The sequence below is a fragment of the Ursus americanus genome, chromosome 29 (genome assembly GCF_024610735.1).
Source record: "Ursus americanus isolate L20-20 chromosome 29, mUrsAme1.1.p, whole genome shotgun sequence".
NCBI classification, from domain to species: Eukaryota; Metazoa; Chordata; class Mammalia; order Carnivora; family Ursidae; genus Ursus; species Ursus americanus.
In genome coordinates, this window is record NC_142155.1 from 29,690,439 (window position 1) to 29,799,046 (window position 108,608).

General features: G+C 44.0%; 3 protein-coding genes across 6 annotated transcripts; 1 reads left to right on the forward strand and 2 right to left on the reverse strand.

Annotated features, from left to right (window-relative positions):
• Positions 1-28,179: 28,179 nt before the first annotated feature.
• On the reverse strand, positions 28,180-32,590 carry ANKRD66 (ankyrin repeat domain 66). Its single transcript, XM_045804647.2, has 3 exons — positions 32,422-32,590; positions 30,040-30,268; positions 28,180-28,528 (listed from the first exon to the last, which is right to left on the reverse strand). The coding sequence occupies exons 1-3, from the start codon at positions 32,582-32,584 to the stop codon at positions 28,327-28,329; spliced, it is 594 nt and encodes a 197-aa protein (XP_045660603.2). The 5' UTR covers positions 32,585-32,590; the 3' UTR covers positions 28,180-28,326.
• Positions 32,591-49,353: 16,763 nt separating this feature from the next.
• Positions 49,354-89,157, forward strand: PLA2G7 (phospholipase A2 group VII). 3 transcript variants are annotated; one of them, XM_045801816.2, is made up of 12 exons: positions 49,354-49,477; positions 69,660-69,801; positions 74,817-74,938; positions 75,387-75,534; positions 77,190-77,283; positions 79,516-79,584; positions 80,118-80,244; positions 81,639-81,752; positions 82,843-82,934; positions 84,766-84,936; positions 87,131-87,279; positions 88,394-89,157. In XM_045801816.2, the coding sequence occupies exons 2-12, from the start codon at positions 69,693-69,695 to the stop codon at positions 88,534-88,536; spliced, it is 1,338 nt and encodes a 445-aa protein (XP_045657772.1). In that variant the 5' UTR covers positions 49,354-49,477; positions 69,660-69,692; the 3' UTR covers positions 88,537-89,157. The 3 variants fall into 3 exon arrangements, with proteins under 3 accessions (XP_045657772.1, XP_045657762.1, XP_087713174.1); XM_045801806.2 differs by lacking the exon at positions 49,354-49,477 and adding an exon at positions 49,540-49,815; XM_087857048.1 differs by lacking the exons at positions 49,354-49,477; positions 69,660-69,801 and adding an exon at positions 49,542-49,815.
• A 2,358-nt stretch (positions 89,158-91,515) lies between these two features.
• TDRD6 (tudor domain containing 6) lies at positions 91,516-105,528 on the reverse strand. 2 transcript variants are annotated; one of them, XM_045805125.2, is made up of 5 exons: positions 99,471-105,528; positions 97,944-98,068; positions 96,358-96,447; positions 92,916-92,979; positions 91,516-92,080 (listed from the first exon to the last, which is right to left on the reverse strand). In XM_045805125.2, exons 1-5 carry the CDS (start codon positions 105,526-105,528, stop codon positions 92,037-92,039), a joined length of 6,381 nt encoding a protein of 2,126 aa, XP_045661081.1. In that variant the 3' UTR covers positions 91,516-92,036. The 2 variants fall into 2 exon arrangements, with proteins under 2 accessions (XP_045661081.1, XP_087713173.1); XM_087857047.1 differs by lacking the exon at positions 92,916-92,979.
• Positions 105,529-108,608: the final 3,080 nt, after the last annotated feature.

Below are 108,608 nucleotides of genomic sequence, written 5' to 3' on the forward strand. Positions count from 1 at the left end.
CAATAACATTCCTCTACAACAGCAAAAACTGTCCGTATAACAGATAAAAGATCCGTTTCACAATAGAAATAAAAAATAATCTATAAAATAACCATAAAGAACTTAAATCCAATAAAGAACAAATAAACATTTTATGGAAATACTTTAAGGCAATTATCAAAGGACATAAAAAAGAAAAAAAATCAGTTCAAATAACAATGAAATGCTACCTCAAGCTCAGATTGGCATGAATGAAGAAGGCTGGCCGTACCAAGTGTCAACAAGAATGTGAGGGAACAGGAAATCTTACATACTGCTGGTAGACCAGCAATCCGATGCTATCTCGTAAGTTGAAATGTCCATCTTTCATAAGTTAAAAAAGTCCACTTCCAGGTATATACCCTAAAGAAATACACACATATGTACACAAAGTACCATATAACATATTCATTGTGGTGTATTTTTGTAATAGTAAAGAACTAGAAAAATGTATTCATACTGGAAGAAAAAAATGGGGTATATTCAGTCTTGCACGGATAAATGTTCAACAACCAGTTCTCAGAGGGAACAAGCCTTTATGTGTAGTGTTTGCTGATTTCTGGGATGTAAATGCCCCCACCATGGTCAGTTTCAAGCTGCCAACATTCTGTCACTGAATGCGGTGCTGGAAAGAGGTGTGCACTGTGGGCGCTACCTGCCCCAGCATGGTACTGCGTGTATGTAGACACCCTCCAGCTCTTGCATGCAAGAGGTCTGAGAGTCTTTGGTGTCAGAGCAATAGTCAAGGTCCAGGGCCTGCCTGTCTCCACCTCAGACCTCCTGTGTGGGCACATGGGCTGGTCCTGTGGTCAGAACGGCACTTCCTGTCAGAAAAGCATTTCCTGAGGCCGAACGTGGGGTTTCGTGAGCTATAAAACAGGAGCCACGACAGCCGGGGGCTAGCCTCCGATGGGCTGAGGAAATCTGTAATGGCTTCCTTTCCACTATAGCCACGGACTGTGAGGTTGTAAGAGAGTGTAGAGAGCCATCTCCCACGCTCTCCAACCACAGGAAGCCACCCGTGTTCTCCAAAAGAACCTGAACTTGCCCAACAGCTAACATGGCTTAGGTCAGCAAATACAATCCTAATGATTAAAAAATGGGTGGGGACGGACTTGATAAACATCTACGTCATGAGACTAATTGGCTCTGAGTATACGAGAGGAAAAGCCAGAAGACTTTTACTTCTTAAACATAATTTAAAAAGAATGAACATTTGTTCATTCTGGAGCCAGGAAGTAGGGGTTTAGGACTTCGCTATTCTGTTTTCTAAAGAAAAGGGCAACACTCTTGCCTTGGTACCCCTCCTGCTAAATCTCAGGTGTTAGTTCTTCAAACGGGCAGTGATGGGGCTGTTGAATTCTCTCCACCTTTCCCTACCCCCTGATATGCTTTTATCTTTCCCTTCCTTCTTAAACTTACCTGAGTGATATACTCTAACTTTGGAGTCACATGGACAGGGATTTAAATCCCACTTCTGCCACTGACGAGCTGTGCCATGTTGAGCACCTGCTTTCCTTGTGTAAATTGGATAGTGGTTCCTACTTAATGGGATTAGTATAAGGATTCAGTGAGATGACCCACATAAAACACAGGTACCAGGGACATAGGAAGCATCTGGACAACTCTAGCTCTTTCTATCCACGCACACTGCCTTCTGGCAAAAGACAGGCAAGAAGAACACAGTGCTCGGCGCACTTGTTGCTCAGCAGAACGTCCACTGATGGGATCATAGGTCTTCAACAGACAATAACCTGCCCCAGGTGATTTCCTTTTTATGATCTTCACTCTGGGTGTTAATTAGTTACCAGTTATTTGCAACCCTAGGCATTTTATGTCCCGGGGTGTCCAGTGAGAAAGCCTGGAGTCTTAAGTTCTGGGTTTGAAGAGTTTATGGCTTTGCAGTTCAAAGATAGATCAGACACTCCACAGGGCAAGGGTCATGTTTTATTTTCCGTACCTGTCCCAGTGTCTAGAACACAGTAGGCACTTAGTAATTATGCTGGATGAAATACAGTAAAATATAATTTTCTTTGAAGCTATTGGATATGGCGGTTTGCTTCGATCTCAGTGAGCACATTTTATGAACTGACCAGTCGAGGAAAGGGTTTGAAGATTGGAAGAGAAAAGCTACTGGCAGGTGGGAAGAGGAAAGCCCTCTCCTGTTGTCAGACAGGCTCCAGCCTCATAAAAGCTGAGGCCAGGACCCCCTCGTAACTGGCAAAGTCCTATCCCTCCAAGCTCTTCTCAGGGATGTTCTCTGCCCTCTGCTTCGTCCACTTGCCACTTTCTGCTTCACTCACAAGGTTTGCTCTTAACAGACTATCAGACCATCAGTTAATCTCCGACACAACCACCTTCGCTGTTCCTTCAGGTGATCAACGTTTAACAGGGGCTCAAAGGCACTTAGAGCAAGAGTTGGCCAACTTTGACCCTGAAGAGGGTCAAAGAGTAAATATTTTAGGTTTTGTGGGTCATATGGTCCCTGTAGCAACCATTTAACTCTACTGTTGCAGCAGGAGAGCGGCCATAGATAATAACATAAATGAATGAGCATGGGTGTGTTCCAATAAAACTTTATTTAAAAAAACAGATAAAGGGCCATAGTTTGCTGACTCCTGGGTTTACAGAACAGACCCCCTAGACTGTTGAGATTGGGATAACAATTGTAATAGAAGAAGCAGCAACAGCAAACAACATATACATAGTTTTTCCTGTGGGCCAGACACTGTTCTAAGGATTTAAAGCATAATTATGCATTTAATCCTCACAACAATTCTATGAAGCAGTCGCTACTATTATGCCCCTTTTAAAGATTAAGAAACTGACACAGAGAGATTAAGAAACCTTCCCAAAGCCATGCAGCTCCTGGCAATGCTTCTAGAATATTACCTGGGCGGGCAGTTTTCTCTACAACTGGCCCCCAAAGCCCAGGGGTGAGGCCTCCCCCACCAATCTGTAACATGCAGGCTCCATATTGCATAGCATCCATCTCCAACCATTTACTAAGAAGACTTAGCCCAGAGGAAAACAGTTCTCAAGCTATAGCGTCTTTCAAAATCCCCTGGAAAGTGTGTTAAGTTACAGATTCCTGGGCCCAGAATTTGGAAATTCTAATTCAGGTCAGGGCTGAGGCCCAAGAATCTACATTTTCAATAAACACCTTCATGCTTCCCATGCAGGTAGTCGATGGAATACACTGTGATAAACAGGGCTCTAGGGGGTTGATGTTAACCAGATGCTTCCACTCTGATTGTGCTTTGTAGCTAGCTTTCCTCCAATTCCCTTCTTATAAGAAAATCAGAAGATCATAGCCGCCTCCAGTTTCCTAGTGAGGACATATAAGACATTAAGAATTAGAAAGATCTTCAGTGCAGAAATCCACTTCAGAACACCTCTGAGAATGGCCTCTCAGGGGTGTAGTTTGGAAACTCACATTTTTTAACAGGCATGAGGGTGAATCCTACATGGAAAATGGGAGACCCATTGACCTTTGCAGGCAACTCCATTTTGCACTGCACCAAGACCAATTCCAGCGGCTTCCACTGGGGAGCCAAGCAGAGACTTCCTATGGTCCTGGGCACTGAGATCCCTGATAAACTCCTCTCCATGTCCAGGTGGGCATCCAGTGGGTTTGGTTTCAGCTTTTCCTCCTTTATAGGACCTAAAGAGCACATAGTTGCCCATGTTTCATGCTGCTGGGAAGAATCAGACAAGAGGCTTACTTCATAGTTTGCCAATTCTTTTCCCACTTATTGAGCCCTTATAGAGTACTTGCATTTAAAACAGACTCAGCAGAGAGCTACAGGATTGCCCCCTGATTTTAGGAAAAGTCTATAACCTCTGCTAATTGCAAGGGTCATCACTGTCCAAGAGGCCAAGTTCAACCATGGCATCTGGGAGGAAGACCAAACCAACGGGAATTGTTGAGTAAAGGGAAGACACAGTTGGGAATGGGTTTTTCTTTGAAAGAAAATGTGATTCTAAAGGGAAAGAGGTCCAACTATTTTCTACTGTCAAATGCCAAAACCAAAACAACCGAGGAATAAGTTCGACATGCTTGATCCGAGGGAAAACAGTCCACAGATTGGGGGAGCACTGTTCCTCATAAGCAGTGGAGTTCTCTTCCGAGGGATTTGGGGCAAGAGCGAGTTTTACAAAGCATTACAAGCAGCAACACAGAAACAGGACATGATCAACTGGGGTGGCATATCTGACCTTATTTAGAAAGATCAAGGAGCAAGGAAAAAAGTAGAGAGCCCCGAGTTGGCCTGGCGTTTGGGGACTGGCTGACTGGAGGTCACAGTTGGAACACTCGCACGATCACAGAAGTTGGGTTTACTGATGAGGCACCCTGGACAAGAGTGGCTCCATCTAGCCTTGGAAATTTATTTCAACACCACTGTCCCTGAAATTAGGGTACAAAGAAGCCAGCTTAAATTGCAAAAGGGACATTTAATTATTAGCTACAAAGACCTTCCTGGTCATCTGAGGATTCTTGGACTCTAAAACGTTTTAAGGAGGGAGACCGTGTTAGTCATAGAGACTAATGCCAACGCCACAGGCTGGGGTGAGGCAAGCCCCGACAGATGAAATTCTTCAGAAAGAGATGATGTTGGAGAAAGAACGGGTGGGACTTGGTTTGGGGATTTTTCTTTGTCCTGGGAGAAGTCATTCCGTTTTGAGGTCATTTAATGGAAGCAAGATGGTGGTAAGTCACACGTGTAACTTGATCCAGAGAACAAAAAGGCTAACCCTCTTAGAAAACAAATGGGAATTATAGTCCCATTTCCCCTTGAAAACCACAGAACTGTTTTGGGGACAGCAGATTCTTTCATGCAAGGGACCAGCAGCTCGGTTCAGGGCCAGCTGCGTTACCTCACACCTTAACAGGAATCTGAGTTAGCACAGGGGGAAAGTAATGGGAGGCCCTGTGCGGGGGCATTATGGGAAATTCTAAGGGTCATTAGTCAAAGTAAGTAGACTAGCTAAGAAGTCTTCTTGAATTAGTAGCGGGTCTGCTCACACTGATATATTCAGTCTGATATACTGAATCAAATTTGTAAACATCAGTTCATCTTCTAATCACCACTGGTGAGACCAGGAAGACTACCGTGGCAGCCACTTTGCACAACACACATGAGGACAGCTCTGCACAAACATACAAGCAAGGATGCCAGCCACTGACAGCCTGTGAATGGATGGGCTAAGAGACTCCACTTAAAGGAAAGAAAGAACACTAGCCACACCTTGGGGTTTTCAGTTAAATTTTTGGGAAGAGCAGTTTGCTAACTGCCTACAACGTTTCCTACCTTGAATGTCATTTCTTCTTTTCTAAATAATAGCAATTATCATGATAATAACCAGATGACCTATTAGGCACTTATGACCTGGCAGGCCCTGTGCAAGATGCTTTACATAAGCCATTTCATTAAATTCTCATAACAATCCCATAAGATAAGAATTACAGTCCTCATTTTATACGACCGAACTCAGAGAGGTTGTGTATGGTATCCAGAACCTGAAAAATATGAATGTGAGTTTAATGTTGTGGTTCTCTTTCTTGGTTCCCTTTCCAGGTGCTCTCCTTCTTAGGTGATGACCTAGACTGCCATATTGTGTTCATTCATTCATTTGTTCATCCATGCATTTGTCCACAAATTTTTTATTGATCATGTCCTCGGTGCCAGGCATTGTGTTAGGCTTTGGGGAAACAGCCATGAACCAGACAGACACTCCCCTTGCTCTCATGGAGCTTGGATAGAGGTGAAGGTCATGGGAGGGCAAGCATCCCTCAGGATTTTAGTAGATGTTAGAGTAGAGATGGATGAAAGGTAAATAGATGAGCAAATTGTGATGTATTCATAGATCACGATAGAGTTCTCCTAGAATAAAATAGAATGCACAATAAAATACCGTCGCTATGGAATACTACGAAGTAATTAAAAAAACAATTGGACTACCGGCACACACAACAACATGGATAAATTTCAAAAGCCCTATGCTGAGCTCTCAAAGTCAAATACCTGACCATACGCTGTATGATTCCACTTATATCAAACACCAGAAAAGGCACAACTCTAGTAATAGAATCCAATTCAGTTGCCAGGAACCAAAGGGTGGGCGTAGAAGGAGACTGACTACCAAGGACGAAAAGAAACTTGTGAAGTAATGAAAATATTCTGTATCCTGTGTTGGTGGTTATGTAACTCTATGAATTGTCAAAAATCAAGGGATTGCATGCTTAAAATCGGTAGATTTTATTGTATGTAAATTATATCTCAATAAAACGGAGTTTAAAAAATCGGGATCCCTGGGGTCCACATCCCACCTCTTCCACAAAGGTACTGGATAACATTGGGCAAAATCCGCAATCTATGGTTTGGTTTATTCTTTTATAATATGGGGCTAGTGAGACTTGTTCTGCCTCTTTTATTACTATGTCAAGAGAATTTTAAATATGGAGAGATGTCTTCCCATATATCAAATGCTTTGTAAAGATGTACTTTAACTGTTATTGTTTCTGCACTGAGGGCTGCGCTATCTTCAAATCAGAGGCCTGGAATGAATTTAATTTCATAGGTTTCATGACAGCTTGGGTTTTGATCTTCTTGTAAGAAGAGCAGCTTCTGAGGCTCAGATAGGGTTTCATGGTCCTGCGTCCACATGTTTTAGAGAAGACCCAACCATCTGCTTTGGATTTGGACCATCATGCGGCTGAGCAAATGGAAACGACATGTTCTGAAGCTTTGTCCCAATCACCACACACATCCCTGCGTGATTAACAAGTCCATGTCCCCTGTCTGGCCAAATGAGGGACAAATGCCCACGGTGGATCCATGGATCCTGGTCACAAAACCAAATAAGCAATTGATGGCTGGCTGTATGTTTAGAAAAGCTCTTGATTCTTAAACCTCCAGGGATTTATCTCTCTACAGCCAGCTATTTTCCTGAAGAAACAGAAATTCTGAAGGCAATACTCACGCTACTCATTTTTATTGTATTGTATTGTATTTATTTAGTTTAATATGTGACTGATTTCTCAATTCCATGCACTAAGAAGGAACATGAGTAACACAGGAATCCAGCTTGATATAGTAACCATCCAGCTGGTATTTGACCTAGTTACCAAAATGTACTTGGGTCCATGGTGGATGCCAAGGAGAAAACCAAGAAGAATATTGCACATTTTTGTCCTCAAGGCCCTTAAGTTTAGCTTCTCCTGAGAGTTCAGCCTCTTCGTTTATTGGGTCAGGAAAAAAATATATATATATAGTGTAATAACATGCCCATTATGGAGTATTTAATATTTAAAATTTTTAAAATACATTAAAAAGAGGAGAAAAATCACCCCAAACCCCACTTTTGACATATAGTCAGTTACCTTTCATTTTTTAAAAAAACATTTGTATATGTATATTTTATAATAATATAAACTTTTTATTCACTTAAATTTTGGCCGTCAGGTCTTTCAAGGAAACAGTGAGTTAGAACGTCATCTATTTTTCCTAAATTTTCCCTCTTGAGAATGGTTATCAGTGCTCAATCTTCCCTCAACAAGCTCCCACCAGTGCACAGCCCCAGCAAAAAAACTGTGGGCCCTCAGATGCCTCAGCTTTTTAGAAATAATGTTTATTCAGTTTTCTTATAAATGTATAGTTATAAACGTAATTAACAGTTTATTTTATAAACTTAGTAGTTATTCAATATAAAAAAACCTCGAAAACAGTGTAGGAAAATACTAACTTTAATCCCATTAACCAAAATAACCACTGTTAGCATCTTGGTATAGGTCCTAGAATTTTCTCTATGCTTTTTTTCCCCCCATACAAAAAGTTACATTACATTCATAGCCTGGCTTCATAAACGTCTCCCCATGTCAGTCGATATTCTTTAACAACATGTTTTTCAGGGGCTACATATAATTCCGCTGAATGGATATACTGAATTTAACTTATCAAGTCTGTATTGTGGATATAGAGGCTTTTTCAGTTGATTTTGCTTATCATAGTCAATGCTACAGGAAAGATCTTTGCATTTCCAATTGTATGTACCTTAGATTATTGCCTTGGAACAAATTCCAATAAGTGGTTGTGAATCAAACGTATTAAGCTGTTCTATTTTTTTTAAAGGAATGTAATTTTAAAATGATGTCTCATTTCCCCACCCTCTGAAAGCATGTCACAAAGGTGAAGGTGGTTTGAAGTCCTTTAGCCAAAGATCCCAAGAACGCAGAATTAACTCTTTAAGAGGGACACAGGTAAGACTTTTCAAAGCAGCATAGGAAGATTCTGAACTCACTTCCTCCTGTAGACACACTGAATCTACAACTACGTATGGATCTGTCCCCTCTGAAAAAGACCTACAAACTAGCAGCACAGCTCTTCAAAACAAAGAGTAAAAGGGCTACATCCAGATGGTAGGAGTGACGGAGACATGGTCTCACCTAAAACCCCATTCATAGTGTGGCAACCCACAATGAGAAGGGGTCTCACAAATTCAGAGCTTCTCCCTGAGAACTGACCCCAACCCTTGGGACCTGCAGCGGACGGATGAGCTCCCCAAAATGTCTGACTTTGAAAACCAATGGGGGCTCATGTTCAGGAGATACATCTCTTTAAGTGTTTGTGCACAGACTCACTCACCCCAGAGACCAGTGCAAAAGCAGCGCTTTGACAGGCACCTAGACTATATGGGAAGGAGGTTCATTTGCTGATCTTAAAGTGCCTTCCAGAGGAGCAGAGGCCTGCTCATACTCTCTCCAGGGACGGGGACACTGGAAGGAATCATTTTTGTGCTGTCCCACTTCTTGAGAGCAGGTGTCCCAGCCCTGCACTCTCCCACAACCTTGCTAGAGGTGGTGGGCATGTGCAGCCCACACAGGGAATGCTCCTTGATTGCCTGACTCTGGTAGTCAAGGGGCTTGTGTTCCTGGGTCCCAAGAGACTGTAACTGTAATTAGAGAGAGAGTTTTTATCAGGCTAATGCTCCCCAGGGCACTACATAAGTAGCAGACTAAAAACATACCCCCTTTTCTATGAAAAAGACCTATTTACTTGTCTTAGAACTTCTGCCTAAGAGGTAGAATTCAGGGTTTCCAGATATCTAGAGGTTATGGAGGAGCTCTCAGGAAATACAGGCTGGGAAATGCCATGTTTGTGCTCTTCCTTGGCCTTGCTGCAGCTTCTGGTATCTCCTAGAAAGGAGCTTTTCACCCAGGGGTTGCCCCCAGATCTCTGGTCTGGAGGCCAGCAGGGGTTACTCCTGCAGCCCCACAGGACTGTATATACTTGCATACTTTAAAAGCTTCTGCTAAGCCCTGGCTTCCAATCAACCTGAAACTAGGTGCTGACTGAAATACTCCTTGCCCTATGCTTTGAAAAATTGACAGGTCTTGGCACACCCTCAACTACTGGGACCGATCAAGAATAAATCAAGCTGCTTAGACAATCCAAAGGTTTAAGACACAACCAAGAGCTAGGACAAAGTTGAAAGATAAGTCTCATCCCCTCTACAAGGCCACTCCTTGAAGAATGAGAGCGATAGCTGTTTTGCCCAACACACAGAAATAAACGTAGAGAGGATAGCAAAATGAGGAGACAGAGGAATATGTTCCAAATGAGAGAATTAGATGAAACCTCAGGAAAAGCCATAATGCAATAGAGTTTAGCAATTTATCTGATAAAGAGTTTAAAGCAACGGTCATAAAAATGTTTACCGAACTGGAGAGAAAAATGGATGAATACAGTAAGAACCTCACCCGGAATAGAAAATATAAGAAAGTAGCAAGCAGAAGACGCAGAGCTGAAGAATACAATAACCGAAACAAAAAGTACACGAGAAATGTTTCATAGCAGATGGATGAAGCAGAAGAAAGGATAAGTTACCTGGAACACAAGGCAGTGGAACTCACCCAAACAGCAGCAGAAAGAAGAAAGAATTTAAAACAGTGAAGATAGCTTAAGAGACCCATAGGAAAATGTCAAGCAGAATAACATTTACATTATAGGGTTCCCGGGAGGAGAAGAGAGAAAGAAAGGGATAGACAGCTTATTTGAAGAAATAATGCCTGAACACTTCCCTCACTTGGGGAAGGAAACAGACATCCAGATCTAGGAATGCCAGAAGGTTCTGAATAAGATGAACCCAAACAATTCCTACCAGGACACATTATAATTAAAATGTTAAAAATTAAAGAGACAATCTTAAGAGCAGCAAGAGATAAAAGCTTGTCACATGCAAAGCAGCCCCCATAAGACTATCGGCAGTTTTCAGCAGAGACTTTGCAGGCAAGAGGGAATGGCAGGATGTACCCCAAGTGCTGAGAGGGAAAAACTTCCAACTGAGAATACTCTACTTGGAAAGATTATCATTCAGAATTGAAGAAGAGATAGAGCTTTCCACATAAACGAAAGCTAAAGGAGTTTATTACCATTAAACTGGCCTTACAAGAAATGCTAATGTAATTAATGTAATGTAATGTAATGTTCTTTAAGGTGAAAAGAAAGGGCATTAATTAGTAATAAGAAAACATATGAAAGTATAAATCTTACTGGCAAAGGTAAATGTACAGTGAAAGTAGTGGATTAATCCCTTGTAAAGCTAGAATGAAGGTTAAAAGACAAAAGTAGTAAAAATAACTTTAGCTACAATAATCAGCTAAGGAATACAAAAAGTATAAAGATGTAAAATGTGTTATGAAAAACATTAAAGGAGGGATAAAAATGTAGAGTCTTAGAACGCATTTAAACTTAAATTGCTATCACCTTAAAAGAGACTGCTATATACATGGGACGCAAGCCTCAGGATAACCACAGAACGAAAACCTATACTAGATACACGAAAGGTAAGAAGGAAGGAATCGAAGCCTGAGACTGAGGAAATCATCAAATTGCAGGAGAAGAGAACAAGAGAAGAAGAAACAAACAGATAGGAACTACAAAACGGGCAGAAAACAGTGAACAAAATGGCAATAAGTACATACCTATCAATAATTACTTTCAATGTAAATGCACTAAATTCCCTGATCCAAGGACAGAGAATGACTGGATGGATAGAGACAAACAAAAACGCAAGATCCATCTCTACGCCGCCTGCAAGAGACGCGCTTCGGGAGTAAGGACCCACACGGACTAAAGGCGGGGGGATGGGACAAGATGTTCCACACAAATGGAAATGAAAAGCAAGCTAGGGAAACTATACTTATATCAGACAAAATAAACTTTGAAGCAAAGACTATAACAAGGACCTAGAAAGGCATTATATAATGATAAAGGGGTCAATGTAATAAGGGAATATATTTGTCAATATGTATGCACCCATCATAGAAGCATCTAAACACATAAAGCAAATATTAACAGACATAAAGGGGGAGAAAGTGACAACATAATCATAGGGGACGTTAATACTCCACTTACATCAATGGGTAGATTATCTAGAAAATCAATAAGGGAACATTGGCCAGAAATGACACATTAGAATAGACGGACTTAATAGATAAATACAGGCTCTTCCATCCCAAAGCAGCCGAATACACATTCTTCTCAAGTGTAGATGGAAGGTTCTCCAGTGTAGATCACATGTTAAGCCACAAAACAAGAATCAATAAATTTAAGAAGACTGAAACCATATCAAGCATCTTTTCCAACCACAGTGATATGAAATTAGAAATCAATGACTAGCGAAAACCGAAAAAATCACAAATATGGGATTAAGTAACATGCTACTGAGCAATCAGTAGGTTAATGAAGAAATCAAAGGAGAAATAAAAAAGTACCTTCAGACAAATAAATATGAAAATATATCTATATCACTGTATTGAACACCTGAAAACGATATAACACTGTATGTTAAGTAACTGGAATTAAAAACTTTAAAAAAAAAAGTTTACAACACCCAAATATGGCTCGATACAGTCAATATATTTAATATTATCAAATCACAACAAATACTGTTAAAGCCCTTCTTTCCTATGCCAAACTTTAAATGATGAACTAAGTAGGAGACTTTCAGTTGAATATCCCAATAAAAACTACACAAGAAAAATGTTTAATGCCTTACATAAGGTTGATTATCAGGGGATGTTAACGATAGAAAAATGATTCTCAATTGCATGTGTTATGAAAATCCCATGGACTCCTGGGGCCCTCGGGTGGCTCAGCTGAAAAGACTGACTCTTGATTTTGGCTCAGGTCATGATCTTGGGGTCATGAGATCGAGGCCCATGTCCTCCTGCTTAAGATTTTCTCTCTTCCTCCCCTGCTTTCTTGCTCTCTCTCTCTCTAAAAAAAAGAAGAGAAGAAAATTCTATGGACTTCTGAGTCACAAGTTTTCATTTGTTAAGCTGCCAAAAATTCCACTATTAGCACACATAGGGTTGCTAAAGTCTGTCATGTTGCGTAGGATATTGCTAAAACTACCCAGGAGAAAAAAAAAATACTCTAAAAATGCCCAGAAATTATTATCACAGACTTCGGTTGTAAAGCAAAAGACAAAAGACTATTCAGAATTTTGGTTTTTAAGTAAGGAGGCATTGTTTTGAATTACTCTTACAGATTCTTTGGACCAAAATGATTAGAAAGCAATTTAAAAAAAAAAAGAAAGAAAGAAAAAGAGAAAATGTAAATACAACTTACCAAAATCTATGGCATACAGCAAAAGCAGTTTTAAGAGGGAAGTTCATAGTGATAAAGGCCTCCTTAAAGAAATAAGAAATATCTTAAATAAACAATCAAATTTACACCTAAAGAAAAAGAACAAAGCCTAAAATTAGTAGTTGTTTTGTTTTTTGGGGTTTTTTTATAGGAAAGAAAAAGAGGAAAACAAATCATTGTACAATGGTTTTGTGGCTTACAAAAGGCAACACAAAAGTGAAGACTATTTAGATAAATAACATGGACAAGGCCAGGTCCATTCTTCCATTCTCTGTTAGATGCTATGATACAAGTAATAACAGATTTAGCAAGAGTGGCAAAATGTGTTCCCTGCAGTAAATCCTTCAAACGAGCTAACAGGTATGAACTCAGAGATGACAGATCTCTTAAGGAGCCAAAGAAGTCAGCTTGTGTTATCTGTGTGCTGCAACCAGAACACAGCCAGTTTTCAATATCATTACTCCACTTAATCTTCACTCAAGCCCTTGGATATAAGTTACAGACTGAATGTGTGTGTCCATCACCACTCCCCTTAAATTCAAATGTTGGAGTCCTAGCCCCAATGTGGCTGTATTTGGAAATGGAGCCTCCAAAGAAGTAATTAAGGTCAAGCGAAATCGTAAGGGTGGGGCCTTGATCCTTTTAAGAGACATCGGGGAGGCACTCTTTCTCTGTCTGAATACAAGCATCAAGGAAAGCTCTTGTGAAAAGAGAGCAAGAAATTAGCCATCCACAATCTTGGAAGAGCATTCTCACCAGAAACCAAATTTGCCGGTACCTTGATCTTGGCCTTCCCAGCCTCCAGAACTGTGAGAAAACAAATTTCTGTTAATTAAGCCCCCCGGTCTGGGCATTTGGTTATAGGAACCCCAAAGAGCTAAGATCACATGGGTATCATCACTATTGGCTACATTACTGATGAGAAAATGTTGACCAAGAAAGGTTAATAATTTGTACAACGTCACACAGTAAGCCACAGCCAGCTCTCAAATTCAAGCTCTGCCTGATACCACAGCCCCTGTTCTATTTGCTTTATCCCCTTTGCTCTAGGAGGGGAAAATAGTGACAATTTCAAGTGTGATTTGAGACACTGTATTCAGCCTTTCTGGGCCCCAAGACATGTCCTTTATCACGTGTCTCAGTTCCTGAAAATCCACCATTAAGCAATCTTTGTCCAATGTTCCAAAGTCTTTGCCTGCTTTTTGGAACCTCCTATAAAACTCTGAAACCCCTAGAAAGCATATTATTTTAAGCAAAGAATTGGACATGTAGCCCCTCCCCAAAGGTACAGCCCACCTGAAATGGTTAGAATACTGCCTTTGTCTAAGTCTCAAGACTATGGGCCTAACCCGTTGCTCCCCAATGCCAGGATGTTACAAACATCAAACGAGGAGGCTTGAATCAATAAGTGATCATTATTAAAACTAAACATAATTATATAATTTAGAACTACTGAATTCTATTACAATTTCATCTTGAAACTGGGATAGAATGAAAGTTTATGGAGGAAAATAAGAGAGAAGAACAAGTTCTCCATCATACCCTTGACATTTTTTAAATCTCATCAACACTTCCAAGCCAGGCACAGACTTTCTCTAATCCCCTGGTTATTGATTAATATCCACGTGGACACACAGTCACAAAAGATTTCAGACTGTGCTGCTTAATCCTACAAAAACATGTAGATCACCCAGCCATTAACTTTTTTAGCCGTCATTTCGAGCCACCATTCATTCAAGCCTGCTCTTGCTCTCCTATTCCCTACCTCAGTTACCATCCACCCAATAGCCCCAAACCAGAAACTTAGGAACCATCCCGGCCTTTTCCCTCTCCCAGCAATTAATCTCAGTTAAGTCTGTGGATTCACCCTCATAACCAACTCTCAAAACCATCTGCTTCACACCCGCCCCAAGACCCCCCATCCCACCCCAGGTGAGTGTCACCACTCCCTTCCACGACTGCCTCACCCTCCTAACCTGTCCCCCCACCAGCTCACGCTATGTGGGGTGGGAAACGTCAAACGTGTTTAAAGAATGCAGAACAGTAGGCTACTAATAAAAGTTTTTATATTTGCCGTACTATCTATATGTGGTTCTCTTGACACATATCTATGTTCATGTTAGTTAGCTGTTAATGCTGTTTTCATGAAAGGTCTCCAATTCTTATCAGCACCTCAGGGTGCGAGGTTTTACACTTTGAGGACAAGTCACTTCCATTCTTTGAGCTTTCGTGTCCTTATCTGTGAAATGATGTTATTATATACCTCAACGTCTAAGGTTGCGCCAACATTCTAAGGTTCTTTGATGTCTTAAATAGACTTAACCACCCACTTGCAAGGTTTTGCTTACTTTCGTAATTCAGCGCTAGGGATTCAGTGTGCACTTTGGTGAGGGACGTGCAACGTGGTTAGACCGTTTAGAACTTCAGGCCTGGAACCTTTCTTTGGTGTTCTATAGACCACAAGGGGGCACCCACTTTCTAGCAAGTTGAACATCAGAGGCTTGGCTTCGCCGAAGTCGTCTCTTAAATTTCGGGGAAATTTCAGTGAGCACAGAATTATAAATAATGTAAACTGTGCCTGTAACTTCCTGAGATATTTCAAAACATAATTGTTAGTGCAGATTGATTTCAATTTTAAGAAAAAATATCTCCACAAATTGGTAGAATTTGTTGCTTTACCCATGATATCGGAGTTCTGAAATATATGAAATTTGTATGAAGTTGGACTTGAGGTTCTATTCGAAACTAGAGAGAATCCCCATTCCTTCGCCAAGTTCCTACTTAATTCCGCTTGATCTACCTGCAAGGGTTTATGGAGATGAGTTTAGATGAAAATGACCACCTGAATGTATTGTTATAAGGCAGGAGTGTATTGCTGAAAAATGCGTGTTAACTATATTAACTATAATAGATATTTCTAGAAGAAAAGGGTAAAATGAAATCATAACAAGTCCAATTGTTTTGAAATGTATTTATTTGAAATCTCCACCAAGTAAAAGAAAGGTACCCACGTCGATAGCCTGTCTGTACTCAGCAACATCATATTTTTGATGTTACATGGTGACTTTGCCAAAACAAGGACATATGACACTTTCATCATAAAAATGATTCTGGGCACAATTCTTCACAAAAACAACAAAATATTTTGAGGATCAAATAAGCAGTTTTGCCGGAAGATTCTTCTTGAGAGAACTTGGTTCAAGGGTACACGTTTATGGGCCGTAGGTAAATTATAGTGGGGTTTGGTGGTGGAGGTTGGTGATGATGAAGGGGTGGGGTGCAGCGGGTAGGGATAAGGGAGGGGAAGAGAGGGGAGACCAACTGGAAGGGGTCGGAAGAGGGCAAACAAACTAGTCAAAGGGACCTTGTCAGACCGGCAGACATGAGGTCAGCACTTCTGACACCAGGGAGCAGCTGTCATGCAAAGCAGACTCAAAGAGGACCCAGAAAGTCCCGTCAAAGGCACAGCAGCCACCCAGAAGGATGGTCAGGGCATCGGGAGAAGATGTGAGAGGTGACGTCCACAGGACTCCTTACAGGAGGTGGTACAATTAGTTGAAAAACATGGATGTTTTCAATTTGGGTTTGAGTGACCTTGAGAACACTGACTGGCGTCTCCCTGCCTCAGTTTCTTCAACTGTAAGATGACGATAAATAATACCTACCTCTCAGTGTTGTTGTAAGGATTTAATAAATTAATACATAAGAAGCCTCCCGTGGTAAGTACTACAACAACATCACCATTATCACGGTCCTCCTCTCTTTGTCTTCATCAGCATTTGTACCTTTATCATTATCCCCATGGATCATTTCCCTTCTAAGGTCTGTTGAGGAAAGTCCTTAAGTGGACGTCCTGTGTGCCTTCCCACGTGTGAAAGCTAAATCGAAAACAAAACTCTAATGAAGTTGAACATACACCTTCCCTATGACCAAGCAATTCCACTCCTGGGTATTTACCAAAGAGAAATGAAAATGTGTTGCAAGTAAAAAGTCATGTACCCAACGTTCACTGCAATTTTTTTTTATTGTAGTAAAAACATTGAACATCAGATCTATGCTCTTAACAAAGTTTTAAGTGTAAAAAAAAGTATTGGTAACCCCAAGCACAATGTCGTACAGAAGATCTCTAGAACTTACTCATCGTGCGTAACTGCAACTCTTCTCCCATTGAATAGCAACTCCCAATTTCCCCCTCTCCCCGGCCCCTGGCAACCACCATTCTACGCTCCGCTTCTATGAATTTGGCTAGTTTAGAGACCTCATATAAGAGGAATCCTGCAGTATTTGTCCTTTTGTGATGGCTTATTTTATTTAGCATAGCGTCCTCCAGATTGAGCCAAGTTGTCCCATATCCCAGGATCTCCTTCCTTGGTAAGGCCTAATAATAGTCCCTCGTGTGTATACACCCCATCTTCTTTACCCATTCATCTCTCAATGGACATTCAGGTTATTTCTCTATCTTGGCTGTCGTGAAGAATGCTTCACTGCAGTTTAATTATAATGACCTCAAACTGTAAGCCACTCCAACGGCCACCAACTAGTGAATGAATAAACAAATCATGCTATATCCATCCAGGGAACAAACCACCGACACAATCAGTAACATAGGTGAATCGCAAATGCATCCTGTTGAATGAAAGAAGCCCAGCACACATTCAGGCATTCTACCGATTTCCGTATACGAGGTTGGATATGCCAAACTACTTTATGGTGACAGATACCAGAACAGAGGTTGGCGGGGACAGGGACCAAGGTGTTAAGACAGACTAGAAGTGGGCATGGGGAAACTGTCTTGGGCAACGGGAACGTTTATGATATAGATTTCACAGGTATACACACTGAACTGTTCACTGAAGCTCTGTGCATTTGACCTATGTAAATTATACTCACTATCATTGTAGTGCTTCGGAAAAATAAGACAAAACCAAACAAACAAGTCTATGATATTTAGCCAAGAAGCTCTCGCAAAGCAAAGCTGGGCAACGAAGATATAGTGAAGGCAGCACGTGCACAGCTAGCTCTCCTGGCAGACAGACAGAAGCCTATAGTGAGGAAGAAAGCAAGAGCCACTTTCCAGAAGAGTGAGCACATCCACAGCCATTCAGAAAAATAATCAGCTGACAGAGGCCACCCCAGCAAAAGGATTCCCTCTGTGAAAGCTGAATTGTCATCAAGCATAATCAAGGTCCGTGAAAAGGGTTGATGGGGCCCACCCCAAATATTTGTGTATTTTCCTCTTAATGTGTCTATTAATGTGTCTCTTCACTCTCCCACCAGGTCCTCTGCTCTCCCTGCAAAGTATGTCCATAATCCAGCTGCTTCTCACGGCCTTCCCTGCAGCCCAAGCCACCATCATCTCTAGCCTGATTATGGCAATAAACTTGGTGACTCTTGTCCCCACTTCTACCCCCAAACCCCTACAACCTCTCCTCAGCACTGTGGCCAGAGATGCACTTAAAACTCCGTAATAGTTTTCTGGGACCCTTACAATGAAATGCCCAATTTTCGCCATGGCCCACAAGGTTCACATGAACCCGCTGCTGACCACGTCTCCAACCTCAGCGCCTTCCCTGAGGCACACCTCCCCTCCCCTCCCCAACTGGCTTCTTGCTCCAGCCAGAGCAGCTTCTTATCCCAGCCCAGACATTCTGGACTGGCCCTAGATACTCATTACTCCCTGCACCTGGAAGGACCCGCTACCACAGCATCTTGCTTTCACTTCATTTAGGCCACTGTTCAAATGGCCACTCCTTGGAGATACCTTCCCTGAATCACCTTTATAAAATGGCACCCCTACCTACCATTTTCCCTATCAACCCAGATGATGGTTAATTTTATGTGTCAATTTGACTGGGCCATGGTGTGCCCAGGTATTTGGTGAAACATTATTCTGGGTCTTTCTATGAGGGTATTATTGAATGAGATTAACATTTAAATTGATAGACTGAGGAAGCAGGTTGCCTTCTATAATGTGGGTGGGCCTCATCCAATCAGTTGAAGGTCTGAATAGAAGAAAAGGACTCTCCGCCAGGTAAGAGAGAATTCTCCAGTCTGGTGGCCTTTTAACTGAGACATCCACTCTTCCTGGTAGTATGAGAATCTGCCAACTTTTGGACTTGAATTGGAACACTGGCTCTGTAAATTTTGGATTTGCCAACTTTCATTATTGTGTAAGCCAATTCCTTATTACTTCTCTCCCTGCACCCCCAATAAATGCTGCCCTTCTGTATGTCTTCTTTGGAAAATTCCAGAGCTTTTAACCACATGGCTATGCTGCCTCCCAGTGGCATCTCTTGCTTGGGTTATTCCAGCATTTCCTAGCTGGTCTTTCTGCCTGAATTCTTGCTGGGCTCCCGGTCGTTTGCCATGTCACATCCAACCCTACCTAAACTCCTCAGAAGCTCCCCATTGCCTTCAGAACGCCATCCAAGTGTCACACCATGGCCAACTGTGACCTGGCTTTACGCCTCCTCCAAGGCCACCCCCATGGTCACCATGACTCCGGCCTTCCTTGCTCTTTCACACACATTATATTTCAGCCTTGACAAGCCCGCTTTGGTCCCTCAGACTCAACACACATCCTCTACAGCCAGCCTGCAGGGTTCTCTCCCAACTCTTCTGCTTACCTCCAGCCTACGCTTCCTGTTTTCATTCCCATGCCACTTCCTCCAAGAGGCCTCCTTGGACTTTTCCAGACTACTTTATGGGCTCCAGATAATAGGGAGCCCTGGGTCTCCCCTTTCACAGATAATCAACTTCCTTGGTTTTAGTTGTTTGACTTCCTGCCTTCCTTGCTGGACGGGAACTAGTCTGTTTCACTGGCTTTAGGAAAAGCAACTAGCATGCATAATATATATTTTTCAGTGGTTGATTGAATTTATCAGTAATAGAGATATGATTATCTGCCCTTAAGAACCCATCTACCCATTTGTATGCAATTTCTAGAAAAGGGAAATCCACAGGGAAAGAAAGCAAACGAGTGCTTGCCAGGGACTGGGAGTGGGAATGGGGAGTGCCTGCCTAAAGGACAGGAAGAATCTCTTTGGTGTGATGGAAATGCTCTAAAATTGGATTGGGGTGATAGTTGCACAATTCTCTAAGTTAACTAAAAATGTTTGAATGGTACGCTTGAAAGGAGAGCCGTAGCCATGGCGTGTAAGTTACACCTTAATAATTTTTTTTAAAAGAATTCATCCAGTGTCTGCCGGCTCATTGCCAGAGACTTTTCTGATGACAGGAACAACACCCCAAAATCTTACGTAGCTTCACGTTTTTATAAAAGCAGTAATAACCAGACTTCACATGTCACAGTCTCATATGCCACTCTACCTTCTCCCCGGAAAGTATTTTGTGACTTTAGATTCTTCAGGGCCTGCAATCATCAAGCTTCATGGCAACTGATAAGGAAGCCCAGAATCCCTGGGGCACCTGGATGGCACAGCGGTTAAGCGTCTGCCTTCAGCTCAGGGCATGATCCCGGCGTTAAGGGATCGAGCCCCACATCAGGCTCCTCCACTATGAGCCTGCTTCTTCCTCTCCCACTCCCCCTGCTTGTGTTCCCTCTCTCGCTGGCTGTCTCTATATAGCTCTGTCTAATAAATAAATAAAATCTTTAAAAAAAGAAAAAAAAGGAAGCCCAGAATCCTAGAGCCGTGAGAATTCCTGTACTGAACATTAAAAAAGAAATCTTTGTAGATGAATTTTCTCAAAGACTAGCACAACGTGCCCAAGTGTTAGAGAAGAGCAGGCCAGAAAGAGGAAAATGACTCAGACCACAGGAGCTGTTTTCTCCAATTTTTGAACCCTTGGTGCAAAGTTGCTAAACAGTCATGTGGTTGCAAGGGGATAGAAGTTCTCTGATTTCCCTTCTGCAAATTTGGCAAGAATTTGGAGTTCTCTAGCCCAACGTGGGGGAGCGTGTGTGAGAACAGGCAGGACTTAGGCCCTCAGTCATATTCCAGGAGGAGTAGCTTCTTTGTCCTGGTCTGGTCAAATGACACGGGACGAGGAATGACTTGCCGAGGGGCTGCTGCTATGCCCGCGAAGATGGAACATGCCATGACGTTACGGTACAGCGCCCAGACGGAAGCACCATGCGGCTTCTCAGGCCCGATCCCTGGATGGCTCAAAGCTGGTTGTCCCCGAAGTCTCTTGATCCCGTGAAATCTGGGACTGCCCAAGGATTGAGGCAGATCAGCAAAGCCAGCAGGGGGGAGAACGCCACTATTCCAGCCTTGGTTGTCTCTTACTAGGCATTTACTCTTTTGCATGGGAACTATTGATGATAACTGATTGCCATGGAGTTGGTTCATGTAATTCTATAAGATGGAAGAAACAAGTCTCCGGAGAAAGAGTGCTTTGAGAGACAGATTACTGGGCTGGGACACAGAAGATCTGAATTCAAATTCTGGTTCTATGACTAATCAGTTTGCGACTTTGGGGAAATCACGTTCCCCTCTGACCATTTGCTTGTGCACCTGTTAAATGAGGGGTTAGATGAATTTTAAGGGTTTTTTGACTCTGATAATAAGAATAGTACCAATTGTGATTTCCTAATCATTTTCCTCATCAGAGATGCCAGGTACATTTGCATTCAGTCCTAAGAGGCAGGCATAATTTTCAACTCTTTGCGAGCGATAAAAAAGGACGATGAGGCCGGCTAACCGAATTGCTCAAGTTCAAAGTGCTGAGAAACAGAATTACTTGGGCTTGCCCAAATGTGTCTTCTCTATACCAGGTCCTGAGACCCAACTACCCAGCAGAATGGGGAGGCAATTGTTCCCCCAACATTGTATTTAGAAAACTTCTCAGCATAAAGAAAAATTGAAAGCATTTTACAGTAAACACCCATATACCTGTCTTCTCCTAGCTCTCACTGCTTACTTTGCCACACATCGAGCCACCTAGCCCTCTATCCCTCTCTTCCTCCATGGATCCATCTTATTTTTTATGGAATCCTTTGATTTTGAATAATTTTGAGAAATCCTTCTCCCATCAAATTTTCTCAATCTTTTCTCCCTGGCCACATACCATTTAGTCATTCAAGAGCCAGTGCGGTAGGCAGGATCCCGTCCTATGGATGAAGGATCGGGCTCACGAAGGTAACCAGCTGGCTCCGTGTTGCTTCACTGGGAAGCGCTGGTCCCTCTCTCTCAGGCTAAAGCTTAGTCTGTTAGCCTTATGCTCTCACGTCCTCTTGCATGGCACTTTTCCAAAACACAGCACGCATTGTGCCTTCACTTTGACCAGTCTTTGTTAATTTCCCCTGGGGATATTTTTCCGAAGGCAATTAACATCTTTTATAGGCAAATGAAACAACAGCAACAACAAAAAACACCTTAGGGCTTATTCGCTCTGCTATGACCAGAACTATTTTTTTTTTAAGATTTTATTTATTTGAGAGAGAGAGAGAGCCTACAGGAGCAGGGGGAGGGGCAGAGGCAGACTCCCCACTGAGCAGAGAGCCCGATGTAGTACTGAATCCCAGGACCCTGAGATCATGACCTGAGCCAAAGGCAGATGCTGAACCGACTCAGTCACCCAGGCGCCCCTGCTGTGACCAGAACTTTAAATACAGTCTCTTAAAAGAGAACATGTAAATTATGTGGCCCTTCCTCCATATCCCTTCCATATTACCCTCAACCTGTCAACTTGCCTCATACAAGTAAACAAATCCCCTGGCCAATCTGACTGAGCAGAAGGGTGTTGTTCACCAGAAATACCTTAGATGACCCAAGACCCAGTCACTGTTTGTATTTTAGGCCAGTCATCCCCTCTGCTTTCATTTAAATAGGGGTGTGTCTGCAGTTATGGAAACCACTGTAATTCAAATCAGGAAAACTTACCATGGACATGCTTAAGTGTTTTGTGCCATGAGCCCCTTTGGCCATCTGGTAAAACATTGGACCTCTTCTAGAAACAGTGTTTTTAAATTAAGAAAATAAAATGCAGAAGATAATAAAGGAAATTAATTTTATTAAAATGCAATTATCAAAATGTTAGAATAGTAGTTTATGATATGTTTATTAATGTATTATATAAGTAGACACGGGGATACTTGCAAAAGTTACTATAATTTCCAACTAATGACAAGTGTTAATGTTATTTCAAGATACCTGAAATATCATCGGGATATTTCATGATCTGAAATGCCATGGTTTATAATATGATGTTAATATTGAATGAAAATATATGAGATGTCTGTGTGCAGCGAAGTCGTAGAAATTGCTAATATTTGAATTTTGTTACCCAAACTCACAGTTGAACGAAATGCTAAATATCAGTATGAGTAAAAACAAAGGTGATTTTTTCCTCCCCCAGAGTTTACATACATCCTAAATTCTACGCGGTCACAGGAATGCTTAGTATAGAAAAGACATTAGCAATTCTGCCTCAGGAGTTCTAAACCTAGTTGGGCTTCACAAGAATTTAGTTGACTATTGAAGAAATAGAAATTCCCGGGACCCAACAGTGACTTACTGAATTGGAGTCTGAAGTAAAATCCATGTGTTTTTTACAAACCCCAAGGCAATTCTGATGCACAGCCCATTAGGGAATTCATTGAACTTTCAGTATTTCCAGAGAATTTCTCTAAGAATTTCTGATGTGTATGGCCTTTTCCCTGCCTCAACTCTCAGGAACCTCCTGATATTTTGCAAGGCTTTATGTCAGTGTGTGAGTTAAGTAAACATTAATTCCTTCCTCCTATAAAAATAAGTAAGGTACCAATTACGTACTGGAACGTTTATACTTTTTAGTGTATCATATAATCACGCAACCACAGCAACTATCAAGATACGAAACAGTTACATCACCCTAAAACTCACCTGTGCCTCTTCGTAGAGAGCCCTCCCCTCTACCTCCAGTCCCTGGCAACAACTGGTGTTTTGTTTTTTTTGTTTTTTTTTTTTTAAAGATTTTATTTATTTATTTGACAGAGATAGAGAGAGCCAGTGAGAGAGGGAACACAAGCAGGGGAAGTGGGAGAGGAAGAAGCAGGCTCCTAGCAGAAGAGCCTGATGTGGGGCTCGATCCCAGAACACCGGGATCACGCCCTGAGCCGAAGGCAGACGCCCAACCGCTGTGCCACCCAAGCGCCCCAACAACTGGTGTTTTCTGTCCTAGTTGTGTCTTTTCCGGATTTTCCTAGAAATGATTCAAACAGGACTTTGAGCCTGGCCTCCTTTTATTTAGCATAATGCATTGGGATTCATGCATGTTGTTGCGCGTATTAATCTGTTCCCTTTTGTTACTAAGTAATACTTATTTCATGGTACTGATGGACCAAGCTTGTTTATCCACACACCAGTTAAGGACATTTAGATAGTTCCCATAATTTCTGGCACTATGAATAAAACAGCTGTAAATACTTACACACAGATTGTATATGAATGTAAGTTTCATTCCACTCGGGTACATATCTAGGAGTGGAGTTGCTGGGTCCTATGCTAGGTGTATATTTAACTATATAAGTAACTGCCAAAATATTTTCCAAAGTGGCTGTACCATTTTGCATTCACACACACACACACACACACACACACATGCATGCACACACACGACAAACATGTTCATAACTAGATAAGGAGGACTACTCATGAGAGCAACAGATCCCATGCTCACAGCTGGTATTTATTACAACCTACTTACACTACCCATTCTGGATTTCCTTTGCCTTCAGCAAGCACCTCAGCTGGTCATGGTTCTGATCACACAGAGAGTAAGAGAGTAAGCTGTACTAAGAGGGTTATTTATTTATTTATTTATTTATTTTTAAAGAGGGTTATTTAAAGTGGAGGATGTTGGGGGCGCCTGGGTGGCTCAGTCAGTTGACTGTCGGACTCTTGGTTTCGGCTCAGGTCATGAGCTCAAGGTGGTGGAATCAAGCCCCATGTGGGTCTCTGCGCTTGGCAGGGAGTCTGCTTGAGGTTCTCTCTCTGCCTCTGCCCCTCCCCCCTGAAATAAATTTATAAATTTGAAAATCTTAAAAAAAAATAAATAAAACGGGGCTGTTGGAGAAGTGCATGTCTTCTGCATCAAATTCTCAGAATTGTTGAAAACTCCAATAAAATTCAGTTTACAGGTGAGGAATCTAGAGAAGTGGAGCAACCTGACTGTGGCCCCACAGCCGGAAGGGTTAGGACTCCTTCTAATCCAGGCAGGCTTTCAGGGCTAGGCGAGCATTAGCCTGGTGGCCTCGCGCAAGTCACGCAACCTCTCAGAATTGCAATTTGTGATGTCACTGGGGGACAGTAAGACCTGCCTCGCAGGTGAGTCATGAGATTAGATAGAAGACATGCTCAGTACAGAATTCACGTTGCAACAATTTCTTCATAGTGTCCTCCTCCAGTTGTTCCCATCTGCTATACACAATCTCTTTCTCTTCCCAACGCCTCGCTGAGATGAACAATCAAAGGAGGACCCAGCAAGGACAGCAGGAGGCCATGGGGTATGGCTCCAGTAAAGGACACTTATCGGTTTGGTCTAGGTTTGTCTGGCCAATGGAAGACAGACCGATCCATGCCATGAAACTAGACAGGGCATATTTATGGACTGGACAATGGAAAGCCTCATTTGACCCATACGGGGCATTATTCCTGGCCCTCTTCAGGATTCTCAGGAGAAAACCAAGCCAACTTTTACAGGAACATCATAGCTATCACACAGACCTGTTACAGAACGCCAGTGGCCCCCTTAGTCCACACATCTCATCTCATCCCCTCTGCAACCCCAGGAAGGAGGGATTATTTTGCCTGTTTCATAGGGGAGGGTATAAAGCTAAGCCCGCTTGACTCATAAGCCCATGACTGTAAAATACTGTACTAATTAGAGAAGATGGCTGGTGGAAAAAGGGGGAGAAATCAATTCGATATGCTGAGAGCAAAAGAGGAAATATTATTATGAAAGCAGTATTTCACAGATTTCCTGAGTACAGAACCAGAACTGGAAACCAGAAAGCTGTGCATGTGCGTGCATGGCTCCACCCCCCCACCTCCCACCCCACCTCCCCACCCACTGCACCCGCCATCTTTTACCTCAGTCTTCTCTCTTTCTAGCTCTGTGGAGCACCTTCGGACACTTACTCAGCCCTGTGTAGAATGAGCCACTCCATATTTCTCTGGTTATATGCTACTGGTCTATCCTCTCATGATTCCTTTTCAACTTACCAGGACAAGAATCTTTTACTATTTTTCCTTCTTTTTTAATTTTTTTTTTATTATCCAGGTGGGGATGTGAAATCTGAGGGAGGCCACAGAAATTCCTGAATCCAGCTTCCTCCTATGTGGGAGTCTTATATATCCCCAAAATGTGCTCACCCTTCTGCATTTGGACACCTCCAAGGCAGCCAGGTTTATTGTGGGAGTCCTGGCTGTTAAAATACCCATCGTGTCCTGCTCCTGCCTCTATTAATTCCCCCACAAGGAGCTTACCAAGGCTGAGGGAGAAGGCCTGGGGGGCAGGCTCAGCCCCAAGGTTTCCCAGTTCCTCCACCCCACCCCCGGCCCCTGGCCCATGAGCTCTGGTCATCAATGTTCCCCTGAAATGGGTGCCTAACCACACCAGGCGAGACTGCCACCGTCCTCATCTAATCTCTGGGCAAGATTCCCTGCTGTTTTTTCAGCCCAGCACATGGCAGCTGGTGCTCAGGGGGATATGTTCCTCCAGATGAAGACCCTCTGTAGGCAGCTCAGGGCCCAGAAGTGCGAGTGGAGACCCCTCTGCTCCTGAGGAGGGCCCGGCCAAGAGGGGAAGTGCAGAAGCCAATCCCGCCCCCTCCTCCCCACCCCCAGCCCGGCTCAGTCACAAGCCCTGTCTATGCCTTTCTGAGGATGTGGCCAGTGTTGAGGGTGGAGCTGAAATTGTGGAGAGGGGACTCTTTGATGTGGCTGAGTGCTCTGAGATGGAGGGGGCTTAGTGAGGAGAATGAGGGCCCAGGGAGGGAGGAGCTCATCAGAGGGGAGGGGAGGGGAGACCCTAAGAAGACTGGGTCTCAGGCTGAGGGGGGAAACTACAGGCCTTTCTCTTTCCCAGCTTGGGGCCACTCAGCGTTGCAGCCTGGGCCTTTTTCCACTCCAGCGCCACCCCCTCTCCACCTGCAACCCTCTGCGTGGGCTGTGGCTAGCAGTAGGGGGAAGCGTGAGCTCTGGGAAAGCATGGACTCTGCAGAGACGCCACGGGCGCTGTAGGGCAGGGCAGCGTCGGAGACCCCCGTACCCAGAGCTTAGGCTCAGAGGCCAGAACCAGCTGGCTCCCCGGAGAAGAATCTGAGTGGTCCAGCTTGAGCCAGGTGTCTTCTAAAGTTCGTACCCCAGTGGAGGAGCTAAAGGAGCGTGGCAAGCAGGAACCACCCCTGGGAATTGCTGAGCAGAGAGAAAGGGGATTGAGGCTCAGGCTGGATATAAACACTAGAAAAGATATCTTCTGCACGTGTACCACTTTCCTATCAGAGTTTCAACCCTTGATTCATTGCAGAGAATTCGAACCAGGCATGGCCTGTATTAACACAAGCATTGATTGAGGAATGTGTAATGATGTGAGGCGCCCAGAGACATTGATTTAGGTAGAAAAACTACGAATCCTAGCATGCGGAGTAGCCAGTTGGAGTGCATCAGGCCAGCTGCCTGGTGGACACCAAACAGTTTCTGGTTTCCACTGCAGGGCTGTCTGGTGGGCCAAAAAAAAAAAAAGCAAGCCACCCATGTGATTTTAAACATTCTAGCAGCCACATATTTTAAAAAGTGGAGAGAAAGGGCTAAAATATATGTTAATGATATATTTTATTTAACCCAATACCCAAAATATGATCATTTCAACCCGTAATCAATAATATCGTGAATGAGCTGTTTGACATTTTTTTATTCCAGTATTCAAAATCTGATAGGTATTTCACGCGTAGAGCACATCTCAAGTTGGATGCGACATTTTCACTGGAAATACCTGATCTGTATTTAGATTTCCTAACATGCACATCGAACAAGTAGGGCCGTAATCACATGTTCTAATTTTTATGCTACCTTTCATTCGTTACGTGGGATAAAACTAATTCTCGTCCGCGTTCCCAGGATTGCTCACCGAGTTGGTCTATCGCCCAGACTGTTCTTCCTACGGAGAAGTGACCCTTGGTTAAAACAACCAGGCTGGGATGGTTCGCCTCTGTCCCACGAAGGAGAACCACAGCTGGAACCTGCGAGCTCCATCTGTTCACCTCTTTGCTTGGTTTATGTGACAACAAATCACTTTTGTCACAGATTAACTGTAGTGAGTAGGCAGGAGATTTCTGAGATTTTATTGTTACTTTTCTCTTTTCATTGAAGCAATCAAGTCCTTAGGGAGAGCTTTCTTTGCCCCTTGAAATTCTATAATGGCACATATGGGGTCAGGCGATGCCGACCAGGCAAATGACTGGTGACACTCGGCCCTTTTCTGGCAATCCTTGTGGACAGGGCGTATCAGCAGGGAGGCAGCAGCTCCGCAGAGAACACTAGCAAGGCTTTGGACAGAATGGCAGGTCCTGAGCTACCTGTAGAAGGCGTCTGGGTAACGGTCATAAGTAAAATCACATAATGACAGTACAGGTCTCATACTCCTAGTCTGGTCCAGGGACAGTCCCCCGCAGCAGACATGCGTACCAGAGGCACCGATGATGCTGTCCTTCTCACGCTCTTCTCTCCTTTGGATGGCCCAGCCTGGTGGGGCCTCCAATTGTCTTATTTGTTTTCTTATTAGTGTTTCGATTTGAGGAAGGAAGAGACAGCTCCAGCTCCCTTTTCTTGGCACCCCAGTCTTCGTCCTGCTGGTCCAGAGGCAGCCCCTTCTGCCTGGCGGTGCGCCGGTGGTCCCGGCACTCGGGCTCAGCCCTGGAGAGGGGGACACGGCAGCCCTCAGCACCCAGCTGGCCGGGAGAGCCTGTCCCGGCTGCAGCCTGGGCCCCTCTTCCTGCCCTCTGCACACAGCCTGGCCACGTCAGCGGTCCAGGAGAGAAGGAAGGAGGCCAAGTTCAAGTATCTCTAAGTGCACCCTTTAGGGATGCCTCAGACACTAAAGAAGTGACTATGGGATGGAGAAACATGGCAAGCCCCTGAGCGGGAAGTTCATGGAGTCACGGACGGGCTTTAGACCACGTAGTATCCCTCCTCTGCCCTGTTCCTTTGACCTTTGCCACTTTCTAGCCTATCTCAGTGCTAGTATCTCCTGTCTCAGGGAACTGAATGTCCAGCACGTCTCCGACGCATCTTTAAATCCTTTTTAGCATCTAGTTCAAAGCCATGCGCATGGCAGGGCTCCAAAATATTTGTTGACTAACACATTTACTAGAAAATTGTTGAATACTGTCTAGGCTTCTTCTGAAATTCTCTTATATCGTTTCTCTGCATCATCCTAGCCCGGGAGCCCACCTGCTTGCAACAGGAGGCGTTAAGAAATTCCTCAGTGATCCTTATCCCTCCACTACCCCTGCACGTCCTCACACGTACACACAGCCTATGCACATTTCCAACTTGATGCCTTCACTCCAAATCAAGAATCTTTCTCCCTCCTTCATTAGTCAGATCTTAGCCATCTTTCAAGGTCCAGATTAATTTCCCCTTAATCAGGATTCCTTCTCTCTGAACCCACTTAACTTTCAAAAGGGAAGTTCCTCGTGGAAGATGACGATAACTAGAAATGACTTGCATGTGATGTGGCTGGCCTTTGTTGTTTTTGTCTGCTCAGCTCTGCCTGTCCACTTTTCCTGGTAATGGCACCCCCCACTCTCTGGAGAAGTACTCCTCCTCCCCTTCAGTCATGCTGGGATCAGGTATCGTACTCACCCACCCACTCATCACTGGGGAGGGGCTGACATTTCTGCAGAGAGAGTCAGCAGAAGATAGCCGAGGACAGGATCCCGAGGAATTTCAGCATTATAAAGGCATGCAAGAATAGGAGCTCAAGAAAATCATGAGAAGAAACGATCAGATAGGTAAAAGGAGAAATAGGAGAGAATAGCACCAAAGAATCTGAAGGGGCTCCACGAATCTTGTACCATGACCCATTTCAAAGTTGGTGTCCCACCTCTCTCATCCGAGATAATTTTTGAATCATCTAAAACAATAATTATAAGTTATACATTGTTAAAATTATTATAAATATGCATCATAATAATTATAATTTTGGTATAATACAAAAACAGTAGATTTCACATAATCTGAAACAATATAGTTCCACCCAAATTAGTCATTTCAGGGAAAAGAAATAAAAACAACTCAAACGACAGTTGGCTGAATTTGCTTGTTTCATTTTCAAGGACCTCAGACCACTGAGTCGGCAAAGACCTTGACCCCAGGCTCCTGCTTCTCCGCCCTTTCTCTAATTGGGAATAAATGAAGCTTACTTCTCCAGGAACGCCACACAGGCGGTCTGCCCGTAGATTTGTGCGATCCTCTTCGGCGTGTCTCCAAAGAAGTCGGGGGCGTCGATGGCGGCATGCGATGCATGGAGAATTTTCAGCACATTCACATGGCCTGACTCGGCTGCAAAATGAGCTGGGGTCCAGCCCACATCAGTTACCAGGCAGGGCCTGGCTCCATATTGGAGAAGGAGGTGCATCACCTCCATGTGCCCTTAGATGTAACAGGAAGAAACGGGAGGAGGTTAAGATTAAAATGTCTCTGCCTGACTGAGGCCAGAGAAGGTCTAGATAGTATAAAAGAAGGGGTGACATTTGCTTTGAAGCCCTTCCAGTTTCCTAGCATCATTCCCTCTTCCCTTCGTCCTCTCTTACCGGGAACTCAGTGCTCCACCTTGAACCCATGAACTTTGCTTCCACCAGAGTCCTGGGCTCTGCAAGGATTCCCTCTACTCCCTCCAGGACACTCCCTTCTCCTGTCCATTCCCGCAGGTCCTTCCTAGGAATCTTGCTTTCCCTCCCAAGTCACCCTACGCATGCCTATGCAGGCACTGATAAGGCTCGCTCCACTTTCTGCCTCTCGATGGTGATTTAAAGGCAAGTATTCTGCAACAACGTGGATGGACCTCGAGGGCATTATGCTAAGTGAAGTAAGTCAGATAGAGAAAGAGAAATATCATATGATCTCACTTATATGCGGAATCTAAAAACAAAAAGACACCAAGATCATAGGTAGAGTTAACAAACTGGTGGTTGCCAGAGGGCCGGGGGCGGGGTTGGCTGGAGAAATGGGTAAAGGGGGTCAAACGGTACAAACACCAGTCATAAAATAAATAAGTCCTGGGGATGTAATGTACAGCATTACACTATAGTTAAGATAGTATAGTATTCTATAGGAGAGTGACAGTAGTGAATAATACTGTTTTGCATATTTGATGGTTGCTGAGAGAATAGATCTTAAAAGTTATCACAAAAAGCTTTTTTGTAAAAAAGAAAAACCCAACAACTTTTTTGTAACTACATGTGGTGATAGATTTTAACTTCATTTACTGTGATGGTCATTTCATAATATCTACAAAAATTCAATCGTTATGTTGTATACCTGAAACTGATACTATGTTGAAGATCAATTAAACCTCAATAAAAAGTATGTTAAGTCCCACTTACTTTACAGGTAGCACAGATTAAAAGCACAGGCTTTTAGGTCCAATAGATGTGGGCTCATACCTGCCAGTAAGTAACACTTGCTAACTGTGGGATCCCAGGCAAGAAACGAAGGTCTGAGGCTCAGTTTCCTCATTTATAAGTGAAAAATGTTCCTTACCTCATGGAGTTCTTTTGAAGTGCAAGTGAAATCACAGACATAATGCATATAGCACGATGCCCAGCATACATGTTCGCGAAAAGGTGTTTTAGTACAGCTACCATCACTTTGCACTCAAATTTTTGCAGAATTCCCCCAATGATTTCTCTGCAGCCCATCTTGCTTCCTGCCAATCCACTCTCCATACAGAAATCAAAAGAGCTTTTTAAGAAGCAAAGTTGGGGGCGCCTGGGTGGCGCAGTTGTTAAGCGTCTGCCTTCGGCTCAGGGCGTGATCCCAGCGTTCTGGGATTGAGTCCCACATCAGGCTACTCCACTGGGAGCCTGCTTCTTCCTCTCCCACTCCCCCTGCTTGTGTTCCCTCTCTCGCTGGCTGTCTCTCTGTCACATAAATAAATAAAATATTTTAAAAAATAAAAAAAAATAAAAAAATATATAAAAAGCAAAGTTGATCAAAAGCTAATGATGATGTATGGTGACTAACGTAACATAATAAGTAAAAAATAAAATAAAGTAAAACAAAACAAAATAAAATAAAAAGCAAAGTCAACTATGACATTCCTTTACTTAACGTTCTTCAGTGGTGTTCTAGGGCTGAAGACTTTGACAAGACCAATGGCTGAGATTTTGCCCCTACTATCCTCCAATTCTGTAACTGAGCCATGTGAGGCGTGGGGGATACAGCACTGAACAAGACTGAGTCCCTGTCCTGCCTTTCCTATTGGAGGTCAAGAGCACAGAGCATTAATATTAATTGAGAGCAAACTGTGCTAGGCACAGTACGCCCATTATCTTACCGAATCCTCACCACAAGACTCCAAGGTAATCACTGTTTCCATTACGTAGGTGAATAAATTAAGGCCCAGAAACCTTACATAACTTGCTTAAGGTGCTACAATCAGTAAGTGGTGGTGCCAGGGTTGACGTATTCCATTTGGCTCTCAAGAACTGTTTCTTTCCACTACGGCACACAGACTACCGACTGGTGGCCTCATCAGTGGTGGGCTCAGAGGGCTGGATTCTACCCAGGCTTTGTCCACTCACCTTTGATTGCAGCCCAGTGAAGTGGGGTTCGGTCATTCCAGTCCACATCCTTGTAGTTTGGGTCACAGAGACCCTTTTTCAAAATCTTTCTCACTAAATTGTAGTCCCCTGCAGCCACGGCTTGGTGCAGCTTTGTCATGTCTGACATTCCGGTCAATTCCATGACCAAAAAAAAAAAAAAAAAAACTGTAGGGAAAACATAGCGCTTAGGAAATTCTCTACAGTTCTTTATTCTCAGTAAGCGATTCCATAGGACTCTTTATCGTGTACTTTCTTTCTTACCTCACAAGTTCGCTTGTGTGTGTTCTGCTGAGGCGTGTTTGGATTTCATACACTGTGGTTAGTACATGCAGTCCTCTCCCTAAGAACTATCAATGGCTCCCCTCTCCCTACAGGAATATAGGATGAACTCAAAGGTTGGCATTTTCTATTTGGCCTCAAGCCACTTTTCAGTGCTATCCACTACTCTTATTCCAAAGTGCTAGTAGTGTGATTCTGAATCAGTCGTGTAATTCTGTGCCTTACCCTTCTCATCTATAGCATGGGTATAATTTGCCAAAGTTGTTGTGAGAATACAAGGACAATCTATGTGAAAAATTTACTGATTGGACACAAAGCTGGTACTCCAGAGAAATTTAATACTATTGGTACACCAGTTCTGATGGACAAGATGTAAACATGCAAATACAATGCTTACAAGTTTTTTACAACATTAAGACATAAATCCACAATTCTCAAACTATAGTCTACAGGTGTTTAGGAATCCCGACTCTTTCAGGGGATCCATGAGGTCAAAACTATTTTCATTATAATATTAAAATGTCATTGGCTGTGTTCACTGTGCTGACATTTGCCCTGATGGTTCAAAAGCAACAACGTAGAAAGCAGCTGGTACCTTAGGGCAAAGCAAGGCAGTGGCAGTGACATCGAACTAGACTAGCAGTCATGGTATCCTTCACCAGCACACACACAGAGTCCGAAAGAAAGAAAGAAAGAAAGAAAGAAAGAAAGAAAGAAAGAAAGAAAGAAAGAGAGAGAGAGAGGGAGGGAGGGAGGGAGGGAGGGAGGGAGGGAGGGAGGGAGGGAGGGAGGAAGGAAGGAAGGAAGGAAGGGAGGAAGGGAGGAAGGAAGGAAGGAAGGAAGAAGAAAAAGAAGCTAGTTTCAATAAAGAAACTAAAGTAGTAAGAGTAACTTATTTTTATAAATGTTGACCCTTGACTACATGACTTAATAAAAATGATTTTAAAATATTACGTAACAAAACGTGTCAACATTTGGAAAGTCTGGGTAACTCCATGAACAAATGACAAGTGTACAATATTACAAAATCATGCCTGGGTAAAGATAGGACATTCAAGATAGGACAATGGATTTTAGTGAGACAAAGCGTGAAAAGTACAGAGATTGTTTCAGAGTCCAGCTTACTTGAAAAGCATCATCACCTGTCTAGTTTTGGTGCAGTATCAAAGAAGAATATTCACAGTTATCTGAAAAGGTTATAAAATACTCCTCCCTTTTCCAATTTTATGTATGAATGGAACCAGATTTTCTTTCTATATTTCAACCAAAACAGCACACTGAATGCAGAAGATCCAAGAATCCAGCTATCCTCTATTAAGCCACATATTAAAGAGATTTGACTAGGTAAATAAATAAAGATGCTGTTCTTCTCATTTCTTTTGCTTTAGAAAATATAGTTTCTTTTGCTTTAGAAAATATAATTATTTTTCATAAAAATATCATTCGTGTTATTGCATATCAGGCCTATTATGATTTTTATAAATGATTTAATAAACATTTCAATTTTTTCTCAGTTTTAATTTCTAATAAGGTAAATATGGATAGCTTTAATCCATATAAACAAAAGCTCTCTGGAGTTCTCAGTCATTTTTAAGAGTGTAAAGGAGCCCTGAGACCAATAAGTTTGAGAATTACTGATACAAGCAAATAAGGGCCTGAGGCAGAAGAAAAGAGTAAGGACAGAGTCACTTGAGGTGGGACCAGCAGGAATGTCCCTTTGATCCCAACATTTAAGTTGAGAACTCAAGAAGAGTTTGGAGTCAGCCAGACACATTGTGGTCCCACAGCAACATCACCTAGGAATTTACTAGAAACGTGAATTATTGAGCCTCATATCAGACCTACTGATACACATTGAAATATGAGGACAGCCCCAAAGTGGGAAAGAAGTATATAACACAATTAACATGCAATCTCCCAAGTGTTACGATGGCAGTAATTTTCTGGGGTTAGAGGGAAAGGACCAGTCCCCCGGTCTAAGAAGTAAAAGGCACTTTTTTCTGAAAGTGACCTAAGCTGAGTCCCAAAGGGGTGAGTAAGAGTCATCTTGGGCATTGGCGGTGGTGGAGAATCCAGCTAGGCATAGCGTATCTATGGGGGAAGGCACACTTTGCAAAGGGCAAGTGGCTCCAACTTTGACGTATACACCAAGAATCTACAGATGTTTCCTGTAAAGGGCTGAATATAAAAAATTTTAGCATCTGTAGGCCAAGAGGCAAAAATCAAGACTATTATGTAACATTACATAACTATTATGTAACCAGAGAAAAACTCCTGCCAGGGGTGGGCCATCCTGGGGGAGGAGGGGGTGGTGGTGGTGGGTGAGCATGCTTTGTGCCCAGAAGCCCTCAGCTGGAGACGTGCTCAGGGGGAAAAGCAACCAGCTCGAGGGGAAGGGTCTGGCTGGTAGGATGGTTACTTTCCTTCTACCCTAGTGATGCCAGATCCCAGCATGCCCTCTCCTTTCCAAGAACCAAATCATTTCAAGTTGAAAGCTGGTGAAAGGCAAGTTGACAATTGAACTAACTCTACTGCTCAGTGCCCAGAAACTGCCGATAGCAGAGTTCCCAAAGTGCAGGTGGTGACCAGCAGGGCCCTGGGCAGAGGCTAGGCACAGCTGTGCACTCAGGAGACAAGTGCTAGGAACAGACTAGGGAGCAGTTGGCTTTCCAAAGCTCACAGGCCCTCACTGAGGGCCACCATCATAGGCGGTAACTACAGGCCTAAAAAAAATGGAGTAGGCCACACTTGGCCTGGAAACCATAGTTTATCAACCTCTGGTCCATATAAAGTACCTGGGCTGTTGTCAAAATGCAGATTCTGGTCTAGGCTGAGGCCTGAGATCCTGCATTTGTGATAAGTCACCACAACTACCAGCTTATAGACCACGCTGAGTAGCAATTTCTCTCTAGAGATAAGGCAGGGGGGAAACCTGAGGTAAAGGAGAGGCATGGCCGTAAGAATGTAGCTGCTGTTCTTCTCTGAAGAACTACGTGAGAATTACTGGTGCGTTTTAAAAAGTACATTTTTATTTAAAAAATGAAAAGCTTGGGGCGCCTGGGTGGCTCAGTTGTTAAGCGTCTGCCTTCGGCTCAGGGCGTGATCCCAGAATCCTGGGATCAAGCCCCACATCAGGCTCCTCCGCTATGAGCCTGCTTCTTCCTCTCCCACTCCCCCTGCCTGTGTTCCCTCTCTCGCTGGCTGTCTCTCTCTCTGTCAAATAAATAAATAAAATCTTTAAAAAAAAATGAAAAGCTCATATAGAAATAAATGCAAGAGATTCAGAATAGTAGGCAAAACAGTCCGGCAAATGAGCGAAGTAGGAGGACTCAAACTTCCTGTTTTCCAAACTTACTTCGAAGCTACAAAAATCAGTGTGATAGGAATGAAGTTCACTGTGTGACATAGAGTGTGGCATAAAGATAGAGAGAAATGGGATAGAATTGAGTCCAGAAATAAATGCTTACATTTATGGTCAATTGGTTTTCAATAAAGGTGCCAGGAAAATTCAATGAGGAATAAATAATCTTTCTAAATGGTACTGACACAATTAGATATTCACATGCGTAAGAATGAAGTCAATCCTTTCCCTCACGCCATATACAAAACTTAACGTAAAATGGATTACAGACCTAGCGTGCTTGGCTGGCTTAGTTGGTTGAGCATCCGACTCTTGGTTTCAGCTCAAGTGTTGATCTCAGGGTCCTGGGATTGAGCCCTGTGTTGGGCTCTAACCTCAGTGAAGAGTCTGCTCGTCTCTCTTCCTCTGCTCTTATTTCTCTCTTGTGCTCACTTTCTATCGCTCTGTCTCAAAGAAAGAAAGAAAGAAAGAAAATTTAAAAAATTGGATTCCGTTTTAAAAAATGGGTTACAGACCTAAGCATAAGACCGTAAACTCAAATTCTTAGAAGAAAACATGGGAGTGAATCTTCACCACATCAAGCTAGTCAGTGCTCCATACATATGACAACAAAAGCATAAGCCACGAAAGAAAAAATAAATAAATAAGCTGGATTTCACCAAAATTAAAAACTTTTATTTTCTGTACACTATACCTTTGAAAAAGTATAAAAGCAGCTATAGGACGGGAGAAAATATTTGCAAATTATATATCTGATAAGAAACTTATATCCAGAATTTATACAGAACTCTTACAATTCAACAATAAAACAATAGTTCAATTAAAAATGGTCGAGGAATATAAACAGAAGTTTCTCCAAATAATATGCTCATGAAAATACGCCCCAAATAATAAGCACCTGAAAAGATGCTCAACCTCATTAGTCATGAAGGAAATGCAAATCAAAACCACCCTGAACGGACACACCACTCACACCCTCTAGGATAACTGTGATCAAACACACAGACAATATGAGTGTCGGTGAGGATGCAGAGAAGTTGAAACCCTCATACATGGGGTCGGAACATAAAATGGCACAGCTGCTTTGGTAGTCCTCCAAAAAGTTAAACATAGAATTATCATATGACCTGTAACTCCACACCTAGGTATATACCTAAAAGAAAGGAAAATATATGTCTACACAAAAACGTGTATACAAATGTTTATAAGCAGCATGAGTCATAATAGCCAAAAAGTGGAAACAATCTAAATGTCCGTTAGTGGATGCGTGCATGAATAAAGTGTGGGCGCTCCTACACGTAACATTATTTGACACTAAAAAAGGAATAAAGTACTGACACGTGCTACGACATAGATGAACCTTGAAAACATGCTAAATGAAAGAAGCCAAGCACAAGAGACCACATGTTATATGATTCCACTTATGTGAAATGTCCAGCATAGGCAAATGCATAGAGACCGAGAGTAGATGGCCTGGAACTGGGATGAGGTGGGGGTAGGAAGTGACTACCAGTGAGTATAAGATTTCTTCAGAGGGTGATGAGATGTTCTAAAATTAGACAGTGGAGGGGCGCCTGGGTAGCGCAGTCGTTAAGCGTCTGCCTTCAGCTCAGGGCGTGATCCCAGCGTTCTGGGATCGAGCCCCACATCAGGCTCCTCCGCTGGGAGCCTGCTTCTTCCTCTCCCACTCCCCCTTCTTGTGTTCCCTCTCTCGCTGGCTGTCTCTCTGTCAAATAAATAAATAAAATCTTTAAAATAAAAAAAATAATAAATAAATAAAATTAGACAGTGGAGAGTGATGCTTTCATTACCTTGAATATATTAAAAGCTACTGAATTATGTATTATAAATAAATGCATTTTATCATATGTAGATTATATCACAATAAAGCTGTTCAAAAAATAAATAATACTATTAATTAGAGGCTTTCTTTAAAAAAATTATTTGTAGAAAACACCCAATTCACTAGCCTACAACTGACTTCTGAAATTTAGCAAATTTTCCTTCACATAAATCTTTGTAAATTTGATTAAGTACACCTGAATGTCCATCTTTCTGCTGCAGGTGTCTCGATGTAAAAAAATAGTAGATATAAGTTCTAATAAATATGAATGATCTATAATAATTGTAGTAAACATCTAAAGGCAGGAGTAATATAAAAATACTTACTATCTTGTTTGAAATCTGAGGCATCGGCACTTCGGCGTCTTAGAGCCCAGAGCTTGTTGTGTTCACGCCATGGAAACTGGCCCCTCCTTCCTCATGAAAGCCTGCCAGTCAGCTTGGGGAGGCAGTGCCCGCTGGTGGAGTGGGGACTGCCTCTCTGCCTCCCGCAAGCTGGCCAGCCTTCCAGTCTGAGTCTCTGGTCCTTGACAGCTCCTCTTCAAAGAACATTTGATCAAAATGCATGAAAATACTCAGCCATCAGAAAGAACGACTTCACAACACTTGCAGCAACGTGGACGGGACTGGAGGAGATAATGCTAAGCGAAATAAGTCAAGCAGAGAAAGACAATTATCATATGGTTTCACTCATCTATGGAACATAAGAAGTGGGAAGATTGGTGGGAGAAGAAAGGGAAGAAGAAGGGGGGGGGTAAACAGAAGGGGGAATGAACCATGAGAGACTGTGGACTCTGGGAAACAAACTGAGGACTACAGAGGGGAGGGGGTGGGGGAATGGGATAGACCGGTGATGGGTAGTAAGGAGGGCACGTATTGCATGGTGCACTGGGTGTTATACACAAACAATGAATCATGGAACTTCACATCAAAAACTAGGGATATGGTGTAACATAACATAATAAAAATTATTATTAAAAATAAATAAATAAATAAATAAATAAATAAATAAATAAATAAAGTTTTAATTAAGTACAAAAAAAACCCAAAAACCCAAAATGCATGAAAATTGGAAAAAAAAAGAAAAGATTGCCAGCCCACAGGGCACTGTGAAAGAGATACCCTGCTTGGTAACCATGACGGGCTGGTGGAGACAACGGGCCCCTTACTTTCAGCTGTGAGATCTTGGGCAAAGCCCTTAAGTTTGCTGAAACTCTTATTTCTCACCGATAAAATGAAGATTTAACTCTTTTCTCATAAGCCAGTGAAAGGTGAGTAGGTGAAATAGTTTATAAAGCACGTGGAACAGGGTAGAGGAAGAAAGGGAGGGAGGGAGAAACTCTTCAGGTCATCTCTCGTTGCCTCCTCTTTTTGATACCTTACAATGGCAGCTGCTATCTTTATCATGATGCCGGTCTGAAAGGCCTTCTTCCTGCCTCCCTCTTGCTTCTCTCCCTCCTGCCTTCTCTCCCTCCCTCCTTTCCTTCCTTTCCTCCTTCTCCTCCTCCTCCTCCTCCTTCTCTCTCTCCCTCTCCCTCTCTTCTCTCTCTCTTTCTTTTTTCTTCCCCTTTCCCTTTCTCTGGTACCTTTCTTCCCACCTGTATTTATTGAGTGCCTTATATCCGCCAGACGCTGCTGGGCCTGTGGAGAACAAGGCACTCGTGCGCCTTTCTTCTTTGAGAAGAATAGAGTCCAAAGTAAAACACAGAATATTGAAAAGCATTTACCACGCAAACCGAGTACCCCATTAGCAGATCCTACTTCTCGTAGTGCATAAAGAATTAATATTTTTGGAAGATCAGGATTTATCTTGGTCTCATTTTTATAAGGCTTTGTGTGCTATTCGGGTTAAAATTTTTAATTTTTTTAATATTGTGACTGAATGAATAACTTCCATCTGGTGTTAAGGTAAAAAATCTTCTGCCCATTTTGTGATAGGTCACAGAGACCACCGGGCAATATCTGTGGCCCAGCCATTGGTCTTTGGTCACACTGACTCAAACACTGGGACTAACATTTCTTTTTTTTTTTTTAAGATTTTATTTATTTATTCGACAGAGATAGAGACAGCCAGCGAGAGAGGGAACACAAGCAGGGGGAGTGGGTGAGGAAGAAGCAGGCTCATAGCGGAGGAGCCTGATGTGGGGCTCGATCCCATAACGCCGGGACCACGCCCTGAGCCGAAGGCAGACACTTAACCGCTGTGCCACCCAGGCGCCCCGGGACTAACATTTCTGACTGAGGTGACTTCCATGGAGTATTTTGTCCATAGAAACCATTTTTAGATCAGGAAGAGACTCTAGAAATCATGATTCAAAAATTCACTCTAGAGGGGCGTCTGGGTGGCACAGTGGTTAAGCGTCTGCCTTCGGCTCAGGGCGTGGTCCCGGCAATCTGGGATCGAGCCCCACGTCAGGCTCCTCCGCTATGAGCCTGCTTCTTCCTCTCCCACTCCCCCTTCTTGTGTTCCCTCTCTCGCTGGCTGTCTCTATCTCTGTCAAATAAATAAATAAAATCTGTAAAAAAAAAAATTCACTCTAGAGATGAGAATGTTGAGACCTGTTGACATCATGTTATTTAATTAAAGTCACCCTGCTACTGTGTTTTAATGCATCTCTTACCATCTTCCCCACCCTAACTAAGCTCAGAATACATCATAGATGCACGGTGACCACAAGTTCAAGGGTGGGCTGGGCCGCTTTGAAACTCCTTTGCATATTTACTGCTTCCTGTTGGCCCCTGTTCAGGACACTGTGATCTGATTTTCTTCTACCTCCCTCTAATTCTAAAGAAGATGGTAGTAACAAACCCATATAGACTTTGTCCTCAAACCAATACTTGTGAAGGAGGCAATACAGTGAGAATACAGTGAGGTGGCGGGAGAGCTGACCTGGCACCTGGGAGGGACAGGAAGGAATGAGATATTTGTTGAATGCCTTTGTGCCTCAGGCATTATTCTAGGTGTTCTACGGATATTACTCATCAATCTTACACTCAAGTTTGAAATATAGTTTGCACACAAGGAAACTGAGGCTCATAGGGCTTAAGCATACTCAGGCCAGATCTGACTACTTCCGGTTGAGAGTTGAAGGTGAGAGCTGGTCAGACCCAGCGCCTGACGGTGTTGCTACTGGAGCCAGATGTCGGGGAGGTTCCAGGGTTCCCGTATCTAAGGCTGTGAAGGTGAGTGTCAGGCTCCATTTGTGGCTTCCAAATCATTTGTTCCTGTCTACGTCCGTCCTGGAGCTTTCACGGAGCATCCCAGTCAGGGAGGAGATCTTTGGTACCTGTTGGCCCTTCCACCTAGCATCTCTTGTCCAGACATTTCATCTTTCCTACCATTTCCTGCAGACCCATTGCCTTGAGGAAATCTCTTTGGGCAATAAATTCACAACCAATTTTCCCTGAGCATCTGAGCACATGTGAAAAAGACCATATTTCTCTTTAAGGAGGTATTGATCTATTTGAGGAAAGAAAGTATTATAGAAACAAAACATAATTGAGACGATATTGGATGCCCTAAGAGGAGCACTAAAACACTTCAAAACTTAGCATTTGGGAAGCCTGAAAGGATGCCAGAAATCCTCTATTGTCCCATCAGATACTCTCTGCTGTTTGCCATCTTGAGAGGCTGACCTGAATGGGCAGTATCCATGGTCTCCAGTGTCCTCTGGCTTCCAGCTGGGCCTGGCCAATTTCCAGGAGGAGATTGGAGCGTGGATGAGAAAGTGATATAGTCTGTCGGCTTCCTGCCTGCCTGGTTGCCGTGGTTTGCTGCCAAGGTCACAGCTCCTGTCAGGTGGCCCTCTGTGTATCGTTACTCTTACCAGGTCCTAGTCATCGGCTCTTCCTCTTGCTCCTTCCGGCAGATGGGTGATAGATAAGGGTTCCCCAGTGTTGTTTGCCCAGAGGCACTGCCCTGTGCCTTGCGGGGTTCCCCACTCCTACTCTCACCTTGGTAAATAGTCCCTGTAACAAACACTCATCAAGTCATCCAGGTTGAGGATGCCACATACTTATTGCCAGGATCTGGACCGATCAGATAGAAATTCTACAAGCAAAGGGATGCCCCAACACAATGGCCGCGTAAAGTGGGTTGAACGTGGAAGACCTACGTGAAAAGGAGGGCAGATCCTGGAAAGCCACGCTTGCCCTGTCAGGATATCTGGACTTTATTTCTCCCTGTGTGCCACAGGAAACATTGATAGTGTCTGAGCGGGGAAGTCAAATAATTACAAGTCCTTCATGTTTAGACAAGTAATTTTGCCACAAGAAGGTGTAATGCATGCAAGGAAAGACTTAGAAGAAATAACCATCATACACTGTGATTCAGGAACTCCATTTCTAGGGATGTATCACAAAGAAATAATTAAAAAATAGGCACCAGGATTTAAATGAAAGCATCATCACGGAAGTGCTATTTCAAAAATTAAAAATGGTGAATAACCCACATTTCTAGTGAGTAACTCAAATTTCAATAAGGGAAAACGTTATAGAGTCTCTTAAACTGATACATCCGAGGTGTATCTATTGGCTTGGTAAAATATTAGGATTACATTGCGAAATTAAAATAGGATCTTACAAAATGACCGATAATTTGGTATATGTGTGTGCTTGTTTATGTGGAGAAATGGTTAATAGGATATACACCAAATTGGTATTAAAAACCATTTTTCCGGGGCGCCTGGGTGGCTCCAGTCAGTTAAGCATCAGCCTTCGGCTCAGGTCATGATCTCAGGGTCCTGGGATCGAGGCCCGCATCGGGCTCCCTGCTCAGCGGGGAGTCGGCTTCTCTCTCTCACTCTCCCTCTGTGCTTGCTCTCTCTCTCTCTCTCAAATACATAAATAAAATCTTATAGAAGATTTTTTTCCTATAATGAGCATGTATGACTTGTGTAAACAAAAGAAACATTTTGTAATTGACGAGGGTAGAGCTTTTGAGGACCTTGATTAGTGTAGTGATGGCAGGAATGGGAAGGAGGACATTGCTGACACCCTGACACCATGGCTATAGGCTCAAATAACTTGGCCACTGGATAAAAAAGCCGGGTGAGCCTGCATCACAGAGCCACTAAGACAAACCTGGGAGTCTTGGACGTAGCACAATGCTTCCTACATCTTGACTGAGGTTAGTAGGGTGTTATCAATAACTTGGGCAAGAAAAAATGTCCTGGAGACCCGTTTGGCAAGCCAGATCGAGTCCAGTTACTGAACACATACAAATAAGTCACTGGTGACTTCCACAGTTTCAGGGTTTTTAAGTAAACGGCGTCTACAAAGGGTATGTGGACACTGCCAAAGAAGAGGGAAGGCTTAGCCTGGCATTGGATAATGAGTTCTGGAATTGGCTAAAAGATTGAATAAAAGATTCCTTATCTTCTCTCCATTTTAGAACTTTAGAGACATGACCCTCTGGGACCTGTCATCCTCTAGAAGTGAGTGCTTCACCCTCTGAAGTCTTGTGCTCCAAACTTCAACCATGACATTGTACCTTTCCACTTCTGTCACTCTGCCTCAGGATAGGTCCTTCCAACCCACTCAAGTCACCAGTATTTTTTAGTTCCTCCTGGTTACTCATGTTCTGTATGTATGTGTGTATTTATATACTGAATACATGTATATATTCATATATACATGAATTCTCTTTCCCATATACATACATATATGTGTATATATGTGTATGTTTATATATATATATTCTCTTTCCCACATACATACATATACGTGTATGTTTATATATATATCCATCCCTAGAAATGGATTTCCTGAATCACATATATGTATAGATGTATGTGTGTGTGTATATACATATATATACATATAACACATATATTTCAAATGTTCACTCTGCTTGCCAAATACTGTTCTAAGCAACTTACGTGCATTAGCCCTTTCAGTTCTTACTGCAACCCTGTGATACAAATTCTATTATTATTTCTATTGTACAGATAAGGAAACTGAAGGGTTAAAAGGCTATGTAACTTGCCATAGGCCTTTAGAGCTAGCAAAGGTAGAGCTGGATTCAAGCCCAGGTCTGTCTGACTCAGCCCTTTTAATGACTGCACGATGTCTGGAAAATTGTCAGGAAGACATGTACCAAATGTTCAGTCATTACTTAATCAGGTTGGGGTTGGAGGACCCCCCAACTTCTATGTTTGTTATTTTGTTTTGTTTCGATTTCTAACAACAGGAATGTATTATTACATCTTAACTAGGAAAAAAATCTTCTTTCAAATTATCATCAATTCCATTATTTCCTTTGCCTTTGGCCAAACTGCTCTCCAATTTTCCAAGACCAGATAAGCCCTCCTCTCTGGCCCTGTTCCTGGAATAGCAAACATCACCAGGGAAAGCACATGACCAGACCTATTGACTCCATGACTCAGGAGTGAATTCCAGCCACCACGGGGCTCAGAAAGCTTCAAACACCATCAGGCAGAGCCCATGACCATCCCCCAGATTGTCACTCTCCTCACGCTCTCTCTCACCCAAGCTACGGCTGTCTGTCTTTCCTGTTATTCTTCATCAAATATCTGAAAGTGGTCTACACTCTCTGTCCTTGTATCTCCATCTCTACTCCTTACTGACTCTCTCCCTTCACCCCTCTATTATGAAGCAATTAGTTTTAGCGGTCAACATACCTTCCCGATTGCTAAACCTCATGACTCTTCCTTCAATCTTCATTCGTTCTATCTAATCAACAGTGTTGGTGATACTTAACCTTTAAAAACCTCTTTCCTCTCTTGACTTCACAGAGCTTCTCTCTCCCATTCTCTATCCTCACTTTGACTAACCTTTCTCAATTTCTTTCACTAGCTCCTCTTTCTCCTACAGTCCCTGGTTGTCATGTTCTTTAGAATTCTGTCTTCTGCCTCTGCTTCCTCTGCAAACCCCTGATGGCTAATCCCATGCGTTCTCAACATTTTCACTTCCAAATAAATGACTTCTGCCCAGAGACTGAGACTGGGCTTCAGACCTGCATAACCAATGGCGCAGGAGATGGTTCCACCCAGACACGGTAACTCCCTGCAGGGGAAGAAAGACTCATTTAGTAGTGTTTGCTGATTTCTGTGGCATGAAGCCCTCCCTCTGGCTGATTTCAAGCTATCAGTGTGAAGTCACTGAATACAGAGCTGGAAAGAAATGTGCACAGACAGCCGCTGAGCAGGAGTGAGTCACCTCCACCCACCACTTGTTCGGCTGGAGTCCAAGGGCAAAGGCTCTCATACATTTTTTTTGACATGTGGTAGAAAATACATTCAATGTCAGTTACCTATGTATGTATACAATGAAAACAAAGTTTCTGTGAAACAACACTTAACCTTATCACATATGAAATACTTTAAAACCTGTCATGTTCCATTTCATTAAAAAATATTTGTCTTGGGGCACCTGGGTGACTCGGTCAGTTAAGCTTCTGCCTGTTGATCTCAGCTCAGGTCTTGATCTCAGGGTTGTGAGTTCAAGCCTGTGGAGCCTACTTTACAATAAAAAAATTTTGTCTCAAGTCACCAAGTACATTTAATAGGCCATTAATGGTTCATGACTCCCAATTTAAAAACATCGGCCTCAGGTCTTTCAAACTCAACGTATACAGAATTGCGTTTATTATCTCACTTTTACAACCTGCTCCTTTTCCCGATTTTCCTTTCTCAGTTAATGGCTCCATCACCTACCAGGTTCCCCCAGCTAGAGATCTCAGGGCCATTTTGGACTCATCCCTCTGCTGTCTCTTTCACCCCTTGCTCATCTCTTAAGTAGATCTTCCTATCTCAGTTCCCACTGTCACTGTTCTAGTTTACACCATCACCTTTCACCCCATAGCCTCCTAATTCATCCCGCTGGTTTCAGTTTCTCCAATCTCAATGCATCTTTTTTTTAGTACAAAATTGTCTTCCAGAAACCAGTACTGCTATTGCTCTGCTTATAAGTGCTGGTGGTTCCCCATTGCCCCAAGATATTTTTCATTCATTTAGAGAACATTCCGGGGGGGGGGGCAACTACTGTGTGCTAGGCTCCACATTGCATGCAGGGGAATAAAAATGGCATAGACCCCATCCTTAAGGAGCTCACAGTCTAAACCCCATTGCATTACTCAGAAGACTGTTAGTAGGGCCAGCTTACCTTGTCATCCTTCCCTTCTGTGCCATCCGAGTTATACACCTGAGGCTTGCTGATTGCTGAATGTCAAGTTCCCAAGGAATATCATTCACTTTTAGGCCCCTGTGCCTTTGCTTATGTAGTTCCATATTCTGATCCAGCATTCCACATGCTCTTTTCTCTTTCTTCCAGATGACCTCCTACTCATTCACAAAAGCCTCTGTCTTGGTGAAACTTTGTTTTTCACAAATTCTTTTCTTAAAAAGTTTTAAATGCTTAATCAATGTAATCATGCACATACTTTAAATAGTTAAATTATAGTTAAATTGTTCTGAAGTAACAAAACAGAAAAGCCAGGCCCTCCCACCTCAGCCCACCCCAACCCCAGTCCACCTCCCCAAAGATAATCACTCCTGACAGTGTTTCCTACTGGATTTCTGGTGATCACCTTGTGTTTCCCAAATAACACGCTATACTGCTATTTCTTGGTGGATCATCTTAGACACTGTCTCTCTAATTTCTAATAGGAACATGAGCATTTAGCTCACAAGCTCACTGGCTCTATCTTTTCCCTGAGCCTCCTGATAGAATTACATCTGCATACTCAGGCCCTCTGCAGCTCTCTCCTCTGCAGAATTACTGTGCATGCAGACCTTTACTTCTGTCCTACCAACTGTAGACAGTATCTCTTGACTCTCAGCTTTCTAAAAGGAGACCCCTAGAAACCCTACCTTCTGTCCACCTGCTCCCCACTTCTTCCTCCTTCTACCTACCTACCTTTACTTTTACATTTAAAAAATTAATCATATTTCCATTCTCCTGTATAATCATAGTTAATTCTACTTTGGCTTGTGTATAAGGTGATTCTAAAAGTTGAAAACCACTGAGCAATGTTCCCACTCTGAGATTATGTGAATGTTGTTCCCTACAGTCTAGTGGACTGCTCTGTTTATACTTTCTTTTCTGGGCCATTCAGAGAAGTATATTCTTGAATTTCTGGTTTAAATGTAGTCTCTGTGTTTAGATACCACCCACTTGTTCAAAATCAATCTCTTGTAAGCTGTGTCACACTAGTAATATGCCTTTTCTGGACATTTCCTCCCTCGGAGCTCCTACTTTTAATTTTTTTAAATTTTAAATTTAATTAACTTAATGTTTTAATTTTTTCCTTTGCATTCATCACCATCTAAGAGCCTCAGGGGTTTCCAAGTTCCCAATCACACTTTCAATTTTATTGAATCCCATTTTCTCCAGTTTATTATTTTCATCAAGATGGGTTGGCTTGCAGGCTAGGCCTAGCTGTCGTCCTGGAGTTCCCTTGCTCTGCTCATCTGTGTTGGAGTCTCTTCTCCTTGGATCCTGTACAGCGAGGACAGTGTTGACTTCCACCCTTTCCAAGGACAATTAATGATTCACTTGTCTGACTTTTCCCACTCCTGTGTCTACCTAATGGGGCAGCACTCTGTATTGTGATTTCCTCAGCCTGCAGGCACAGCCTGAACAGTAACTGACATACAGCTGGATCTGAATAAATACTATTTGAAAATACTCTAAAGCACATTATTACTATTTAATCCAATATCATCACTGAGTGGAGAGTCATCAGTTTGATTTATGTTAAAGAAGTATATAAGCACTGCTATGTTGATGGGAAATAGGAGTAAGAAATAAGAAACAGCTCAACAAAGAATCAACTTATGAAAACAAGTACATAATTCTTTCCTTTACTTCGTAATATTAAAACAAAACCCATATCAGACCCACTTTTTAATCTGTATGTCTGTGAAAACTTGCCATTCTTTTGGAATATGAGACCCTTTTCTTTACTAATTTCACTGGACTGGGGTTGCCAGATAAAATAAAGGATGCCTAATTAAATTTGAGTTTCAGATAAGCAATGAAGGATTTTTTAGTATAAGTATGTCCCAAATATTTCATGGAATATACTTACACATACTTATATATAAGGCTTTTTAGCTTTTTGTTGTTTATCTGAAATTCAATTTTTTTAAAAGATTTTATTTATTTATTCGACAGAGATAGAGACAGCCAGCGAGAGAGGGAACACAAGCAGGGGGAGTGGGAGAGGAAGAAGCAGGCTCATAGCGGAGGAGCCTGATGTGGGGCTCGATCCCATAACGCCGGGATCACGCCCTGAGCCGAAGGCAGACACTTAACCGCTGTGCCATCCAGGCGCTCCTGAAATTCAATTTTAACTGGGTATCCTGTATTTTTATTTGCTAAATCTGGCAACACTACACTGGGTGTTTTCTCAGGGCACTAACCTGCTAAATGACAACCACTGTCATCCCATCAGACAATCTGATTTGATTTTGATGGGGAAACATAGAACTGGCTTTGAAAGAAACAAATAAAATACATCATATGTGCCTTCCAGACCTACTTTCAAGGCCCACCACCTTTATAGGTGTGATGCTGCGTCTCCAGCTTCTCCATCTGGTCTTAAGGTCAAAAGGAGGAGGCCGTTAGAGATCTCTTAGGTCCTTAGAGATCTCTTAAGTCAGGCAAAATGTACCGTTTTCTATTAATATTCTAGGGCAATTTGTTTCGCAGGAGATTAACGCAGGAAGTACAGGAAAATGTCATCCGGCTGATACAGTTTTATTCAAATTTTCATCTCTTGTTGGGCTTAAATAAGTCACTGCTTCTTTAAAGACACTGATATTAGATAACAGCCAGAATGTTTCCCAGGTGCTGGCTCTGTCCTAGTATTTCAGTCTCTGACTGATAGCTCCATTTTACTGATGAAGAAACAGAGAAACAGAACGAATTGGAAAACAAAAAACAAACAAACAAAAAAAAACTGGCCCAAAGTCATGCCCCTGTGAGAAATGAGCTACAATCCATGCCTTGTTACCACAGAGTCTGCAGAATAAAAATAAAATAAATTTCACCTACAATTCCCTCACCTCACCAAAACCCCAAAATCACCATTTAAAAAATACAGAACTTTCATAAGGCCTCCCATGAATTTCCAACTATTTTCCCGGAGTTCCTGAATGAAGCTTTAAATTAATATGTTTTAATTAGAAAGTGGGTCAAAGAGAAAGCATTGGAAAACGAAGGAGGGAATTGCAGTTAAACCCCAAATAACTGAATTAAACTGAGTTATGAGGTTGCCCCTTCTTCCAGCATTTCCCATCGGATATGCCCTTCTGATTGCCCTGCCCAGCTCCACCCAGAAATGAAACTGACACGGTGGCCGGCCTTCCAGGCCCGGGCACAGCGCGCGTATTTCCGAGTCGGGGTCTGACGCACAGGGCACGGGATTGAGGAATGGGCACGTATTTCAGATTACACGTGGAAGCAGAGTCACTCGGAAGGTAGTAGGACAGAGCGGGCGGGCTTGACGCCGAGTGAAGCAAGGAGCAGATCTGATCGGAATGGAGTGTGAGAAGAGAAATCGGGAGGCACAGCACCCGCCCTAGACACGTGTGGGTCCACCCCGGGGCGTGTTAAGTGAACGAGGGGGTGGTGCAGCGTGCGGGACCCCGGGCCCTGGGGAGGGTGCTGAGTGCGCCTGAGCGCGCTGGCGTCCCAAGTACCTCCGCCTGTGGGAGGCCGGTGGCCACACGCTCCTCCCCGTCCCTCCTCCCGCCGCGCCGGGGCGGACGGAGGGCAAAGCCGACGCGCAGCCCACCCACCCGCAGCGCGCCCGCGGTGACTGCGGCTGCCAGAGGCCCGCATCGTTGGCGGCGAGGAGCAGTCGGGTTCGGCGCGTTGCGGTCCGGGGACCCTGGTTCCGGCGAGCAGCTCACCGCAGTACCCGGGTGAGGAGGGAGCGCGGGGCGAGGCGGGGGGCCGCGGAGTTGCGGGGGTCGCTGGGCTCGGGCTGGACCCGCGCGGCCCGGGAAGACGGCGATCCCGGAGCAGCCGCGGCCCCAGGCGTGGGGGGTTGTGGGGGGGCAGGAACCGCAGCATCTCCTGCCGGGGGGCCGACTCGCTGTCCCTGCCCCCTCGCGACAGCGCTGGGATCTTTGCGGGGAGGGCGACGGAATTCGAACCCAGTGCTTTTCAAATCTTCTCCTAAGGAGGCAACCCTAACCTTAGAGTTCGGTACCGAGAGGGAATCAGGCCAGGGGAACAAGGAACACGGGGAGATGTCTTATCTCTAGATCTCTGCTGGGACAAGACCAACAAAGGAGCACCTCTCTTTGTGGAGCATTGCATTTTCCGGAGCCCAGTTCAGAGTCGCTGATGTACGACCGGAACTACAAAAACAAAGCATTACCTCTGTTCTGCCCACTTGCGCCTGCACATCCCAGAGCTCCCCGACCCCCCGCGGCTCAGATAAGATCCTGCCTGCTCCACCCTGAGCCAAGGGGAAGCTTGCTTATAAAAAGTCAAACAAAATCAGACGGCAGAGAACATTGTCTTCCCCCATCTTACATCCTAGAAGTAGGAGCTTCTAGTAGAAGTTTCTAGATTCTTAAATGAAAAGGTCAGGCTTGCATCTAGGCCTGTGGTTCTTGTGGTTGCTGCAGAGGGGACTTGGAGGAGGGAGAGGTGTGCGGGGCTCATAAAGTGGAGCTTGGCCTTTTTTTTTGAAGGACACAGGAGCTCAGCTTTAGGAGAGATTTGTGTGAGCAAATCAGTCTTGCGCAAATTACCTTTGACCCAAGTGAGAATCCTGAGTTGGGAGACGGGTATGTTAAGTCAGAGCTGGAAAGTGTATCCCTTAAAGTGCTGACAGTCCCAAAAGGCTCAGGACCAAATCTTGGGCTCCCATGCAACTGAGGGACCATCAAGTATGGGCCACCACAAGGCATGGGTGAGCTGCTGGCATCCCAGCGGATTTCCTCACAGAAGGAATTCTGGTGGTCCCCCAGAAGCTGGTGAGAAAACCCACCTCTTTGGCATTTTCCAGCCTGCACTCATTGCACGTAGGCCCTGAGGGTTCCTTCCCTTCCCCCAGACATTCCTGCAGGAATTGATGCTGTGGATAGCATGGTGATGTTTTTTGTGAAGTGGGCCCTTTGTACTCCAGGCCACAGCGGGAGTTGTGAGGGATATTAATCTGGTTCAGCCACTCCTGTTACAGTTGGGAAATCCCTTCTGAGGTGTGATAAGGGCAAGGCTTTCCTGAAAACAGACCCCTCCCTGGGCAGCTGGTTCCTCATTTCCTCTCCATTGGATGTCTGTGCCCTTTGAACCTCAGTCGTGAGGAATGTGCATCCCAGTGAGGTTTCCAGGCTAATACGATTTACCAGCCTTGAGACTCTCATCATAGAGCAGTAAGGAAAGTGCTAACTAGGTCCCCGAGCAGGAGTGGGACCCCTTGGGAATGTCAGCTGGAATTTAGGAATCTGTATTCCTTTCAGTGACACCCCAGACAGTGGGTATTTCCTGGAAAGAAAGGTGATCATCAGGTTATTTATACCTTGGTTCATCTTAAGCCTGATCTGATAATTGGCTAGACTGACCTCTTGAGACTTTGAGAAATTTCCATGGAAGTGAAGCATTGAAGAGAAAGTATTGAGTGAAGAACACCTGAAGGGGAACATCTGGTTGTAAAATCGCATTGTCCTGGAATTCTGAGGACTCTGTTTTGAAGGCATGAGCAACAGATTCTTACTGCCTCTTTCTGTGAAGCGGGGCACCTGCGATGTGCCTTCGCTGTCACTTTGCTCCATTTTACAGGTGTGACTCATAACCCACTAATAGAAACAGTCTAACATACATAGGCTTGTAGTCAAAACAACAACAACAACTTAAGCAGTTGAGGACAAAGAGAAAGCCTGCTATTAAGAATCAATACTGATTGGATTAAATGGGTCAGTTGATTCCTAGAACAAGCTTTGTTCATTCCTTCATTGACTTCAAGAGATATTTATTTTATTTATTTTTTTAAAGATTTTATTTATTTATTCGACAGAGATAGAGACAGCCAGCGAGAGAGGGAACACAAGCAGGGGGAGTGGGAGAGGAAGAAGCAGGCTCCCAGCAGAGGAGCCTGATGTGGGACTTGATCCCATAACGCCGGGACCACGCCCTGAGCTGAAGGCAGACGCCCAACCGCTGTGCCACCCAGGCGCCCCTCAAGAGATATTTATTGAGCACCTACTATGTGCCTGGCACTGAGTACAGAGCAGTGAGTAAGACAGATATGGTCTCCGTCCTTATGGAGTTCACATTCTAGAACTGAGGGACGAGCAAGGTAAATTCAGAAACTACAAGATGCTTTGGAGAAAAGGAAACAGTGCTGTCGTAGAGTACTGTGATATGTGTGTGTGTGTGTGTGTGTGTGTGTGTGTGTGTGTGTGTGTGTGAGAGAGAGAGAGAGAGAGAGAGAGAGAGTGCAAGAAAGACAGCAGGAAGGGGAAGGAGCAGAGGGAGAGGGGCAAGCAGACTCTACACTGAGCCGTGGAGTCCGACACGGGCTCAGTCCCACGACCCCAAGATCATGACCTGAGCCCAAACCAAGAGTCAGACGCTTTAACCAACTGAGCCACCCAGGTGCCTCCTTAGATTGGGTTTTAAAGAGAGATTTTTCTTTTTTTTCTCTCTCTCTTTTTTTTTTTTTTTTTAAGATTTTGTTTATTTATTTGAGAGAGAGAGAAAGAACAAGAGCGGGGAGGAGGGCAGAAGGAGAGGGAGAAGCAGACTCCACGCTGAGCAGGGAGCCCAATGCAGGACTCCATCCCAGGACCCTGGGATCATGACCTGAGCCGAAGGCAGACGCTTAACCCACTGAGCCACCCAGGTGCCCCCGAAGGCGAGATTTTTCTGAGAGATGACCTGGAGATGAGCCCCCAGAATACCGACAGATTGTTCTGGTGCAGGGACCCACAATCACACAGTCCTGACAACAAGCTGAGTGTGTTCCGGGCATAGCTGGAGGGCAGTGCGGCTGGAGGGGTGAGGATGGGGTTCAGGGGCCAGGTCTTGCAGGTAGGCTGAGTCGGCCGTCTGGACTTGAAGTGCAGTGGGTAGCCAGAGGCAGAGGCGGGACGTGATAGATTCAGGTTGGTTCAGAGGTTCCTGTGGGGGCCGTGTGAAGAGCGGATCACAGGAGGAGACCTGCTCCGGGTTTATTACAGTGACCCAGCCGACCGTGCTAGCAGTAGGTGGACGGAAGCTGTTTCGGGTGGTAGAGTGGGAAGTTCTTTTAGGCTTCTCTCTCACATTTCTCATCTACCTAGCGACGACATTGCTACATCTGGTCCACTTCTCTCGTAAAAATAAATAAGCTAGTGATCATGCTCTAAGGGTAACGTAAGACTTTGTTACTATTATTTCCTAGTAATGTGTGACTTCGATTTCCTGTGCGTCATTTTCAAAGATTTTATAATAAATGTAATTCTTTTGACTTATTTTGTTCTTTACAATAAACTCTGTTTCTTGTATATAAAAACTATTTCAATCTGCTCAGAAGGTTGAAAAATCTTAACTGAGAGTTACCCACAAAACACACCATCCTAGAATGGAGTGAAACTAATGCTACCACACTAGCTGGCTTACTCTGGGGAGTTCAGGGTGATTAGGTAGAACCCCGAATAGAATATTTGAGTCTGGAAACTGGAATAAAAATTCAAAAGAAAGTTAGCAGGTTTGCCGTTGCCTGGACGTGGCTGTGTGCAGATATCTGAGTAAAAATATCTGTCGATAATTGAAAATCTATGCGAGCCAGCAGAATTTCTGGAGAGGGCTGTGAACCAGAGTTGAATAGGACTGTTTCCCTTAGTGAAGCATTCTCTCTCACAGGGGACTCTTGAACTTTCCCTGGTTGACCACTGACGAAATTTTAGAGGGCGGGGGAAGAGTTTTGAAGTTGTTTACCAACGAGGGTAGGGATGACCTTCTCAGGGACAGGACAACAAACTGCCACAATGAGTCAACCCCGTTTCTCTTTCCTGCCTCATTGTGACATGCCGCTTACTAGGAGGAGGTGTGTTGCTGTGGAAGAAAACAGACGTCCTTCCTCACTTACACGGTGTGCCCTGGGGGACTCTGCTCTTGGTGACCTGACGGGCTCCCAGTTATCTTCACTTGCCAGACCCCATGCATGAGTTATCAGCCAGGGCATCTGATTTCGGCTTCAAGTGGCCGGTGTGGTGATTCAAACTGCAGACAAAATATGACAGAGATTGTGGGGTCTGGGTAGTCCCTTAGGGTGGGGAGTGATTGGGGCGTCTCTAAAGGAGAGGTTATAGTTTCTCCTACAGGTGCCTAATTATTCTGTTTGATTTATGCAATGTTTTGAAAAATTTTTTTTAAAGATTTTATTTATTTCACAGAGAGAGAGACAGCCAGCGAGAGAGGGAGCACAGTCAGGGGGAGGGGGAGAGGAAGAAGCAGGCTCCCAGCGGAGGAGCCTGATGTGGGGCTCGATCCCAGAACACTGGGATCACGCCCTGAGCCGAAGGCAGACGCTTAACAACTGAGGCACCCAGGCGCCCCGTAATGTTTTGAAATATTGAATTAGCAGCTATCCTTTAAAAATCAGGAGATTTTACATGGAAATACGATTTTCCAGCTTTTCTTGAAAAAAAAAAAAAAAGCTAGTGTTATGGAGCTCTCACCCTACACACACACACACACACACACACACACACACACTGCACGCCAGCATCAACTGGAACAGGGTGGTGGCGTTCCTCTTTGGATGGGCTCCTTTGCCACAGTCCCCACCACTGTTTGGTCTGTCACTCCTGTCTGTTTAGCTCAGTGAGTTGCCTGGCTGGCCCTCACAGCCTTCTGATCTTACCCCTCGGATTTAGGGCTGCCTGCCTGTCCTTCCCCCTTCTACCCGTATCCAATGCAGGAATCCCCTTCTCAGGATCCTTGCTGGGAGTCCCCAGACCTGCACTTCAGCTGCTCCTTTGCTAGAACAGGATACTTGTCGAAAAGCTCCTGCTACAGAGTCTGGGTTCACGTTCGTGCCCTTTTTCTGTAGAACTGTAGCGGTCATGTGCCATCCGGGTCTTCCCCAGAGCCAACACTCCTGGTTCCTTGAGCCCCTCCTCCTATGACTTTGTCGCCTTGTTCCCTCATCAGTCTGGTTATTGTTCAGCGGTTGTCCTTTTGAATAAACTCTCAGTTGTGAAAGCCCTTAAACAACCTGACCAGTTCAGTGAGATGTGGTTTCACTGGTGTGGAATATACGGCTGTGCTTCCAGGATGGTAGCAAACTGCCCAGGGTCTTAGGTCACTTTTAACATTTATGGCCTTAAAGCTATAAAGGACACCAAATATTTGGAAACCAGATGCAGATGAGTTTCCCTTTCCAAAATGGGTGTAGAATCGATTAATTTTATTTTATTTGCAGCGGTTAAGGACTTAACAGTGTCTGTTTTATTCAGTTATTCCCACAATAGGGAACTGCTGCTTATTTTGCTTTTTTGACCCTCTTTTCTTCGGTTGTGAAATGATTACACAAGAGTTGTATCGACTGTGCCTGAGATAAGAGGCTTTACACGCTTTTGCAGAAGTCACTTGAGAGTCTGACATTTGAGATAATGTGCAGGTGAAGTTTCGATTCTCTCAGCTAATACGGTAGAGAGAAAATAATATGAATAGGCAGGTACCGTCTTTTCTGTTTCCAAGTTTTAGTATTAGCAAGTATGAGGCAACTTTTTGCTGATACTTTTTAAAAGGAGTCCTATATCTTAGAAGAAGATGGAACCTTGGAGTCGGGCCACACCCATGCTTCCATTCCCCCCTCCCCGCCCCCCTGCACCCCTGTCAGGGGGCCAGTTAGTGATACTTGAACCCTGCTCATGACAGAGCACTCTCCCCACACTGTAAGGTACACATCACAGCAGCCTGATTATTAAAAAGTTCCTCCTTGTATTGACCAGGCATCCGCCTCCTTAATGCCAGTTTCAGAATGGAATAAGTATTTCTTCCTTAATTTAAATGAGGATATAGTTTCTCCAGTCTCCCTTTAGACCAGGGTCCCTCAGCCTCAGCATTACTGACCTTTTGGGCCAGATATTTATGTTGTGCTGTCTGTCTTATGCACTGGATGTCTCGTAGCATCCCTGGCCTCAGCCCCCCAGATGCCAGGAGCTGTCCCCTCCCAGATGTGACAACCGAAAACGTCTCCAGATATTGCCAGATGTCTTCTGGGTGCCCCAGTTGAGATTCGCTGCTCTAGGATGAAGTTTAGCCTATTTCAGAATGAAGTAAATCCTGTTTCCTTATCAAAGAAGGCATAGTTGCTGAAAGATACTGCTTGTTGAAAAATGCATGAGGTCATTCACCTCTTATTATGAACAACGAGTTCTCACCAGATCCGGAACAGGGGAAGGAATGGGTATGTAAAGTTACAGAGATTCGGACTTTCAAAGTTACATCTTTCCATAATTTTTGAATATTTAAAGAATGAATATGCAACACTAATATAAAAGAACAACAAAATATACCGCAACTAAAAAAAAAGTAATATATTGCTTAGAATTCGGGGCTGGAAAATTGACAGCTTCCTGCCTTCGTCCTATTGTAAAATATCCAAAGCATAAGATTTGTTCTCTGCTTTCATTCTGTAACTTTATATGCTCTTTTAGTTTTCTATTGCTGTTGTAAGGATTTATCACAAATTTATTGGTTGATTTTTTTAAAGATTTATTTGTTTATTTTAGAGAAAAGTGGTGGGAGGGGCCAAGGGAGAGGGAGAGAGAGAATCTTCAAGCCAACGCCCTGCTGAGCTCGGAGCCCAGTTCCAGGCTTGATCCCAGAACCCTGGGATCATGTCTGAAATCAAGAGTCAGATGCCTCAACGCCGCCTAATCCAGGCACCCCACAAATTTATTGGTTTAAAGCAGCACAACCTTATTATCTTACAGTTCCGTAGGTCAGACGTCTAATACAACCTCACTGGGTTAAATCCTGGGAGCACCAGAAAGAATGCTCCGGGACACAGTTTCTATAAAGGGCCCAGCGTCTTTTAATTTTTTTATTTTAATTTTTTATTTTTTAGTAATCTTGACACCCAATGCAGGGCTCAGACTCACAATCCCGAGATCAAGAGTCACATGCTTTGGCAGCTGAGCCAGTCAGGTGCCCCACAAAGTGCCCAGTGTCTTCTCAGCATCCATGGGCCACTTGAGATAGCAGGGGGTGGCGAACCCTGAGAAATGTCCAACTTCACGGCCAGGAACATGACTTGTCCACATGTCGCAGGGCTAAGGGGTGTTAGCTCTCCGAATATGATGGAGGAAGTGTATGCCACCACTTGTGCTGTGAATTTGTACACTGAGCAATTTTAATAATGGTGATGGTGACATCAGCCAGCAAAGCTGCAGAAGGCCCAATCCAACCAGTTCTCCCATCAGACCTTCCCCCCTACCCCCCTTACCCCCCTCCCCCACCCCGACGGACCTGTTGGTTTGGTGTAGGTGGTCTCTGGCCACCTCACACAGGCACAGGTGCATGCTGGCGATGGGATGAAGGAACCACAGGCGGGGAGCATCACTGGGATCCGGCTCTTCATCTTGTCAGGCACACCCACGCCCACGGCAGTGGCCACCCTGCCTGTGCATTGCAGGAGTCCACAAGGCATTCAGAGAGCTGGGTGGGGGGGGTGCTGCCAGGGACTCTAATGTCTTCTGCGCCGAACCCCAGGCTCTTGGCCATAGCTTGGCCCTGATTGACCTGAGGCTTGCGTCACAGGACCCTCTGCGGCCACCCTCCCTCTTCCAGTTTTAAAGACCCTTGTGATTACATCAGGCCCCCTGGATAATCCCGGATAATCTGTTTTCAGGTCGTCTGATTAGCCACCTTAAGGCCACCTGTAACCTTGATTCCCCTTTGCCATGTAATGTTCTGGGGATTTGATGTGGAGATTTGGGGAGGGGGGAGTGTCATGGTGCTGCCAGCCATATCCTCCCATTCCAAAAGTTCATTAGAAAGAATTTAAGGAACAGAGTCCTGGTACTTGTGAAAGAGCCATTTCTTTTGTCTCTACCAAGAACAGAAGAGGTGGGGGGCGCCTGGGTGGCACAGCGGTTAAGCGTCTGCCTTCGGCTCAGGGCGTGATCCCGGCATTGTGGGATCGAGCCCCACATCAGGCTCCTCCACTATGAGCCTGCTTCTTCCTCTCCCACTCCCTTTGCTTGTGATCCCTCTCTCGCTGGCTGTCTCTATCTCTGTCAAATAAATAAATAAAATCTTTAAAAAAAAAAAAAAAGAACAGAAGAGGTGGAAGGCACAGGCCCCCATATCTTGCCAGGATTGGGATTGACACCGATTTACTCATCAGCTCTTGACAAATTCTGGACTCAGGAGTGGACATTTTGCCTACTATCTTGGTTTGTCTTTTGTTTCAAAAAGGGAAATGATGCCTGATGAGAATTTACTAGTGACAGACAGGGAAACAGAGGGTTAGCAGAGGTCATGGTTTTATATAGAGATCTCAGCTGAGATTTGAAGAGCAAGTGGGAAACTGTGGCTTGAGGGAAAGACATTAAGTACACAGAAGAAAAGACAGTATCACCTTTTTTATAAAGTAATCTCTACCCCCAGTGTGGGGCTTGAACTCACGACCCTGAGATCGAGTCACATGCTCTACTGACTGAGGCCAGGCAGGCGCCCCCAGAAGGTATCAGCTTTTAAATGGACTGAAACAGAACGTGTTCTCTGAGCGCTCTTTAAAGGTCTTGTTGCTCTGCCGGGATGATATTTTATCCAGTGGTCAAGGAGTCGAGATTAAAGAAAATGCTCTTCAGGTTTTATTAGTTGGAAGAGTATTGATTTTTTTTTAAGTAAATATTCTCTCTTGGAAAAGAGAAAAGTAGAAGGAAGCATTAAAAATTACCTTCCATTTCTAAGTACAGACTCTTCAAAGAGGGTCAGCTTTGTAAATGTTCGTTATTTCTCTTATATATTTTGGGTCTTCTTGTTCTTATTGTTGCCCCCCACATACACAGTCCCTTCTTGTTCGTCTTTTATGTTTCCGAGACCATGGATAATCCTCTTTATTCTCTCCATGATATTTTACTTAATATGAAACATAAATACTCTTCATGGTCGTACAAACTCCACTAAATATTCTTTTTAAATTATTTACTACTAGTAAGGCAATATGTTTGGTAGTAAAAGAAAATGTGGGAACATGATGGGAATACCACCATAATTCCATCACCCTTATTATATTAATAGTCTTTTAGGGTGAATTTTTACACAGAAAAATTTTATAATCTTTTTTCAATTAGGATTGCATGTAAGCTTACATCTTTCCATAATTTTTTTTTTAAAGATTTTATTTATTTATTTGACAGAGATAGAGACAGCCAGCGAGAGAGGGAGCACAAGCAGAGGGAGTGGGAGAGGAAGAAGCAGGCTCATAGCGGAAAAGCCTGATGTGGGGCTCGATCCCATAACGCCAGGATCACGCCCTGAGCCAAAGGCAGACGCTTAACCGCTGTGCCACCCAGGCGCCCCCCTATGCGTCACTTCTTAACACTTAACACTGAAACATCTTGTCCATCTTCTTTTCCCAAACAGATTGAAGCTGCTCCCGGAAAAGGCCCAATACCCTTCACCTTTTCAAATGTCTCACAGTCCTAAGTACCTTCACAACACATTAGTGTGGTTTCGAACCCAGGTCTCTAGCTTGATTTCTTAGGTAAAGCTGTTTCGCTGTTTCACGCGATTTTATCATAAGCGAACGCCAATCCTCTATGGAAGTAAGACACATTTTAGATCAATATAGCCAAACATTTCCCATATTACTACAATGAGAACTGTGCTTCTTGCTTTTCTGAACAAAGGACTACTCTCAACGGCTGCAAGTCCCTGGCTTTCTCGGACACTGGCTTCTTTTAACTTCGGATGGCCATTGAGATGTCTGAGAGGATGATGAAGGGAGGCCTCTGAACCCAAACACAGAGGGATAATTCATAGGAAGTCTGTTCTCTTTCTACAGGAAAGGACCTTTTTCTCAACCGCAGGATTCGAGTTAGCTAGAACTGTATTTACGTTTGCAAACTAGGGCCCGGAAAAACATAATATTAACTTTGGGCATTTACAGCTGGAGAATGCAAGGTGACGACCCTGCAACATTTTGTACGGCAATGTGACCGACCATAATGTTTGAAGGCTCGTTACTGACACCGCCAGCCAATACGACATTCTCACGGAGGGAGATGTACCTGGCCAGACAGATCAATAAGTGGCAAACAAAAAGCTGGGAAACACGGGACTTAGGAATCCGTTCTCTGAAATTTACCAAAGCATAGTCGGCAGCTCCAGTGGGGGTATAACTAGGTACCCTGATTCTTGGAAGGCAATCGGGCAAGCCTTGAACTGCCCATATCCTTTGATCTCAGTACACACACAAAAATCATATTCACAGGGAAGAAAAACCCTAAAAATAGAATGCATTACTGGTGTTCGTTCCAATTCTATTTATGAGAAGCAACACACACATACACACAGGGAAACCCTACAGAACCTCAAACAATAAGGGAATATCATCCACGGGATTTTATTCAGTTATTAACATGATATTTACAAAACGCTTCGTTATGACAGCAATGACTGGCCGAGCTGATCCTTCTGATTACAGGCTCGGGCCTTTCTTCTTGCCCTTGTCCAGAGCTTGATGGGACCCCATGTTCTCCACAAGAGCCCAGGTGCACCTGCCGTCCAGGGTTGGGCTCGCTGCTGCTGCAAACCTGATGACCTAGTGACCGGGGGGCAGGGTATTTTGATCCCAGCTTGACCACTGCTTTGCCGTGTGGGTCCAGGCCAGTTTTCCCCCTTTGGGGGCCTCAGCTTCCCTGTAGGTAAAACAAGGGGATTAGATTTGTTAGTGTCTCATGGTTTCACCAGAACTGGAGTAGTTTATGTTCATCTTTTTTTATTATGATTATTTCATGTTTTTTTAGAGAGAATGAGTAGGAGGGGCAGTGGGAGGGGGAGAGAGGGAGAATCTGAAGCAGACTCCATGCTAAGCGCAGAGCCCTATGCAGGGCTCAGTCTCAGGACCCAGAGATTATGACCCGAGCAGAACCAAGACACGGACACTTAACAGACTGGGCCACCCAGGCACCCTTTTTTATCTTTATCTGGAGCACAAAACCAGGCATCTTCGAAGCGTATTATTCTCTTTTGTTTGTCATCGTACACCTCAAACCCCCCTCTTCTCCCCACCGCCTGATGCTCTGAAACGCTCTTAAAAGCCTAGCACAATGCCTGGCTAATGGGTACTAACTTGAAATTGTAATAACACAAAACACTGATTATTTTTTTTGGAAAAAATACCTACGCCAGACTTTCTTTCTTTTTTTTTTAAGATTTTATTTACTTATTTGAGAGAGAGAGAGAGAAAGAGAGAGCACGAGCAAGGTGAGGGGCAGAGGAAGAAGCAGACTCCCTGCTGAGCAGGGAGCCTGATTCGACTCAGGACTCCATCCCAGGACCTCGGGGTCAGACGGGCGCCAAAGGCAGACGCTTAACCTACTGAGCCACCCAGGTGCCCCTACCCCAGACTTTCAAAATGAAATGAAGCACACCTTTCTCCTAAAATTACTGCTCCAAAACAAAGCCTCAAATTAGTATTATCTCTGAATTGGGCCCAAAATCTCTAAGGGTCCAGCTTCTTTCTGACAGGAAGCCATTTGTTTACATTTTGGTGCTCAAGTAAAGAGCTAGGGTTTTGGGTTTTTCTTTTATTTTTCTTCCTACTCAAGCAGTGCATGTTGCTTGTTGACAGATTAGCAAAGTACATGTTATAAAGAAATCTAGAACGACCTATAATCCTGCCTCTTAAATATAACCACTGAAAACATTCTAGCTTTATATTCATCTGGACTTTTTTTTTCTACTTGTGTATAAACACACATCTTTAAATGAAAATGAGAGCATATTATACTGGTAGTTTCTATCCAGATACCTCACAGGGCTGGGCTTGTTGATCAAGCCTCCAAAACCTACCAGTCACTGGAGTCAGTAAATCACGCCAAGCCTCAGTGTTGCTAACTGTAAAATGGGGGTAATAGTACCTGCCTAACTCTACTCGTTGTGAGGACTAGCGATTACATTACGTACATAGCTAGACAGCGTTGGCACATAGTAGGTGCTCGGTGACCGTCGTTGATACCTCATTTCACCTTTTTAAATTTCTTAACTAAATCAGGAATCAGGTTTTGGATTCAGAGGGTCTGAGTTGCAGTCAAAATACTTCTTTGTTTATCTTTAGGAGTTTCTTTTTTTTTTTTTTAAGATTTTATTTATTTGACAGAGATAGAGACAGCCAGCGAGAGAGGGGACACAAGCAGGGGGAGTGGGAGAGGAAGAAGCAGGCTCATGGCGGAAGAGCCTGATGTGGGGCTCGATCCCAGAACGCCGGGATCACGCCCTGAGCCGAAGGCAGACGCTTAACCGCTGTGCCACCCAGGCGCCCCTATCTTTAGGAGTTTCTGCTAGTATTCAAGCAGACAAAAACCAAAGCCAACAAGTTGAGACACTGGAAAACCAATCCCTGAGTCTCTTCTCAGATGCTTATGATATGCTAAGCAGGAACGTTGGTCGATGCTTCCAGAAGCCTGCTTCATCAAGTCTCCCTCCGGGTCCAGGGTGTTCTCATTCAGGTTTTTAGACACTGTAAAACTCTTATTCCTTCTGCGGCTTTTTGTAGGACATCACTAGCTTAATTTTAAAAGGGCTTCTTGTCCAGAATTGCCCGTTCACTGTTAAACCTCCTGGAAGAGGACCGGCTTCTATTGTCGCAAGCATAGAGAAAAAAAAATGGCTTCGAAAAAGGAACACATTTCCCGTTTTGTTTTTAATGATGAGAAGAAGTTGCATCTCCAGAATAGAACTGTTTGCATCCCTTGAGTATTATCTATTACCCAGCTCTCTCAAACTGCAGAAGTTACATGGCAAACTATGCTGTGAATAATTCAGACGCCTAGTTTATAGACTCTCTCTCCTTCACGGCAGTGCTGAATGGAAGCTTGGCTGCCAGAGGGTGCTGGGGTAGCCAGAGTGGATTACTGCCCCCAGGATCGGACTCGAAGGACTTTGAAAGGCCTTTTTTTCTCCAAAGCACTTCTTCCCCAAAGTATATGATTCTTTCCTTTAGAGTAAATTTTCAGGGGCTTTGATAGGATGCCCCCAGGAGACCTTGGTTAAAAGAAAGGGCTGTTATTTGGAAGTTGATGAGGAAACCAGAACCTCTTAGCAGCTTGTTAGACTAGGGAGCTGTTACCTTGAAAAGCCAGGTAAGGAGTTGAAGGGAGGAACATTTCCTAAGTCTTGAGAAGCAGGTGGTAGAGAAGAAGAGGTACCCTGGCCTTATGAGGGCCCTGGCAGGCTGCAGAGGGGAAGAAGGCCAGTGAATACAAAGTTCCCCCAAGAAATATAGGAGAAATGCTAGTTATAGTGTTTAGGGGTTGTTAGAGCCCTTAATGAAACTATAAGATCTATTTGGCGAACCACCAGGGGACAAAGGGGATGATGATGAAGGATGCCTTTCCTGTTCCCATCTCAAGGTCTTGATTGACGGACAACCTTTCTTCCTTTAATATTTATTAAGTAACTACTTACTTAGGGGCAAGGCATGCTGGTAGCAATGCAAAATGAGTATGCTAACATTTGCATTTAGCTATATGCAAAAACACTGTTTTACATATATTCATCATTTAACCTCGTGTTATCATTATCCTCAGCCCCATTTTACAGATGAGGAAATAAGGCACAGAATGATTCCTTAGTTTGCAGGGGGTCACACTACTAGCATCAAGGTAAGGATTCAGACCCAGGGAGTTGGGTTCTAGGCACTGACAACCAAGTAATTGACCCCTACCCATTTCAGTGTCTGGAAAAGTCACCCCTGGTGTGAAATCATCTGGGCATGTGTTTCTGGTACCCACGCCAAAAGGTACCTGGTAGCCCACGCCAAAAAGAAGATAGGATCCTTCCTCCTCATTCAAGAAGTATTTCCTACGGCTTGCTGTCTACTGGGCCCTTTGTTAAGCTAACTTAACAATAATACAACAGTAAGTGGCCCGTGAGACCGATCCCTGCCCTGGAGTTGCTCACAGGCTTCTGGGTGAAGCAGTTCTGTCCACAGAGCCCCGTAGCAGCGGCTGCCAGGTGCCCACACGGAGACCTGTACGGGCCGCTGCAAGGGCGGAGGGGGCGGACTTCTGTGTGGCTGGTGGCTCCGTGGCCGGACTCTGCCCAGACACAGGAGCCTCTGCTCGCTGAGGAGGGAAGCGCCTTCCTCTCTGCTGCCCTTGAGGAGCCAGGCCCAGAGGAGGCCTCCTTTCTTGACTGTAGGGAAACCTTGGTGATGACTGCCCACTGCTTTGGACCCAGCTGTCTTGCCACCAGCGGGGGACAGTCTTGGCCCAGCTTTCCCCCCCAGGGAGCGCACAGCCTGAGGCAGCCGTGGAGGGCAGTGCCTTCTGTGGCGCTGGGAAGGTGGAGGAAGGAGAGCGATCCCATTTGGGTCCTTCTGTCACTCGGTACGCTGGGCTCAAAGGAAGAAGACCTGTCCTCCAGTCCTGCCTGCAGATGGTGACCGTGTGACTTCAGGCTGGAGCTGCAGCCTGTCTTTCACTGATCTTCTTCCCCCAAAATGAAAAATGCAGGGCGCTAATATCTGCTTCTCGGTTATGTCCACTGCACCTTTATTCCCACGACACTTTGCAAGGAGTCTGTTACGGCGTTCATCACAATCGTTTGAAAGTCTCTCAACCCACTGGAATTTTGAAGATAAAAATCACATTTATTTTAAAACCTTTGTTTATTTATTTATTTATTTATTTATTTATTTATTTATTTATTTATTATGTTATATTAGTCACCATACAGTACATCCTTGGTTTTTGATGTAGTGTTCCATGATTCATTGTTTGCGTATAACACCCAGTACTCATTGCAATATGTGCCCTCCTTAATACCCATCACCGGGCTAGCCCATCCCCCCCTTCTCCCTCCTCTCTAAAACCCTCAGTTTGTTTCCCAGAGTCCATAGTCTCTCGTGGTTCATTCCCCCCCTCTGTTTACCCCCCCCTTCATTTTTCCCTTCCTTCTCCTAACGATCTCCATGCTATTCCTTATGTTCCACAAATGAGTGAAACCATATGATAATTGTCTTTCTCTGCTTGACTTATTTCACTTAGCATAATCTCCTCTGGTCCTATCCATGTTGCTGCAAATGTTGGGTAATCATCCTTTCTGATGGCTGAGTAATATTCCATTGTATATGGACCACATCTTCTTTATCCATTCGTCTGTTGAAGGGCATCTCAGCTCCTTCTACAGTTTGGCTATTGTGGACAATGCTGCTATGAACATTGGGGTGCATATGGCCCTTCTTTTCACTACATCTGTATCTTTGGGGTAAATACCCGGTAGTGCAATTGCTGGGTCATAGGGTAGCTCTATTTTTAATTTCTTAAGGAACCTCTACACTGTTTTCCAAAGTGGCTGTACCAACTTGCATTCCCACCAACAGTGTAAGAGGGATCCCCTTTCTCCACATCCTCTCCAACATTTGTTGTTTCTTGCTTTGTCAATTTTTGCGATTCTAACTAGTGTAAGGTGGTATCTCAATGTGGTTTTGATTTGCATTTCCCTGATGGCTAATGACGTTGAACATTTTTTCAGGTGTCTGTTAGCCATTCATATGTCTTCTGCACAGCAAAGGAAACAGTCAACAAAACAAAGAGGCAACCCATGGACTGGGAAAAGATATTTGCTAATGACACTACAGATAAAAGTCTGTATCCAAGATCTATAAAGAACTTCTCAAACTCCATACCTAAGAAACAAATAATCACATTAAAAAAATGGGCAGAAGCTATGAACAGACACTTTTCCAATGAAGACATACGAATGACTAAAAACCTTTTTTAAAAAAAAATTTAGAAATCTTTTTATCCCACGCATAGACTGACACATTGCCATTCTGAAAATTGAGTACATGAATACGTGAACAAGGGAAGGAATGAATAAGGCAGCCAGTCATTGAATTACTTAGAGGATTACCACTTTGAGGACGAGATCAGACAGCACGTGTGATAGCCTGGTGAGAACCTCTAAACGAATAGTAAACTCTCTGGGCACCCGGGAGGCTCTGTCGGTAGAGCGTGTGACTCTTGATCTCGGGGTCATGAGTTTGAGCCCCACATTGGGAGTAGAGTTTACTTAAATAAAAATACAATAAATAAATAAATAAATAAATAAATAAATAAAAACAAATAGTACTCTTTTCGTTCTATTGCAGCAGTTTCCAAATAGCACATTCTGGGCATGGCTGTGTCGGGATCCCTCAGGAGCTAAAGTGCAGATGCCCAGACATGCCTGAAGATTCTTTTTTTTTTTTAAAGATTTTATTTATTTATCCGACAGAGATAGAGACAGCCAGCGAGAGAGGGAACACAAGCAGGGGGAGTGGGAGAGGAAGAAGCAGGCTCACAGCAGAGGAGCCTGATGTGGGGCTCGATCCCAGAACGCCGGGATCACGCCCTGAGCCGAAGGCAGATGCTTAACTGCTGTGCCACCCAGGCGCCCCATGCCTGAAGATTCTGAGTCAGCAGGTCTGGGGTGGGACTCAGGAATCAGTCAATATGCTCTTTTTTTTTTTTTTTTTTTTTTTTTAGAGCATGTGAGCATGAGCTGGGGTGGGAGGTGGGGGCGCAAAGGGAGAGAGAGAGAATCTTAAGCAGGCTCTGCACCCAGCTGGAGCCGGACTGGGCCTTGATCTCAAGGCCCTGAGATCACCACCTGAGCCAAAATCAAAAGTGGAACGCTTAACCGACTGAGCCACCCAGGCGCCCCAGGCAGTATGTCCAAAGGTTCCCCGAGAGCCATCGTAGCTTGCATGAGCTCAGGGTGGGAACTCCAGTGCGCATTTTACCTGGCCTTAAATCGGCCCTGCTTCACTCTGAGGACGGCACGCGATGGCAGTGGCATAAGTCTGGTAGGAAGCTTGGGGCGGGCCGAGCACCCCAGTCCTGCTTGGAGGACTTGCCGAAGCCCTTCCCACAACTGGCTTCTCTAACTCTTCCTGAGGTTGTAACAGAATAGATGTCCCAAACACCAAGGAGCTGTGGGCAAACTAACTTTCTTTGGGTTAGTGCGGTGTTCCCCAAAAATCTCTGTTGCCCTCCCTGTGTGTTTCACTTTGCCTTCCTTTTTCCTCATCTTCATCCCCTGTGATTTTCCAAATGGCCAAATGACACTCCTCCTATTCAGTCATGGGCTGTAAGCACCACGGGTGGAATTTTCTCAAGCCCTCTGCTCAGGTCCCTGTAAATACTTTCTGCGGATGATGCTATTTGGTGACAAACCCCGTTGTGACTGTCCAACAGCAGGGGGTGCTGGAGGCTGGTGAGCACACTGACTTCAGGTCAGCTTCTTCTGTTGCTTCTTTGGGAACCTCAGTAGCTGTTTCTCTGGATTCAGACACAGCATTCTGCAGTTTCCAAGGGTTCTAGCATGTTGTTCCAAATACAAATCAGGGCAAGAACGATGAGACCGGCGCTCATCTCTTCAGAGAACAATTTCTATTAAGTCATCTTTTCAATCCAGGAAGCTCCTGAACGCGTTAGCATCCGTAAAAGAACCGCTGTGCTCACTAACTTTAGATTATCATTGGAGGGTGAAGAGAAATTGGTGCTACCCAAAGTTGGTGTGTTGTGGTTAAAAGCAGGGACTCAGAGAGTCTGGGTTCAAGCCCTGTCTCCAGCCCTTACTGGCTGTGTGATAAGGACAAGTCAGTTAAATTCTCCTTGCCTCGATTTCCTCATCAATACAATGGGGATAGTTAAATCTCCCTCGAAGATTGTTTAGTGATGGCTGAAGAAGATAACCTGTGCCAGAAACTGAAAACTGCTGAGCATATATTAAGCCTTCAAATGTTGGCAACATTGTTATTTATGTAGGGAACAAACTTAAAAAAAATATATTTATTTATTTATTGAGAGAAAATGAGAGAGCGGGAACAAGGGGAGGGGCAGAGGGAGAAGGAGAGAATCTCAAGCCAACTCCGTGCTGAGGGCAGAGCCAGATGTGGGGCTCGATCTCATGACCCTGAGATCACGACCTGAGCCGAAACCAAGAGTTGGGCGCTTAGCGACTGAGCCACCCAGTTGCCCCAGGGAACAAACTTTTTGAGCAATTCCTAAATGCCGTTTTAAAATAAAAAGACAAATTACAGTGCCATGTACTCATATGAAAAGACTCTAAACATACTGTCAAATTTAAAGTGTAACTTGAAATACTGCAAACGAATTTTAAAACTATATATTTTATATACGTATATTTATATGTACACGTGTATATGTGTGTATGTATTCTGTGCAGGTATGCATTCAAGCATAGAACTACATCTGGAAAAAATCCGTTGGCAAGTTACTATCCGTGAAGAGACAATTCAGTCTTTTGAAGGGAGAAATTCTGAAGGGGGAACGCGATGCACCAGTGCAAGATAGTTTTTTGCTAATAAGATGTTAGCATAAAATAATGAATCGTGGAACATTGCATCAAAAACTGGGGACACACTGTGTGGTGACTAATATAACAAAATAAAAATTATTTAAAAAAAAAAAGATGTAGGGGCGCCTGGGTGGCACAGTGGTTAAGCGTCTGCCTTCGGCTCAGGGCGTGATCCCGGCGTTATGGGATCGAGCCCCATGTCAGGCTCCTCCGGCTATGAGCCTGCTTCTTCCTCTCCCACTCCCCCTGCTTGTGTTCCCTCTCTCGCTGGCTGTCTCTATCTCTGTCGAATAAATAAATAAAATAAAATCTTTAAAAAAATAAATAAAAATAAAAATAAAAAAAAAGATGTTAGCATAGCCCCCAACTGTAATATCAGTTCTTATTATCATGAGTCTAATATGCTGTTTGTAGGACTACAAATATTCATTCATGAATTCTGTAAACATTCATGCAACACCACATGGGAGGCCCTCTGTTAGGCAGTGGGAATAGTACGTAAGACCCGACCTCTGCCTGTGGGAAGGTTTCAGTGTAGGAAGATTACAGAGATCACCAAAAATAAAATGTCATCAGCACCGAAACAGTCACAGCTGTAGCAATATAATCATTGTATAATTGTGATGGAAATGTTAGCCGGAACTTACGGAGTGTTCACTCCTGTGCTAGGCGTGCCGTGGATAGTATTATGATTCTGATCCGTGGCTGTTACAATTGTTATATTTTGATGCTATTCATTTTTTAAGGATTTATTTATTTATTTCGGGGAGGGGGCAGGGGGAGAGAGACTCTTCACCAGACTCCGTGCTGAGCACAGAGCCCGATGCAGGGCTTGATCTCACGACCCTGAGATGCCAACCCGAGCTGAAACCAAGAGTTGGCTGCTTAACTGACTGTGCCATTCAGGCGCCCCTTGATGCTATTCTTTATAACCAAACCAGACTGCTACAGAGTTAGAGAATGAGTGAGCAGAGCCCTGCTATGACTGCTAGAAGTGTTATTTCTGTGCTCTACAATCCAGCGTTACCAAGGATTTTGCCGCCCCGATGCCTTTCAAAAGCCCAGCTCAGACAATGCATGTTCCGTCCTTTCCAGGTGCCTTCTTCCCTTAATAATTGGTAAAGTCGTGTTGCTAGTACCCTAATCGCACTGATTTGTCAGCCTATTTAAGTCCTCTTTTTTGCATGTTTTTTTTTTCTTTTAATAACCTGCCTTGAAGAAGGTGAAGCTGAAACCACTCTCAGCTTCCAAGATGTTGCCACCCAAACTGCATGCGCTTTTCTGCCTCTGCAGCTGCCTTGCACTGGTCCATCCTATTGACTGGCAAGACCTCAATCCTGTTGCCCATATTAGATCATCAGGTAAGAGGGCTATTTGTTCTAGGCTTGAGCAGCCAACTCGTTGCCAAACTCCACTGGCCCCAGAGCAGGTGTACGTGGGGACTTCTCACCAGGTTTTATTACCAAGAGGCTCATGGAGACCTTGTGTTCTCCTGGGGTAGGGGACAGGGCCTCAGTTTCCCCTCATTCCCACCGAAACTGAAGAAGCTCCTGTCATCTTCAACATCGTGACTGCAGGACAGAATCAAGGTGAGGCATTTTCAGACACACTGGACGCTCAGCTCTCAACCACTGTGGAGAACTTCCTCAACTCGGCCCCTTGTCTTTCTCGCCACCATGACCTGCTCCCACGCAGGCGCAGTGACACAACCCCCCTGGAGTTCCCTCAGAGGCAACCGCAAAACCTGCTCCCACACAGGGGCAGGACAGGCAGTTGTCTTGATCAACAGGTGTAGTCCTGGTTAGTCCTGGAAGGAGATTGGGAACATGGCAAGGTAGGGGCTTGGGGTCCAGAGGGAAACAGTGTTTTCGCTATCATCACTAGGAGAGGTAGGCACAACCTGAGGAACTCTCGGTGAGAACGGATGTGCATCTCTTGCTCTTTCTTACCTTGTGATGGGAGGGAAGCAGAGGAGGGCAAGTTTAGTCAGGCCCAGAAGAGGTGGCCAGAGTGAGGCAACCATCTCTAGACAAGTACGTCTGCCATCACTAAGAAGGACCTTTGCTGCAAAGAGATGGCTTCTGGAGCGTTGCGAATGCCTGCAAATCACAGAGCGTTGTGATGCATGATCTTCTCCTTCCAGCTCCCCCTCAGGTGAACCGTGTAGGTGGCTTCTGCATGGTGTCATTCTGCCTGTGGCCACACAGCGGGTCACTCTGGACTAGCTGTTCAGGTTTGATGGGTGACTCCTTCTTGTAGCAATTACATAAGAGCTTTCATAACCCTGCGCCTGATCACTATTGCCCTACTTCCTAGTTAGGGAAGTAAAGGCATCCGTGGGAAGGACTATGTGTTGTATCTACGTTCGCACAGGAAATGGCATAATATCTCACAGGCGCACTCATTCAGCAACACTTACCCGGAAGCTGAGGCCCTGGTGACTAAGACTGTGAGCTTGTGGACAAGCCTCACAGAACTTGCAGCCTAGTTAAAAATTAACTTTCCCATTACTGTATTTTCCAAGGATTGGAAACAAGTAGCATCTCACATGATGAGCAGATTATCAGCGAGGAGACATTGACATCATGCATTTCTTATTGGTCGGGGGTGCGAATTTCAAGCATGTTTTATATCCCCCTCATGTTGGAAAATCATTGAAAAGCTGGCATTGGACTGGCAGGAACTTGGGGAAAGAGACACTACGTTATTCCTTTTTGGAGCCCCAGCCTTGAGCCCAGCGCCCCATTCTCAGTACTCAGGAATGAATGCAAAAGTATTTTGTAAATTATTAGAAATCATGTATTAAATAAAGGATTAAAGTAATAGGTGACTATTTATATTCTTCTAACCAAATGAATATATAGGAAGTATGGTTACGTAGGTAAAGTATGGGCTAGAGATGTCCTTTTTGTGAGTGGAGGTCGTAAAGCTGTATTAGATGTCATGTTCCTGGCATGTATACAATCCGTCTCAAAACGCAAGAATGAATACCAGGAATACTTGACAACTGAACGCCACCGGAAATGTGTAACAAGATTCATAGCACTCAAGAGGTTCCTGTGCTCCTCTTAAATGAAAGTTGAAGAATAGGACGTGACGTGTGTAAGTTCTGAACCACAAACTGTATCCTCTAGACGGTGGCTATTCGACCTGACAAGCCTCCTCCTGCCTTATCCTTCATGATGAGCCCTGATGGAACAGATGGTTCGAGAACAGGAAATCCAGGACCATGACTGGACTAGCTGCAGTTAAATGAAACTTGCCTACAACCGCTCTGGCACTGAACAGCGGCAGGGCTCTGTAGACCTGCACCCCAGCCCGGGGCAGCTCCAGGCTTCCTGAGGGGTCAAGTGTCTTGGAATGGGCAGCCCTATAGCCTCCCCTTGACCTGTGGCTCCTGAATGCTGAGTGAGGAGGCTTTGTAGTAGGGCAGGTTTTAGAGAACCAGGGTACTCCCAGGTGATTGAGCAAGGTTCCCAGAGCCCATGTGGAATTGAGATCTCACAAGAGAAACCTTGTGTGACTCGGAACCCTCCCACGGCTCTAGAACTGAACTCTCACTTCCAGAGGCAGTACCGCCAAGGCAGCTGTGGGCTCTCTGGGGCTCCTCCTCAAGCTCTGGGAGCCAGAGTCCTCCCCCTCAAACTGGCTACCGTCACATCATGGCTGACGTGGGGGGCGGCGCAGCAGAACACGACTACTCCTCAAGGAGGGAAAGCCAGGTCTGACGTCTCCCTATTGACTGGTGTCTCCCGGTTACACTGCAAAGCATGGCTTGGTTGACAATCTCAAATGGGAAAGAAGGAGCCTTTCTAAATAGACCTGAAAATGTTAGCCTTATGGGTGAAGTTCTTTTTTTTTTTTTTTTTTTTTTTACTGTCTGAGGAAACACCTTGGATTTTGAATCTGCCCAAAGGGAAAATGGAATGGTCTAGTTTAGATCTTAACACTCCTCTAAGGGCTTAAATTTGGGTAGCCAGAGTTAACTAACTTGAGGTAAGGGACACGTAGTATCGGCTGTCTGCTGATTATGTGTTGTGTTCCGTGCTGGGCACTTGACTTCCATTATCACTTCCTTCTTGCAGCTGTCCTGCGGGTGGGCAAGTGCTTTTTGCCTCACTTCACAAATGAGGATAAGAGAGGGGAGTAAATGGCCTAGGCCGGAGCCTCGTAGCATCAGAGGTCTAGCTGGAATGCAGAATAGACCACCTGGCTCTAATACCCCAGGTCCATTCATCTCCTGCCTTCCTTGGGACTCCCTGCTTGCCTTTGGGCTGTGAATGGTGTGTCAGACTAGGTACTCTGGTACCTTAGCCTAGTGCTTTTTAAACTTTAATAGGCACAGCTTTTCTGAGTCAGTAGAATTGGGCTAAGGCTGAAGATCCTGCATTCCCGAGCTCCCAGCGGACGCCAGTGATGCTGATCCGTGGACCAGCTTTGAGTCGCAAGCCTGATGTATTGAAGGACTCGTCACTGGCAGGTCTTCACACATGAGTCACCAACATGAAAGACGGGCTTCTTCTCATAACTCAAAACCTTTCTGGGTGATGCCCTATGATATCGATGTAATTTCCATATCTGACATAGCTCCAAGTGTCTCAGTGGCAGAGGCAGAATGTGATGGAAAGCTTGAAGGAGTCTGTCTAGCGGAGAAATAGACTCTCACAGTCCAATAGAAGAAAACAAGTAGGCAAGCTGAATCAAGAAAAGTGAGAGTCCGGATATTGTGATATTGGGACTCACCATCTTACAAGTAAATATGGACTTGTGTGGGGTGTAGAAAGGAGGAGAACGGATACAACTGCAGGTATGTTGAAGAGTTTTAGCACCAAAGAGGGAGAAACAGTTTCAAGAGTGGGTGGGTAAGAGGATATATACGATAAAGCATTTCATGCAAATGAGAGCCCAGTGCAATGAACAGCTTAGCTCGGCTCACTTTCACAAATATTTATGGAGCACCAACCGTGTGCCAGCATTAAGATCTGAGGATGTATACAGTTCTTAAGAAATAGCCTCGTGTGGGAGACAAAGTATGCAAACACCTCACTTTAATATATAGGATAAGAAGAATGATAAAAATATATATACAGGGAATTGATTTAATACTGAGATGAAATGATTAAGTCTGGGGAGTGTGGGAAGGCTTCAGAGAAGACCTGACATCCGATCAAGATGTTAAAAGTTGAACAGGAGTTTGCCATTGGGATTTCAAACACAGGAAATAGAATTTATTAAGGGGCAGAGGCGTCAAACAGCTCAGTGTGTAGCTCTGCTGGAGCCTGTGGGAGGTGGGTAACTTCAAGGAAAAAGCAGAAGAGTACAAGGCAGGGGACCTTCAGACCACTTTCGTACAGTGCCCAGGAACTCTAGATGTAACGTGTGCACCTGCAAACTCTGTACATTTCAACCCCGGAACGCTGGAAGGATAGGCCACGTCTGTGCCTCCAGCTGCAGTGGACATAGCGTAGGAAGGCGTGTGTAGATTTAAATACGGCCCTACGAACTGCCTTGCAAAAAGTTTCCAATATATTCCCCCTTCAGGAGTAACCACTTGGTGATAGGCAGCCGTTGAAAAATTTCCAGAAGCATTGCCTGGTGACATTTGTGCTTCAAATCACTCCAAGCATTGTGTAAAGGATACATTTGAAGGGGTCAAGATCCAAGATGAATAGGACAGTTAGGAGAGAGGACAGCTCTCCGGTCAAGAGACCGTGAATGTGCAAATACACAGCTGAGCTAGGGGACCAGGGCCATACTGGAGAGAGAATTCTAAGCTAAAAACAAATGTTAGAAATTGAGACCTAGTTGGATGTAGGGGGTTGGCGAGAAGGAGGTAGGAGGCTGATTCCCGGGTTTCTGGCTTGGGATGCACGAGATAGGGAATGCTGGAGGTGCAGGCTGTGTGGTTAGAGGATGAGGCGGAAGAGTTGGGAGATGGCCATCCAGTCTGACTCTGGACCATTGGCCTTGATGTTCCTAACAGGAAGGACAGCGGGTGGAGGCACCCAACAGGAAGTTGTAAGCCCAAATCCGCAATGTGAGGTCAGGTTCCTGTTTGGGAAAAAACAGACTGGGGAAGCGGTCTTTGACGTGATCTGGATCAGAGCGGAAGCTAAGGGCAAGGCTCTGAGTACTAGGAGGTGATAGCCTTAAGCACCTTAGGGGAAGGGCTGTGTCCATCTCTACCTCTATTGCCACACAATGCTTTGCTTCCATTGGGCCCTCAGTAATTATTTGTGTATTTTACTATTTGGGTAAAGAAATGAAGGAGGCCGGAAACTGAGAGATGTAACTCAATTGCCTTGGAATTTCTTTTTGCATAATAAAGTCGGGAGTGTAATGAATGACAGTGAGATAATATTTACCTTTTTTTCAGCATGGGCCAATAAACTACAAGCTCTGATGGCTGCTGCAAGTGTGGGCCAATCTAACATTCCCAAAGGAAATGGACCTTATTCTGTCGGTTGTACAGACTTGATGTTTGATTATACAAAGAAGGTAATGCTTTGATTAAGACCACTTATCTATATTCGAGTACTGACTGTGACTATTGCCCACTAGAAGGTTTTGAAACTGGCTCTTGCCCTCACCTGAGAATGACTCATTTTGCCATTTGTCTTGTCTAGGAAGCCTTTCGCTAGTTAAGTCATCCCCCAACTTGTTGTTGTCATGGGACTAATTTACCTATAAACACTCTTTATTTTCCCCTTCCTAAATGGTTGAAACCAGCCTGCTCATACTTTCTTTTCACTCCGAAGGCATATTGTTCTATTTTGCTTCTCTGTCTACTGTTTTTAGTCACCACAGCAGCTTAAAAACGTTTCTCTCGACCTCTCGCGAACAACAGAGGTATCTGGGTCTCCACTAATTAAGTATGCAAAATAGCTATTGGAACAGAACGGAGAAGCAACCTCACTAAAAGTACATTCATTTCTTCCCTCTACAGGGCAGCTTCTTGCGCTTGTATTATCCTTCCCAAGAGGACGAGCACCACTCTGACACCCTTTGGATCCCCAACAAAGAATATTTTTTTGGTCTTAGTAAATATCTTGGAACACACTGGCTTATGGGCAAAATATTGAGCTTGTTTTTTGGTAAGATTTCCGTCGATCCTGCTTTGTAGGCTCTAGAATATATGAAAACCTTGAAAACAGCAAAAGTTTCAGGCAAGGATCAAAGTAGATTTTCTCCAATCTAAACTTCCCTTAAGATGACAAAGTCTTTCTTAAAAGCCCAGGTAACTATCAGAGAATCAAGGGTTCTCATTCTGTTTGTCCTGCATATATTGGGGTAGATGGAGGGACAGAAAGTGTCAGACTTTCCGACTGGCTGTAATATCTGTGTCTGGCTGGTCTTTAATGTTCCCGCTTACATACTGTGGGGAAGCAATAATCCGGTGAGTAAGTAGCAGGCTGGCTAAGGTACCCGGTGCCCTGGATGCTCTGTAGGGAAGTGAAAGCTAATTTCTCACCTATGGTAAGCGAGGAGACTACTCTCCTTCCCCTCGCCCACCCGCAAGGAACCAACTCCTCTCGCCAAGATCATCTTCTGTGCTTGATCGCTTCGCTTGCCTACAGATCGCTAATACGTTATCTGTTTGATCAGACAGTACTGTGGGACCAGTGTTAACTAGATCTTCAAATCTCTCAAAACTACCTACAACGGCATTTATTTTTTTTTAAGGATTTTATTTATTTATTTGAAAGAGATAGAGACAGCCAGCGAGAGAGGGAACACAAGCAGGGGGAGTGGGAGAGGAAGAAGCAGGCTCATAGCAGAAGAGCCTGATGTGGGGCTCGATCCCACAACGCCGGGACCACACCCTGAGCTGAAGGCAGACGCTTAACCGCTGTGCCACCCAGGCGCCCCAATAGCATTTATTTTAAACGTCTCCTTGGAGTTTTCTTAAAAACCACTTTATAACAGAAATGATGGAAATAGAACTACAGGTCTTCATGGTGCTGAATAAGTTATAAATCGCTTCCAGAGCGATCATCCCATCCGATCTTCATGACTGCATCTCTGTTTTATAAATGAGAAAATGGAACCCAAGTGACCGAAGATAGTAATGACAACAGCAATTGAGAAGTGAAGGAAGACAGCATCTTCCATATTTTGAGCCCCTTGCTATGTCACGAGATGGGTGCTTTGCATATGTTCCCTACTTAGACAACATTCTCACAAAAGCCCTGGAAGGTACCATTTGCTCCGTTTTACAAAAAGGGGAAACTCAAGAGAGTTCTTGTAACTTGCTCAAGGTCAATAGGACGTGACAGAGCTGCGTCCAAAACCGCATCTGAGTATGAAGTCAGTGGTCTGTTTCTCTAGATCGTAACCCAGTTAGAATGAAAGGAGTCCCTGATTTGAAGATTCTGGTTCTTGGTGTAATGCTCCTGAGGTTCAGTTCAGTTTCAGAATATTCCCCTTGAAGTTTGGCCAACACCTGGCTTGGTACTAAAACATAGCCTTTCTCAATACACCTGTAGGTAGGGAAGTGGCTCATCTTAAGCAGAGAGCTAGCAGTGGGGACTGATGATTAATGATTTTGTGGTCTTGGGAAAAACTCCATGGTAGGTCCTTAGTTGGTAGGTATCTAGTAGCAGACTTTTTAGTGAATTTACTAGTAATACATAAAAACATAAATACAAATTCCACGGGTCAGGATTTACACTAAGAAGATGTAAGTTAAATTAACCAGCAACATTCAAGTCAGAGAAAACACTAATTATCATCTCTCATTGTTGTCTAGGTTCAATGACAACTCCCGCAGGCTGGAACTCCCCTCTGAGGACTGGTGAAAACTATCCACTGATTGTTTTTTCTCATGGTCTTGGAGCATTCCGGTAATGTTTGAAAGGCTGAACAATTTTAATTCCTAAGGACCAATGACTGAATGCATTCCCCCCCCCCCGCCAAAAAAAAAGAAGAACAGAGTTTAGAGTATCACGCTGGCCCCCATCTTGGAGGAATTGGGGTTCCTCAAACATTGGCTGTGGTCCATGGATCAGTCCAGTCCTATCTTGTCAAGTAGTTTGATCCCTCCTTCTAGCTCGTGGAGACTAGCCTCATGACAAGAAGGGAAGGGTTTACGTTTTTGGCTGTCACCCTTCTATATTATAACATTTACACTCTCGAAATCATCCGCTGGGTTGGGTCTTCTGAGAAATTGACACCAAGACTGGGTTACCTGTAGAAGACATTTATTGGGAGAAATGTCTGTGAAGGCTAGAGGGAACTGAGCAGGAAAAGATAGGGAGAACCTTCAGATCATGATGCAGCTTGGACACATGGGAAGGAGATGGGGAATGGAGAGATTGGGTATGAAGAGTCTCAGATTACAGCACACTTCAAGGAGAGATGGGACCAGGCCAACTGAGGGAGTGCTTGACCAGAAGTTGCTCATCAAAGGAGTCCTGCATCTCACCAGAATGGGCCTACATTAGTACCCACGCTGTGCCCAGTCACTGGGTGCATCCCACAGGAAGCTTAGCTGGTGGTGGTGGATCTGGAGGGGCACAGGCTGGGGGCGGGGTCTTTAGTCAGCTATGCTCTCTGTGGCATGACCTCTGACTGGCACATGACCTCCACACCCTCTCCTCTTCCATCTTCTCAGATGCCTACACTTTTTTCTACCTCAGAGGATTGTAAGACTTTCAGAAATAGGTGGCTTTTAGCTGGCAAGAAGTTGGGTGGTATCTGCAATAAGAAATTATCTTCAGGGGGCGCCTGGCAGCCTCAGTGGGTTAAGTGTCCAACTCTCGATTTCAGCTCAGGTCATGATCTCAGGGCTGTGAGATCGAGCCCTGCAGCAGGGTCCATGATCAGTGGGGAGTCTGCTTGAGATTCTCCCTCCCTCCCTCTCCCTCTGGCCCTCCCTCTGCTCATGCTCTCTCTCTCTCTCAATAAATAAATAGATAAATAAAAAGAAATGATCTTTGGTACGTTAATTGTAGTCTAACTAGTTTTTTGATTTCTACTTAACCAGTGGTTGGCAAATCCAGCCTGCTGCCTGTTTCTATAAATAAAGCTTTATTGAAACACAGCCACATTCATTCCACCTTTTGCATTATCTGCAGCTCCTTTGGTGCTATGACAGCAGAGTCGAGGAGCTGTGACAGTTATTATATTGCCCACTGGAAATATTTACATCCTGACCTTTCACAGAGAAGGTTTGCTGATCCCTTCCTGAGTAGGGTGTGTATCTTCAACAGTAGAAGATGGAGTTCCTACTACCTCCCTTTGCTTTGGTTCTCTATTGCCATTTCCTGTTGAATGAATGAAATGAGAAGCTAGTGCAGAATGAAGACTGGAAAGGGGGTATGAATGCACCTGCTTAGCACATGATTCTTTGTGTCCAATCATTTAACTAAGAGTTGCCATGTGTTCAGTCTTTCCCCTGTTTTAGACATATTTACAAGCCCTGAAAATGTATTCACTTACTTGATAGTTAGAGTAATCCCACCAGGTACCCTACCATTACAGAGGAAAGATCAGTGACTTATCCAAGGCAGACAGCTAATCAGTGGTGGATTCAAACGCAGGGATCAGACTGGAGGTCCCCTTCTCCTAAGCACCACGCTGCACTGCCTTCCTACGTATGCTGTCTTACGAGAACTTCACCACTGTTCTAAAGCAAAGGCAGTATTAGTGCCCTTTTACAGGTGCCGACAAAGATTCAGTGATGTAATTACCTAAAGTCATATAGCTGATAAGTAGTAGGGCCAAGATTAAAGCCCTCTCAAAAGCGATGTTTAGAATCACCACATCAGGGTTTCTCGGTCTTGGGACTCCCGACATTTCACAGAAAACCATTTCTTCTTGTAGAGGGTGGTCTTACACGCTGTAGTCCCTCTACCCACTAGATACCAGTAGCACCCTCTACCCAGTCCTGATACCTCCACACATGGTCAAATATCCCCTGAGGGGCAGAGCCGCCCCCTTTGAGAACCACAGCTATCTGGTTTACCCCCTGGCACTACTATGGGGGTATAATGGCCTCCACGTTCCCAGGCTTATTAGCGGGCCCTGCCTAAGCCTGGCTGGTAGTTCAATGCTTTCCTCTTTTTGTTTGGAAGGACGATTTATTCTGCTATTGGCATTGATCTGGCATCGCATGGGTTCATAGTCGCTGCTGTAGAACACAGGTAGGTCACCTGGGCTCTACCTTCCAGAAAGATTTATAAAAGTGTATCAGTGAAATTGTCAACTGTAGTTACATGATGAAGAAAAAAAGGAGATTGAGTTAAACTTTCAGGAGCCGCTAGCTTTTCTGGGGTTTATTGTGTGCCCTGTTCATGCACCATCATTTAATCTTTGTCAAAACCCTTTGAAGTGGTTACTATTATCACTGGTTTGAGGAGGGAAACGAAGCTGGAAAAGGGTAAGTAACTTGCCCCAAACCAGATGGTGAGTAAGTGGCAGCCCTGGGATTTGACTCCTGGTGTGAGTCTCCTAGGGACCTCCTAGAATTGTGAAGATAGGATGGGTGGATTTGACCCTAGCGGTGACGTTTTCGTAGACTCCCTTGGGGGCCTCTTTGATTTTAAAACAAAAGTAGAGTGGAAGAAGACAGGGAAGTCAGAAAGCTCAGAGTGAACTTGGGGGTGGGGAGGGAGCATGGCAGGGGACGAAGAAGAGGAAGAGCGAGTGTAAGTCATTGAATCTGTTTGCATTGTAGGGATGGGTCCGCCTCCGCGACTTACTACTTCAAAGACCAGTCTGCTGCAGAAATAGGGAATAAGTCTTGGCTCTACCTTCAAAGCCTAAAGTCAGAGGAGGAGGAGATGCCTGTGCGAAACGAGCAGGTACAGGCAGCAGGAGGGGAGGAGGCGTGGTGACTCGAAAGCGTATGCAAAAGGATGACGCTTGCTCATGCCATTTACATACTGCAAGGTGCACTCCTCGCTCTCCTATATCCTGTTCCCCAGAGACCTGTCAGAAGATCCTCTGAGTGATACACTTCCCTTAATGAAAAGTCTGGATCATAGTAAAAACAAACGTAAAAATCCTGAGGGAAGACAGTACATATTCAGAAATTTTTCGCAATAGACCGTCTAAGTTTAGAACCTCAGAAGTGCTAGAAGAGAAATTCACAGAGGGGGCACCTGGGTGGCGCAGTCGTTAAGCGTCCGCCTTCAGCTCAGGGCGTGATCCTGGCGTTCTGGGATCGAGCCCCGCGTCAGGCTCCTCTGCTGGGAGCCTGCTTCTTCCTCTCCCCCTCCCCCTGCCTGTGTTCCCTCTCTCGCTGGCTGTCTCTATCTCTGTCAAATAAATAAATAAAATCTTAAAAAAAAAAAAAAAGAAATTCACAGAGACCCTCCTTTTCAAGGCAATATTAAAGACACTGCTTTTCGGAGATGCAGCATGGAATAGTGTTCCGAGGCCAGACCTTAGAATCCAGCTTTCTGTGTTTGAATCCTGGCGCCGTCACTTCACAGTATTGATCTTGGACGCGTTAGTTACTGTTACTTACTTACTGTTCTGCCTCTGTGTTTTATCTGCTACAACATAATGAATAATAACAGTATCTCTTTCACAGGGGTGTCTGGAAGATGAGGTGAGAGGAGGCACACTGGCTTTCACCTCTGTGCCAAGCTTTCCAGTGGGTGCTTTACATATGTCTTTGCATTTAGTCCCACCCACTGTTCACTGAGGTAGGCATTATCCCACAATAAATGGAAGCTCAGAGAGGTCGGGTACCTCAGCTGAGGTCACACAGCAGGTAAGCCACAGAGCTAGGAGTGGCACGAAGCTATGACTACCTGCAAAGCTGGGGCCCGTGTCCTCACGCCGGGCTGTGTTCCAGTCACTAGCACTTAGCCATTTCCACTTTGGGCACAATCAGCCGTGTTTCCCACAGGCAACTCCTACACAGACTCTAACATAAGTGTCACATTTTGTCATTTTTTTTTGGTCACTTCCTTTTTCTTTTTTTTTTTTTTTTAAGATTTTATTTATTTATTTGACAGAGAGACAGCCAGCGAGAGAGGGAACACAAGCAGGGGGAGTGGGAGAGGAAGAAGCAGGCTCATAGTGGAGGAGCCTGATGTGGGGCTCGATCCCGGAACGCCGGGATCACGCCCTGAGCCGAAGGCAGATGCTTAACCGCTGTGTCATCCAGGCGCCCCTGGTCACTTCCTTTTTCTAATCTTTGTCATTTTTTTATTTTGTCATTTCCTTTTCCTGATAATCATGTCAGGTACAGACAAGAGCAAAGGAGTGTTCGCAAGCTCTCGATTTGATTCTGGCCATTGATGGTGGAAAGCCAGTGAAGAATGTCTTGGATTTAGATTTCGATGTGGAACAACTGAAGGTCAGCTTAAGAACAAGCCATTTCCCTTGTCCTGTCGTTCTTTCTTTTTCCTTCTCATCTGCTTTTCTGCTGTAACGCGAGGAATGACATGACAAAGGGCTGCAAATTAAAAAAAAAAATAGTATACGTGAACTGTTACAGCACTGAGGTAGGTATTAGGTCCACTAGATATGAAATGCCAACAGCCAGCTTTGAGCTGCAAAAACAGCAATTTTTCTGGCTCGACTCAGTACCTCCAGGGGAAGTGGTCTAAGTTCTTGGACGGCTTTTGCATATTTCTGAGCTTGATCCTGAAATGGTGGTCAAAATTGTCAACAGGCTATTGAGAGGGGGTGAAAGACTATCAAAGTGGACAGCATGACCAAAGGCCCAAAAGTGTGTGTGGAGGTTGGAGTAGAGGGGATAGAGAGAAATAGAAGTACTTCAGTTCGGGCAGAAAATGATGGTCTGTTCACCTGATACAGCAAAGAGTTTTTGTCCCTTAGCCAGCCCCTCCCTCTCCTGCCTCCGTACTTTTGGACGTGTTGTCCCCTTGGCCTGACACTGTCTTCTCCCTGAGTCTTGCTGACTCTTCAACTCAAGTCAGGCATCACCTCCTCCAAGAAGCTTTCTTGGACCGCAGCGCCACCCCTGGGCTGGTGAGCTGTCTATCACACGTGGTCCTGGGCACCACCCGCTGTGTCTGCATCACGCGTCTGTGTCTCTTTCGCCACCGGTGGACTGGGGTCTCGGTGAGCATGGTCTGCGGTGCCTGCACGGAGCAGGTGCTCAAGAGATACGCGTGGAATGAACACACGAATTAAACGTGGAGCGGGGAGAGGCAGAAGCCAGCAGTGGTGTTGGTGTTTCAAGTGTGGGCGCCTACATGGATCATTAAGTTTACTTCTGAACTTCTACGAAGGCTCAACATGTAAATTGTGTGTGTGTGTGTGTGTGTGTGTGTGTATACATGTGTGTGTATTTCTTTTACAAGAAATCAAAAGACTTAACCATGCCCATGAAATGAATAATAATATCATAATTTAAAAAACCATTCTATTCTAACTGCCGGTGAGATAGTGATGAATATATATTGTGCTTTTTCATATAGGACTCTATCGACAGGAATAAAATAGCAGTAATTGGACACTCTTTTGGTGGAGCCACGGTTATTCAGACTCTTAGTGAAGATCAGAGATTCAGGTAAGAGGAGGCAAAGAGAGAAAACAGTAAGTTTTTGGAAGAGGGGAAATGATAACCCATGTGGGATAGGATATTTATCAAATTCTTACTGAGGAAAGGATCCTTCAGGGTTTATAAGTCTGTTCTTTTGCCCCCATAAAGTACTCTATATGAATTTTCCCAGACAGAAACCATCTACTTCTCTTGCTATTAAAAGCTCTCCCCATTCTTATGTATTTTCCCTCATCGTTCTTATTTATCTGCTTAAGGGCTTAATATTTTCACTTGGAAATGTATCTTTATATATACATTTTTTTTAAAGATTTTATTTATTTATTCGACAGAGATAGAGACAGCCAGCGAGAGAGGGAACACAAGCAGGGGCAGTGGGAGAGGAAGAAGCAGGCTCATAGCAGAGGCGCCTGATGTGGGGCTCGATCCCATAATGCCGGGATCACGCCCTTAGCCGAAGGCAGACGCTTAACCGCTGTGCCACCCAGGCGCCCCAATATATATACATTTTATCTATGTCATAATGGTAGTGATATCAGTAGTGTATTTTACAGTATTTCTAGAGTTCCCCAATATGCAAGGCATTTTTTTAATTATTTTTTTTTCCATCTTTAAGATGGATAGAGGTCTTGGGGCCCCTGGGTGGCTCAGTCAGTTCAGCGCCTGGCTCTTGGTTTCAGCCCAGGTCATGATCTCAGGGTCGTGAGACTGAGCCCCAGGTTGGACTCTGCACTCAGCACAGAGTCTGCTTGAGATTCTTTCCCCCTCCCTCTCCCGCTCTGCTCCTCCCTCCACTGGCTTTCTCTCTCAAATAAATGAATAAATAAAATCTTTTTTAAAAAAAGATGGATAGAGGTCTTAAATTACAGTTATTTGAGCAAGAGTCAAGACCAGGCTCTGGTCTTACAACTTGAAAAAATATTTTCTTTCTTGAACCACGGCATCACAGACTTGATGAGGTCATGAAGAGCCAACCATATAGAACATGGGTAGGACGCTTCATGAAATTTCATCTCACAAATTTTTAAAATCAGTTTCCATAAGGGAATATTCTCCTTTTGCCCATTGAGCACATAAAATGGAGTGTCCAGAAGGTCCAGAAACATAGGATAAACTTACTTTTAAAAAGCAAGTTACATTTTCAAATGATACACCCCTTATGTTTTTCTTCAACCTCCAGACACTTTGCCAGGTGAAGTACCTCTGACTATAAAGCTACTGGTCCAACAGTTAACTGTGAAAAAGGCATAATAAATTGACTGCAGAGTGCCTAGAAGGTCTGGAAACGCAGGGGCAATATGCATATATTGTATATGTCTTCAGACACCCCACAGTTTTGGAGAAATTATTAAGAATTTATTTTGAGGGGCACGTGGGTGGCACAGCGGTTAAGCGTCTGCCTTCGGCTCAGGGCGTGATCCCGGCATTATGGGATCGAGCCCCACATCGGGCTCTTTCGCTATGAGCCTGCTTCTTCCTCTCCCACTCCCCCTGCTTGTGTTCCCTCTCTCGCTGGCTGTCTCTATCTCTGTCAAATAAATAAATAAAATCTTTAAAAAAAATTTATTTTGAAAGCAATGTAACAAAAATAAGTAAAACGTCATAAAGACACTGTATCTTTCACAATTTCTAAACGCCTCCTAAAGAAAATGATTCTGTAATTCCAAGTCTGCTACCTGTAAAGCTAATCATAGCCCCTTCCCACACTGAAGTATAATACCCGTGAGATAGCCCATAATAAACCAGGGTGGTGTGTGCCCATTAATGCTAACATCACTAGGAATTCCGTATGTCAGTCAGTGTGTAACCAGCCTTTGTCATCGTCCCCGACCTCCTGCAGGTGCGGGATTGCCCTTGATGCTTGGATGTTTCCGCTGGATGATGAAATATATTCCAGAATTCCTCAGCCCCTCTTTTTTATCAACTCGGAACGGTTCCAATATCCTGCTAATATCAAAAGAATGGAAAAAAGCTACTTGCCTGGCAAAGAAAGAAACATGATTACAATCAGGTAAGTATTTTAGTAAGTGATTTATTTCATCATCTGAAACAGAAACTTGGATAAACGCCAAAAGATAACCATTTGGTAGGCATGACAGAGCTCTTAAATTCATTGTTGAGACTTTCGATGAGGGAGATTAGATAATTTCAGGGTCTAAGTGCATTTATGCTTGCTCTTTTTAAAAATGCAGATATTTTGAGTAGCGTTAACATAAGTCCTTCATATACTGATAATTAAAATTTACATTAGGATACATGCTATTTTTATCTAAACACAAGAGCAGGCTTATGCATTTGGGGGCTGGGGTAGGGAGCAGGCTAGACTAGGAACTCTTTGGGGGAAAAAAGGCAGAGCGTCTGTTGAGATCCGCAGTGTGTACCTGTGTAGAAAGAATACGAGTTTAGAAATTCCCCAAAGCTATAATGGGGTGCCCTGGAGCGTCAGTGATATGCTGATATCGGGGACGTGAGAAAGAAACCCCAGGAGAGTTTTGAACTGACGATGTGCTGTTGCAAGGTAAGGCTTATTTCGAAGAAGAAGAGGTGGTGGGAAGGAAACATAAACCGTATAGGCAGCGAGCACTATGGGGTCAGAGACTGGTGTCTTTTCCACCGGAGGTGTTCAGGAAAGGCTGCTTGGAAGACGTGGGAGTAGAACTGGTCTTGAAGGATCAAGAGACTTTAGAAAGATAGGAGGAGGATCTGGGTAGTTCAGCTGCAAGTTAGTTAAGGGCTTCAATATTTGTATGCACAAGTCTATTTAATTCTAAAACAGAAATGATGCAGAATGCCTAGCCTTCCTTAACCCCACTTCCTTACTAGGCTCTTCTCTACCCTTTTTTCTTTTCTCTGCTAGGAACCTGGACAGATCGCTCATATTTCATAGTTCATCTATACTTCCATTTATGCTTTGATTCCTATGGGCTAACTTCCCAAACCCCCACCGGTGTACTGCAACTCGCCCGACCAAGCACAGAAAAGGCCCAGCAGATTATTTGCAGCCTGGACCCTGCTCTCTGCATCCATTGGACCTTGACCTTGTAGACTTCCCCTATTTCTCCTCCCCGGGATACTACAACCCTACTCCTTGCTGCTCCTCCTATGTGTAGACTGCTCCCTCCCTTTCTCCCCTACCTCCTTTCCCTGAGGCCATTCCTCCACTGTCAGTAGCATCCAGGAGTCTGCTCCTGACCCTGTTTCTACCTGCTTTGTGCTTCTGACACTCAGGTTGTGAGTGGAAGCAGGGAAGTAGGAGCGGGGGAGGCAGGTGGCTGTGGTTCGAGGATAGATAACTGAGAGCTGTGGTTGGCTTAGCAGAAGCAGCAGCACCGGCGGGGCTGGAAAGATGTGTTCTGAACTTGGGATCTCTCAGCTTGAGCCAGGGAAATCTGGGTAGAGATGTCTGGCCACGCACTAGGAAAGTAAATTCGTGTATTATACATGAAATCTTTGGAATAGAGAAGACCACCAAGTGAGTAAAAATTGGTCTGGGAACAGAATCTTGAGGAATGTCTACATGTATGTGAAGAGCCAGTGGAGAACAGAGTGATTAGGGGAAGAAGGGAAGGTACAAACAAGGGAAGAGAAGGTCAAGAAAACAAAGGAAAAAGAAAAACTGCCAGAAAGTGTCAAATGTCTCAGAGGCAGTAGAAAATGAGCCCAAAAAAAGGCCGTTGTGCTTGATGTGAGGCTGTTGGTGGATTTAAGGAGCAGCATAAATGATACATATAAGATACTTACAGTTTAAACAATACAAGCGAAAGGGTTTTTTTTTCCTTAAATCTACTTAATCCTAGGCTTATGTGCAGTGTGTTTTGACCAGCATCAAATAGATATGAAGTTAAGTGGTGTTGGTAAGCAAATGTAATAGGCTTCTGGCTCTGGGTACACAGTCCCTACAACACGTAGTACGTTGTATCAGCTCAAAGAAAAAGAAAAAGAGCTGGAATCATTTCTTCTAAAGCCAAGATGCCAAGGAAGACTGGAATCTTTGTTTATCTAGAAGGGAAGAGGAGTATGTACACTAAGATCCCTATACGTGCAGGCTGTGACCCGCAAATACATCTAAAGAGATCAAAATCTACAAGTTTTATTTCCTTAGTTTTCAGTAAGTAGCCGGTGAGGCCAGTATCCTTCCTGCACCCTACCTACAAAAGTAATGTTGTCAAACTATGTGTCTTATCAATGTCTCATTTCTCTTTCAGGGGCTCAGTCCATCAGAATTTTGCTGATTTCACCTTTGCAACTGGCAAAATAGTTGGATACATATTCACCTTAAAAGGAGATATAGATTCAAATGTAGCACTTGATCTTAGCAACAAAGCTTCATTAGCATTTTTACAAAAGCATTTAGGTAAGAAACTAAGTATATTTCATGACATAAACCAGGTGATTCTTAGGACAAAACTGTCTTCATCCAGCATTAGTCCTGTTTTAACTGTCTCCAGCTGGTCTGCAATGTAACAACAGGGCAGTAAATCAGTTCGAAAACAAAAGCATGAGAGATTTAATTCTGCTGCTTTGCACGCTATGTATGAGTCTACCTGTTAAAGGTAATAGTGTTTCTGTGCAGACTTGGCGGACTCCCCTACAGAGGGGCCTGGCAGCTAGTGGTGTCTAGTCCCATCTCTCTCTTTTAAAAAATTTTATTATGTTATGTTAGTCACCATACAGTATGTCATTAGTTTTTGATGTAGTGTTCCATGATTCATTGTTTGTGTATAACACCCAGTGCTCCATGCAATACGTGCCCTCCTTAATACCCATCACCGGGCTAGCCCATCCACCCAACCCCCTCCCATCTGAGACTCTCAGTTTGTTTCCCGGAGTCCATAGTCTCTCATGGTTTGTCTTCCCCTCTGATCTCCCGCCTTCATTTTTCTCTTCCTTCTCCTAATGTCCTCCATGCTATGCCTTATGTTCCACATATAAGTGAAACCATATGATAATTGTCTTTCTCTGCTTGACTTATTTCACTTAGCATAATCTCCTCCAGTTCCATCCATGTTGATGCAAATGTTGGGTAATCATGCTTTCTGATGGCTGAATAATATTCCATTGTATATATGAACCACATCTTCTTTATCCATTCGTCTCTTGAAGGGCATCTCAGCTCCTTCCACAGTTTGGCTATTTGAACATTGCTGCTATGAACATTGGGGTGCATGTGGCCCTTCTTTTCACTACATCTGTATCTTTGCGGTAACTACCTAGTAGTGCAATTGCTGGATCATAGGGTAGCTCTATTTTTAACTTTTTGTGGAGCTTCCATACTGTTTTCCGAAGTGGCTGCGCCAACTTGCATAGTCCCATTTCTTAGAAGCAGCTGCTGTGGGGAGCTCCTACCCAGCGGACCAGGCTGCTGGAATCATGCATCATTAGTGAGTCTGTGCTGCCACCTAGAGGCACTGAGCTGTTTCGTGCTCTCAAAACGTTGAGTAAGCTTAACTACTGTTTCTATTTTACAGAACTGCAGAAAGATTTTGATCAGTGGGATTCTTTGATCGAAGGAGATGATGATAATCTTATCCCAGGGACCAACATTAACATAACCAGCCAGCATGTCACTCTACAGAACTCTACAGGAACAGAGCAAGAGAATTTAGATTAAAAGCACCTTTTTAAAAGTCTTGTTTAAAAACGGTCTAAAAGTGTGTGTGTGTGTGTGTGTGTGTGTGTGTGTGATTTTAATGTATTTTCTCAAATAACTCATATTGTAAACTGTGGACTATACCATAAAAGTGATTGAAGCTTAGACAAATTTTTTTTCTTTAAATGTAAAGGAAGACAGACGTATATCAAAACCATGCCAGCCTAAATTTTGATTTTAGTAAGATGATGCTTTTTAGTGTCAAAATTAATAACTACTTTTACACTACTTTAGTGGCTAAGTATATCAAAACGGGCACAATGCTAAAGAAAACGTGTTGCAAAGACATAACACTCCTTACAAGTACAATACACGTTTTCATGCCTCTTTTTTTTATTGTGAGTAGAATTGAGTTTTAGCAACCTGGTATTCTAGGTAGAAACTGGAAGCACTTCCCTTTGATTTTTGGTCATGAGAAGAAAAATTAGATCAAGCAAATGATAAAAGCATTGTTGTACCACAGGATTCGGGATACTAACCAGTTTCAATATCTTAACTAAATGGGGGGTGGCCAAGGGTAAGAATACCAGAGACAAGGCAAAGGCAGCAGATTAAAATGGATTAAAGAGAGTTTATAATTTGTTTGCATTTGCTTGATGGTTTATCTCTGGTGGATTCTTACCTGTACTCAGGGTGCATAGGACATGACACTCCAGTTATAACACGTTATTCACCCAAAGGCTGTGAAGGATAACAAAGGAAACATTCAGAATTACTTTTAACTGGTGGATTTTTTCCAGTTAGTTTTATGTTCTTTAATTCCGTATGAAGTCGTGGAAGTGGATAGAATACAAGCAGACATTGCTTTAGTGGGCTTTGCAGTTTACTGCAGTTCTTACAAATTGAAGGTTCAAGACTTGGAGTGGAGGAAGTAACAGCAGGTGGGGTGGAAATTGCAAGAGAACTGGAATTCAACGTGGGGCCTGAAGAGGGGACTGACTTGCTGCGATCTCATGATAAAACGTGAATGGCTGAGGAGTGGCTTCTCTCAGATGAACAAAGAAAGTGGCTTGAGATGGAGATGCTGTGAAGATTGTGGAAATGACCATGAAGGATTTAGGAGTTACACTTAGTTGAGAAAGTAGCGGCAGGGCATGAGAGGACTGCCTCGTTTGTAAAGAAGTTTCTGTGAGTAAAACACTGTCAAACAGCATGCAAGAGAAATCGTTCATGGAAGGAAGAGTCCGTCAATGTGGCAAACGTCATGGTTGTCTTACTTTTAAAAATGGCCACAGCCACCCCAGCCTTCGGCAACCGCCCCCCAATCAGTGAGCACCCATTAACATGGAAGCAAGACCCTCCGGCAGCAAAAAGACCATGACTCACTAAAAGCACAGATGATGGTTCGCATTTTTTTTTTAGCAATAAAGTAGTTTTTAATGAAGGTATGTATATCGCTTTGTTTAGACAATGCTATTGCACATTTGATAGGCTGCACTGCAGTGTAAACATAACTTTTATATGCACCGGGAAACCAAAAAGTCATTTGACTCACTTCATTATGGTATTTGTAGTGATTTGGAACTGAACCCACATCTCTGAGGTAGGTCTCTACATGGAGGTAAAAAGCTTAAAACTTTATGCTTATACATCTGGGAGTCATGGGAGTCATGGGAAATGGTTTTTGTTTCCCGAGGAATATAAAAATGTGTGCCACTCATTAGTTAAGTATATTTTGGCTTAATTATGGTCTGGTTCCTATGAATTCATAATTGTGTAAGCCTGTGTGAGCGGGAATAATCAGAACTCCGTAAGCAAGCCTGGTTAACCATGACTATTCCGTCCCCTACCCCTTCTGCTCAGTTAATAAGTCATCGTGTATTTGGATGGGGCACTTCAGACTATCTTAATGTTTTAGGGTGCAAAATCACTCCTTTTGAGAAATCTGACTTCTATCCTATCCTATAGCCATCCCGATTTTTAAAATTCTTAAAGACTTAAACTTCTTAGCATGAAACTGAGGGCTTTCTGGTCCTAATGTATCTTCTCTGAACTTTTCTGCCATTAATCCACAATTGTATCACCTGCAGGAATGAACCAAACTCGTCTCTTCTTATTCCAGGAACAAGCAACATGCTTTCTACCTCAACTGTTTATTGCAAAACCCTCTCCTTTCTACTTGTTGAAATTGTACCCAGGTTTCAATGTCCTTAATTCTCCCTGTTCCCCCTTTGGGCTTCGGGGTCTGATAATGTTTCACAGACATACATCGTTCCCCACCTTCACGTAGCAAACCTCCTTGTTTGTTTTAGGAATGAATAACTCTTCTGATTGTCCTGATGTCTCATTCAGTAGCATCTTTTAAAAATCTTTTGTCGGTGGTTCATGCAGATGCTAGAGGAGACTATAACCACGGAGAAGACCTAATGAGTTAAAATTTAAAAATATAATAATGACCCAATGTGCACATTGAGTATCTTTCAAGGAAAAGAATACTATTTCTGGTCTTCAAACCACTTCAAGAAAGGTTTTATTCTCCCCATTTGACAGATGAGGAAGATCAAGTCTCAGAATCTTGTACAACCTGTCCAGGTCACATATCTCATTAGCAGCATACAGCGAAGAGGTGTCCCACAGCTGGGATCTGTACCACCGCCCATACAAAACCCTGTTTTAACAGCATGGGCTCTGAAGTTAGACGGGTCTGGGTTTGATCAGGTTTCTGAGACTCTCCAGCTCTTTGACCTAGAGAAGTTATGTAACTTCTCTAAAAAGCATCAATTTGCTCACCTGTAAAATATGGCTAATATTGATATGCCCCTTGTGGCTGAGATTTAAATGAGAAATGCATTAAAGCACCAGCTCAGGGACTGACCTATAAGAGCTCATATTGACGATTACTGTTTCCCCCATTACTGCGGATAATCCAGAACCACACATGTTCCAGAATCATATTTCCTTTTTAATCAAATGAAACCACCACGCCTTTCAGGAGGAACTTTATTCAAATCCGGGGTCATATTAGAATACTTCCAAAATCAAACAGAATATTAGTCAAATGTTTAACTAGACAGACAGGCAAAGCTTCGGAAACAAAACAAAGTCTGGAGGAGGTACTGCTAACAAAGCCATCCCCCAAAGTAGCATCATATACTTGTCATAAACCTATAATTCTCTATTTTAATTTAAACACTATATTCAAAAGAAACAAAAATAAGGGTTTTTTTGAAATTTGCATAATGTGTTAGCAAATTATTTAGCAAAATAAATCCTCCTGGTTAGGAACATAACACATTTAAAGGGAGATAAGAGAGAAGAAAGATCCCAGATCCGTATATACAGTGACACCACTATTCATACACTGCGTCATCACCCTGAGATCTGTTTGGTTTTCAATGCACAGCAAAGTTTTCAAAAATGGCAGCTGTTGGTGACTACAAGCTCCCCGTTTGCTCGAATGCTCCGTCGGTCTGCACGAGGTGCTGCTCGTTCAAGAGCAGCTTCTGACGGACTGGCCACATCTAGGGATCCATTGTTAAATCCGTATCACTTCCAGAGCCCTTTTCTGGAAAAAAAAAAAAAAGAGAGAGAAACTTCAAGTTGAAAAAGAAAGAAACAAGAAAATTATTTACATGGTGCTACTACAACAATGTAATGTCCTCTCAAAATGGTGAGAATTATTCTACGGAGAAATATTCCTGCAGAGGTTGTTGGGGGTTTTTTCTTTTGGTATTTGGGTTCTCACACTCTACCTGTTATCAAAGTTTCTCTAAAATGTTACCAAATGGGCATATTTTATATTTTGCTAGAAGGATGTTAGCCAAGCTGATAACCAAGTAAATCCTTCGTTCTCTTCCGTTACTTTGTATTTTTCATGTAATACTATAGCCCCCCAGAGCTGATTTCATTCTCAGTGTACCTCGATTCTAAGAACCAGTGTGCTCCTTATGAACAAGAGTATGCAATAACCAGTCACTTCCGACAAACTGAATCTTACGAGATAAACTAAAAACCCAGAAAGAAATTCCAAGATTTCGTTTCACATACAGAGATCATTTGAATGTATGAGTTAATCAACACTGAGAAAATTCTTTAAAGTCTTTTAAAATATAAATTTATCAAATTCACAATGTAATTTTCAAGATTAATGCAATCAACAAATAAGTTTTCTTATGATAGTTCAAGAAATCCTCTTTTTGGTTATTCATCCCCAGAAGCACATTTAATATTTTTAACTAAAGAGTTGCTTTGGGTTGTTTTTTTTTTTTTTTTTTTTTTTCCTACTACTGACATCTCAGGAAATTGAAAAACCATTTTTATTTGAGGATTCAAGATAATGGTATCTTTAAGATTTAGCAAACTGGTGATAAGAGTTATTTCCTTTTAAAAACACAAGTTACCTTCAATGCTAGTATCATCCGATGACCCGAAGTAAAGATCTTTTCTCCCTGTGTGGAATGTAGCCTAACAAAAAGAATCTTTGGATTACTACCAATTTTTTTTTGTTGCAGACACAAAATGATTAAAATCAGAAAGGGGACCACAGAGAAACCAGGAAAAAATGGTGAACCGTGAAACACGTATCCTTTTAAAAGCATGACGATCTGATATTATAGTGAAGAATCATCCGAGTACATTTTCTTTTTTTTTTTTTTTAAAAGATTTTATTTATTTATGTGACAGAGAGACAGCCAGCGAGAGAGGGAACAGAGCAGGCAAGTGAGAGAGGAAGAAGCAGGCTCCCAGCAGAGGAGCCCGATGTGGGACTCGATCCCAGATCCCAGAACGCCGGGATCATGCCTTGAGCCGAAGGCAGACGCTTTAATGACTGCACTACCCAGGCGCCCCCCCGAGTACATTTTCTATCTTTCCAATACTTCCTGCCCCGGAACCTCTCTCCTGGAGCATTCCACACAAGGAATTCAGTACCCTTTTCCAATTTTTAGCTCCCAAACCCACAACTCTGGTGTCCGGTCCCTCTTTCAAGAGCTACTATTCGAACACGTTATCCATTATTAAAGACTTAATGAAGAGGGCATTCCTTTCAACAAATAACAGCACTGTGTGCGTACATGAGGTCTGTACAGAAATCAATTCATGAGACATATTCTTCCCGCGAAATGAAATTGCTCAGATGAAAAAAATTTCTAAAAAAAAAAAAATGTAATCAGAAAGTCTCCAGGTATGGGGTGGTTTAACCAAACAGAATCTTGTATGTATTTACCTATGCATTTGGCTGTGGATTCTTGAAAATCAACGAATGGAAAAGATGAGAATGGAAAAGAAAGTTTTAGTAAATACTGAAGCAACATAAATGAAGCAAGTTGTTATTTTTGACAAGTCAACAAAAACGTGGAATTAATATAAGAAGGTAGAGAGAGATGTCTGATGATTTTTCATAGTGGAACATTTCAAGTGACCTCAACGTGCCCCACTAGGAGACTTGGTTTAACAAGTGACTGACCATTCATGTCATAGAATATTATGCAACTACGGCCTTCTGGTTGCAGCCAACTACGGCCTCTTTCTCACACTAATTCCAACTAAAAATTCTGGAATGAGGGGCGTCTGGGTGGCTCAGTTGGTTAAGCGTCTGCCTTCAGCTCAAGTCATGATGCCAGGGTCCTGGGATCAAGTCCCATGTCGGGCTCCCTGCTCAGTGGGGCGCTTGATTCTCCCTCTGCCTGCCCCTCACCCTGCTTGTGCTCTCTCTCTCTCTCTTTCCCTCTCAAATAAATAAATAAAATCTTTAAAAAAAATTCTGGAAAGAATACAAAAAGCAACTATCTGTGGACCCTGAAAAGTAAATAGGTACAGGCCGACTGAGAACTGAAGTAAAAAACCAGAATAATGACTCATCACAGTGGTGAGATTCGCAGGTTTGTGTTCTTCTTTCTTATTTTTTCCTTCTTTGTCTCCTAGTTTTGACCTGAAGCCCCAGCAAGTCAGAGCTCAAGTCTTAGAGAAATCCCTACTTCTAGCCAGCGGATGGGGAAAAGAGGCCCCTGAATGCTAGGGAGTGAGGAAAGGGTGGGAGAGGTGGGAGATCTTCAGTGGTTTTCGTGTTTTCCTTCTGGCCCTGTCCTGAGCCCAGCCCCACTTGCTGCCTGGGGACAGCCGTCAGCAGACAGCCATGTGAAAATTTGGGAGAAGATTCTGCCCAGTGGAACTGGGAAAAGAGCTGCCCATTACCTGAAAGGGTGGAGTGGGGGTGGGGGTGGTATTATTCTGTCTCTTGTTTCTCTCTCCCCTTCGCTCCAAAGGCAGGCTCAGTCAAGTCAAACAGAAGTGCGTGACAGCTCAGAGGGAAAGCTTGAGAGAACATGGTCTGTGTAGAGGAGCAAGTAAAGGGGACCCTTGAGGCCGGAAAGTGGGGAGGAAATCTCAGAGAGAAAAGGAATTGGAAAATGTGAACCCCTAATACTGTATATGAACTGATAGAAATCCCTAGGTCAACCCTGAGCTATGCGTATGCAGAAGAGAACCCGCTCAGATGGCAAAGCCTGTAAGACCCGATCTGCTCCACACAGACCTGCGACCTAAGTTCCTGAGTGCCTTATGCTCTTGACAGACCCAAACACCCCAGCAATGGCTTTGAAAAGTACACTGAAGGGCGCTGGCTGGTTCAGCGGGTTAAGCGTCTGCCTTTGGCTCAAGTCGTGATCTCTGGCTCCCGGGATCCAGCTCCTGTGTCAGGCTCCCTGCTCAGCGGGGAGTTTACTTCTCCCTCTCTCTTTGCCCGCCCCCTTGCTCCCCTCCACCCACTCCTGCTTGCTCTCTCTCAAATAAATAAATACAATCTTTAAACAAACAAACAAAAGTAGGAACGCCTGGGTGGCTCCGTCATTAAGCATCTGCCTTTGGCTCAGGTCATGAACCCAGGGTCCCGGGATTGAGTCCAGCATCCGGCTCCTTACTCAGCAGGGAGCCTCCTTCTCTCTCTCTTTTTCTCTCTCTGACAAATGAGTAAATAAAATCTTTAAAGAAAAAAAAAAAGTAAACCGACATTGGAATCAACAAGCACAGGAGAGACAGAACTTGTGTTATGAACCTAACAGTTGATCACCCGCTAAAACAAAAAACTTCAATATTTTCTAGATTTTAACAGGATCCAAAGTTTTACAACATAATATTCAAGACATTCAAGCCGTAATCCAAAATTACTCAACATACAAAGAATCAGGAAAAGTTCATCATTTTTCAAGGCAACCATTAAATGGCAAGCCCCGAGATGACCAGGTGCTGGAATTATCTGACACAGATTTTAAAGAAAGAACCTCAACAAACTGCAAATAGAATAAACTCAAATGCCCAGATGTCATAACAGCGTGGGAAACTGTCCCCCATATAATTTTAAATGAAGAACACAGAGTATAAAACTATGTCGAATGAAATCAGTTATGCTCCAAATATGTAGATGATATCCTTACGTTCCATATAAACAAAACAATTATGAGAGAACACAAAACAGATCCATTTCTTTGTTTCGGATGGATGTATTACAGGTGACAGATACTTTCTCCTTTTAAACTCTGCATTTTTCCAGATTTTCTACATCAAACACATTTTATAAAGGTCTCAGACACCAAACGATTTTCATGTTTAAAATCCCTCCAAAAAATCAAAGAGTAAAACATTCGTAACTAGTTTGCCCAAGGGGATACCTGGCATAAAATCAAGAATCACTGATTTTATGCCTGCTGTTTTTCATTGTTGTTATCCCAGTATTGGTATTTTTTTTCCTCCATTATTCCCAAACACAAGGGCTTTGGAAATAGCTTAAGTCACCTTTCAAAATGAAAGACAATGCTCTCAATAATTAGTATTTATATAATTCTGTACCTCAAACGGACTCTTATCCAATTTGGGTATGCCATTCCAGACATTCTCAGGGTTCACTATCTCCTCCATACCATTTGAAAGGTTCAAAACCTGCAAAAGAAAAAAAAATAATAAAAACTGGTAGTTTCCAAAAACTGTAAGTGATTTATGGACCGTAACAATCCTTCAAATGAAATATCTCAAAAGGCAATGAAAATGATTTTATTAAACTTCAATTCAACAGAACTTCTGTTCAACTAACATATTGTGTATCTACGCCTAGAGATCAAAGATGGCTAAAAATGAGATCTCAAGAAGTTCAAAATTTTGTGGAAAAACAGACCTATAAGCAGAGCATTGCAATACAATGTAGGAATTACAGACCTCTGTAGTAGGAAGAATAGGAATATAATATAGATATCAAGCCAAAGGTTTTTGGTGGGAGGGGGAGGGTGAAAAGATGGATTTATTTTTTTTTATTAAAGATTTTATTTGTTTGAGAGAGAGGCTTGAGAGACAGAATGGAGAGGGAGAAGTAGACTCCCCACAGGGCTGGGAGCCTGATGTGGGACTCGATCCCAGGACCTTGGGATCATGACCTGAGCCGAAGGCAGACGCTTAACCAGCTGAGCCACCCAGGCGTCCCAAAATGGAGAGATTTAGAAAATAATGCTAGTGAATGCTTCCTGGAAGAGGCAACACAAAATGAAAATGAAGTTGCAATGAAAATCTTTAAAAAATAAGTGAAAATTAATCACTCTGGCAGGGGGACAGAATACAAGTGAATAGAACTGCGTTATTAAATATATCGGAGAAGCCAAGTGGAATGGTATAAATAAGAGAAATCAAACAGTTTGTCGTCCATCTAATATAAGGTACAAAATAGAACCATAAGGCTGGAGAAGAATATGGACACCCAACCCTAGAAGACTTCCAGGTCCTCTAGAGGACCATGCCGTGTTAATGAGCTTGACTTTTCTATCCTAGACTAGAGGTTCTCGAATTTTAATGGTATAAGAATGCCCATTCCTGGTCCTACCCCCAGAAATTCTGAATCGGCCAGCCAGGGCAAGGTCTAGGGATCTACAATCTAAGAAATGCACCTAGTGATTCTGATACGGGTGGTTTTTAGATCACAGGGGAAGCACCATCAACTGGAAAGCCCCAGCAAGTTTTACAGGCAGGAATGCCCTAGTCAGATTTGCATTTGACAAACTTCACACTGGCAGTTCTAGAGAATCAACTGAAGGAAGACTAGAAGAAGTAAACCAAATAGAAGGGTAACAGAGCAATCTACTTGTAAAGTAAGAGGCTTAAAACCAAGGCAGTGGCATTAGGCATAAAAAGTTTTAACTAAGTGATAAGAAGTGGAAAGTGTAGAATTTGGTGACTGATAGGATGTCAGAGACCAGGGAAATGAAAGAGTCTAAGATGGTTTCTTGCTAGGATGTTTGGAGATGCTGTGAAATGACTCTTGCACTGCACCAAATTATCAGGAGGAATGATCCAGCAAATGTCTGTTCAATTGCATTTCCTAGTTGGTAAAGTCTGGTAAAATTTCCTTAACAGTCACCAAGTACATTTGGAGGTAAAATACTTCCACTTACCCTTGTGCCTTCTTCAGAGATTTCTAGAATCTCACATTTAGACCATGTGTTTCTTAGACTTGACCACACAACACATTTGGATCCAACAGTAAATCCTTTCAGAGCGTAGGTTTTCTCTGGTTGAGCTGCCAAAGTGAAGAAAGCCTCAATGCATACCTCTTGACCCGTTAACGTTAGATACGCAAGCAAAGCATTTTCTTAATCTGCACTTGCATTCCTATATAATCAACATCGTGTATGGTCTGAGTCTGTCTCTTTTCCTGAACTTTGTTTTAAATTCTTCCGGTGCCCCATCCCAAGATAATTCCTTTCTGCTTTCTTCAAAAAACACCACCATGATTTGATGTGTTTTTGAAGGATATGAATTGGATTCCTGACTTTGAAACTTGCTCCTAAAGGCTGGTTATTGTTGCCACATGTGGTGTGGTCCATGGTTACAACAACCATTTCTTTAGCGAAGCAGCATATTACAAGTTAGCAGCCATTCTTATCATAAAGCTATTACTCATTATTATTAAAATGTGGCAATGAGGACTAAAAATCCAGGGTAATTTTACTTAAGGATTAAGTAAATCACAGTATATCCACAGAGTGGCATACCAGAGAGTTAAAATATTTTGAAAGCATGTTTAAGGGATTAAAATGCAGGATCACCCACTATGATAATGTGATTTCTGTTTAGTTTTTAAAAATGTATGTAAATAGACACTCAGAGACAGGGTGAAAGACGACAGCAAGCGAGTGCACTGCAGCTTTACCAATGGTGGGATTATGGTAATTTTCATTCTCTCTAGACTACTGTTGTCTCTCTTCTGTATGATGGCTCAAATTTATCAATATAAAAATTGACATAAAAAGTCTAACATTATTTAAAAAAACCCTCAAAGTCATTCCATGTAACTTTTAAATCTTATTAAGTAGCCAAGAAAATATCCATAAATGTAATTTATGAAAAAGTTAGTGACAATAACTTAACGTTGAGTTTGAACCTAAATGAAATATTGAACCTCAATATTTACTCATGGCTGTTCTCTTGTATGGTTAATATAAGCTCCCTAAATCCAGTGTTTGTTTAGGGGTTTCTAAATCAATGGCAAGGTATATGCATAAAACAAAACAGCTAAATTTGAAAACTGCAAAAGTAACCCCTATCATCAATTCATGCCTACAGTACAGTGCTTAGCAAAGGAACGCTGTTTTGTTAAGACTCACTAAAATACATAACCTCTTGATTTTAAAGCTTATTTGTTTACATTTTAAACATAATTACTTTTGGAGACAAATTTTAAGCATTCTACTTTTAAACACAATATTACCAATGCAGCATCTACATTGATTTCACAACTTAATCTCCCCACATTTGAGATGCCCTTCATGAAAGGCAAATCTGATTCTCTTTTCAGGTTCTAATCCTTTTCCCCCAAAATTAACATAAAAAACCAAATAAGACCAAAAAAAATGATCATCATCTTTAAGACAAATAAGTACTTTTGAAAGGCACTGAGTTAAATAAGAGAAATCACCTACCTGAGACAGGATCTTGTAAAGCATTATGGGGCTTCCTTCCAGCTCTGGATTCTTCCTCAGAGAACAAAGTCAATGATGAAATGGCATCTCTGTTGTTATACTCTGTAAATTCTTCTTTATATGTATTCGTTTCAATCTGCATGTTGGGATCACGATTCTTTCCATGGGGATGCGATGGTGACCGGGGCTGGTCCTCGAAACATTCCACACAACTTGACTCTCTTGTGTCTTCTGCACACGTGGGTTCTTGGGCCTTCTGACCAACTCTTAGAGACGTGGGATTTATTTTGTCATCCAGACACATCTGGGCTGCGGGTAATTCGAGTTCCGGCTGTTTCTCTGAGTCACAGCTCAGGGGGAGCTGCACCGTAAATGGCTGCAGGGCGGCTCCTGGGTCACAGCCCTGGGGCAGCGGCACGATTGGAGGCACCAGGCCTAGCTCTTCTTTCTCTTCGTCCACGACGAGAGAATGCTGTAACTCAAGGGACTCCAGTTCCAGGAACTCTTTGGATTCATCATCAGGAGAAAGGGGCACCTCGAGGGAGTTCAGTTCTAGTATCTCCTTTGTTTCGCTCGCCTGTGGTAGGAACGTGTTAAATCCTGTCATGAGGTAGTTATCATCAAACTTTTCCTTGTCAACCATATGGCACTCTATTTTACCTTCCAGTACCTCGGGGCCAATTTTATCTTCGCATGGGTTTTCAAAAGCTTCAAAAATGTCATCAGTGTCAGAGTCATAGAATTTACTTGGCTTGGTTTCGATAACCTTGAAGTCTTTTTCAACTCTTTCAGGGAGCTCATCTGTCTGTGGTTCTAGGTATAGTGTTTTCTCTTGTCCAGGTTTGCTGCTTGGTTTCTTAAGTCCAGCCTCAGGACTGAGGGGCCCAAGGGCTCCCTTTGTCTCTGGGCCTTTTTTTTCATAGGGCAGATCACTGTTACTAATACTAATCTTAGAATATTTCTTCATTTTCTCATTAATACTCTCTCCTTTGCTTTTCAAGTCAACAACTGCTAAAGGGATATTACAAACATCCCTTTTGATTTCTAATATTGTTATCTCCAACACATCTTCTGTTACTATTTCATAAAAGTAGTCATTTCCCTCTTGAGGGCACACACCTTCTGAAATATTAAATCCTGACAGGCAACATGGAAAGGCTTGCATGGGGACCACCAAAAGTTCAGAAGGAATGTTCCAGAGTGCTTTGGGGTCCACACAATCTTCAATGTTTCCAAAGTCTACAAGTCTGACGGATACAAGATAATCATCACAAACATTGGTGATAAGTGCCCGATAATAATGCCCATCTTCTCTGTATCTCACAATGCAAGGATCTCCAATATGAGGGCATGGGACACAACTTCGCCAGTCTGTTACCTGTTCTCCAGCAGTTTGTACTTCTACTTCTAAATACTGAAGTTTCTCAGTATCAGCAAACTGACACCAAAAATACTCAGGTCCATCTATCACGGTGGCATAAGCTCTTATCATCTTCATCTTTGGGTTATACCAGTCAAGAAACAGTGAAATGTCGATGTCGGTTTTGTTGACAGACTTCGAACAGACACTTGTAATCATTTGATTAGAAAGTCCTGCTTGAGATTTTTCACTGAAAGCATATCTGCTAATCATATCTTCTGCTATGATCCCATGTTCATCCGCAAGAATAACTTCCCACCTGTCTTGAAATTTAACAAATTCACATCTTATTTGAACCTCATCTGTCCTTCGGGAAAAGTAATGCATCATTTCCTTGCATTTTAAAATCTCAGGGACCCAAAGTCCCCCCAAGGAGCAGTGAACGCACAGTCCTGGTAACAGTGCATTCATAAGGTCAAGCACACCTACCTTGTTAGTATGAACCATAGAAACATTGCCGTAATCGATAAATTGTACAGAAAGAAGGTCATTGGGTTGCTGTTCCTTGACCACAGCTCGATACCATAAGCTGTCTTCTGGAAAAATAGCACATATTACATCCCCTCTCTGCAAGGGTGGACCTGAATAGTATTCTGGCCTCGTTCTTACATCGTTTAATCTCTCTGAAAGATGAGTGATTTCAGCTTCATCTTCTGTTAGCTGAACATAAAAGTCTGAAAGGTCATTTATATGAGAAACATACACAGCTGTTTTAAAGCCAGGCATTATAATCTTCTGAGGGAAGTCAGGAAATTTTAGTGGCAAATCTTTGTTATAGGAGCCTCCTATGTTTCTCTCTGAAGGAGTAGCTTCTAGTTCTGCCGCTTTCAAAGGTGGCTCAGCAACACTTTCTTCTTTCTTTTCTGGTGTTAGTGGACACGCTTGATTACCCTGATTTCCCACACAGTCCTGATCCGGAGCGACTAAGTTTGTCTTTGCTGAGCTTTGTAAAAGCTTGGTTTCCTTACATGCTGTGCTGATCTTAGATTTGTAGGATTCTCCCAAGATCTCCATACTACATAATTTGTTCTCTACTGATTTACTTACGTACTCTGTAGGTGACAACTTCATATTTTCCTTCTTAATTTCAAGAGTTTCAGTTGCAGCAAGGAGTGCTTCACTTTCTTTTTTTCTTGTCCCACCTTTGTAGCCAAGGAGCCCTAACTTCTCATTAATATTAGCATTAATTTGAATACTGTCATCATATAGTTCTATAATCAGTCTTCCGTCTGGATCTTTTGCTACAACCAAAGCCTTCAATGACTTATCTAAAATAGTCTCCTGAAACCACGTTGTAATTTCTTCTGGGATATGATCAGAAATATCAGATAATGAACATTTAACGGCTTGCATGGGCAAAAGTAAGACATCATATGCATCACTAGGTATTGGAAGCAGATCATCGTTTGTTACCACACACATGTTTCCAAAATCCACAAAAAAGACTTCATTTGGTTTTTTTTCTATTATTATCCCCCTATACCAGTTTCCATCAGTATACTTGGCAAGGCACAAGTTTCCCGGGATCAACGGAGATGTTTTTAAATTCAGCAAAGCTTTACTTAATTGTGTAATGTTACAGGACAACTGTTCTAAAATACTCGCATTTCTTCCCAGTTGGCAATAAAATGTCCAAGGGTCATCAACGTGTGTTACATACACGGATTCTTCACTCCCAATTTTCATATCATGTGTCGAATAGTAGTAAGAATGTAGCTGAACAGAGGACTCCAGAGGCTTCTGAAGTTTAACGGGTCTTGCGAGTCTCTTTTCTACCAAAAAATGGCAGGCGCTCTGAAAGGGTGTTAGCAAATCCACAACATTAAACAGTTCATCTTGTACTGAAGCCAAAGCAAATATCGTGCATTTTAATTCCAGATTCTCTTCCCATGCATTGTCTACAAATTCACTAAAGGCCTGTATTGCCTTCTCATCCCACGCAAAAGGATTTTGACCAGTTGGTTGAATTAAATTATATAGACTGCACCGAAAAGCCTGAGCCTTAACCTTGAGAAACTCTTCACTAATTGAGTAAATATTCTTCACAGACACCATTTCTTTGTCTCCATAATCTACGAACATTACTTTGACATGCTCTGCGGATTGCGCCCCGCTAATCACGGCTCTGGACCATTTTCCATTTACCGTTCGTTTTGCCAAGCAAGCGGGGGTGGTCGCCTGGTAAGGAGCAGCCGTGTTCTTGCAGTGGTCCTGGATATTACACATCAAAGTTTTAAATCCTTGAATGTTCCTGGTCAGCTGACACCAGAAGTAGCCAGGGTTTTTGACATAAGACACCTTGACTTCTACTGTACTTCCGACTTTCAGCTGTCCTTTACAAGTAGAGCCTGGATTAATTTCCAAGAAATTCCGTATAAGAGGAGAATAAACAGATACTCTTTTCTCTTTTTCCCGCACAACTAGTCCAGTTGGAATACCTGTAATGACCGTCGTATCAGTCAAAATTTCTGAAACAGATGTCGTTTTGTCTCTCTTGGCTTTCTGCTCTGCTTCTACCTTTTTGGCAGGAGACATCTTGCTATTCTCAGCAGTAAAATGGCTTGAAACATGCCCTGGAGAGTGGGCATTTGTGGGAACATTTTCCTTTGTTTCAAATTCCTGATACTTGGCATACCCAGCCTGAGCAATTACCTTACTAATGTTTTCTTCCCCTGTTCTCGATTCATCAAGAATCTCAATAACATATTGATTATCCTGCTTATCAAGGACGTGGATAACTAATTCTTTGTGGAGCACAGTCTTTTTAAAAAAGGAAACTGCCTCCTGGCTCCAGTTTTTCCCCAAAGGCCAAATATCTGCTAGTGTGCACCTTAGAGCCAGTATGGGTAGCCGCCTAAACTGGGGAAGCAGCATCCTCACGTCATACCAATCCACATTTTCCAAACTGCCACGGTCAACTAGAAACACATCCACACTCCTGTCATCTAACCGGGAGACCATAGCCCGATAATAGCCGTTTTCTTTCCATTTGACGCAGCAAAGGTCATCGGGTTCGGGTTTCAAAACGACGCCATCCAGCTTACTGGCTGAGGAATAGAAACTGCACATTCTTCTCATCAACTTGCTGAACGTGCCTTTGTGTTTCCTCAGCCGAATCCAAAACTCGGAAGGAGTGTTGACGAACTCTACCTGGGCATCGTAGAAGGCGTTTATCTTTAACCTGATAGACCTTAAGGCCGGGAGCGAGATCTCTTCATCCACGTCTTCGGCGGGAGACGGAGACTGAAAAGCGGCTTCTGGTTCTTCCTCATCCTCTCCGATGCCCTGGCTCTGAAGGAAACGGTCGGCCGAGCAACAGGACTGGACTCCAAATACACAGTTCAGATTGATCCCATCTTCTCCGTACAGGGTGACGTAATACACGTGCTCAAAGGAACAGTAAAATTCAATCTTTGCATTCACTGCCTGGCCAAGTATCAGCGCCTTCAGGTCACCGACCTGTGACCGAGACCAGCCTCGGCCGCCGTCCCAGAGTCCATACAAAGCGCAAGGGTAGGTCACCACGGGCATGCGAAAATACTCAGGCAGCAAGTAGCGGAGGCTGCTACAACTCACTAACTCCTTCCTTCCATAATCTACATGGAGCACCTGGGCACAGCGCTGGGGCCGGAAAGTCTCAAGCAAGAGCGCTCTGTACCAATGTCCGTCCAACCCGCAGGACGCACACGGAGAGCCGGGCTTGTCTGGGCTCTCCTCCCTCTCCTCCCAGGTGCCACTGGTCGAGTTCTCATCCCCCGTGCCCGTGGAACCCCGGTAGATCTGGGCCATGCTCTCGGACAGGCGGTGGATCTCCTGTGAGAGGCTCCGGAGCTGGCAGTGAACGCGGTGGGGGTGGCACACCTGGGTCACCACCACGGGCTCTGTCACGCCCCGCTGCAGCTGCGGGTAGAAGTAATCCAGGCCAGGTTGCTCCTGCTTGGGAGGGACTCGCGGGAGGACCGGGGCCCCGGAGCCCATGCCCACAGTGGCTGCCTTTAGGTAGCGCTTGAGCAGCGAGCGGAAGAGGCTGTCGGGCACCTGCCGCGCCAGGCCGAGCTCCTGCATCTGCTGGAACAGCCCGGGCACCTCTAGAAGGACCAGGCGGTGGAGCAGCAGCACGTCCAGCACCCGCCCGTGCACCTGCTTGCCCTGCAGGCTGCTGAGGAAGTCCACGGCACTGGACGGCCAGTGCTGGGGCTCGCCGTAGCCTCCCCCGCCGCCGCCGCCCGCCGGCACCAGGCCCGCCAGCACGCAGCCCAGTACCTCGGACGGCAGGTGGAAGAATTCGCTGCGCCCTGGCGCCAGCGAGCCCGCGCCGGCCGTGATGGTGCGGCCCTCGTCGAGCAGGAAGACCCGGCTCTCCTGCGCCTGCTGGCTGACCACGCGGCAGCGGTGCCACACGAGCCCCACCTGCACCAGGCACAGCTCGCCTCGGGAGGCCGAGGCACCGCCCAGCGCCCACGGGCCGCGCGTGGCCGCAGCTTCCTGAATCTCCTGACTCAGCCGCACGTACTCCTCCCGCCGCTGGCCCACCAGCCCCCAGAGCTGCACGGGGATCACCTCAGGGTGCACGTCCACGAACGACACCCGCAGGACCAGCGAGGCCCCCGGCGTGGGCAGCCCGGGCGTGGAGCACATCTCCCAGGCGCGGCGCGGCCGTCGGCCCCTGAGCGGTCAGGGCGGCGCGGCAGGCCGGCCCCGGCGCCCCCGGTGGGACAGCCCCGCAGACCCAGGCTCAAGGCAGAGAGGGACCTGGAAAGCCGCCTGGTGAGGCGCCCCCTTGGCGACTCGCGCCGACTGGTAAGACCAGCGGCAGGACCAACCGCCCGCGGTCGCGCCGCGAAGGCATTTGCAGCGCGCGGCGCCAGGCTTCCGGGCGCGGGAGGCGGGCCGGGTAGGCCGGCGCGTCGACGGGGAGCTGGAGCCCCGGGGCGGGCGGAGGCGAGGACGGGCAGAAGGGGCTTCGAGGGCAGTTCCGCGTGGCGGCAGGGCCGGGACCCAGTCTGCTTCTCAGAGCGCCTTCCACCGTGGAGGGCGCGGCGGCAGGCCTGGCGCGGTGGGGGGCGGGCGGGCGGGCGGGATGGGGGCGCCGGAAGCAGACCCCGGAGTGAAGTGCTTTTCGGCCGCCCGCGCGGTACTGAGCGAGCCCCGTGTGCCCGGCGCGGCTCTAGGCTGGGGAGAAACGGGAAGGAGAGCGGGAGGCGCCACTGGCACGTGCCCGGGCGTTAAGGCCGAACCCTCAGAGGGCCCCGCGCTCCCGGGCTGGGGCTGAGGCTGAGGGCGCGCCAGTGCCCTTGCGTCCCGCGGCGCAGGGGGTGGCTTGGGCGCATTGAGTGTTGTGACCCCCAGCAAGTTGCTTACCTTCTTCCATGAACCCGTTCCTTCACTTGAATTGATAGAGTTGTGAGGGTTACAGTAAAGTATGGATGTCCTTGGAGACTGTGAAAATCTTCCTTCTGCACAATTACTAGTTTGAGTTTCCCTGCTTTTTTGTTTGCCTAGTTCTGGCTCTCCAACTTTGCAGGCGTTTATTCTTTTACTCACAGGGCTGGCACAGAACACGCCTTACAAAAGGAGGTCTGGGGGAACGGAAGAAACCGGACTTGATAGTCTTGCTGTATCTACTATGCCAGAGGACCGCTTGGCTGCACTCTTGTTCTGTTCCCCGGACTAAATCGTAACCAAGGTAACCCTCAGAAGACTCCAGGGGAAGGGGCAGGAGGGGGAACGTGCAGGCAAACTGTGAGTAGCTCCCAGAGATATGTCTATAGTAGATTTTGTTCATTTGCAAAGTCAGACACATTTGTGGGAGTTTCTCATGTCACTCCTTCATTTTGAAATATCAAATACAATGTAGATCAAATCAAGACAATGCTTAATATAATCCTGGCCTAACAGTGTAAATCTCAGCATTTTCAATCTAGCCAGGTAACCTCATGCTGCCAATGCCTCCTGTCCTTACTTTTTTCTTTTTAAAAGTATTGATTGATTGATTGATTGATTGCAAGCTCTTCATCATGGGGCTTGAACTCAGAACCCTGAGATCAAGAGATACATGCTCTGCCGGACTGAGCCAGCCAGGAGCCTCTCCTGTGCTTACTTTTAAATGGCAGTTGTCTTTGAGCATTCCTGGAACCTGTCATGGGGCTGAAGCAATAAATACCCGCTAAATGAATAAAAGAATCATTTGATTTCTTTTAAAAGTTAGATTTTTACCTGATAAACTCATCCTTGAAAATTCAGTTTCATTTTCCAAATTTTCTTTAATTAATGCTTTATATTAATGATAGAAGAAAAATGAACATTTGATTTAAAAACATCTAGAAAGATCTAGCTGTGATATCCTCTTCCTCGATTATTCACCCAGGTGGAATTGATTTTCTCTTCCCTTTTACACACCTCTATTTAGTGTTTGTGACATATGATTTATCTATCATGTCATGCAATTGTTTACTATTTCTCCTTCCTACCAGAATATGAACTTCTCGAAGGCAAGAACTCTTTTCATATATTTTAATTTTCTCAGTGCCTAGCACAATACAGGACTTTTAGTCAACATGCAATAAATGTTTAACAAGAGAATAAGCCGATTACCTGGAGCTGTGTCATTCAAGGTGAAAGGAAGTTCTTCATTATAGAATGGTCTTATTATCATCTGGAATTGTTTGATTGTCCCATGGAATAATGGAGATTTCAATGCTCTATACCAGCTCAAGCAGTATAGCCAAACTCTTATGGAGACCACAGGGTTGTAGACAGAGTAAATGACTTCTGTTTTCTATCGAACTTGTCCCCCAACCGGCTTCCATGGCTCAGGGCCTTTACTCCTGGATAACAGGGGCATATTATTTGGCCGTTATGGGCTGAGAGCCTGTTCCTCCCATCGTCCCAGATATTTCCAATGTTCCACTTCTTCTGTGTCTGGGAGAGGTAGCTTTACTTGCTCTGTATTGCTCTGCTGCTGGACAGGGAACTTAATCAGGCCACTGCATGTGAAGATTAAGCTCCTGCTACCACCATCCATCTCTAGAACTTTTGCAGCGTCCCCAACTCTGTACCCATTAGACACTGACTTCTCATTCTCCCCTATTCCAGCCCATAGTAACCACTATTCTACTTTGTTTCCGTGAATTTGGTTATTCTAGTTATCTCATATGAGTAGGATCGTACAGTATGTGTCGTATATGTCTGTCTTATTACACTCAGCATATTGTTTTCAGGATTCATCCATGTTGTAGGATGTCTCAGAATTCCCATGCTTTTTAAGGCAGAATAATATTCCAGCGTGTGTGTGTGTATACCACATTTTTTTATGCATTCATACTTTCATCTGTCTGTGGACATTTGGATTTCCACCTTTTGGCTATGTGAAAAATGCTGCTATGGACATTGGTGTACAACTATCTGTCCAAGTCCCTGCTTTCAGTTCCTTGCCTCTGTACCTAGAAGTAGACTGCTGGGTCATGTGATAATGCTAGGTTTAATTTTTGGAGGAAACCCCATGCTGCTTTATATAGTAGCTGCAACGTTCTCACCAGCAATGCCCAAGGGTTCCAATTTCTCCACATTCTCACCAATGCTTGTTATTTTCTGTTGTTGTTGTTGTTGTTAATAGCCATCCTAATGGGTATGAAGTTTCACTCATGAATTTTTGCATCCATGTTCCTAAGAGATATTGGTCTGTAGTCGACTTTTTTATAAATGGATTTAAGTATTTT

Bases quoted from the DNA above. Each gene is read 5' to 3' on its own strand.
- ANKRD66 (XM_045804647.2), bottom strand. From the start codon at position 32,584: ATGGAATTGACCGGAATGTCAGACATGACAAAGCTGCACCAAGCCGTG. The intron at 30,269-32,421 runs GTGAGTGGACAA...GTTACATCTAAG, and splicing joins TCACTGGGCTGCAATCAAAG to GGCACATGGAGGTGATGCAC. The intron at 28,529-30,039 runs GTAAGCTTCATT...CCCCCTCTCCAG, and splicing joins TGTGTGGCGTTCCTGGAGAA to GGCTGAGCCCGAGTGCCGGG.
- PLA2G7 (XM_045801816.2), top strand. From the start codon at position 69,693: ATGTTGCCACCCAAACTGCATGCGCTTTTCTGCCTCTGCAGCTGCCTT. The intron at 74,939-75,386 runs GTAATGCTTTGA...TTCCCTCTACAG, and splicing joins TGTTTGATTATACAAAGAAG to GGCAGCTTCTTGCGCTTGTA. The intron at 84,937-87,130 runs GTAAGTATTTTA...TTTCTCTTTCAG, and splicing joins AGAAACATGATTACAATCAG to GGGCTCAGTCCATCAGAATT.
- TDRD6 (XM_045805125.2), bottom strand. From the start codon at position 105,528: ATGTGCTCCACGCCCGGGCTGCCCACGCCGGGGGCCTCGCTGGTCCTG. The intron at 98,069-99,470 runs GTAGGTGATTTC...TCACTTTGGCAG, and splicing joins TTTACAAGATCCTGTCTCAG to CTCAACCAGAGAAAACCTAC. The intron at 96,448-97,943 runs GTAAGTGGAAGT...TTTCTTTTGCAG, and splicing joins TCTCTGAAGAAGGCACAAGG to GTTTTGAACCTTTCAAATGG.